General features: G+C 42.0%; 5 protein-coding genes across 11 annotated transcripts in view; 2 read left to right on the top strand and 3 right to left on the bottom strand.

Moving 5' to 3' along the window:
- LATS2 (large tumor suppressor kinase 2) overlaps positions 1 to 35,399 on the bottom strand; it is a gene marked incomplete at its 5' end in the record, with an annotated part of 45,334 nt that extends 9,935 nt beyond the window's left edge. The window contains 2 exons of the mRNA XM_080614189.1: positions 2,227 to 2,359; positions 35,061 to 35,399. Coding sequence (XP_080470315.1) covers positions 2,227 to 2,359; positions 35,061 to 35,399 — 472 coding nt within the window. The remainder of the gene's footprint in view (positions 1 to 2,226; positions 2,360 to 35,060) is intronic.
- Positions 35,400 to 69,448: 34,049 nt separating this feature from the next.
- On the top strand, positions 69,449 to 73,514 carry SAP18 (Sin3A associated protein 18). 2 transcript variants are annotated; one of them, XM_080613390.1, is made up of 4 exons: positions 69,449 to 69,783; positions 69,909 to 70,018; positions 71,566 to 71,688; positions 72,392 to 73,514. In XM_080613390.1, the coding sequence occupies exons 1-4, from the start codon at positions 69,712 to 69,714 to the stop codon at positions 72,546 to 72,548; spliced, it is 462 nt and encodes a 153-aa protein (XP_080469516.1). In that variant the 5' UTR covers positions 69,449 to 69,711; the 3' UTR covers positions 72,549 to 73,514. The 2 variants fall into 2 exon arrangements, with proteins under 2 accessions (XP_080469516.1, XP_080469515.1); XM_080613389.1 differs by having other exon boundaries at positions 69,642 to 69,783; positions 69,909 to 70,196.
- Positions 73,515 to 80,467: 6,953 nt separating this feature from the next.
- SKA3 (spindle and kinetochore associated complex subunit 3) lies at positions 80,468 to 91,965 on the bottom strand. Of its 4 annotated transcripts, none has more exons than XM_080612815.1 (9): positions 91,827 to 91,965; positions 91,439 to 91,503; positions 90,419 to 90,584; positions 88,328 to 88,757; positions 85,287 to 85,384; positions 84,147 to 84,349; positions 83,771 to 83,971; positions 83,453 to 83,517; positions 80,468 to 82,579 (listed from the first exon to the last, which is right to left on the bottom strand). In XM_080612815.1, the coding sequence occupies exons 1-9, from the start codon at positions 91,927 to 91,929 to the stop codon at positions 82,546 to 82,548; spliced, it is 1,365 nt and encodes a 454-aa protein (XP_080468941.1). In that variant the 5' UTR covers positions 91,930 to 91,965; the 3' UTR covers positions 80,468 to 82,545. The 4 variants fall into 4 exon arrangements, with proteins under 4 accessions (XP_080468941.1, XP_080468940.1, XP_080468939.1 ...); XM_080612814.1 differs by having other exon boundaries at positions 83,453 to 83,568; positions 83,762 to 83,971; positions 84,147 to 84,346; XM_080612813.1 differs by having other exon boundaries at positions 80,469 to 82,579; positions 83,453 to 83,568; positions 83,762 to 83,971.
- A 107-nt stretch (positions 91,966 to 92,072) lies between these two features.
- MRPL57 (mitochondrial ribosomal protein L57) lies at positions 92,073 to 101,755 on the top strand. 3 transcript variants are annotated; one of them, XM_080612820.1, is made up of 4 exons: positions 92,073 to 92,201; positions 93,429 to 93,664; positions 99,158 to 99,191; positions 99,749 to 101,755. In XM_080612820.1, exons 2-3 carry the CDS (start codon positions 93,434 to 93,436, stop codon positions 99,188 to 99,190), a joined length of 264 nt encoding a protein of 87 aa, XP_080468946.1. In that variant the 5' UTR covers positions 92,073 to 92,201; positions 93,429 to 93,433; the 3' UTR covers position 99,191; positions 99,749 to 101,755. The 3 variants fall into 3 exon arrangements, with proteins under 3 accessions (XP_080468946.1, XP_080468944.1, XP_080468945.1); XM_080612818.1 differs by lacking the exons at positions 99,158 to 99,191; positions 99,749 to 101,755 and adding an exon at positions 96,717 to 99,149; XM_080612819.1 differs by lacking the exons at positions 99,158 to 99,191; positions 99,749 to 101,755 and having other exon boundaries at positions 93,429 to 93,910.
- ZDHHC20 (zDHHC palmitoyltransferase 20) lies at positions 99,197 to 143,884 on the bottom strand. The gene is made up of 12 exons (XM_080612821.1): positions 143,767 to 143,884; positions 125,755 to 125,781; positions 119,820 to 119,914; positions 116,376 to 116,496; positions 114,945 to 115,014; positions 113,702 to 113,734; positions 112,757 to 112,877; positions 106,389 to 106,521; positions 104,641 to 104,767; positions 103,316 to 103,405; positions 102,173 to 102,288; positions 99,197 to 99,543 (listed from the first exon to the last, which is right to left on the bottom strand). The coding sequence occupies exons 1-12, from the start codon at positions 143,876 to 143,878 to the stop codon at positions 99,518 to 99,520; spliced, it is 1,071 nt and encodes a 356-aa protein (XP_080468947.1). The 5' UTR covers positions 143,879 to 143,884; the 3' UTR covers positions 99,197 to 99,517.
- Positions 143,885 to 144,179: the final 295 nt, after the last annotated feature.

The following is a 144,179-nucleotide window of genomic DNA, read 5'->3' as shown; positions in this document are numbered from 1 at the left end:
TCCTCTGGACTTGTTCCAACAGTTCCATGTCCTTTTTATGTTGAGGACACCAGAACTGCACACAATACTCCAAGTGAGGTCTCACGAGAGCAGAGTAGAGGGGCAGGATCACCTCCTTCGACCTGCTGGTCACATTCCTCTTGATGCAGCCCAGGATACGGTTGGCTTTTTGGGCTGCGAGCGCACACTGAAGCCGGCTCATATTAAGTTTTTCATCGACCAACACCCCCAAGTCCTTCTCTGCAGGGCTGCTCTGAATCTCTTCTCTGCCCAACCTGTAGCTGTGCCTGGGATTGCCCTGACCCAGGTGTAGGACCTTGCACTTGGCTCGCTTAAACTTCATTAGGTTGGCATCAGTCCACCTCACAAGCGTGTCAAGGTCCCTCTGGATGGCATCCCTTCCCTCCAGTGTATCAACCGAACCACACAGCTTGGTGTCATCAGCAAACTTGCTGAGGGCGCACTCAATCCCACTGTCCATGTCACCAACAAAGATGTTGAACAAGACTGCTCCCAACACCGATCCCTGAGGAACACCACTCGTTACTGGTCTCCAGCCGGACATCGAGCCATTGACCACAACTCTTTGCGTGCGGCCATCCAGCCAGTTCTTTATCCACCGAGTGGCCCACCCATCAAATTGCTGTCTCTCCAATTGAGAGACAAGGATGTCATGTGGGACAGTGTCAAACACTTTGCACAAGTCCAAATAGATGACATCAACTGCTCTGCCCCTGTCCATCAGTTTCGTAACCCCATCCTAGAAGGCCACCAAATTGGTCAGGCAGGATTTCCCCTTAGTGAAGCCATGCTGGCTGTCACCAACCACCTCCTTGTTTTTCATGTGCCTTAGCATGCCTTCCAGGAGAATCTGCTCCAAGAGTTTGCCAGGCACAGAGATGAGACTGACTGGTCTGTAATTCCCTGGATCATCCATTTCCCCCTTCTTGAAAATGGGGGTTGTATTTCCCTTTTTCCAGTTGTCGGGAACTTCACCTGACTGCCATGATTTTTCAAATATGATGACCAGTGGCTTAGCAACTTCATTCGCCAGCTCCTTCAGGACCCGCGGATGGATTTCATCAGGTCCCATGGACTTGTGTACAATCAGGTTTTTAAGATGGTCTCAAACCAGATCCTCTCCTACAGTGGGCCTAGGGTCTTCATTCTCACAGTCCCTGCGTCCGCCTTCCAAGACTTGGGTGGTGCAGTCAGAGCCTCTGTCAGTGAAGACCGAGGCAAAGAAGTCATTAAGAACCTCAGCCTTCTCCAAATCCTGGGTAGCCAGTTCTCCCGATATCTTCCAGAGGGGCCTACATTGTCCCTAGTCTGTCTTTTACTCGATACGTACCTATAGAATCCCTTCCTGTTATCCTTAACATCCCTAGCCAAGTTTAATTTTTAACTGGGCCTTAGCTTTCCTAACCTGGTCCCTAGCTTCCCGGACAACATCCTTGTATTCTTCCCAGGCTGCCTGTCCTTGCTTCCACCTTTTATAAGCCTCTTTTTTCCCCTCGAAGTTTCCTGAGCAGCTCCTTATCCATCCAAGGAGGTCTCCTGACCCCCCTGCTGCACTTCCTTCTAGTTGGGATGCAACATTCCTGAGCTTGTAGCAGGTGATCCTTGAATAACAACCAATAGTCTTGGGCCCCCCTGCCCTCTAGGGCTATATCCCATGGAATCTTACTAATCAGGTTCCTAAAGAGGCCAAAGTCTGCTCTCTTGAAGTCCAGGGCAGTGAACTTGCTGCACGCTCTTCTCACTGTCCTGAGGATCACGAACTCGACCATCTCATGATCACTGCAATCAAGGCTGCCCTGGAGCGAATGGTTATGTTCCCCTTCAGTTTTCTTTAGCTTTCACAAGTCACAGGATCTGAACCATTTATGCCTAAACAATTTCCTTTTAAAATCTTGGTTTCACAAGGTCTGCAAGAACAGTGGTACTGAGCTACCAGGCTTGCCCACTAGACTGCAAGCTTTTCTGATTAATGCAATGTTTTGAAATGGAATCAAGTTGAACAATGTGCACATGGACAATTCTTGCCAAGCAGGTGAGCTGTATTCAGCCTTCATCCCAGCTTACCTGGCAGGGCCATGTTTGCTTCACTGTCTCCTGCAAGACTACTAATGAACATTAGCATCCACTACTTCCCACCAGCCACAACTCTCCTAAATTATTGCAAGAAAGAAGAACGCAATGTAAAAAAACAAAGTTCATGCTTACCTGGTGAGGTCTGCTTAATTACACGCACTATCTGTTCATTTCTAGGATCCAAGTAGCTCATCTTACTGATATACTCCAGAGCTGCTTCAATACTTCTGCTACCTGTCTGCTTCAGTGCTCGCACAGCCATCTCCTGTATAAAACAAACAAGAACTGAATCACACCGAGACAAACCCCAAGCACTGTATTGCAGGCCAGAAAGCAGTTAAGTGTTCTTACAGCTATAGAAACATTTTCTAATTCACACCAGATCACAGCTGCCTGAGGCCAAATGGACTCATATTTTGAAAACATCTGCATGCCTTATACAACTCAAACATTAAAAGAAGAAAGTAACAAAACACACAACCTACGCAGACTCTGGCAATTAAAGAAGCATCAAACTGAAATGTGCACTTTAAGATTCCTTAAAATAAACTTCGAATCAGGTGTGGAAGAGGCAGCATAGTTTGACATAGGATGAAATAAAATTAAATACTTAGCTTTTGGAATTTGAGAGCATGGCTCTGAGTCACACTTGAACACAGTAACAGCTTTTACCCTTTCACAGATGCCACAAGAAGCCAATCCGGTGGCGGCTGACTTCTGCTGACTAGTCACTGGGGAAGACAGACTGCTGCTTTCAGTGCAGCTGGGACATCATTCTCTCTCTATTTGAGAAATGACCAGGCGTACCAAACTGCATGTCACACTGTTATCTTTTTAGCTGTATTTTGTTGGGCACACATCCATCACTGAGAAGTTAATATGGGTGCAGACACACAACCTGAAAACTAAAACTGGAACAAATACGAATGCTGTAGTTAAACTACTCTAACACAACCACAGTTAGTGTCCCCTGGTCTATGGCCAGCAAGTCACATTCTCCTGCAGTTTGTTTATACTTTTACTTAAAGCTCAGGTATATAAAATACCTCCTGGTATATAAAATACCTCTCAACAACGATTCTAGCTTCTGGTTGCAAAGCAAGATCCACATATTGTCACAAGGCTGCACAGGCTTTTCTGAAATGATAGAGAAACTGAAATCCAGAGCTTTAACATTGAATTCAACTCACTGAACTTCACCCATCAACAAGTTCAGTCAAAAGTAGTTGCTAAGCACCTTTCTATAATCATCTCCAAAAGGTAATTCATAAAATAGATATAACAGGAGATAAAGTGACTTTCGGTGACATAAGATTAGAGGGCTAATTTGAACTGGACTCTTCACTGAAGCTGGATGAAATGGATGTCATCATCAAGAACAAGGGCTGGACGAGTGAAGAATGAGGTGGATTGAGAATGGGCTGAATGGCAGGTCTCAGAGGGTTGTGGTCAGTGGTACAGAGTCTAGTTGGGGATGTGTAACTAGTGGTGTCCCCCAAAGGTCAATACTGGGTCCAGCATTAAGTTATTAATCAATGACTTGGATGAAAGGACAGAGTGCCTCATCAGCAAGTTTGCTGATAATACAAAACTGAGAGGAGTGGCTGGTACCTCAGAGTGCTGGGCTGTCATTCAGAAGGATGTGTACAGGCTGGAGAGACAGGCAGAGAGGAATCTTTTGAAATTCAGCAAAGGCAAAGGCAAGGGCATGGTCCTGAACCTGGGCAGGAATAACCCCCTGCACCAGTACAGGCTGGGGGCTGACCTCTTGTAAAGCAGTGCTTTGGAGAGGGACCTGGGGATCCTAGTGGACAAGTTGCCCATGAGCCAGCAATGTGCCCCTGGGGCCAAGAAGGCTAATGGTATCCTGGCCTGTATTAGGAAGAACATTGACAGCAGGTGACTCTCCCTTCTCTGCTCAGACCTGGTGAGGCCTCACCTGAAGTACTATGTCCAGTTCTGGGCTCCCCAATACAAAAAAGACATGATGTTCCTGAAGCAGGTCCAGTGAAGGGTTACTAGAACAATTAAGGGTCTGGAGCATCCCTCAAATGAGGAAAGGCTGAGGGAGCCGGGCCTGTGTAGCCTAGAGAGGAAAAGGCTCAGGGAAATCTGATTAATGTGTGCAAGTATCTGAAGGGAGGGTGTCAAGAGGATGGTGCCAGACTCTGTAGTGTCTGATGATAGGACAAGAGGCGATGAGTATAAACTAAAACATAGAAAGTCCCATCTGAACATGAGGAAGAACAACTTCACTTTGATGGTGACTCAGCTTTGGAATAGGTTGGCCAGAGAGATCGTGGAGTCTCCTTCCTTGGAGATATTCCAAGAGTGGTCTGGACACAATCCTGAGCATTGTGCTCTAGGTGGTTATGCCTGAGCAGGGAGGTTGGACTAGATGACCTCCAGTGGTCCCTTCAACCTCAACCATTCTGTGATTCTGTGACTCACCTGCAAATGCCAGTATCCTATTATCTTCCCACTTCACTGCTGTTTTTAGGGTAATGCTGCCATCACAACCGGCCCACTGAGCACTGATCTGATGGATTTTGTGCCTTCCTGGCTTGGCTTACCAATTGCAGAAGTGACGCCTGGGTTGGCACAAGCACACCTCTCCCATGGGTCAGTTCTGTGCTCTGGCACTCAGGTAGCCCCAACATAGAATCATAGAATAGTTACGGTTGGAAAGGACCTTGAGATCATCTAGTTCCAACCCCCCTGCCATGGGCAGGGACACCTCACACTAAACCATGTCACCCAAGGCCTCATCCAACCTGGCCTTGAACACCGTCAGGGACGGAGCATTCACAACCTCCCTGGGCAACCCATTCCAGTGCCTCACCACCCTCTCAGTAAAGAATTTCTTCCTTAGATCCAATCTAAACTTCCCCTGTTTAAGTTTGAACCAGTTACCCCTTGTCCTGTCACTACAGTCCCTGATGAATAGTCCTGCCCCAGCATCCTTATAGGCCCCCTTCAGATACTGGAAGGCTGCTATGAGGTCTCCACGCAGCCTTCTCTTCTCCAGGCTGAACAGCCCCAACTTTCTCAGCCTGTCTTCTTATGGGAGGTGCTCCAGTTCCCTGATCATCCTCGTGGCCCTCCTCTGGACTTGTTCCAACAGTTCCATGTCCTTTTTATGTTGAGGACACCAGAACTGCACACAATACTCCAAGTGAGGTCTCACGAGAGCAGAGTAGAGGGGCAGGATCACCTCCTTCGACCTGCTGGTCACATTCCTCTTGATGCAGCCCAGGATACGGTTGGCTTTCTGGGCTGCAAGTGCACACTGCAGGCTCATGTTCATTTTTATATCAACTAACACCCCCAAGTCCTTCTCTGCAGGGCTGCTCTGAATCTCTTCTCTGCCCAACCTGTAGCTGTGCCTGGGATTGCCCTGACCCAGGTGTAGGACCTTGCACTTGGCATGGTTAAACTTCATCAGGTTGGCATCAGCCCACATCACGAGCGTGTCGAGGTCCCTCTGGATGGCATCCCTTCCCTCCAGCGTATCAACCAAACCACACAGCTTGGTGTCATCGGCAAACTTGCTGAGGGCGCACTCAATCCCACTGTCCATGTCACCGACAAAGATGTTGAACAAGACTGCTCCCAACACCGATCCCTGAGGAACACCACTCGTTACTGGTCTCCAGCCGGACATCGAGCCATTGGCCACAACTCTTTGCGTGCGGCCATCCAGCCAGTTCTTTATCCACCGAGTGGCCCACCCATCAAATTGCTGTCTCTCCAATTGAGAGACAAGGATGTCATGTGGGACAGTGTCAAACACTTTGCACAAGTCCAAATAGATGACATCAACTGCTCTGCCCCTGTCCATCAGTTTCGTAACCCCATCCTAGAAGGCCACCAAATTGGTCAGGCAGGATTTCCCCTTAGTGAAGCCATGCTGGCTGTCACCAACCACCTCCTTGTTTTTCATGTGCCTTAGCATGCCTTCCAGGAGAATCTGCTCCAAGAGTTTGCCAGGCACAGAGATGAGACTGACTGGTCTGTAATTCCCTGGATCATCCATTTCCCCCTTCTTGAAAATGGGGGTTATATTTCCCTTTTTCCAGTTGTCGGGAACTTCACCTGACTGCCATGATTTTTCAAATATGATGACCAGTGGCTTAGCAACTTCATTCGCCAGCTCCTTCAGGACCCGCGGATGGATTTCATCAGGTCCCATGGACTTGTGTACAATCAGGTTTTTAAGATGGTCTCAAACCAGATCCTCTCCTACAGTGGGCCTAGGGTCTTCATTCTCACAGTCCCTGCGTCCGCCTTCCAAGACTTGGGTGGTGCAGTCAGAGCCTCTGCCAGTGAAGACCGAGGCAAAGAAGTCATTAAGAACCTCAGCCTTCTCCAAATCCTGGGTAGCCAGTTCTCCCGATATCTTCCAGAGGGGCCTACATTGTCCCTAGTCTGTCTTTTACTCGATACGTACCTATAGAATCCCTTCCTGTTATCCTTAACATCCCTAGCCAAGTTCAATTTTAACTGGGCCTTAGCCTTCCTCACCTGGTCCCTAGCTTCCCAGACAGCATCCTTGTATTCTTCCCAGGCCGCCTGTCCCTGCTTCCACCTTCCATAAGCCTCTTTTTTCCTTTGAATTTTCCTGAGCAGCTCCTTATCCATCCAAGGAGGTCTCCTGGCCCTCTTGCTGCACTTCCTTCTAGTTGGGATGCAACACTGCTGAGCTTGTAGCAGGTGATCCTTGAATAACAACCAAGAGTCTTGGGCCCCCCTGCCTCTAGGGCTGTGTCCCACGGAAAATGTATACCCTTTTCCCACATCTAGAACAAAGACCAACTTTGCTCGCCTGAGCTGCACGTACATGTAACATACTCACCGAGTGTCTACTTTGCAAGGGAGGATCATCTCAGATGACGCTAATTCACACTTAGCACAGACCCACATGCTGGCACTTGGCATTTTGCTTTGCTTAGCTCAGTCCCCTCCTACTCCCTCCAAAACAGCAGCATATTCTCCATTAATCAGAGGTTCTGCTTGGGGAATAGCTATAGCAAGACTGAATATTTTTCATACAATTTATGACTCATAATTCTTAGAAAGGCAGTAGTTGGTTTCACATTTCTGATAGCTGAAATATTTCACTGGCATCTACACATTACTAAGGGCAATTTTGAATCAATAGAAAACTATTATGTATGAAGGAAAGAATTTCCCACAATGGTTTTTTCCTCTCTTTTTTTCTTCTTCTGGATACATTTCTGAAGTATTAGCAAATTCGCATCCTAGTGCTCACCATTCCCATCATCCAGGGACTCTGGGCTTTACTGCCCAGTTCCACAGGGCTGCTAACACACTCTGCCTATTTACACCAGCTGGATCTAGCCTTAAATCACAAGTCTTGAAGTTTCCTAAATCAAATGTGCTCCATATGCACATTTGTGCTGGCTTGGATGTTCAGGGTTTTTTTGGTTTTGTCTGCAATGGAGTACGAAAGGAATATATGCTTGGTAAGCAATTACCTTAATGATTAATAAAATAGCCCATATAATCAATTTTCCCTCTCTTAGCTGTATACAATTCAAAGGAGATAAAACAGGGTTATTTTTTTAATCACCAACATAGTGGTATAATCTCTGAAAACAATCTCCCTCCCTACTGTGGCACTACTTTTTCCTCTTTTGCCATTACTTATGTCAGAAAAGCAGAGTAAAAATGACACTAGTCTATTTGAAGCAGCACGTTCTACCTTCAGAAGATACATTACGGGATTAACATTTAAACTTCAGGTTTAATGGGAGACAAAAAGCCAATACATTTCACTGTGGGCTGTATGCTAACCCAAGAGGGCCAGCAAGAGCTCGGGACCAGCAGCAGCCTTACCCTCACAAGCCCCCCGTGCAGCAGAGCCCAGTGCTCCAGCTTACTGCCACTCATCTGTCATGAGGTCAGCTCCCACCCTCCAGAGGGTTTCCTCATTACATACCATGTTTGCTTAGCATCCACATTACTGCTGGAAAAAATGAAGTAGGGTTTTTTGTGGTTCAAAAGAACACCTGTGACTCCCCACACACCACCCCATACCTCTGGCACTTTGCCCTGTAGCTATTGTAAGACATCAACAGCCTCAGTTTCTGATGCTGGTTCACAAAAGCCTCTTGGCATCTCCAAGCAGATGGAGAGTGACCAACAAAAATTAAACATTCCACACACAAAAGGAAAGAGTTTTTCTCAGAGACAGATCACACATAATCATAATTCTCCACCCAGGAGACAAATGCCTCTGAGGGCATGTGATACTCCAGTAGAGTGGAGGACAAGGAGCTCCAGCACTGTTAATAGTGGCCTTTGGCCTTCTTTGCATTGTTTTTCACACTGCCGTCCTTCATGCTCACAGCTCTCTCCTCTCTGACAGCCACCTGAAAAGGGCTCTATTCATTCCAGCACCTTTTCATCAGGGATGGGCAACAAGCTGATATATGGCTGGGGCTTGGAGGGTGTGCTTGATGCCCAAGGGAGCTGCTGGCTAATGGGGCATGGTGGCCCTATCCTTCCTATATTCAACACAGTGATGAGCTTTGCTGAGCGAGGGAGTGTGGCTGGAACAAGGTAACAAAGGGCTGGCCTCCAGGATCCTGCTGAAGGGGAAGCTGCCTCCCTGCTGGTAGCAGGACCAGAGCCTGTGCTGCATTTGCTGGAAATCAAAATAAGGACTCTTCTGAGGGATGGGAAGAAGGGCAGAAATGGATTAAGCAGTGTCCGTAACAACACTTGTTGGAGAGTGGAGGCTTAAGTAAGATGGAGGGTGTTTGTAAGAAGCAGCAGAATGGCTCAAGGAGAGAAATCAGTGCCAGAATCTTGCAAACTGATACTGCAGACTGTAGAAGGGCTGAGGAAACAAGAGATAAGACACTGGGCAAGGATAAAAGTGCACAGCTACATTGACACAGACAGAGTTGGCTTGATTTTATGCCTCTCTGAAGAGAAGGGAAAAAAGACTGCCTCTCTTAAGAAAGAGAAGGGAAAAAAGACCAGAAATGAGACATGAAAATAGTCCACTCGGAGCCATATCCAACACCAAAACATTCAAGGATGTACAGGATCAAATCCAGCTCCCTCTGAGGTCAATAAAGATACCCATTAACTGCAAGGTACACTGCATCAGGCCCTTAGCTTTGGATGGTTTCCTTTTCACCAGGCCAAACGCTGTGAGCCACAGTATGAGTTGAGAAACCAGCCCCTAGCTGTGCTATGCTAACCCCACAGCCACTGGCAGGCTGCAAGGAGAAACACAGTGTACACTGCCAGTGTACAGAAACCGCAACAGAACAGCGCGGTACTGGCTCCAACTCATTCTTTGCATTCTGTGTATTCCCACTGGAGGATTCAAACTCCCTGTGCAGGGCTTTTATGCACTTTTTGCTTCCAGACATCACTAGCTGTTGGTGAAAAAATAAACCAGAAAAAGGTAAAAGCTACAAGGGTAAAATGTGCTTTTACAATTAACTCTAATATACCTCTAATTAATGTTATAGCTGCAATAGTAAAATGAGGCTTAAGTGGCCAGCCATGGATCTGGACAGATCTAAAGGAAAACCAAATTCAGCCCACGAACCACGAAGCAGACTGAAGCAACTCTGCAGGATCCCAAAGTTGTGGGTTCACAGAGAAAAATGGGATGGAGGGTGTTTCCCAGCTAGTTCTTACAGAGGGCTACCCAAACCAGACTGCTAGACAGTCGACACGCTCTCTGTTATTTCTGCAGTCTTGAGATAGTAGAAAGCAACTTTCCACTAGATCTCAAGATTTTGCTAGAAGGCACCTTCAAGCTCAAATGCTCAACAGCGACAATCCTTGTTTGATGGTAAACAGATATTTGGACATGTGCACACACAGACTTCACCTCACTCGGTCTGCTGTAAGCAATGTGAACGGCTTTCCCCATGTCCCCTCCCGCCTGGCTGCACTCCACCAGCACTGGCAGCTGCTTGCGTTCTTGCTGTACTACAGGGTTGTCCAGCAACATATTTCATTCAGAAAGCTCCTCGTTGCCAAGATGTATTTATTATCCAAGTGAAGATTGCACAAGAGGTTACAATAAGTAAGACTTTTTCCCAAGAACATTGTGTCTGAAGGAGACAATAGGTGCTCCAAGATTTGGCAAGGGGAATTAATCGCTAACAACAACAAAAATCTATTACTTGCTTTCCATTCACAAAGAAGGATGGGCGACAGATGCAGGAAACAGATACAGGTTCCCGTTTTTGTGGAAGGGAAAAAAATAAAGCTCATGCCAGAAGAGATGATCCAGAACTGATTACAAACCTTTCTGCAATAACCTACCATTGTGGGAATTTTCATTCATTACTTTAAACATGCAAACCCTAAGAATTTCAGGAAACAATGTGTGGAGTATGTTCTGTTAGGGTTGCTGCAGCCCCACTGAAACTTACTTCACAACATTCTCTCTCTGCAATTATTCTCTAGTTGGATGCCACATCCAATTTTGTACTCTGCTTTTGCTGTGCCTGTTTGCCGGTTGCAAACACCAGGAGCTAAATTTTGACCATGAATTCCCATGCCTAATTATAACTCTGATTAAAATATTCTAGCCACATCATTAAGACACCATCCTGAGAATCATTAGTGCTTTTCAGTTCTAGTCTATCAAAAAAGCAGGAGGAAATCAGCCCTGGCAGAAATCTACTGAATGTCCAGTGCTTTGTCACAGGATCATGTAGTCTGCTCATAAACTACGTAACCCATTCAGAAACTAACAGAGATCTATCCATAGCCAGTGGAGGGCTTCTGCCTCCCTCCCCCCTGCTCCTGTTAAAAAGCTCCTCCAAAGCTATACTGTGTTGGTCGTGAAAAACCTCCCTCTTACTTTCAGCCTAAATTACACAGGGTCAGTTTATTCCCTCTGCCGTTAGTCTTTTAGTCCCTCTGCCATAGTTTTTTTACTTCAGCAGCTCTGCTGTTTCTACAGAGAGCCCCCTTCATCGAAAGTGGTGCTTGCAGCTTGCCCTCCTGGACTAAACAAACTACCTTCTAGTTTTCTTTTGTAAAACAGGCTCTTCATTCTCTTTATCACTGTAGTATCCCAGTTTTGTATGAATTCAGCCCTAGTCTGTACAATCACACTAGGATATGGTTTTGATAAGAGCTGCAAACACCACTCTTGATGATGTGCAAACAGCGGCAGAAAAGTTACCCTTGTGGTAAAGTCATTCCTTTGTTGATTTCAGCAGAAGAAGCTTAAGTTTGGGACTTTAATCCTGGCTTTTAGTCCTTGTTTGCAGCATTTCTACCCTTTAAGCTCCTGTATTTACTTTCAGTTCTAGTAGCACTCCAGCCCTTAAAGCCATCCATTATTTTAACTGGATGCTCTGATTAAAGAGCCCTGCTCTGCACTGACTGTGCATTCCCACTTCACATTGTCAGAGTGCTTCCTTTCCTTTTTTTTTTTTAAATACCAGATTTATTAATGTTGAAAGTATGCAGAAGAGACACCCTGTAGTACATAAAGTTGGGGCAGACAGGAAAATAATATGGATAGGTGATGAAATATAAGACTCGCTAAGTTAAATCACATCAACATGCGAAAAAAATAACAGACTGTAAATCAGGAATGGGGAATTACAAGGTAAGGAACAACATAAACCAGAAAGTTTTCGTATGTAATTTCAAAGGGATATCTGAAGAACTAACAAAGGGAGTAGGTCTAAAAGATAGAGGCAGGATTTTGGACATGATACAATGCTCTGGTAAACATCCTCTCAGAAGAAAAACAAAACTAATATGACATTTGCTGCCACACCACTGCTCATTCTCCTTGCCTTCAAACTCTTACAGTCTTTGTTTAGACGCACACTCACCTACAGAAGGTAGGTGTATTAACTATTCTGTTTTTGTGCAGCATCCAGTACAATGCAGTCCTGCTGCTGTTGTGTATATGGCAGTATGGCAACTTATTATTAAGGTAAGGTAATTAAGTACAGCCCAAAATATTCAACTTGGGGTATTAGGCAAAAAAATGTTGGAGGGCTAAAGTGTCAGTTCTCCTTGGTCCCAGGATAGAAACCCTTGTATTGCTCCCACCACAAACCAACCCTGAAATAAGATTACCTTAATCCTCTAAGCCAAGGGTTAGGGTTAGGCACATTTCCTATAGCTATGGAAGGAATGAGGCAAAATAAAACAAAAGTAACAAGAGATTGACAAGCATCTTTTGATGATCAAGGCAGCAACAGGATAAGGGCAAAGGGTTCAAACTAAAACAGAGGAAGTTCAGGTTAAATGTTAAGTTCTTTACCAGGGGGGGTGGTGAGGCACTGGAATGGGTTGCCCAAGGAAGTTGTGAATGCTCCATCCCAGGCAGTGTTCAAGGCCAGGTTGGACAGAGCCGTGAGCAACATGGGCTAGGGTGAGGTGTCTCTGCCCATGACAGAGGGGTTTGGAACTAGATGATCTTAAGGTCCTTTCCAATCCTAACTATTCTATGATTATAGTTGCTCAAAATGTTTCCAGTATCTTTTCAGATTTAAAACAGCTCTGGATGATTAAAAAGCAAACAAATGAAACTGACAAATAAAACCAACATTGAAATTTATCACATTGTATTTTATTTGCCCTACAGCTAATACAATGTTCTTTCACAAGTATCACCAAAAAAAAAAAAAAAAAAAAAAAAAAATAGAAGTGCCATCACGACACCTCTCTACTGTTTTTTCCCAGCTCTTCTTCCTTAAGTTCATGACTAATGAAAGCTATTTAAGTTATTCCAAGAAAAAAAAAAAAACACTTTATAGACTTAGCAGCAGGGTACTTTTAAAGAACAGCCACCATAACACTTTCACTAACTTGGAAAGGGTAAGAGAGAAAAAAACCACGAGCTGAGAACAGTAACACGGAAATATGACATAGCTCCTTAGCAGGTGTCTCAAAAGGCAACAGTTACATCAAAATACTTGTTTTAACACTATATGGTTTATATCAAGTAGGAGCATATAACTTCGGTTTTCATTTTCCTGTTCTTTTAACTGAACTGCCATAGTACATTCTCCCACCCCAGCTGCTTGTAAGCCACACTGTGTTTGGCCATGGGTGTTTCATGGAGGACACCTGCCATTTTACACTACAGTCCTTGTGCTCCATGAGTTGTTCAAATATGACTCTTTGCATGAAAAGGAGATAAATGAACTTCAGGCTATAAGCCAACCCAAGGTCTCAAAGGCATTTGGAAATAAACCAAGCATGGCTGTTCAACATATTTCCAAACAAAGGAAATGGTTTCAAACCAAATGGTGACTAAGTATTTGAAGATTCATTTGAAAATGGAGTATTTATAAGAAGGCATCTCCAAACAAAGAGCATATATGTAAACACTTCAAGAAGCTCTGATGAACGATTCAAGAGATGCAATCTGTTTAAAGCAGAAAACCCCACATTGCAATGTCCATTTTCAAATCCAATCTAAGCAGACAATTCCTGTTGATGTCCCAGAGAGCACGTGTGTACATACAGACATATGTATGTAGATATTATGTCATGTCTGCATGTCTGTGTATGTGATTTTGTTGAAATTAATCTAACTTCAAGTAAACCTCTAAACCCTTTGAAAGCAATGTATTAAAAGAGACACGACACTGTCTTTCACGAAGAAATAAGGCTCTTATTTGCATCACCAGTCAGACAAGTAATTTCATTAGCTATATTTATATATACATTTATTATAGCATTTCTGGGAAGCATGTCAGGCACTTTGGAAAGGACAAGGCCTGCAGGAAGCTGGAAGAAGTCCTGCTACAGGCAGCAAACCTGCACTCTGCATGAAGCTCAAGTGTCATGAAAGAACAGTTACAAACAAGCATGGAAAGAGAGGCCATGGTATGAACGACAGTGGAAAGACAGTGAAAATAATCAAAAGCCATCAGGAATATAACTTTTTTTTTTTTTTCCTTCTTTCTTCCAGGTAGGCTGGGAAGCAAGCACACAGCCCAGCTGCACGGTCCCAGCCACAACACAGACATGAAAGGAAGGGGAGGAGAGTGCAGAGAAACGCTATCACAGAGACAGCTTAACAGATAGACTTGAGGAATAATGATTAAGAGCCTATTCTCCCTGTCCCCCCGGCCTTGGAAAAAGCACATCTATGGCTGAAGAGCTGGTGGTGGAAGCCTGGTTTCTCTAGATATTTGGTGGAGAGAGTGACACAATTAGCACCCAAGATACACAGTAACTTGCTGCCTACCTCAGAGGACTTAATACCCCTTTCAGAAGGCACTCACTCTTTTGCCAAACTTTTGATGGAGCATAGGCTCCTGATACAGCAATCAAATTTAGCCAACAGTAACAGGCAGCAGTAGTATTTCCCCAACTACAGAAAGCCCCCATTCTGGAAAACACACACTTTGCTTCAGACCTCACATCAGGACAGAGGTGTAAGGAATGAGCACACAGCATTCAGTTCTGAACAGATGTGGTACTCCAGGATTATCTATATACCAGAATTCACAGGCCAGGTTTCCATTAATGGTAAAATAAAGGAGAGAGGAAAGTGTGTACTAGCAGATATTCACTGCTCGAGGAGCCTGTTAGCTGCACAAAATCCTTTCCACTGTAATGGCACCCAAAGCCTTCTGCATTGTGCTGAGCCCTACACAAACACAAGGGAAGAATCCTAAAAAGGATTTCTAATTTCAAACATAACAAAACAATTGTATATACAGCCATAATTGTTCCTCATTACTCTTTAAGTCTGCTCATTGGAGAGCTATTTAAACTATTTAGAGTTCAGTCTAACCAAATGACCCATGGTGGGTGCATCAACAGACAGAACATTGCACAAATCTCTCATCTTTCCTCAGAACAGAAGGAACTCAAACCAGAAGCACTATTATGTGCTAATTCAGAAATCTTATACTGAGGCAAAATAATGTTATTTAACCAGCTTTTACAAACTACTGCATTGGCAGCTTTATGTGACAGAGCAGCGTGAAAAGAGCTTTGCTTGCTTCATGCTTGCACAGATCTGTACATAGCTTCCTTCCAAATCGCACACACAGGTCTGTACATAGCTTCTTCCCAAAGGTGCAATCTTACTTCCCTGAAAGCCATTCACTTTAGTTACAGAACAGGGAACTTCCCACCCCCTGGACACAGTCCATTGCAGGCTCAGCCTCAGCTCCAGTTCACTCCTGTCCCTCTTGACTGGCAGCCACTGTGGCTGATCAGTACTCTGTCACACAGTGTCTCAGCCACATGCCTTGCTTTAACCAGCGAAGCTTAACCTGTTCCCACAAGTCAAGTGGCACTATTCATCAATACTTTTAATACTACAGAGGTAACATAACACCCTACAGAGCTTCTGAACTCTGAAGAAAGGGTAACAGATTCAAGCATAAGCAAATGAGCTGTCAAAAAACAAGAAGCAGCATCATACTGTATTGTTCACTGAAAACTGCTTCCAGATTCCTGTTAACACTTTTTCATAACTGGTGTTATCTGTTACGTTACTAAACATGTCACCTTCTTTTCATATCAAGCCCAACACTGAGTGAGATCTGAGGCTTACAACTGTAACTCAAGGAACAAGAGTTACTGATCTGGTACTCCAAATCAAATCCTTTCCACACAGTAGAGAAGTTCAAGCCTCTGTATTCAAGTGGCTAAAGTCTTGAATGCAACACCTCGCATCTTCCTGTCTTCTACATTCTTTATCCTAACAGTAAAGAATTGAGTTGATGTAGAGGGCAGTGAATCCTTTCAGCAGCAACACTGAGCAGCAAGATTTCCCCAAAGTGATTAGCAGACAGTATCAGGTGTTACAGCCTTTGTAACTCAGAGTAAAACAAGCATGGGGCAACAATCTTCAAATACTCAGTCACCATTTGGTTTGAAACCTTCCTCTGGATCAGTATGATTTACATCTTGAAAGCAATAACGGATTTAGAAACTCAATTTAAAGACAGAATTTAGCTTGAAAAGACGAGAACAGAAAGCGTTTTCCTATCATTTCTTCAGAACGTGTACTGAAATCCTTAGGAGAGCAGAAGACGTGTTATGCATTTCACCAATGCAATCAGAAAGTTCTCCCACCCAAGAGAACAGGCAGACTTCAGCCAGACTAATTCTTCCTGGTTCCACTTGTGCCCTTGTCTGATTCAGACTAATGAAACATGCAAACTTGGCCACTAGTGCTGACATTAATACCAATGTAAGAATTATAGGCCAATTTGAGAATATGAACAAACACTGCAGCACCCAGCAAAGAACCAATACAAGTCCCTCAGGAAAAAAATTGCCTTCAGGAATTGACTGATTCCACTGAAATCTCACAAAACTCTCAACGCGTGTAAAACAAGGTAAACATACTCGCAAAGAAGGCACTTTCAAAGCTGAGCTAGAACTGGACCCAACCTTGAGGGAAAGGCACATCACATTGCAGAACAGCACTGCTGTTTTAAGAAAGGCACTCCAGTATAGCTTAATTTCCAGTTGAGTACCAGGATCCTCATGCATGAAATCCAGCCATGAATAAAAACTAGCACCTGCTACTGTACACTGGAGGCCCAAGTGCATGTCACGACACTCTTACAAACCAAAACCAAACCCCAAGCAACTCCTGACATAATGCATCTTAAATTACCAAAATTAAGACAGCAGTTACAGCAAAAGCAACACTTTGTTGTGCAAAGGCCTGCTACCATTAAAGCAGTATATAACCTCTTTTAAGTATTCTCTTGGGATCTAGGTCTTTGAAGTTCTTTCTCTCAGGTGGGGTCTTGTTGCAGTCTTACTATTTGACACTTATCAGTAACCAGAGCACATTTGTGGCAAGAACAGGCCATCCCTGCACTCCTCCAGACCTGCTTTCCACATACTGAGCTGTCACAATGATAACATGACTCCTTTCTACCAGCTCCGACATTTCCACATTCCCCCCTCTCTTTTGTTCCCTTTTTTTTTCTTTTTTTTTTGAGATGCCATTTCTTACTCTATCAGGGCAGAAAAATCAAGCTGGATAGAATAGCAGTTCAGTGAAGGTTTCATGATGAGCTTATTCCTCTTCACTAGCAGCAGGTGATGTGTTAGCTAATTTTATTGCTCATGCGCTAGCCAAAGATGCATTTGGCTGGCATTACATTTACAAGAATGCTATTTGTGTATCAAAGCATTTCTTTTCAGACACTAAGATGAGAGTTTCCCATTGCTCCTCCTTCTACTGTAAAGATACATATGTATTGAGTTGTGTATAAAAGAGGGTTTTTACAAATATTCACATAGCTTGCATATGATTTCTTAGCCAAACTGGATACAAGCGACTTGTAAACTGGGATTTCAGTTTCAGCAAGATGAGTTATGAAGTCTGATGTCCAGGAATAAAGCCCCAAAGCAGAGAAAAGAATTGTGGCAAAGCCTGGAAGAGCTTTTTGCACTGTCAAAGTCAGCTGATCCCCAGAAAGTTGCATGGTGCTGCAAATCTGCAATGCTTTAGTACTGTTTATTACATTTCTCCATATCCGACTCTACAAACTGAAATTTGCATCTACTCCTGTTAACGGTTCCTCTGTCATTTTTGCTGAGTAATGCCTCCTTAGAGCATTACAAGTTTTCTTATATTTCGTAAGATTTTAACATTTTGAGAGTGATACATGCTTCCCCTCCTTTTTTGTAACTTTACATGTTGGGGTTTGTTTGGGTTTGGGTTGCTTGTTGTTTTGGGTTTTTCTTGAGTTTTAAGCCATTAGAACTTTAAGTGTTTTTATAAACACTCCAAGGCAAGAAAAATTCAACTGAAGACAGTGAAGTCATCCATGCATGTTCAAGGTCAAATAGTAATGTAATTTTCAAACAAGGTTCAAGCATATTCCTGATACAGCCTTTAGAAGTTTAGGAGAGTTTTGTTCCCCTTAATTTTAGTTTGGGGAATACTTTAACAGAACTATAAAGCCTCCAGGCTATGTGGCTGGAATGCATTACCACTGAACTGTTCTCTCCTTTGAGAATTTATGCCACAATGGGACCCCAACTGACATCAAGCAGCAATACACAGTCAAAAAGAAAAAAATGTATCTGAGAAACAGAGCTCCACTGGGAAACAGACGAAGGTCACTTCTCCCTCAGCCTCACAGTGCAACACAGCACATCCCATGTGACTGAAGAAACACCTGGGGTTTACCTTAATATTCCTTATATTTTTCAGTACAAGCACATACACACACACATGCAGAATACAAGTGTGCTGAGAAAGACAACTTGGCATAGTTATTGTTCAAGGAGTAGGAAGATGCAGAACTTTTCCATACAATACCATTTCTTAAACACTTGTTGGCATTTTTTAATTTTATATATTAATTGTAATGCTTCTTTTTAAAATTCCCATTCAAAAATATAGAAAAGGCATTCCCTTTATTTCCCTGTATAACTACAGGTCCAAAAGTAAGAATTGCTGAACACCACTGACTGCCACTTAACAATTTTTAAGACTACAAAACCACCTTTTGTGCTTAAAGCTTTATATGATGGCCAGTAAAGCAGCCTCCTGCAGTTGCAAGATAAAACTCAACTCTACTAGTGCTAGAGGCTAAAAAGAAAAAGAGAAAGAAAAAAAACCCAGCTGGATAAAATACCTTAAGGTCAGGCTTTTTACATGTAAAGCAGTCACAGCAGAATTATTCACATTCTTAGCACATAGCTGACCAGGACAAGATTCCACAGAGAGGTAAACAATTCCCCCAAGAGAGCAGCTGCATCTTCCTCAGCTCCTGAGCTACTGGGAGGGGAAAGAAATGCCACCGGGGTCCCCAAAACTGACCAGAAGCAGGAAGAAAATCAGTGACTGCTTCTGCTCCATGGTAATGCTTCACCCAACTGCTGGTTTTCTGTGCTCAGTGAGAACAGAGAAGTGTAAAAAATAAATAAATGAACGCATAGAAAAAATTAAAGCCAGTTGGTAACACACACTTTGATCAATGTCCTACAGAAACCTTGTAAGCAGACACCCAAGTCCAGTTCAACAGAGGGGGAGAAATATCAGATAATATTGAACAGCACAACTGAAAGGAATACAGCTTCACTTTTATTGCATAATTAGTTTCAAAAGTAATTTTTGAAAGTATAAAACCATTTCTTTCTAGGTTTCCACAATCCGTCTCTTGTCCTTTTTAAATCTGGTATTTTCTCAGCAGTATCTTTACTCAGTTCACCTCATTGCTACTTCTGCTGGCTACTGGCCAAGTGGCACACTTTAATCGGCAAGACACAAAGTATTGAAGAAGCATCTTTCTCACTCCACTTCATTTACGTGTAAAGGCAGTGATATATATATTTTAAGTAGCTGCAATAACGAAATCCTCTTGCAAGATCCTCCTCAAAGCTATCCCCTTAATATCAGTATCTCTTCACAAACCTGTCATTAGCCATCTGTGATATCAGCCACAGCAACACAAAAAAATGATCATATCACTACTTTCAGCATTTATAACTTATTATTCACTTATTATCTTCCAGATGCAAATGTGCCAGCAGAATCTACTTCCATCTGGTCCCTGGCTGCCTGTCAGTGCTCCCTGTGCTGCAGGTGTCACCTGCTTCTCTGCTGTCTGACCACACTGAAGTGCACTCGCTCTCAGGGACAGCTGGGTGAGGATAGACCTATGATTTAGCTGTTGAAGCTCACTCAGTGCATTTTGACCCAAGTGAGCTGGGATTAACTCCAGCAGCAGCTCAGCTGGGGCAGTAAGACCTGGGTGAGAGGAGGAGTAAGAGGAGACAGCACTGAGCAGATGGCCATCTCTGGAGCACAGCTGGAAAAAGGAGAGCACGTGAGCACAGACTAAGCTTTCTCCCGGCATTTCCTCTGATGGTTGACAGCCAAGGCAGCTGCCACCATTCTCAACTTCCCTGCTCCGTTCTGCATCCCTCTGCCATATCCTCAATTGTGCTCATGTCCCCCCCACCATCCCCAAAAGGTTATTTTTAACCTGGATCAGTTCCCTATCAGTCACCACTCAGCTCTACAAACACTGCTGGCACAGCTTGCAGGCATGAACAGGAGGGAAGACAGGCGGCTCTGGCAGCACCACCAAAAGCTGTTCTCCTGCAGCCCCAGCCCAGGAGCCTCCTCTCCTTCCTTCACACCACCCTACAAACTTCCCAGGAGAATGGAATATGCTTCCGATATCTCACACCATAATGTCATCTTTTTTTTCCTACCTCTGTGCTGCCTTACCAAAGTCTTTAATGGCCGTATTTTGTGTGTTGGTGTCGTACAAGGTTTAACAAGCTAATCCCTCTCTTACTGGTGCAGTTATCACTTAATATTTCAAGGCAACAACAGGACATTTTTCAGAAAGACATCTGATCATCTTAAAAAGATACAGCCAAGGGGAAACAGTCTTACATGACAAGCTATAAATCAACATGTTAGACAAGTAATTTTAAACCACAGGAGGAAGAAAAAAAATATTTCACTGTATCAAGCCAATAAAAACCCTGGTAACACCGACTCTAGCAGATATTGGACCTGTTCCAGAACAATTATATTTCTTAGGAAAATACAGTATTTTGAACTCCTAAGAAGTCTGAACTTGATTAGACTGAAACAAAGGAGAGGGAGGAAAGCAGAGCAGAGGACCATGATTCCACTCATCCTTCTTACACAGTTTAAGTCTGAGGAGGAAGCATGAGAAGGCTCAAGAAGATAAAGAAATTGGTCCCTTGGCCAAGTCACTCAGTGCTGACACATTTTATTACTAGTTGCCAGTAATCCTGGCAGTGGATCAGTGTTCCTCACGTCCCTTTTTCAAGCCTTTACTTAAACTTTTACGGGACTGTTGTTTTCCATTGCTCTCAAACCATGTCACTTAAGAGGAGAACAACTGGCAATTGCTTTTCAGGCTTCATTATTAGTATTGTTATCATTACAGTGCATGCTCAGTTGCAAGAATACTATTCAAAACCGGAACGTTTCTTCTGAGATCTTTAAGAGTACAAAATATTAAGAACTAGTAAGAGACAAGTAATCACTTTTCTTCCTTGAGAAAACATATTCTTAAAAAGTGCTCTTTACAGCAAAATCATGGGCAAAATTTTTCACAGGCATTTCAAGTGCAGAATGAATCCTGGCCAGTGCTTTGACAGGTAACATTAGCACTAACAAGCACAATGCTACATGGCATGGAAGGGAGGCTTCACAATACAGATTTCCAGAAACTAGGACTCAACAACATGCAGTAGCATGCTGGTAAATGTCTCGCTTTCTGGATGAAGTAAAACAATATAGTTTCTATGCACCTGTTTGACAAAGCTGCCAAAGGTAAGGATGTACGTCTGGTTAGGCAATCGAATTCCAAGTTCCTAAATTTCCCCTATGAGAATTGAGTGGAGACAGTACTCCTACTGGTGTCTAACCTGTGTGCACGCTGGCAAGTACTGTTAAACAGATGTCATTGCATCACACCACACTGCAGGTTCATGAGAAGATATGTGTTCATGCTCTTTAAGCATGCCGAGCCCAAAACAAAGCTCAGTATCTATGGCAATAACACACGGAGATGGACCCTGATATTTGTTGATCTAGTTCACGCTACACAGTAAGCTCTGAGAGGTCATCTTGGGGCTCCAGAGAAACACTCTTTCCTCACTTCTGTCTGTGCACCTTACTGGGGCTTCTGCCTGTGTGCACACTGCCTTGGATAGCACTGTGAGACACAGAATTACAGACGCACTGATTCCTGAAGAGCAGTTTTTAAGACACTCTGCTTCCAAGGTCAACATTCACTTCCTGTAACAAGCACTGCAAATGTCTGTTTCTTCAAGGCATCCATCAGTTCTTAAAATTATCAACATTATAATTAATTTTAATCAAGCTTTCCAGTGTCAGGAAAGGTACCATCATGTTTTCTTATAATGTCATTACAAAAGCTTGGAAAACTGTGGACACCAACATCACAATTTCGGGAAGAATGAAGGAAAATACCAGTTACGCTTCAAATTACAGGAATATCTTAACTGGGTTTAACTGTCCACAGAATCTGAAATCCAAGCTACCAATATTAAATGGATTAGAACAGATTTCCACTTAAGGCCAAAATCTGTGCCAAAACCTCAGTCTAAGTAAATGGACTTCGCATGTGTGTACTGGTGGAACAGAAGGACTCTTTTACTGCCCAAAATAAGCAGCAAAGCTCTGGTCTGATGAAATCAATAGCAATTTTACTGATTTCAGTCAGGACAGAATTTTGGCCCAAGAATCTTCATCTTCTAGCATGATGGGGCTAGCATACAGTCCCAGCCTAAATATACACACAGTTGCTCTGCAACCCCACTACTCTTCCCAGCTTTCTCATCTCCCCGCATTTGGCACAGCAGTGCTCAGAGAACAGAGCCTGGTTCTACCAGAAACTCAGACAGCGCAGGCTCCTCAAGTTCTGTCTTCTGACACAAGCATCCAAGGGACCCCTCTGTCGTTGCAGGTGGGGTCTGAGGAATGAGCACACTGTTACTCAGTAGCTGATCAAATGAAAAGGCTTCCCCCCCCCCCCCCCACTTCCTGCAATGCTCCATACACTAAAGTTATATACTACTACAAGCTGGCTTGCAGCTCAGTGCATTCCACTGCACTTTGTCACGCTTCCCTGACCGATACTATGCCAAAAATTACTAGCTTTAACGTTCTGTGGTGAATAAAAGAGCTTTTGCAACTCTGAAGCAAAGCTGAGTTTTTAATTCATGTTAAATCTGCTTTTCTGTTCTGAAGGAACATTTTTAATGCTGCCTGTAATTCCTCTTTTGTGCTTTTTTTCTTACTTTTGTAGTGACTTTTGTGAAGATAAAGGGAAAATTCAAGCTGACTAGTTTTTAAAGCCTTAAAGAGACCTCTAAAATATGTCTGAAGGAAGTAAAATACAATCCAGCAAAATACAAAGATGAAAAAGATCCAGATCAGGCTCATATATATCTAGAAATACATGGCAATAAGCCAGAAGATTCACAAGGCAGCTACCACAGCAAACAAAATCCACAGTACAGCTGGACTATCAAAACAAGCACAGAGCAACATTATCCAAGATTAGCACATTTACTGTTTATTTACGCATTACCCAACTGAGCACAATTCTTGGAGAATAACAGAGACTGCTCCTGCAAACATCCCTTCTACTCAGATGCTCCAAGCACTTGTAGTTACAGACTACGCTCTAAGAAACTTTCCTTTGTAATCTCTTATTCAAAATGCATGCCTTCCATTACCAGAAGAACGTGATCATGAGGAAACTGTAAAACTAAGCTAAGTACTTAACAGAGTTAAGTGCTCATTCTGTCAATGCTTGGCTCCCCTCTGTAAAATAATACCAGCACCTTGCACGTACACCCAAAGAAGGGATACCACTTCTCTTCAAGCCAGTTTGCTTTGCTCAGGACATCAAGAACTGTTGCTGGTTTCAGGCCATTTTTGGAAAAGAGGTTTTCACTATCCAACCCCATTTTCTGACTGACCTGGATATATGCCTCCCCCGATTGCTACTCGTGTATGGAAATAATAAAGCTATTTTTACATGGAAAGCAAATCCTTTATTTTCCCAGAAGCAAGAACTGCCATTGCAACAAGCATAGGATCCCAGCATATTCAAAATTGAATACAGGAAGGTGCTACCTAAAAATACAAAAAGCAACTAAGCCTTGTGAGCAAAGCATGTGGGCAGGATGAGGGGTTAAGCATGACTTTAGACAGCAAGCACACAAACACTGAAAAGAGAAAAGTGGGGAGGAAGAAAGAAAGGCAACCTGGAACTTCTACATTCAAGTAGGAAACATGAAGACCACTCCTCTGCAGCTAGAGCAAGCAGCAGGCACACACTGTGGGGGGCACTGCTGGAAACCCCACACTGCTTTCCTTGGTGTGCAGGCAGTGGTTCTTGCCCAGGTTGCTGCTTCTGCCACGCTAGAGAGCTGAAGAGGAAGACTTTCCCAACACCTGAGCACAAGCCCATAGGGAGTACACGCTGGCTTTAGCCATGCAGGTGGCTTGGGGGCTGAGAGACCAAAACAGCACTTCAGTCTGTATGATCAGGATTTTCACCCTCGAAAACTACACCCAATTTTCAAAGCAGATACTTCCTCAGCTCTAATGCTTCTTCAGTTAAAACAACCAGTTTGCTACTAATGTTTAAATTTGGCTCTGCAACCCATCTGCTCTCCTCCCCAAGCAAATGCCAAACATCATTCTCTCTGCTCACACATCCAGTTCCTGCTTTTTAGCAGGGGCTTCATGCTTCTTATGCTTCCCCTCTGCCCTCATGATTGTCAGTTATCACTCCCCTGCCAGTTTTAGTCTCAGCAGTAATACCTCCTCTACCCATTGGCTGCCATGATCAGAGTCAAAAAAAAAAAAAAAAAAAAAAAAAAAAAGGGAGAGGGTGGTGGCAGTGTAAAACTTGGTTTCATTGAGCCTCCTCCCAGACTGAGAAACCATAAAACTATCACGTGAATGTGGCAAACAAACCAGATCTGTGATCTACTGCCAGGCTTTCCCAAAATTCACAGGTTCAGAAGTCTGTGTGCAAAGAGGGTTGATGGTGCCCTGGCTTGTTTGACTCATGGTTTTGTCTAGTGCTGACCAATAATCCTATTCCAAGGTAAGATAATGGGAGAGAGGGAAAAAGGAAGCTTTATGCACACCTGAAAGTAAGATTACTGGCCTCCCCTAGATGCTGTGTGAATGCTACAGCTGTTGTTTGGCCCACATAAGGCAGAGTGATGACTGAGTTCACACTCCTATAAGCCACTGATGAGGCTGGGAGCCAAAACCCTCCTCCATGAGGCAAGGAGAGGAAAATGGCCCTTTGCGGAGGGGGGGGCAAGCCACAAAAAAACCACCCCAAAACAACCACCAAAAAAAAAAAAAACCAAACAAAACAAAAAAAAAAAAAACAAACCACAAAAAAACCACCCCAAACAAACAAACAAAAAACCCCACAAAAACAAAAAATAAAACAAAAACCAGAGCCTCAAACCAATAAGGAATCCTGTTAAACACATAGCACTGTTCGCCCAAAATAGTGTTCCTGGAGATGCTGAACACATAGCAGGACATTCTGACCTTCCCAGGAATTTGGGAATAGACAGCTCTGCCCCAAGTACCAGAGCTCTGCCAGAGACTGTGCTGCAGCTCAGTCTCCTTTGCCTCCTGAGCAGAGCTGTTCCAGACTCAGGAGGCAACAGCTCCTCCCTGGCAGCAAATCTGAGCACCCATTTCTGCGTAAGTGTAGCGCAGGACCTGAAACAGCAAGTTCTCAACCTCCAGCAATTTCTAACTCTTGTGAGCCACTGGGAAGTTCCTGGAAAAGTGGAACTGATTTGTTACAGCACCACAGTAGTACTGAAAAATACTTTTTCTAGGTTACTTTCATGTGGCTAAACCCCCTGAAGGTTCACTGCTCAGTAAACAGAGAGAAGGGGGGCAGGAGGGAGGCACACCAACGCAAATGAGAATTCTTGTGGCTTGCTTTTGAATTTGCTGGCAGTTTCCAGTGAGGTCCTGCTTGTGCAGCATGGGGAGCTGGCTCAGGGTGAGGACTTTTGCCTACTTGTAAACTCCAAGACTCTAGGTCTGTGCTTTGCACTGTTGAGCACTGCACCAACATCTCTCCACCATTTGCAAGACTGCAATACCAAACACAGGTTCTTCATAAAATACCTTCACGAAACCACTCAATGAACTTAGTGCTTGCATTAGAGAACATAAATAGCTTTTCAGAATGTGAGGGATGGCCAAGGTGCAAGAAACTATCACAGGAAAGACACAGAAGCAAGTTTCCAGCACAGCTACTGCTGAAGTACTTAAAAGAAAAAGAGGGATTCCACCATGCTCCAGCACATAGCCAGCTGGTCACAATCATGTCTGGGCAGCACACATTAGACAGGCAAGCAGGGATCATCTAAAAGCACAATCAAAAAACTGAGCTGGACAATCATAAAGAACCAGCTTCAGCAAGGTGGAATGAATGCCCTCTGGAGAAGGCCCTCGTTTGGAGCCAGGACAAATACACTCCAATATGGAGTAGATTCGTCTTGATTTGAAGATCTCTGTCACATGGCCACAACTTCTTCTATTTTTAATTGGGACAAACAGAGATTTTGGGGTTTGTAAACCAGGATTCCATACACATATTAGTATTTCCAAGGTTCTGGTTACACTGGTTAGATTTTATGCATCTTTATCAGGCTGGTATCTGGCAGGAAGGTGGAATGAACACAGTGACTGTGGAAAAACTGGAAAAGAAGGATGAATGGGACGCGTGGCTCATTTAACCACAGAACTAAGGGGTCCTGGCACTAAATGGAAGATGCAGAGAAGAAAATATATGGAGTGTACTGTTAAAGTCACATTACAGTTACATCTATAATCCTCTAAGATGTCATATAAAATCTTAAAAAGGAGGTTGAAGTCTCTAAAAGAGTTCTTAATAGTTTTCAATTATAAAAAAATAAAAAATTAGGGTATTCAGAGGCACATGGAGAAAATCATATAGGAGGTGTTAAATATTAGCCATTCAAAACAAGAGCAGAAAAAGCAATGCAGTAGGAAAAAAGGTAAAGCAAGGTAGCAACTTGAATAGCCTTGAAAATATTTAAGAGTTGATATGGTGGAAGAACAAAATGAACGGGGAGAGAATGAAGCTGCAGTGCAGCAGCGATGATCTGAGTCTGTGCTGGCATTTTCTTCTGGTTCGAAATAACCCACATCCAACAGATTCATAAATGGTGGATCAAATCTAAACCTAACCATATAAAGACTTACACAGGAGTAATTTCACACTGATAGTTGTCTTACTGAAGCCAATCTCTTTGAAGGGCCAGAACTTAACTATATTATCTCTTTGTATCAGCATTCTTCCTCCTAGCATTTTATGTATGCAAAGAGTAATACACTGCTTCTTTGCATGCTCTGGATGAAACGAGTAGTTTACAAATCATGCGTTAGAGTAACAAAGGATATAGAAAACAGTTGCAAAATGTAACAACAAAAAAAAAATGCAATGGTAAGGAATTAATGGACAATGGAGCCATAATCACCAAGAAAATCCAAACTACTTTAAGTTCTCTTTCTTGTCTCTCCAGGTTTATTTTAGATATCACTGCATACATGCATTTGCAAGTCACAGAGACAGCTGGTTCCCAGGGAACAGAGACTGTATGTACTAGAGCCCAGTTTATGGTAAATTGGGGGGATACATGGACAACCAATGAGACATGGCCATTCTATAGGAATCACTACCACCCCAAACAGCTGCTGAGCAGGATCTGAATGCTGTGCCAAAGGGAGCACTAACAAGCTGTGGTCTGCTCAAGACTGACATGGTCAACCTCATAACCGAAAAGCACTTCTGCTGTATTTTGTAGTACATAACCATTCACCTTCAGAGCAACAGCGCTGTGATCCTCAGTGCCAGTCACTGTTTCTCCTTCCAACAGTGGTCTGGTGAGAATTCAGCCAGCATCTTGAATGCTTCCAGAAAGCAGAGACACAACTGTAACCGTGATTTCAGAAAATGCAGTAACAGCAACTTCATTCTGCCCTTGGGCAAATAGGACAGTATTTGGCAATTAGATTTTATAATAAAATAGAATAAAAAGTAATTTGGTTCCCTTCATATTATGCAACTGAATGCCTGGCTACACTTTTCTAATTTAGATTACTATCAGCTCCCATACCTGGTGACAGTGTTAGTATTTCTACAGAGAGTACAGATGAAATTCCCCCTTTTCTTTTTCTTCCCATTAATTTAGTTTCAGTTCTGCTGATGAACTTATTTCAAAATGTCTGCAAAGTAATTTTTCCTGTGGGTACAGCAAGAAAAAAATTGAGAAAAAAGGACTATCATTGTAATTTACTCTTTGTATATTTGGCCATGCTTTAGGAGGAAACAAAATTAAAACAAATAAAATAAAAAACACTGCACACAGCTATGACCCATACTCCTGTAGCACATGAGAAGGAGTCATGGACTTTTATTTGCATTCTGTCAATACTCCATTAGCAGCTTGAACATGAGGTTTTATTACTTCAGTAACTATCAGAAAAGCATTCTGATGTTAAATTGAGTTCTAAATGCACATCATGGATTACCGCTGAAGATTTCAGCATGCAAGAGCCCTGTATCCATTCCTTTACTGAAATCTAAGTTTAATATAGCCATTTTTTTAAAAACAAGAAAACCCCACAATGACAACCAAAAAGCCACCCCATACACCCCCTGCCAATGCAGAGACACTGGTTTTCAATCTCAGCAAAAAATCACATTGGTTCCTCTCAGATACAAGCTGAACAGAACAGCAGATATTTAGGATGAGAACAGCAACAACAAAAAAAGCAAGAGGAATGGTTACACCCTACTACTATTGTGATATCAACTTCCTGTTATAAGAATGGCAATCTTCACTTTTGGTCACAACGGCTTTTTTTAGTCAGAGACTGAAGTTAATGCTTATGCAGAATTTTTAGTGACTGTGATGAAGCCATTTCCTTTCTTATTAAAAAAAGTAAAAATCCATAGCTCAACTTTTTCCTGTCAATTAAATTCTAATAAATACAATTTAAGTATCCAGTGCAAGTTAATACTGCACCCTGTTATAGCAATATAGAATTTTAGACTTTTATACTAACTCCCAAGCTTCTAGAATGATTATCTGAAATGCAAAATATGAAAGTATTAGTTTAAGATAACTCAAGATTCACACTTATTTACAGTTGAAGTCTAGTATCTGATTCCTGTTCTGTCATTTCAAACATAATCCTACTACCAAGACACAATTTATTCTATAGTTTGCTAAAGAAGAAAGGGCAGAATTTAAAACACATTGCAGTATTGTTCAATGCCATATTACTGCCCAGTTGCCTAGAAGCCACATCTTCTTGTGAAGAACATGCAATCACCTACTACCGCTAAAGGATACTTACACCACCACAGAAATGTAAGGGAAAAGGCAAAATTCTTTTTTTGCTTTCTGCAGGACAAACATATTCCAAGCCATGCTCACACAGAGCAAAGGCAAGAGCACCTTCCAAAATATATTGCAGAAACTGCATCATGACACAGAGGATTTAAGTATATTCACTAAGACAGGATCATCAAGAAGCAACAGCAACATAGGGAGACTGGACACAAGAGAAACAGGATAAAATAGGTAGGTATTGGCTCAAGAGCAATCCTCTACCCTTGCTTTCAGACTCTGCAGGTATGACTCAGTTTTCCCTAAAGTAGTTAAGAACTGAAATTACTGAAGTGGCTAACTTCAGACATCTTGGTGGGAAAACACGTTCTTTTACACACTTCGATGGAAGAACACTGAATGATAGTGGAAACTTCTCAGAAATGAGAAGAAGGTTGAAACAAAAAAGGGAGGTTAGAAAAAAAGGAAAAAAGTATAGGAAAAGCTTATGAAACAAGCTCTCAACACATCAGTAAAGAGAAGACAGAATGAACAGCTTACCTTCAAATGAGGGAGGCAAACGAACACCCAAGAGACTGTTGGCCTCAATTATCAAATCTACTTCAGCTGCTAAAATAAAATCCTTCTCCTGCATTCAGCAGCGAGTGCCCTCATTTGAAGGTCCCCTTTTTAGTCCTTGTAATACAAAAATACTTATATCCTCCTGACCTGCAACACAGTTCATAGTGACTCTTGCTACCTTAAATGTATGTCCCACAGAATAACCTAGGCAGTAACAGCTCATTCTGCAGGTATTTTTCATTAGTCTGGACCCAAAACACCCAGAAGATGACTAAGATGCTCATCTGGAGGTTTTAGTAAACAGCTAGGCAAGAAGAACTCTTAACACAGGTAAACTTTACCCAAGCAGAAGACAAAATTTTGTTATAGGACAGGCCAATGTTATGAAATTAATTCCCCCATTTACTCAGGGCTATTACAAAATCTGCTGCCCTTCACCTTGAAGGCAAGCTGCCTTTTTTTTAGCCTTGTTCTCTTTACAAGCAAATCACAACAGATCTTTTACTACAAGGAAAACTCCAGCCATGCACTGCCTGTGTTACCAAAAGAAAACCTGGCATTTTATCTGTTTCCTCGTATCACTACAACAACAGAATGGAAAGTCGTAATGGTGAGTACCACACTGCTAGATGGCACATGGATTATATGTGAATAAGCACGACCTACAACTTTTTATAGAAAAGAAAAAACAGAATGCAAAACATAAAAGAACTTTCTGCCCAAGGTCTATTTGGTATAGCAGAATTTCCCTCTCTTAAACAGGTGCAAATCTTTGTTCAAATTGAGGTAAATATTGTATTCCCCATTATCCAAGTTTTCCAAAATGAAGACGCATTCCCAAATCACAGTAGAATCTTTGCAAAATGGGTTAAATAAAAAGGATGCAATCCATAATGAACAGATCAAAAGAATCCTGGAATGGAAGAAGGAAGAACTGAGAAAGAAGAAAACAAAAACCACCCCACTTCTTTAAACTGAATTCCATGAGTTGACTATAACACAGATGACAAGATGTGATATTCTTAGACGCATTACAGTACCCACAAACACCATTCCTCTTCCTTGAAAGACACTATAATTAGTGTCCAAAGGACAGATCTTCCCCTCTGGAATGTTCTGATATTGGCACAGGTGGAGAGTACATGTTTTATTACACAGATATTTATAAAAGCCTCTGAAAAAAATTAAGCATTAGAACTTCCCCACTTCATACAGTCACACAGTTGTACAGTGCATAGTAGTACACGATGCATGTTACTGGATGTACACAGCCTGAAAAAAAATCCTAAACCATCATTTCTTCTTTAAAGTAGCTGCCCAAGCAAACCATGTCTATAAATCTTTACCCAGAAAAGGCACCCTCCCTCAAAGAAATTTGCTTGAGGCGCGGCGGGGCAGAGAGGGGGAAATAATTGACATGGGTGTAATGTTCCACAGTTCATCTCAAACTGCTGCAGCCCACTCTAAATTATAATGTCAGTGGCTGTTTATACTTGAAGGAAGTACAGTAAATACACTACAGCCTATTCAGGTTCCTGGAATGTCCCTGATCATATGCTCAATTGCATCTATTCATTAGAAAAATCCAATCCACAACAGCAGCTGCATTTACCACCACACCCCAAATGCCAACCAGTTGCCCCAGGTGATTCCAGTGGTTTACTAGCCCACAGGACAGATTCTTCACACTCTTGTCCCTCCACAGTGACTGCAAGTTACACTTCGAGGCCCAGGGAGTTTCATTTGCTATTAGCAGTGCTTTTAGCTTCAAGCTTTTGCAACAAAAAACCGTCGCATCTTTTGCAGTCATGTCCTGCAAGTTTCAAAACCATTTATGCTGCACTAATTATTTTTGATTGAAACTTACTAAATAATTACTGTTGAAAAGATGACTTACGCAAACAACAGGCAAGTTACTCCATTTGTTTGAGAAGAGCTATGACTAATTATGTGTGTAATTTTGTTTTGTATCTCTTCAAAAAAAGAGTGTGTAATCCTGGCTATTGATCTGAAAGAAGCCAAGTCCCCATTAAGTTTTTGGGGCCAGATTTAACTATAAAATCATAAGCCAAATGAAGGCTGAAAATAAATCACTGTGAAAGAACATGAGTCCTTTAAAGGACACACAACCTCCTAATCAGTTAAAAAAAGAAAAAAAAAAAAAAAAAAGAAAAAAAACACAGAAACCTGTTTTCACATCTAACACCTGTGATGATTGTAACTGAAAGACACAAGAATTTTGTATTTACTTGATGAATTACACTGCATTTTATATACTTGTTAAATTTACCAACCACAACCAATTTCCTGTCTGTGTGGGTGTTTCACAGAACAATAATAAAGTTGTAAAAGATTGTGTTTTCTTTTTGTTTAATTAAACCGATTTAATCTTAAAACTTACAGCCACTTATGCAGAAAAGGGAGCTACAAACCCTACTTTTATGTTACCTAACAGACAACATCTCCTGCAGTATGCAAAATGGTTATTGTTAGAATCTAACCATGCTACAGATACACCAGATGACTGCAGCTGATGAGAGTGATAAATGGAAGTATTGTCTCACCTACCTCTAAAACTTATACTCCTTTCTTGTTAATTATCACTGCTCTCCTTCACTCTCCTAAAAATCCTTATTGTGGTCCAATAAACAGACAGAAGAAGAATCTCAATCTTTGCATGGTGGCCACCAGAACAGACCACCCACCACAAGGTTAGGATACTTTCCAGTGTTCCATCTAGAAGCATCAGCCCAAATCCAACTTGAAAGTAGAGTTCACAAAAGATGAAACTGAATAATGCTATAGCTATCTATTCATTCCTCACACCTTCTAAAACCACCCATGATTAGAGCTTCTTAGGGCAAATGGCCAACTTTGGGAAACTTGCAGCTGCTGAACAGCTGATTAGTGCACCATGAAGCAGGATCAGGAGGTGTAAAATCTTGTTCTCTGCACACCTGCCATTGGGGAAGGTTCAAGAAGACCGTAAGCAATTCATGGACTGAAAACTTTAACCTCTAAACATTTGCTGGTGGCATGTGAAACAGGGCAGGAGGGGCTTCAATCACCAGCCTCACACTAGCATTGGGTCCAGAGGTAAATAAAACCATTGCCAAAGAAACTGAAGCTGACTTCACTTCTCTGTTAAATTAATGATATCTTAGTTGCCTACAGGACTACAGAAGACATCCATGAAGTAGGTATTTAAAGACTCTGATTCACTAGCAGGGAGAGGGTAGCTTGGGATGGCTGATCATGCTCTCAAACAGTTCAGCATTTGATTCAAAACAGCTCAGGCACCAGGAAGAAAGAATCCAGAGGCAGTAATCAAGTCTATCACCCTACACCATGTCATCCCCAGGGCCAGATACCATTCACAGCATCAAGAAACTCCATTCACTCACAACCCCCCAGGACAGCCAGCCTTCATATGGCCTGAACTCAACATTTTTAGCCACAGGACTCCAGTCTTGGAACCCCTGTCTGGACTCTAACCAATGTTATCCTGCCCATGCTTAGGTATGAACACCAAACACACCTAAGTGATAGGCCAAATAATGCCGTCTCCAGGCAACAAGTCACAAGCTAGGGAGAAACAAGCTAGGGAGAAAAGCTAAAAGCGAGGATGGAAGTATTATGGTCAATGAGGGGGAAAAAACCCCAAAATCAAACAACACCCCCCCCCCAAAAAAAAAAAAAAAACAACACCAAAAAAACCAAAACAAACAAAACACACAAAACACACAACCCACCAAAAATGTGCAACCAAATTTAAGGAGGTGGAAAAAATCTTCATATCAGAGTCAGAACTGGGCTCACTGTCAGTGCTCTGTCAGAAAGAATACTGTTACATGAACATTGAAGTCAAAATAGCTAAAGATATTAAAACTTCATATATCTAGAGCATTACACTGCCTTTAATACCAACACATTTTAACAGGTGGTCAGGTATTTCTGTTTTATATATCGGCTTAACATCCCTGTGCTGCAGTGTGCTCAAAGTACTTTCCAAGATTTCAATCCAACAAGCCTGTTCTGTATGTGAATGATTTGTCCATGTTACTTACCAAATGCACATTTCCAATCCAGAATCCAGCTGTGCTCATTTAACCTTGGCTCATACACACAGCAAGTGTTCTCATCCTAAACAGCTAGAGAAATTTAGAGGGTAGAGTTCTAAAAAACACCATGTTTTCATGGCATGCTTAAGATCGGAGAAAATCCCTGGTTCCTCCAGTTAAGTAATTCCGTACAGCATCTTGGTTCACTGGACTAGAAAGTGTTTAGTTGTAGCACAGCACTTCTCATTGGATCTGCAATCTCCTCTATGCTCACACAGCATAAACTCTTTGGAATAGCAACAGGATTAATTAATGTCTATACAGGTCCAGAGAAATAATGACTTTATAATAATGGCTGATGTTAGCTTTGTTATACAGATTCACAATATGGTCTAGGAGAGGCAAGAGACTCACACTCTGCCATGAGTAAATGGATTTGGAAGTCCTGAAATCAAGGAAATGCTACTGAAAGCACCTCAGTTTAAAATCTCTTAAATTTGTATCACAGACTACAAATGGACATGTTTCAGCTTGTCAATAACTGCCAATCAATCACATGGGGGAAAAAAAAAAAAGTCATTTCTACAACAATCAGAATCTGAACCCAAACCAGCACTTTATCTGTAAAAAGCAAAACCTTAACCTGTTCCTGAACAGAGGTGAAAGTCAATACCAACACTAGAAGCACATGCAAGATGAATGCAGCTCAACACAGACCATGTGCTGCACCAGGTGAGTGGCCTTTGAATTAAGAATACATTCTAACATCCATTTCAGAATGACAAAAGCAAACATCCGTGTGCCAAGTCCCTTATCTGAGACAGGGCTACCACGTCTTGCTAGAAGCGGGGAAGGCGAGGGAGAAAGGGTGTGTACCCAACCACTGCTGCTTGCTGAACATCCAGCCAGTGCGACCTGCTTCTGGCAAACAGCAAGTGAAGCATATAGAATTCAAAGACCATATACTGTCTTGATTATTTCTTCTAGTTGCTTCTGACAGCAACTTGAGCTTAGATGTGCTAGATTAAATTCCGTCTTACTTATAGCTAAGGCTTCTTCCCATCTTGAGGGAAACAAGAAGGCAGCAGGAGAGTGAGGAGGAAAAAACGGAAAGAAAAGAAAGAAAACACACAAGGTACCCTGATCAGCCTTATACATCAACTGGAGAAATCCTAAGGGAATCCTAGAGGTCACCATGACCACTTTTAACATGAATTATTCCCATTCTAGGCACATTGCTTGACAGCAGGTCATCTACTCTGCTAGTCATACAGCAACACAACTGTCAGAAAAAACGGTACATTTTGTCAACTGGCAAGTTTGATAACTGCCATCAAAATCCTTTGTCCAGTCCTGGGAATAAACTTGTTTTGAAGGCAGTGACAATCCCCACTCCAAACGCATACATACCTGATCGCAACCTGCATTCACCAGTTCCTGGAGCATCTGCCTGTTTACTTCAACAGCTGCTGTAGTGCTCGACTCATTAGCAAAAGGCAGCAAAGAATATCTAATTTCTCGCAGAGCTTTCTGATATGGTCCAAACTTGGGTGTCTGTCTCATCTGCTGCTGCCTTGCAGCATCCTTCCCTATTAAAATCTTATGGTCCAGTGAAGGTTCACTGCCTGGTCCAATAGGTAGTCCCTGACCTGAAGATTTGGATGGTTGCTTTAAACCTTCTCGAATCTCTTGTAACCTTTGCCTGCTGTTCCCAGAATACGTCGTAGCAGGAAAAGTCTTTGGCCTCATTGTTAATCCAGTTTTCTCTGAGCATAAATACAGCTTTATTCTTTTCTTTTTTTTTTTAATTACTTTCTTTCAAAAAAGTGTCACTTGATGACATCAGTTTCTTGTAAACATAATCCTTCAAAGAAAAAAAGAAAAGGCAAAATTGTCAAGTTTCTGCCAAAGTTTTACTTCAGCTTACAATCTTCACATTTCCTACAGAAAATGAACATCCTTGGAATCATCATTTCGCAAACTGACAGTGTCTGAAACAAAAGAAAACAGAAAGTACATGCAATTAAGTGGATATTAGAAATGCCTCTGAAGGGACAGCATGACAATGAATCAAGCGAAAGTAAATCAGTTTAACCCATTAAGCTGTCACAGCCAGATTCTCTTTAATGATTTTATCTGTTTTCAAAATTAGGATTCCAAACTGTTTTATCAACGTAATCAATAAATCAATAAACTTTAATGCTTCATGTTCAAAATAAATGAAAACAAAACCCTTAAAAACTCCAAAGTTTCAGAATTTTTAGTACTCAACCACAGCAAGTTTCCCACCCAATTGCATAACCAAAGCCTGGACAAGCCTATCCTATTTCATAATTAGGGAAGAGTATGCTCATGAAATGTTTTTCCCCCACTTCAGATTTTGTTTATTTTACACTAGCTGAGTTCAGTTTCAGAAGTTTATGAAAAAGATTTATAATGGAAATATTGATGACTCTAACCATAGCAACTTCTAGTATTTCAATAACAAAGTGAGTAACAGAAAGACAAGATATTTTGCCTTTCCAAATGAATATCTTAGCAAAGCCTGAAGATAAGAATTCCCCCCAGAACTAGAAGGAAGAGAAGAAGAAAAGTGGAGGACGGTATATAATATTTCATTAGCTGTGCTTTATAAGGAAGAAAGGGAAAAGAGGGCTCGATAGAGCTACACAGCAACAGCAGAAGGGGCTGAACCAGCTCAGATAGCATCCCACACAGAAAAAAAAAGACTTTGAGACAGCCTCATGCACCTCTTCTGACATGCAGCACAGAATAACTATGCAGCATAGCTGAGCTTACCCAGCAACTTACAAACTCTGTGCAGCATGAAGTGACAAGAATTCTACCTTAACTAAATCCTTGTGGCATCACCATAACAGAAACATTACACAATTATGCATTTTGAAGAGGATGAAAAAGGTAGCTTTACCAGGAATGTCATCCCCCTATTGATGCTGCTTATGCAAGTTTGCTTCTGCTGCTGGTATTAGCACTTGGCAAAGTGAAGCCCAAATGGTGCTCAAGCCACTTCGTTGGGAAGGTCAGAATTTTGTTCAGTAGTTTTCAAACCGCAAATACAGAAAAAGGTAACATAGTGAATGCTCCTCTCTGTCACTCAGAAGACAACCAGTTTGTTTGTTTGTTTGTTTTAAAGGCACTTCACTTCTGATCATAGCACATTTATCATTGGAAAGAGTTCCTCCAGGAAGTGTTGTTCTTTATTTTCTCATGCTCATACTAAAATTCAGCTCATTGCAACAGCTCTTCCTGATAGCTGCAGTATTCCCCAGCAAAAGAATCATTTCCATAAATTTACCATCATTTCTCACTGCCAAGCAGTTTACTCCTGTGAAGGCCAAGACAATCTGGACACCTTCACCTCTGAAGCCCATCATCACTTTCTTGTTAGCACAGAGTTCAAGCTTTTCTCTACAAGCAAGGACTGAAATGCAACAGTGAAGTCAGCCCCCAGACTCTTTCATGATGTTTCATCAGTTTGAAATGCAGGAGCACAGATTAATCACTTTAGATTAATCCATGTCAACCTCTTTCAGTTAACTGAAAGTTAAGCTGAAGTTTTACTGACCATTTAAATCTCAGTAAAAGACACCTATAATGTAGTCAAGGTCTTGAGCTCCTCCACTCAGTACTTTCTAAGGATATCTTGCAACCCTAACTCATCAAGGACTAACAGTGACATAAAAGTCCACATGCACATTGGAAAGGGTTTGTCACTTTTCTTAAAGTGCTAAAGCTGTTCATCTAGATTTTGGTATTTTCAAAAATGACAAATCAGCTTTTAGTCAAAAACAGCTCAAGCTTTCATTGTTCTCAATGAAGACAAACTGATTTCAACAACTCAACTTTTTCTACTTAGCGCAAAAGGTAACAGATAATCTCGTTTAAAAAAAAAGCCCAACCAACCAAAACCAACAAAAAACCAACCCAGCATTTTAGGATTACATCATACCTAGCTGATACTGAAAAGATACAGAGCAATTAATTGGTCTGTAACTGTCTTTCTTTTCCTGACAGCAGCAGGCACCATATGGCTAGGTTTAGGAATCTGAGTTCTTCCTTTTCAGTCCCTATGCCAATCCTCAGGCCTAGGACATGCTGGGAAGCCTGCAATCCCCCCACCTTTTTGCAGCAAAGGACTGTTTTCCCACTTACACACATGCTTCACATAAAGAACTTTTGTGACCTTTAGCCTAAGCTCGAGTCTAATAATGCTAGGTCAAGCCAGCTGGCAACTTTCTCAGCTTACATTTACAATACTGCTAAACCAGAAAGAAACTCTGATTCTTTAGATAGCATGAACAAGAACAGCAACAACAGTAAGTATTGGAGCAAACTGCAAATGTGGTTTGTATTTTGCAGAAGGGTTTGGTTTTTTTAGCTAAATATGTAAAATAAGCCAAAAAATCATAACATTAAATATTACAGATGATTTACAGAGAAAGGCAATCTGCCTTTCTTTTTACAATCCTACTGTGATTTGCATTTTTAGCAAAAAAAAAAACGCTTGTGTACTTTAAAAGATAAGCAGTGTGTCTAATTCTGTCTAAGCATTTATGACAGTACATCTGGATTTGGAGTTATCCAATCTTCTAATGTGCACCTTGCCTAAAGCATGAATGTATCAATAGCCTTCCTGCCATCACAAGAATCGATTTTTCAGAATTATTTTTGAGCTTCAAGCCATTCTGACTAAACAATCCTAATGGTTTGGGGCTTTTTTACCCCCTCCCCAATAGTCTATGTTCTGCACAAATTAGAAGCTTGTCCATTATCCTTATTTCAAGTAAGTGCAGCATTACTTCAATTGCATAAAGTTGTAACAATTTTTTAATAACTGAATATTTTTCTTTATTTGAGAAATACCAATAGCTGCTCTGGCAGCAATCAACCAACCATGCTGAAATAATATACTGATGCCTGTTGTCTCAGCAGCACTAGCTATTCACTCTGCTGTTTCTTCATTCACCAACAGGCTACAGGTACTAGTGGCTCCGTGGAGCTGGGACACAGGCAAGAAGCTAAAGCTCAGTTGTGTTTCAAGAGCTAAGTCCCAAACCTTGAGCTTTTGCAAGCTGCTTTCCAATCTATAACTGTGCAGGCTCTGTAGCAAGCTGAACTAGAGATCACTGCAAAAGGAAGGAGTAAAGTTTTAAGGAACTGCTACAACTCTCTTCCCTCTCTCGATTTACAGGTATTGCTTTGGCTTTTTGGATCACAAATTCATGGAAACAGGTATCCTCCACTCTGTACCGGAGATACAAGATTGTATAATAATTACTGAACCAGTTCCCCCAAACAATCAGTGCTCCCCTTTATAAGTAGGCATATGGTGAAAGCGAAAAGAATTGAAGCGAGGATTTTTCCCTAAGTTATTCCTTCTCTCCTTCCTTCGGCTTACAAAACTCCAAACGTAACTCCGTGCCCGTGTCCCACTGCCAACCATAAGCACTGGCCCAATTCAGCGCTGTGTGAAACAGCTCAGCTTTCCCATCCACAGCATACAAGCAGTAATTGACCGCAGAGCTCGGACACTCCAAATAAGCTTTTTTGCGTCATTTGCGCCAGTGTCTTTGTCGGGGACAGGGGTATTTCAACATGCACACCACTCGGGAGGCAGCGGAGAGGGTGGCGAAGTGCTGAATTTTGGCAGTGACCTTCAGCTGACTGGGCACAAGCAGGGCCCACGCCGCAGCCGAGCGGGACCGCGGGAGCTCCGGACTCCTCGCTCGGCTACTCTGGCCTTCGCCTCCTCCTCCAACCCCCGGGCTGGCCGAGTACCCCCGCGGAACGCGGGCGCCCAACCTCTTCCTCCTGAAACCCCAAACTCACTCCTTTCGCATGCAGAAAGCTCCCAAAACAAATTCCGGCCATTGCATTTACCAGCAGCTCCGGCCTGCTAGGGCACCCGGCGGAGCCGGGTCCCATGGCAGGGGCGGGGGGGAGGCCGTGCTATCCGGCCCGGGGCAGAGGTCCCAGGCGGGCGGGACACCCCCGCGCGGGCTACGCTGTCACACGGGCGTCCGGAAAATGTCGGAGGGTGCGGACAGGGCGCCGAGGCACACACATGGGACGCTCCCTCCCGCTTCAAGGACCGAGCCGCCTTTGCTCCCTCCGCTTCTCCACACGACTTTACCCTCAGGGAGCAGCAGTATGCGGCGTGGAGGGGGGGCGCTTACACCCAGAGTTGAGAGGAAAACCGCCGCGCCCACCCACCCTTCGTTCACCTCCTCGGGGCGCCCAGCGCCGCCGCTCGCCTTACCGGGCCCCGTGAATGTTCAATAACGAAGCCGGCAACGACGACCCCGACAGCGCGAGCCGAGCTCCATCTTCCCCTTGCCGTCCCGGGCGCCGAGTGCGGGGCGCAGTCGGGACATTCGCTACATTGTTGGCATTCCATGAGTGTCACGTGACCAGCGGTGCCCGCGTCATTCCACTCCCCCCTCTCCCCATCCCGCCCGCCCTTCCCGGCGCATACCAGCGGGAGGAGGGGCTTCTCCGGCGGGAAGGGCGGGAACGGCCGTTAAGGGCTGTCCCAACCTGAGGCGACCAGGGGCTGGGAGAGTGGTTGTGGCATTCTGAGAACTGGAGGGCAGAGAGGAGAAGATTGTCTCACTCCCCTCCACTCTCCGGCCTCCTCGGGGTGCCCTTTCCTCGTTTTACGCTTACAGAACTCACCACAAGCCCACACTGGGGTTTGGGGAGAGGGGTGGCTGAGGGAATGGTGCTGCGTTCACTTTCTGAGGTAAAAAGAGCTGAAGCAGGAGGCTTGGAAGTGCCTGCTGCTTGTCGGGTGCCCCCAAATTAATTTAACTGAGAGTTTTGTGGTGATAACCCCTTACTACCATTATTCCTTCCATGCTGAGCTAACTCTTTGCGCACACAAAGGGTCAAGACCGTCAGTCCCTACTTGGGCTTTTCTTTTGGTTTCTGGTTTGGGGTTTTTATTTTTATTTATTATTATTGTTATCATTTTGAGAAGGTTACTTATTTTTCATGAGTTTTCATCATGGTAAGGAGACAAGGGAGCTATAAGGTGCTGGAGGAGAGCAGCCAGGAAATTCGCATCTGGAACAAAAATGCAGACCCAAGCTGCAAAGGATTTTTGGATGCAAAGCTTATGTTTTGACCTTGTTATGGATGGAGCTGCCTGGATAAGAGCCTGTTTTCCATAAAAGCAGGAATATTCTGATTTTAGCTATCTCTATGGTCTTTAATAAAGACAGTTATCCATGAGAAATAATCCACACACCCCCAAATACAGTAATGTTTGGATCTGGGAGGCTGGCTCTGACCCCGTAGCATGACAGATACACACACTAGCAATAACCCATGAATACTAATACAGAATAAGAACAATAGGAAAGTAAGCTCCTCTGTATAGATATATGCATGTATCTTTAGAACATTAACATGGAAGAAGCCTTTAGTCCTCAAATAAATATTCCTGAAATCCTGTTGCAAAGCTGAGAGGTGCTCATCATAGAGGTATTCTGTCTGGTATGGAAAATGTCAGTCTTGCAGATGCTTAAGACACATGGTTATCTTTAATCATGCAACCAGTCCCAGTGTCTTCAACAGGACCAAGAGCATGGTATAAAGAGAAGTCTGTGCATAACTGTCTCTCCAGGATGAGAGCTATATTTACAGCCTTTTCCAAGCCATAGGGACTATTTTTGTGAGTAATATTACTCATGGCCAGTCCTATCTAAGGATATTTCTCTGAGCTTGTTTATCGTAATTTATTTTATTTTTTTTTAAATGCCTTCCATGCAAACTGTTAATAGTGCTTATAAGTGATGCTGGTTTGGGAGAAGTGACTGCCAATGGCGTGCTACATTTCATGAGAAAAATGCAGGCCGGTGAACAGAAATGGTTTAGCATCTCATCCGAGGGCAGCCAGTTACTGTATATAAATTACTGTCAGAATTTCAATAGTCTCACTGACTGGAATACACTGGGGGAAGATCCTCCAGCTCTGGGGAGCTATAGAAACCCATTAGGTTCAGAGCAGATTCCATTGTCAGCAGAGTATTGCAAGGTAATGCAGTTCATTCTGCAATCTTCAAATACCTGCAAAACTGAAGTAAATTTTAAATGATATGACAGATGCAGCACAGCTTCATTTTCTGAATTACTGGTGTGCTTAGCTGATGAAGCATAGCAACATGATTGCCCAAACCAGAGATTGCTCAATGGCTTGAGACCTTTTCCCAACAAAGTTTAGGCTGGTTTAAAGGAACAGCATCTAGATAAAAATTGCTTACTCTGTGCTAATATGCTCTTTCGTAAGATTTGGTTGTCATCCACATTCTTAAATCTAGGTAAAACAGATCTTTTAATTTATTTTTCTCCTTTGGAACTGTTTGTTTTCCTTTTGCATTCCAGTCCATCTGGGAATGAGATTCAGCTGCACTATTTCATCTCCTGGTTCCAGCCATCGGCACATTCTGAATTTCATGCATTTGCAGAGTTGCTGAGTCTGAATTCTCACCAGCAGAGCTGCAGGTATAGGTAAGATGGGTTGCATCTGCGCCCTAGAAAGTACCTGTACTTGGCTGGTACACCACAGATGAGAAAACTCCATAGACTATTTGTGCTTTTAGCCCTTAGAAACCCAAATTATTAGAAATCAGGTCCCTCAGAAATATGAAGGAAATTGGAATGAGTTGGGTTGTAGCATGATATAACAACTTGGTTAAAACATAATTTGATCTCTGTAAGTTTTTTGGACATTACTGTGTTATCAGTCAACTCATTCCTTCCATGTATCTTCTCCACATCTCTCCAGAAGGAGAGGTGCAACATGAAAAGAACAATATAATTTGTCTGTATGAGCAAATCCATTCACAGACTAGACCATGAGATAATAAACTACCATGAGTAAGGGTCAGTGTGTTTATTCATGGCACTGCTTTGGTGAGTGACTCCGCTGGATCTGTGGTGATTATAGCACTGCCCTCCTGCCTTGTCTGAGCAGCTGTCTGTCCTGTGTGGGTACTGTGGAAGGGACCACAGCTCTACTATTTCACACTCTTTCTCCTTCCACTCACCCAAGACAGTGAGGGAAGCAGGAGCTCTGTACAGCTCCATCCCCTCGCATCTAATGCTGCCTCATCCCCTACCTGTACTCTTGTTTCACTGTTTGCTTTCTAAACTATTGTATTTGGAACCAATTATCAAATCATACTGCTAAAAATACTCTTAGCAACCAAATCAGTGTGATGTGGGTGGATGAACTTTTTCTTTACACAGTGCTGGTAGCCAATAAAAACCTGAACCCATTCAGAAAATGTGAAAAAGAAAGGTAAAGCAAGAACATCATTGGCAATGTCTAGTCCTCTAGTCTTTTTTCAAAAAGATGAATACACACACAAGTGAAATTTTTATGAACATGTGAACACACATGTGCATGAGCATACAGACACAAAGGATTTGCTGACAGTGACATCCTTCACAAGGACAATGTGTCTAGAACAAACCACTGTGACAAAAAATGAATGATGTGCAGGGAAAAAAGATTTAGGTAAACATTCTTTTTTTAATATAGTGATTTCTCTGCAGAATGATACTGAGAATCATTCTTCCCACCTATTCAAAACCAGTTTGAAACAGGAGTTCTAAGGCCTCCAGCACAGTACTGACAACAAAACCTATATATGAAAATACATGTTTAACTGTGATACAAAACTACATTTGCAGCAAAGATGTTCTTTTTGTCAGGACCATCTCTATGAGATCTATCACAGCATTTTGGGGGGGGCAGAAAGGATGTAATGAACATAAGAGCTGATACTTCAGAACTACATTTTATTTCAGCACAAAGTAGGTGAAATAGGACAAATTTGACTAGGAAACTGCCTCAGCTTTGAGAGGAAACATGAACCTAGGCTCTTGTTAACCAGGTAGGGTGTGCTGGATGCTCACAGTGTCTTTCAGCCCTCACACAGAAGGTTCAAAACTTCAAATTTCACAAGGACCCATGTTCCTATGTACTCTGCCCCCAGCCCCACACTCCATATCAATCATTGACTGCAGCTGGAGCCCAGGCAGCGCCCAAGAGGACTGCAGGAATGTCGGGACTTTGTGTGGAATTTCACCAGCGCGAGCCAGTTGTGCTCTCCGTTTGTGAAAGAATTGGCCAAATTTTCAAGTCCCTGCAATCAGCTTCATGGCATCACTTAGTTCAGATGAAATGTGGATGGTTTTTGAACATCAGAGCCAACTAGTTCCAAAATTTTAGGGAAAGTTTTTGGGCATCCATAGGCAGGGAAGTTCTGCTCCTGGAGAAAATCGGAAGGGGGTAATGCAGGACACAGGAAGCCCTGGCATCTGGTGAGGGCATGCAGCAACCATCAATCTGGCCTGTAATTAGGTTTTCGTCAAAGGCCTGGCACAGTAGCTCTTAGCATCTTCCAGCATAACAATGCCCCCACCACAGCTCTACCCATCCTCCTGCAGACAATGATTCACACTCCAGACAGAAAGAAAAGGTGTGGGAGGAACAGCAGCACACTCACAGCCCTTGGCTTGGTGCAGAAAATGAGGGACTCTGGAAGCGGTGAGGACAAGGATACCTTCCTATCTTCCCAAAATGGAAAAAATGTGTGGAAAAAATGGAGGGAGCTGTGAGGAACCAATGAGGCACTTATCCACTACTCTTGAGAAGAAAATACAAAGGAATCCCAGATCCAATATGGAGGTGAGGGTTTGGGACTAGGAAGCTCCCAGAGGAGAACTGGGTGGAAGAGCAGCACCAGAGCACACGGGGAGGAATGTGCCATGTGTCTAGCACTACAGACTGTCCCTGCCCTGTGCAGACACATACACACACCAGTGCAAGGGCATTTGCAACCATTAGAGACCATGTAATAAGACTGGTGACACTTCACTAAACTATCTCATGTTGATTTTTGGGAGGGGGTGGTAGCCAGGTCTGTTGAGCCAAAGACAGCATAGATCAGCTCTGCTTCATTCCCTATCCCACTTGGGGAGTGACAGCAACCCACTTCACTGCTCCACCAGAGCTTCCCTGTCTGTAAGGAAAGAGGAGTAATTCCCACATTTTGGAAAGATCAGGAAATGTCTAGATGAATAGCTCCTTCTGTGGGCTATCATTATGTTCAATTGATGCCTCAAAGCCCAGCATCATAATTTAGCATTAATTTAATAGAAAGCTGTGTTCATTTCTCTGATAATTTAATGCACCTCTTCAGAAGGCCTGGTATTAAAGTCCTTTGTAGCTCTTCCCATCAGAAAATTATATATATATATTTTTAAGTATCTATAAAATTTACATTTTGCATTAGACTGATTATCAATTTAAGACTGTTGGCTGCTAAGAAATTCATATTGTCACCTCTACGATAAATGACACATATTTTGAAGTGAGTTTACCAAGGAAAGGATGTCTTTAATCAACTGTTAACCCAAATCCAGTGTTTTGTTGTTTTCGGCTACCAACTGGGAGAGCAGGAGAAGAAATCTCCTATTTCCTGTGAAATATTTGGTTTACGGAAAACCAGAAGTCTGGAAAGCAGAAGAAATGGTGTCTCATTTCACTGGAAATATAGAAATAAGTTACTATGTCAGTATAAACTGACACGTGCTTTGTCTATTGAGCAGCTCATACATAAGGCAAATCTGAGATTCTTTTAGATAAGATCCTGGAAGAAGAGACAAAAATTACTCGCGTGACAGAGACCAAAATCTACTGAAACAAAACCAAAATAGCAGCAAACAAAACTTTCTTGAAAATGGGTACTTTTACTTAGTTACCTTCTTGCAATTAATGCCTGGTCACTAAACCTAAATGTCACATTTCCCAAAAGCAGCACTAGAAATGTACCCACTATACACCTCACCAGAGAAATCTGATAGATAATCTTTAGTAGGGAGATAAAAAAGATGCAGCAGCCACAGCAGGGAGTATTACACACAACTTACATCTTTGGGGTTAATTAGGAACCCATGCCCATTTGGTGGCAAACCAGACTGAGTCACAGGCATTTTAACACAGTTACTCCTAACACTTTTCAGAGTAAAAAACAAGACCAGTTCAGAAAGCCTCAGGATGTCTTCATGATAGAAACTTATCAAAGTCCTTTTTGTCCTAAGGGTGGACAAGAAGGTCAGCTGGAGAAAATAAATGTACTAACAAAGGATTTCAACAGCAAGGGCTGTCAGTCCATATCCTTGGAAAATAAAACTACCTTACAAACGTACAAATTGTTCTCTCCCAGCTAAAGGGTAGAATTGAGTCAGAAGTGAGCACTGCTAATAGGATGCCTTATCAAAAGTGATACAAGGAAAACCTATTATTCAGAAAAGGACAAGAAAGTGTCAGATTAGGTATCATTTGAACACATTTCAGGTTCCCAACATGATGTGTGCTTTGGGCTAGCTGTGGGACTCAGAGGAAATCATTCCTCTTCTGAGATGTTGTTGGATCTGCCAGAGTCTGGAAAAGCAGGGAAGTATAGTTGGAAGATTATCAAAAAAATAGTGACTATGGTAATGAGCTTTGGATCAGATCTTTCAACAAGACTTGGATTTTTCCCTGTAAGCCTTGTTATTATGACTGAATCAGCTCAAAAGGAGGAGAAAAAAAAAAAAAAAAAGAAATAACAGCAACAAATTCCAACTGATTAAATTCTGAGAGAAAACTGAATGTGGAACAGGATAAAGAAAAGGATGGCATAGAAACATGGGCACTGGCATGTGTTCAGAAGTACTATTAGTGTGTATTCAAAGACAACTGAAATAGTAGCACAGATGGGCAAAGAAGGACAACCATGGGTAAGAAGAAGACACAGTGCAGAGGAAGAGAAATAGAAAGATCATAGACTGACACCAGTAATGCACAAGGGGAAAAGCGCGAGGCAATATAAAACATGGAAATTAAATTATAGGAAATTGCACCATGTGCATTCCTATATTCTAGATAGACTGAACAAGACCACAGTGAAAACAGGGATAGATGTTAGCTATAGGTAGAAGTGGTGATCTTTAAAAAATACTTATTTATACCTCTATTTTTAAAAAGTCTGCTTTTGCATCAAATAGTATGGGAAGAATGTGACAGCAGTGACCAGAAATTAAGAAACAGAAGCAAAACCATGCTAACAAAGCAATTGCATATATGGAACAGCTACTAAATGACAACATGCCAGAGAAGCAAGGGACAAGTACCCCTTAATCTTGCTATATGTGATGGCACACTGTAAGACTGCAACTACTCTCCAAAAACTACATAATAAGGGACCACCTCTTCAGAGCAGGGATTACATCTGTACAGACAAAATGGTCAGAGAAGTTGAATGGAGAAACACAGCTAGGCTGTGTGAATGTTCACAAGGAACACAGCAATTCAGTGGCAAAGCCAGGACCAGAATCCTCATCTCTTGAATCATGATCAGCAACTAGATCATATTTTCAGTAAAGAAAAATACAATTAAAAGGATGCAAAACATGAAGAGTCAGAGGGAATGTCCGATTTCTCAGTTCCAGGCTATTGCCTGGACACAGAGCTCATGGGGAAATCTGTAACACTTAGGTCTTGCCATAGAGAGTCTGCAGAAATTCAGATCCTCGCTGCTTATCCTTCTCTTTGACACGCAGCAATTTTCCAGTGGTGCTGTAAGCCTATTGCAGCATGTCATTTTCCTAAATAAACCAACTTTTCATGGTGACTGTGCCAGTTGAGGTGGCCTTGTGTTGGCATACCTGCCACATCTGCAAGACAGTGCTGGGCAGGTCTACGGTACCATGGGGTCAGGTGGCAGCCGTTGGCTCACAGCATCTCAGAGCCCAGCAGGGTTGCAGCACTCTTGTGTGTGAGGTCTGCACACAGAAGTGGAACATTCTCAGAGCTCCTGCAGATCCCAACACTCAGCCACCGACATTTCTGGCTGCAAGAGAGGGCCTGAGAACTGAGCAGTTGCAGTGGTGCAGTTGTGAGGGGCAGGGCTCCAGGGGAAGCCTCCACTGTTTGGATTGCCTGCAGGAAGGAAGTGGGATAACAAACAACTTGGCAAGGCATCTCAAAGCAGCATAAGCATCTCCAGTCAACAAAGCTCACATATTTTCTAGGGGGAGAGGGAAAGATACTGAGTAGAGAAAAAACTACAGTCACAGCTCTGTGTACTCTGAGAGCAGAGATCATGTCATGTGTGCTTTGTGCTTGTTTACATACCTTTATCAGCAAAGAAGGACACTAGAAAACTGAGAGAAGCTATTTACTATTGTCTATGGCATAAGTGATTTGCACAAATGAAATGACTTGGCCTGAACCCTGTAGATCAGTTGATATAGTCACAAGCAAGATGGAAGGATGAGGGTAACTATTGCCTGGCTTTTGCAACAGAAGCAGAAAATTGCCTGTTGGGACTTGTCCTCCATATCTGCCACATGTCCATTTTAAAGATCAAGTTCAAATCAGGTTCAGGATTACAGCTCCTAAAAATATGTTGGGGAAAATTCCCGTTCTCCGTCCTGCTGTGCCACTGGAGGGGAGGGGATAGAGAAAATCAGAAGTGAAGTTAAGCCAGGAAGAAGGGAGGGCTGGGGAAAAGGTGTTTTAAGATAGTGTTTATTTCTCACTATCCTACTCTGATTTGACTGGTGATAAATTAAACTAATTTTCCCAAATTGAGTGTGTTTTGCCTGTGATGGTAGTTGCTGAGTGATCTCCCCCTGTCCTTATCTCAACCTAAGAGCCTTTGGTTATATTTTCTCTCCCCTGTCCAGCTAAAGAGGGCAGTGAAAGCGCAGCTTTGGTGAGCACCTGGCACCCAACCATGGTCAACCCACCACAGTAGGGGGCTGTGAAAAATCCCCAACTATCCATGGTGCTTTACTAGAGCATCATCACAGAATAAACTAACATGAAACCAGCATCCAAACTAAACGACTTTCCACTCTAAAAATGCTTCACCATCACATGTTCCTGTTGATGACTATCATTACCACTGCGTGTCTCCTGCTTTTCCACACAGTCTTTCAACCTACAGCTATTTTGAACTTTCTTCCCACAACAGCCACTGCTTTTAGCTCACTTTGGGAATGCACACTTGCTCGTCTAAAAAGCTCCACATCAGTCCTAAATATACTGTCAATTTTTAGCTGTTTCAGTCTCTGCTTATGTTACCTTTGCATACTGTGGTACATCGTAAAATCTCAGCTCCATGATTAAAAAAAAAAGTCTCTGAATGTCAGGAGTAGCTTTTATTCATCACCAGCTACTAAAACTGCAGGTGGCATAATATGTGATTTGCAAATGATTAGAATACAGAGTTTGGTTATACTGAGAATCACTATTCTGAATCTATAACTTGAATGAGTAAAGTCTTCTGTAAGTCTTGGAATGTGAAAAATACATAAATACTTATGATACTGTAAATCAAGGTGAATAGAGACACAGAAGTTCCAACAAGTTGTTTTAAAGCAGCATCTCATGAGAGCATGCAGAACTACTCAAGTGGCCCTTGCTTTTCTATAACCATGACTACAAATCTTCCCTGTGCTCTGGCTATTTCTTGCTTCAGGTACTGTAATTTATTTACAGTTACTCTCCACACTCGTTTATACTCCCTTTAGCCTAACAAAATCAGTCTAATTGCTCTTCTATCTCTTTTCCCTTTGTCACATAATTTCATATAATAACTCCAGATGCTCTAGTGCTCTGCACACCACCACCCCCGTGGTGTGATTGTAGCAAGGGGGAAGACTGAGGCTATGTCACGGATTTCCATGCACAGCAGATTGGCTTAGCCATCCCTTCATATGTAGCAACATGAATGTGCAAATTTAGAGTTACTTTTTGAGAAAGCTTATGCAGTGTTGTCAAGTGAAAGCAAAGACTGTGCTTGTGCAACAAGTGTTTTCTTGGCCACTTGAAACTTCACAGTTATTGCTGTTCTTCACTTTGTGTCCATTTGAAACACCAAGGTAGATCTTCATCTCAGGAAATGAGATGTGTGTGTGTACAGTGGGTGGCACTGAACATTGGTGCTGATGTAGCTGGAGTTGTTTGCCTGTTGCCCCTGAAACACAGCACTGCTGGTCATTCGACCCTCCTCCTCAATGCACCCAGTCATTTCTGCACTGTTCTAGTGTAGAAATGATTCTCTATTCTGTCCATGACTGTCCAATTTTAAATCCCTGTGGGTTTTTTAATTTCTCCTCCTGAAGTCCTTGCTGCTATTATATATTCATTCTGCCTCAAGTCAGTACTTTCAATATAAAAGTATCAGTTCTCTCTAAATCTGGTTCAAATACTTCCTCTATTTTTAATGGGTTTGGGAGGCTTTTTCTCCTTTTATTTCTTTTCATAGAACCGGTCTCTCATTAAAGGCCTAATTGAAGCTTTTAGTTTCTGTCTCAGTATCTTTTTCTTGAAGTGGTCCTTGCTTTTCTATCACCATGACTACAATTCTTCTCTATGCTCTGGCCACTACCTGCTTCAGCTACTCTAATCCACTGACATCTGCTCTTCAGGCTCTTCTGCACTCCCTTTAGCCTGACCAAAGCGTTGTTAACCCACACTCTCCTCTGCCATGCTTGAGGGGACCATCTTGTTTCTTATTCTTGTCATTTTTCTTGCCTCCTCACTCTTCAGAGGTTTTATCTCCTTTTTCCCTGTTCCCTCTCCTGTTTCCTTGTGTGCCTCCCAACGCTCTTCTGCCACAATAGCTCTCATCTTTTCCCAGCCTCTGTTCTGCAGCCTGCCTTTATTTTGGTACCTGCATGAGTTCAAGTAATACCAGTTTTACAGGGAGGAGAACTCTTGCACAGATTCCTTGACTCCTGAAGGTCATTTGTGAGGTCCATGGCAGATTGGGAAAGAAATTCCAGTATTTCCAGACTTTTTGCAGTCATTCAGCCCAGAAGTCCTCTCTCCAAATCTGTCCTTCAAACATCCTGCCCTGGTGATCCTTGCTCTCTGCAGGATCCATTCTTTCCCTCAAGCCAATTGCCTCCTGTTTTTTCTTGACCATGTCTAACTATGGATTCTTTGGGAATGAGACCAGTGGTTTTGTATTTGCAAAGCACCCAGTTCACCTGTTCACCTTTATAGAGCTATATAAATGCTTACTCCATTATAATTATAGCAGCCAGCAGCTTAGACATGCTGTACTGTGCTTGGGGAGGAAGCAAACAGATTTCTGTGCATCACACAGAAGAAAGTGACAGACTGTGTTTGCTCACTAATTAAAACTTCTCAGTGACTCCAGCTTGAGCAACATAAAACTGCCTTGGATAGCCTAAATGTGCCTCAATTAAGCTTTCAGATAGGATCTCCTGCCAGAACTGAGACGATGCCCTGGTAACAGTGACGGACAAGGCAAAGTGCTGGCTTGGAAGCACGGGAACAGAAAGCATGGCCCTGCCTGTTACCTCACCTTCTGGAGCTTAAGGGACAAATATTCTCAGAAAACTCTTTGTGTCTAAAAGCATGAAAAGTCTCCATCGTTTTTCTGGATTTACTGTTGTAACAGGTTCAGAGGCCTCTGGCCTTGCTTCCACTAAATGAGCACAGCATTAGCTGGGGTTATGGTCGCTTCTGTCCTGAACCAGGAGAATTCCCACAGAGCCACAGGGTATTAATCCCACATAGCACCCAACTGAGTCTTTAACTTTGTCTAGTCTTTTTTTCGTAATTGTGAAACTGGGTAAATTATGGACCAGCCTTGGTCCACACTGCCCAAGTCATAGAATAGTTAGGGTTGGAAAGGACCTTAAGATCATCTAGTTCCAATACATCTGCCATGGGCAGGGACACCTCGAACTAAACCATGTCACCCAAGGCTCTGTCCAACCTGGCCTTGAACACCGCCAAGGATGGAGCATTCACAACCTCCCTGGGCAACCCATTCCAGTGCCTCACCACCCTCACAGTAAAGAACTTCCTTAGATCCAATCTAAACTTCCCCTGTGTAAGTTTGAACCCGTTACCCCCTGTCCTATCACTACAGTCCCTAAGGAAGAGTCCTTCCCCAGCATCCCTATAGCCCCCCTTCAGATACTGGAAGGCTGCTATGAGGTCTCCACGCAGCCTTCTCCAGGCTGAACAGCCCCAACTTTCTCAGCCTATCTTCATATAGGAGGTGCTCCAGTCCCCTAATCATCCTCGTGGCCCTTCTCTGGACTTGTTCCAACAGTTCCATGTCCTTTTTACGTTGAAGACACCAGAACTGTATACAATACTCCAAGTGAGGCCTCACGAGAGCAGAGTAGAGGAGCAGGATCACCTCCTTCAACCTGCTGGTCACGCTCCTTTTGATGCAGCCCAGGATACGGTTGGCTTTCTGGGCTGCAAGCGCACACTGAAGCCGGCTCATGTTCATTTTCTCATCGACCAACACCCCCAAGTTCTTCTCCACGTCCTCATGCCCAGCCCACCAGAACCAGTGTCACTGGGTGAATATCAAGGACATTTATTCATAGAATCATGGACTCATAGACTGGTTGGGTTGGAAGGGACCCTAAAGTCCATCTAGTTCCAACCCTCCTGCCATGGGCAAGGACACCTTCCACTAGAGCAGGTTGCTCAAAGCCCTGTCCAACCTGGCCTTGAACATTTCCAGGGATGGGGCAGACACAGCTTCTCTGGGCAACCTGTTCCAGTGTCTCACCAGTCTCACAGTGAAGAATTTCTTCCTAATGTCAAATCTAAATCTGCCCTCTTTCAGTTTAAAGCCATCCTCCCTTGTCCTGTCATTACATGCCCTTGTAAAAGGTCCCTCTCCAGATTTCTTGTAGGTCCCCTTTAGGTACTGGAAGCTGCTCTAAGGTCTCCCCGGAGCCTTCTCTTCTCTAAGCTGAATAAGCCCAACTCTCTCAGCCTGTCTTCACAGGAGAGGTGCTCCAGCCCTCTGATAATTTTTATAGCCCTCCTCTGGACTCGCATGAGGAGGTCTATGTCCCTCTTGTGCTGGGGGCCCAAAGCTGGATGCCATACTGCAGGTGGGGTATTAAGTTTGTAAAAGCACGAAAAAGAGTATTAAATAAATTAAAATAATAATAGTAAATAATAATAATTTAATAAAAAATAAAACAGTAATAAATAATAATAAATTAAATAGTAAGTAAAAATAAAAGTATTTAATAATTTACCATGAAGGTTAAAAGTGCCAGAACATTCTATTCTGATGTCAGGTCTCTGGTCTTTATTTGAAGGTTGCCCAGAGAAGCTGTGGAGTCTCCATCTCTGGAGACATGCAAAATCTGACTGGATGTGGTCCTGGGCAACCTGCTCTGGCTGCCCCTGCTCAAGCAGGGGTTTGCAGCAGATCATCATGAGGTCCCTTCCAACCTTGGGTTGTCTGTGATTCTGTGAGCTGGGCCCTACCAGTTTGTATCACCTGCATCCATATGTTCCTCCTAGGCAGCAAAGAGAACTCCTACATCGGATGCAAAGCCCTTTGGATGAAATCAGAGCAGGGTGGGGGAGGAGGACCCCTATTCATCCTGTAATGAAAGTTCAGCTGGAGAATTGTTCTTTTCCTAACCTTATTCTCCTATTCATGTTTTTGATGACTAATATTTAGGAACTCAGGGTACAACAGGCTGAATTTATTCATAGTCTCAGCATTATGAAAGCACCCTCTGAGGCAGTTTCCTCTCACGCTGCCACACCATTGAAGGCAGCCCTGACCTTCGGGGACCACCCTCTTCAGGAATGGAGGGTTATTCAGCCTGCATCCTGTTTGAGAACCACACGCCCCTCCTGAACCACCGGTTCACTGCTGGAGCCAGGACCTGACCATTTGTTTCAGAGTGTTCCCAGTGTGGAGCTGCACTCCTGAAGAGATTAGTTGTGAGAGTGTGACCCGTTCTTCCTGGTGTTGGGTCAGAACTGAGCTCCCTCTGCGTGTATGCAGCTAAAGCAAGAAGAGTCCCACAGACCTGCAGGCAGAGGTGTCAGCAACTTGGCTGGATTAGAAGGAAAACACACCCTTGGGGTACAGCTGTGCATATCATTCAATCTCATGAATACATGTAGGAAGCAGTGATCTGGCTCCTTCTAATCCTTATTCAAGATAAGCCCTTTGAAGTCCATGCATGCTGCAGGCAGGGCCAGCCTGGCATTTTTGCCAAGTTGGTGAAACATTTTGACAGCAACTGCTTTCCTTTTCCCCAAAACAACTGGCTCTTGTTCTGTTTCATCCTGAAAAAAGCCCTTCATCACGTTTCAGTCTTGCTCTGCATTACTATAAGAGACCATCACTGTCACCACAATTTCTCTTATGCATGAACACACAAACTCTTTGCACACATCTCCCTTTCCTCAGTGCTCTGCCCTGTTGGGTTGGGAGGAGTGTCCATCCTGTGTTAGTGCTGGTCCCAGCAAGAGGTTGGATAAAGAGAGAGCAGGTTGCAGAGCAGAGAACAGACTGCATTTGCCATTCTTCCTGCTGGGGAGTCAAACCAGTCCTTCATTACAGGGAATCACAGGAATGTAAGGCTGGGAAGGAACTAGTTTAGGCTGTCTCTCTTCACTATTACATTTTTGTCTAGTCTTAAAAACCTCAGTGCAAAGATTCCACACATTTCCCCTTGGAAACTTGGTCCAGTGTTTCGTGTTATGTCGGAGGCTCTGACTTGAGCCTACCCTGTGTCCAGATTTTCTAGATGTTTTCTTTTTCTGCCCAGAAAACTTGCCTGCACAGATTTTTGAGGATTGTCTGTACAAGAGCTTGATTAGGAAGGCTATAGATGTGGAGAACCTGGACATATCCCTAGGACCTGTGCTGAGCTATTGTACAACCTGGGTGCAGGAAACCAGAAGAAGCAGCACTGATCTTACTCTATGGATGGTTTGTGGTTGCTTGGTGAATACAAAGTAAATTCAGAGTGTCCCAAAAGTGTGGGATTTGCTACCTGTAAGGAACATACTGCATGGGCATTGCAGAGCATGGCAGAAGCAGGCAACAAGCTGAAACTATGATCCTGAAGACACACAATAGCAATTGTGTGATGCCTGGAGTTTTAGACACTGTCAATGCTGCAGTATCTTGGGTCCTGCTTTGAGTTGCACTAATCCTTTGTGGCCTGGTCCAGTCCTCCTACACCTCTCCTTCTCATTCCTCCCTAGTTATTTTTATCCCCCCATATTAGGCTCACTAAGTGAGCATATATTTTGGGAGACACCCTGGACAGAAGCACAGAGCCCTGTGCTGGCTGCAGGGTGTGACACGCTCACACTCATCTTAAGCACCCACCTCACAGGTGGCAGAGCACTCGGGTGAAGGGTGGGGGGAAAACAAAAGGTATCACATGAGATACAGAGAAGAAACTCATAATTTTGGGCCACAGTACTTCCCCCGCTCCTCAGCCTCAGGCTTTCCTATGGAAGCACAGCTGTTTGCATGACCACAGGGTGACACAGAACCTGGCCTAGGAGAAGGGGAATTCCACATTAAATAATGCTTCAGGTTTTGCTTGGGCTGTTTTTGCTTCAGCCAACAAGCAGTTGTGCTGGTCTTACTGAAGCTGCCATTTACCTGTCTCTGAGCAGAAGTGAGCAGCAGTGTCAAAGGTGCCTTAGCCTGGTGCTGTGCTGAAGACCACAGCCGAGGTGGCACAACAGCAGCAGTGATGCCTGTCCAGCTTTCATCGTTCTCCCCCTGCCATGTCCCCTTCTCCTTTTCTTCCTTTCCTCTGCCACTTGGGTGTGTTGCACAGTGCCATGGGTGGCTGTTTGCTGAACCCGCCAAGGCAACCAATCCAGCTGAAAAATAATCCATTAGAATAAAACCAAAAGGGACAATTTTCAGTCCATCCCCTCCTCAGCAGAGTCCACTGCACAGCTGGAGAGCAGCAACCAGGGTATGCCTTGGTTCACCTCGTGCTGCTGCCCCAGGACCCTCAGCCTTTGTCACATGAAACCACAGCATGAACGTGGGCAGGTTCCTCATGCCTACATTAACTGTATTCTCCTATTTTGTTTCTCAGCACTATCTTCCATTCTGAAGGGATGGGTGGTCATTTTTCTTGAAAATTGATGTTGTTTTGTTAGCAAAATAAACTCATGTTTGACACAACATCCGCCATGGCTGCCAGATCAGCAGTGTTGTCTTTCTTTCTTCTGGCTCTTTTCCTCCTTGGGTGTTTTTTTTTTTCTTCCCTTCCAGTACTCTCTTAATTTAGGCTGGACCCTCCTGTAACAGCAAGTCAGTGTCTTGCTTTGGGCAAAACAATTTGTACACTAGATTTATTGTCTTCCTGCTTCAATGTCCATCTTGTAATGCCTTCCACATCCAAGCCCATCCAAGTTTCTTTCTCTCTTTTTTCCTCCGTACTCTTGAGCTTAGTGTTTTGAAGGAAGTTGATCAAACTGAGCATTCTTGTGAATTTGAGCTTGGTTGCCAAGAATGTAAGTGATTCATCTCCCTGTAAGGAAAAGTGCTGGCAATAAAACATTCCCAATTCCCCTTTTTTTTACATGCAAAATACTGTTACTGCTCAAAACAAGCAAATCGTTTTACTCTGAACAAAGTGTTAAGCTATTAACTGCACAACAACTAGAATTCTTAAAATACCTTTAAGCTCTATTCTTAGAAGAAGGAAATATTACCAGCAGAAGCCTTGAAAATGATGAGATGTAAATTACAAGCACTAGTAAAGCACAATGAAATGTTACCTTGCCTCATATCCTTCATATTGTTACCTTACCCTCAGCACGACCAATTTTTTTTTCCCTTTGCACTTTGTGTCACAGGTATTTTAAGAACCCTTCAGGGAAATGCAAAATAATTTCAGGGGAGAAACATGCTATTTACTTGAATGAGTTGAACCATCTATTCAGTGAGGGAAGTTTAACATCTCAGTCTGTCCCCTGTGGCTGTGCGGTTGTGGCAGGACAGACACATGCCTCAGTGTCACTTAGCAAACTCCCTGGGGACCTACCATGGCCATGATTCCTGTGCACAGACACCCGGCCTTTGCCCTGCTTTTCTCACCCCTTCTCTGCTACGGTGCTCCAGAGAGCCAAGGTTTTTGCATGTCTATGAAGCAGAGAGCCTGGCATTCTGCACACTCCTCCCCAGGAAGTCAGAGGGCTTGTTTATAAAGGTAGTTTGAGGTTAAATATGTATTGTTATGGCCAGGAAAGCAGGATTCATCTTTTCTGGAAGTCTTTTTTTTTAAGCGATGATATTAGTAAAACACTGCATTGCTGTTTGTCATAGCTTTGCTTTGCTCCTGGCTGGGCCAGGAAATAGTGTGCACAGAGTGTAATTTCCCACATGTCAGCAGTGTCCCTGCAGCCTTGCTCATGCTCCACCAGTGATGCACAAATAGGACTAACAACACTTGAACCTGACATTTTTCAAACCTACCAAGGAGCAGCTGCTTTCAGGTACCTCTTACCATCTATTATCTCTGCCAGCTAGTGTCTGACAAAGACATTCACACTCTGATCCTGATGGCTGGGATCATGTGATTGCTGTCCCAACAAGAAGCCAGAACTCATTCAAGCAGCCTGAAGAAACCATGAAATGTCCCACAGTTCAGCTGTCAGCATCCAGTGAGTACAGAGCTAAAGGAGCTGTATAACTCACACTCCAGAGATCAGGAGAAGATAAACTTCAGAGCCCCCAGAAGCAGGTGCAGAACCCATTCTTTGTGGTCTTTCACCACTGACACTACGAGAGATTACCAGCTGAAGAAAAGATGTTCAAAGGATGTGGGATAAAAAAGTGTTCATCCAAATCCAGGCATCCCTGAGTGGAAATGGAGCAAGAACTTCTCCATGATAGAGCAAAAATTTTATTTGCCATCTAAATATAAAACAATGAAAAATGCATAATGCCTTCGTACACCAAACCATTTGCATCCACTGGCCATAGTTCAAAGAAGAACCACAAGCTATGTTAATACAAATACACAAATCTCCCTTCATTTGAGGCCCAAGATGGATGAACACTCATGAATCATAGACTCATAGAATGGTTTGGTTTGGAAGGGACCTTAAAGACCATCTAATTCCAACCCCCTGCCATGGGCAGGGACACCTTCCATTAGACCAGGTTGCTCCAAGCCCTGTCCAGCCTGGCCTTGAACACTGCCTTGGATGGGGTGGCCACAACTTCCTTGGGCAACCTGCTCTAGTGTCTCACATTCTGACCAGTCTGTATGGTTTCTAATCAGAAATCAATTAATAACTTGAAGGTGTAATTTCATCTTTGGTTTTGGCTAAAATCCTTTCTGAATCTCATTACATTACCAGTTGAAACATGTTTGAGCAGTAGCTCCATATTGTTTTGGGTGAAGACCTAGGCCTAGAACAAGTGATTGGCAGCCAGACTGCTGTACTTTAATGGCATTTTAAGATCTAGCCCATACATTAGAATCTGTACATAGGAATTTAGCAGTAACTGTGTGCCCTGTGTTCTTAGTATTCTCAAACCTTCAAGCTTAGCTAATAATTCATCTCGAACAGGCAGGGAATCTACCTGATCCTCTAGTAAGAGATTTTTTGCAATTCTTGTATTTGAGAGTTTCACCTCCTTTCATATAATGGGGTCTCTTTTCCTAGTAGTTGTTTCATTGAAAATTCTGAGATCTCCTTTTTTAAGGTAACATAAAGTGATAATGTTTTAAAATTTAAAAATCTGAATAGCTGCATAAATTGATGTATTGGCTGGTAGTTATTATGCCTTTGCATTCCTCAAGTCCAAATAAAACAGTACGGCATATTTTATCTTGCTTCATATTGAACAAACCTATTCTAAGAGGTGCAGAAGAGCCATTTCTCCTGCTGTTCTATGCCCTGAAGTTTTATCAAAATGAATCTAAATTATTCTTAGGGGGTAAAAAATCATAAAGCTGACTGCAAAGTAGTGTCAGCCTAAGGTCTTTCTCCCCTTCCCCCACCACCCCAGTCCACTTCTTTTTAAATAGTTTCTTTCTTCCCTTCCTCTTTCTTCACTTGCAAGAATATTCCCCCAGCAATTCTGTGAGACACTTATTTATCTTCTGGAGTACTGCACTTTCTTACATCTCTAGTGAACATAAAGGGCACTGCTCACAGCAATCTGAAATGCAAGTGTCATGCTGTCACATAAAGTGTCACCTTGCACAGCTTGTCATAGAATCATAGAATCATAGAATAGTTAGGGTTGGAAAGGACCTTAAGATCATCTAGTTCCAATACATCTGCCATGTGCAGGGACACCCCACACTAAACCATGTCACCCAAGGCCTCATCCAACCTGGCCTTGAACACCGCCAAGGATGGAGCATTCACAACCTCCCTGGGCAACCCATTCCAGTGCCTCACCACCCTCACAGTAAAGAATTTCTTCCTTAGATCCAACCTAAACTTCCCCTGTTTAAGTTTTAACCCGTTACCCCCTGTCCTGTCACTACAGTCCCTGATGAATAGTCCCTCCCCAGCATCCCTATAGCCCCCCTTCAGATACTGGAAGGCTGCTATGAGGTCTCCACGCAGCCTTCTCTTCTCCAGGCTGAACAGCCCCAACTTTCTCAGCCTGTCTTCATACGGGAGGTGCTCCAGTCCCCTGATCATCCTCGTGGCCCTCCTCTGGACTTGTTCCAACAGTTCCATGTCCTTTTTATGTTGAGGACACCAGAACTGCACACAATACTCCAAGTGAGGTCTCATGAGAGCAGAGTAGAGGGGCAGGATCACCTCCTTTGACCTGCTGGTCATGCTCCACTTGATGCAGCCCAGGATACGGTTGGCTTTCTGGGCTGCGAGCGCACACTGCCAGCTCATGTTCATTTTTTCATCAACCAACTACGTACCTATAGAATCCCTTCCTATTATCCTTAACATCCCTAGCCAAGTTCAATTCTAACTGGGCCTTAGCCTTCCTCACCTGGTCCCTAGCTTCCCAGACAGCATCCTTGTATTCTTCCCAGGCCGCCTGTCCCTGCTTTCACCTTCTATACGCCTCTTTTTTCCTTTGAATTTTCCTGAGCAGCTCCTTATCCATCCAAGGAGGTCTCCTGGCCCTCTTGCTGCACTTCCTTCTAGTTGGGATGCATCACTGCTGAGCTTGGAGCAGGTGATCCTTGAATAACAACCAAGAGTCTTGGGCCCCCCTGCCCTCTAGGGCTGTATCCCATGGAACCTTACTAAGCAGGCTCCTGAAGAGGCCAAAGTCTGCTCTCTTGAAGTCCAGAGCAGTGAGCTTGCTGCACGCTCTTCTCACTGTCCCAAGGAGTCATTTATATGCACCACGTTTTGGACAGATATCATCTTGCAGCTCCAGCTGAAGCATTGCATTAGGATGCCCTTTATCTCCATTCCCTCTGGCCCACTTCTGTGCCAGCATGGCTATGTGGGTGAACCCTTCCTCACCCACTCCAGGCAAGAGCAACGAGGTTATTGTCAACAATCTAAGCATGAAGTCTTTGCTAACCTATTCCATTATAATAAGTCTGTGAGAGCTCCTCATGACCAGCTCAGCCAAGAGAGCTGATGGAGAAGGAACAGCAAGGTAAGTGAAAGCAGCCTGTCTGCAGCATACACATCTGCCTGTCCCTCATAGTTGCTCAGCTACAACCTCAGTGTGCCTCCACTGCTCTGCAGCAAGACTTCATGGGTTTGCCACAAAATGTTCTTTAAATTTCCCCAGCACCTTTTGCTATGTGCAAAATGGAAAGGAATACAGCTGATAACGAGAGTCATCAGCACATACAGAAGTTGTTCTTTCTTGGTCAAAGGAATAGGCATGCACAAATTTTCTGTCAACTTTTCTTTCAAAGCTATTGTGACCTGGGGAGCTGAAGTAATTATGCTTACAGCACATTCTGGTTTACTGGCACTATTCCCACCACTATCGCTAAGATTATGTCAGTGTTTCCACTAAGCATTGTGTCTCTGAGGAGCTTATGGTAACCAAGCTGTCAGAATTAATTCTGGACTCAAACTTCACATACTGTAAATTCCCAATGATGTACATTCAATTTCTTTAAAAAACATGGAGTTAATTGATATTGCAATACATACACATTAGGATTCAGAAAAGAATTCAGGTTTATACTGCACTATTCAAAATGTTGCAGGTAATGTATAGCAGCCAGAAAAGTTGGTCATAAGTTGCCACTCAGAAAACAAACAAACCAACCAACCAAAGAACAAAAAAGAAAAGTTATGGAATTGTGTTTTCTGACCTGCACGTTGAGCCACAAGAGATATTTCAGTGACGTAGCTGAGCTGCCCGGGAGTGCTGAAGCTTGATTTTGTGCTTGACAAGGCTCACCACCTGGAACTACTTATTTTGGAGAAAAGTTTCACTCAGCTCTTTATAATGATGCTTCTGGAGGCAGGACATGTGGCTTACACAACATCAACCTTTGTTATGAAGGATATGAACTGCTCTCCTAAACCTTCTTCAGGGCTCTGTGATCCCCAGAACAATGCCAAACAAAACATGCCTCTTACTGTGGCTAACCAGAGAGGATTTATTTATCAACAATTCTGTTATCATTAAGAAATCAGTATGAAATGCCACAGACATGAGGAGATTCTTTGTGTTAAGATCCATCACTCTGGGGCAGAAAACAGAGAAGGAAGTATCTGTTCTGGGTGTGCAGACTGCCTCTATATCCATCCATTGTTTTCAATAGGAACTGTGTATGCCACAGACTGGAAACTTTTAGAGGTGTATGGCAAGCTGAAGGGAAGCATAGCCAGGGAGCTGCATATAAAGTATATGTAGTTTAGTATACTCAGTCAGATCTCTTGGAATTTTCTACATTAGGAGGAAGACCTTGAGTCTTACAATATCATTCTTCCATGGGAAAGGAAAAGAACAGATAACTGGGGGAAGATATTGGAACAACCATCAATCTAATCTGTTAACACTCACTCATGGAAAAGTTCCCACTGAAGCACGAGCAAGACTGTGTCTTTCCAATACAGACACTCACTCCTTTCAGAGACTTTTGTGTTGTGTTCAAGAATGGGATCACATTAATCCAGGAAGCAGCCTGGGAAGGGATTTGTCTGCACAGGAAACATGGAAGACAATACTAAGGACATCTCTTCCAGACAATGATGTTGCAAGGGGACATGCTGGCTTTGCCACGCAGGGTGTTTGGAGGACAGTGCTGTTGCCCTCGGGGGCTGGAGGTCATGCAGTCTCCCTGTTCCCAGGGAACACTACTTACCTCAATGGGTGCCAGCAACACCTGCAACTAGGAAAAGCACCAGTGACAAAAGTAACCTTCATACTGGGTTTCCCACTGCTGCTTCCAGTAGTGAGCTGCCCCAGTGAAGGAAAACCAGGAACATAGCTACAAGGACGCATAGGCAGGGGCCCATGCTGTTGACATGACTGCAGTGAATCACAGGCTGACGAACTTCTGATGTTGGTTGTCCTCTCTATAAAACACATCTCATACCCAATTTTTAAGACCTCCACTTATTGCAATGATAACCCATTTATTCCTCCCTTACAGCACACAAACTCTGTACTGAGGTAATTTCATACAAACAGTAGGGGGGAAATCAAGAATCTATGGTAGAGTATTACCCAAGTTATAAAAGCAGTTTATTACTCTATTGTGTGTCTAAGATTTCTGGAACATTGTAGCAGATATATTTTATAGAGAAATGACCACACCTTTTAATGAAATACAGGTTCAGATTCTGGCAACATTTCTTCCTTAATTTTATCTTTTGTAACTGAGTCTACTATCCCACCAGGAGAAATCAATAGAATATTTAGTACATGTCACCATCACACTTTCAGGTGTATTTGCACAGAGAAGAAAATAACTCCACATGACAGACCAGGACTTACTTTTTATTTACTTGAAACAGAATTCTGTTGTCATCTGCTGACAATTACATGTTCCAGTTTGGTTTTGTCTCTTCCAGGTGAAATTCAAGCAGTCATTACAATTTCTGCTGGACCTCTCTTGTGTAATGCATACTCCCTTGTTGATTTAGATTGTGAGCAGTGTTGCACTGGTTCCTGCTTTCCAGATGCCTCCTTACATTGCTTGGAGTCACATCCTGCATCCCTCACTGGTGCACACTGCAAGGAACAGCACCCTAAGGAAAAAAAAAGGAGCCCCAGTTCCTGTGCCCAGGCCTGTTGCAGAGTACAGCAGCACTGCGGACATCATTCTGAATCCCTTGCACACCCAGCTGCAGTCAGATACAATTCAGCTGACCAGTATTAGGTTGCCTGTGCCAGCTATGGATAAATCACAGGTCTTTAAAAAGATTTTAGTGCAGTCAAATCTGTTTGCTTTATGAGACCATTCTGACACAAAAGTAAGTATGTGGATGCTGCTGGTTTTTATATGAACCACCGTAGGTATTTAAAAGAAACAAAAAAATAACAGACATCTGAGTGATTACATTCATCTGCCTAATATATTACTCCCGGAAACATTTTTTCTGAAACTGAAAAAAAAAAGCATCCTGAGGATGCTCTTTCAGGAAACACCTGATGTGGAATAGTTCCATCTGAATGGCACAATTATAACACTTGGCAACATCACAAACATCTTTAAACAAGGTCATACACTGGCAAGTATGAGGCAGCCTGTTTACAAGGCACACCAGTGGCTCTGCCTCGCACACACTGCCTGTGTCCTTGAAGCATGCCCAACGCTTCGCAGACTGACCAGTGCTCCTGTCACATTAGCAGTTAAACAACTTTGCAGTACTGTGTAACACTAAGTCATCTTCAACGTGTTTTTATTAACTTGTGGTCCTTCTGATGACTTTAAGAGGAAAGAATAAAACATAGAAGTAACCTATACACAAGTGTATATTACCTCCAGGCATCTAAGTCTTGGTGCTCCTGAATTAGGGTGCTGCTGGGGGTCCCCACATGCTCTACACATACAGCAAGAGAGTCCTTCTGTACAGCATAGATGAAGAGCCCTGCTAGTCTTTACCACACTGACTCATTTGCCTGCTGGTTCATGCAAGTTGAATAGGAACACAGAAGGCCAACAGTTACAACGCATTTTGTAAGCCGAAATCATCTCAATTCAAAACAGGACAGTGAACAAGAACTGCAGCTTCAATGAAAACAGTGTAAGTTTCTGGCACCACTAAAGGCTTCTTGAAATCCACAGTAACATTCGTATGAAACACAGGAAATTAAAACACTGTCATGAAATCTACTGCACAGAGCAACCAGAACATGAAACTTATCTGTGATGTGAGCATGACACAAAATGTAGAAAATATCAGCAATTTTATTTGCAAAGAAAACATGACAGTCCTCTCCCATCAGTTAAAGCCAGTTTGCAGTAGAAGCTCCATCGAATTTGAGACTTTGCTTACTCAGCTGATTGTAAAGATGTGTGAAAGATGATTGTGCTGTTGCCAACACTGGGTAGTTTAATCTTCCGCAATCAAGATAAAGCCCAAGTCCTCTATCAAACAAGTTAGGGGATACACACACAAGCATGAAGAATTAAGGAGCAATATATAGCCCTGGTTAGGAAGAACTCACAAACGCACCTGATAAGCCAGAAGCTTTCTGGGCTGCGAGCGCACACTGCCGGCTCATGTTAAGTTTCTCATCGACCAACACCCCCAAGTCCTTCTCTGCAGGGCTGCTCTGAATCTCTTCTCTGCCCAACCTGTAGCTGTGCCTGGGATTGCTCCAACCCAGGTGTAGGACCTTGCACTTGGCATGGTTAAACTTCATCAGGTTGGCATCAGCCCACCTCACAAGTGTGTCAAGGTCCCTCTGGATGGCATTCCTTCCCTCTAGCATATCAACCGAACCACACAGCTTGGTGTCATCGGCAAACTTGCTGAGGGCGCACTCAATCCCACTGTCCATGTGTCCTGGGTTCAGCAGCAGCAGTTTTTCTTCTTCTTAGTAGCTGGTGCAGCGCTGTGGTTTTGACTTTCGGCCTGGGAAAATATTGATAAAGCCGATGTTTTCAGTTGCTGGTCAGAATGTTTATCCTGACCAAGGACTTTGTGAGTCTCATGCTCTGCCAGGGAGGAGGGGAAGCCGGGAGGAAGCAGGGACAGGACACCTGACCCAAACTAGCCAAAGAGGTATTCCATACCACAGCACGTCATGCCCAGGAGGTAGAACGGAGAGTCCCCGGAAGGGCTGGATCATGGCAGGGTGGGGGTGAGGTACCAGTTGGTGAGCGGTTGTATTCTCTTCCTTGTTATTTCCTTTATCATTATTACTATTAGTGGTAGCAGTAGTGATTTGTGTTATACCTTAGTTATTAAACTGTTCTTATCTCAACCCGTGGGAGCTGCATTCTTTTGATTCTCCTCCCCGTCCCTCCAGAAGCGGAGGGAAGAAAGGTGGGGGGGGGGGAAGTGGACTTCGTGGTTCTGATTTATGGCCTGGGCTTAAACCACGACAGTTTTTTTTTGGCGCCCAACGTGGGGCTTGAAGGGCTGAGATAACAACAGATCTGACTGAGGCACAATGCTGATTTATGGGCTCTCAAAGTTGTTCTTTTTGATATCACAGTTTCTGTATGTCGTAGATTGCTTGGAGCCGGTATTTGCTGTGTTAGTGTTTATCAAGTGTGGGCCTTGGGCTAAGGTTCTTGTTTCATTGTACTTTATGGTAATGACTTGTAATACGGGGGGGCTCCGGCAGCAGGGCGGGATGGACGTGGCCGTGGACTTGTACCTGGCCGTCCCGCTGCTCTTCACTGTCCTGGCCCTCGTCCTCGCGTCCGTCTTTGTGAGGCTACGGGGAGCTGAGTGGGAGCGGCCCTGGGAGCCGGCGGCGGCCGAAGCAGCCCGGGAGAGCGGCCCCGGGAATCAAGCGGCGGCGGGAGCGGGGCCGGAGGCCGGGAAGGAGGCGGCTGCCGAGGAGGGGAAGGAGGCGGCTGCCGAGCAGCGGGAGGAGGCGGCGGAGGAGCCGAGCCCCGAGGCCGAGCCCAGCCCCGCGGCGGCCGAGAGCATCCCCCAGCAGCAGCCCACCGAGCTCCGCGAGCCTGAGCCCCAGGAGGATTCAGGAGACCACGCAGCATTTCCCAGCAAGGCAGAGGAGGAAGATCTGGACTCAGAAAAAGAGAAGCTGGTGGTGAGAGAGCCTTCAAGCACAACAGCTACACTAGCCCCAGTGACAAGTACAGCAGCAGCATTTGAGAGTTTTGACAGTTTTGAATGGCCTTTGGGTACCCTTGGGACCTGCCTGCTGATTGTGATGGGGATCACCATGTTGGCACACACACAGAGTGTGTTCTACCCACGACCATTTTGTCTGATCCCGAGAGTTAAGCAGAGTCAGGTTTGGGTCTTGTCTGGGTTTAGACAATACAGGAGGACCGAGAGGTTTTCCCCAAGGCTGGACAGCCATGAGTGTCACGGTGTGTGGGACAGTATGGGCGAGTATCTAATCCACTGGGCCCCTCCAGTGCTTTGGAAGCGTCGGAGATGGAAGGCAGCTGTGTGGAGTCCCCGACGACAAGTTGCAGAGACTGCTGCAGGGGAGGGTGAATTATTTTGAGCCTGATGGGCCCATGGCACTTCAGGCTATCAGAGCAGTGATGCAACATAGAGATGGACTCATGATCGAGGAGTGGACTTTGCAATGGGCCTCTCCTGCTCTGAAAGACTGTTACAAGGGATGGAGCCCACCATCATGGACCGAATGGACTCAGCAGTTTTATAGGGATTGGTCCGTGCACTAAGATAAGAGTGCACTGAGATGAAAGTGATTGTATATTGAAAATGTGGGATCTGAGCATGACGTGAATGGTATGGAATAAGGGGTGGATACTGTCCTGGGTTCAGCAGCAGCAGTTTTTCTTCTTCTTAGTAGCTGGTGCAGCGCTGTGGTTTTGACTTTCGGCCTGGGAAAATATTGATAAAGCCGATGTTTTCAGTTGCTGGTCAGAATGTTTATCCTGACCAAGGACTTTGTGAGTCTCATGCTCTGCCAGGGAGGAGGAGAAGCCGGGAGGAAGCAGGGACAGGACACCTGACCCAAACTAGCCAAAGAGGTATTCCATACCACAGCACGTCATGCCCAGGAGGTAGAACGGAGAGTCCCCGGAAGGGCTGGATCATGGCAGGGTGGGGGTGAGGTACCGGTTGGTGAGCGGTTGTATTCTCTTCCTTGTTATTTCCTTTATCATTATTACTATTAGTGGTAGCAGTAGTGATTTGTGTTATACCTTAGTTATTAAACTGTTCTTATCTCAACCCGTGGGAGCTGCATTCTTTTGATTCTCCTCCCCGTCCCTCCAGAAGCGGAGGGAAGAAAGGTGGGGGGGGGGGAAGTGGACTTCGTGGTTCTGATTTACGGCCTGGGCTTAAACCACGACACCATGTCACCGACAAAGATGTTGAACAAGACTGGTCCCAACACCAATCCCTGAGGGACACCACTCGTTACCGGTCTCCAGCCGGACATCGAGCCATTGACCACAACTCTTTGCGTGCGGCCATCTAGCCAGTTCTTTATCCACCGAGTGGTCCACCCATCAATTGATGTCTCTCCAATTGAGAGATAAGGATGTTGTGTGGGTCAGCATTGAATGCTTTGCACATAGTAGTACCCTACTACTACGACCCGCTGCTTTTTCCTGGAGGCACCAGCAGTGATCCTCTTTACTGGTGCATCAGCAGGATGTTCTTTTGGTGCAGCGTGCATCCTCGTTAGCCCCCTGCAGAACTCTGAAGCGGTTCTGAGTGGGGACGTCAGATTTTGGAGGAAATCCCTTGCTTGTAATTGTCCTCTTCCTCCTTTTTTTTTTTTTTGCTGTGTTTTTTTGTTACTAGCTCCCAGCTTCCTGGGTTAATGCCCTCCCCTTTTCTGTATGCACTATGGTGGACGCTTGAGGCCCTTGCACAGCTTGGGCCTGGGGCAAGCAGTGCTGCTTCCTCTCAGCTTCCCTGACACCTCTCAGCCTATTGACAGCGTCCCGCAGCTCAGCCCCTGCTGCAGGAGGACCTTCACCAGGGCGCACCGAGTGCAGCCCTGCCCATTGTGCACCCTCCCCTCACAAGAGCAGTGCGGGCACTCTCTACACTCCGAGCTCTGCGCTGCAGCCTCCCCTCTCATCGGCTCTGTCTGGTGCCGATGCTGCCACCGCCGGGGCAGCCAGAGCAGAGCTCTCAGACCGGACTCTCGCTCTGAGGCGAGCGCTCACCACCCCGCTCGCGCTGCCGGCACCAAGTCCCGCGCCACGCCCCGGCTGTCGTGCCCCGTTTGCCCGCCCTGTTCGCCGTGGCCCTGGTGCTTCGCGCTCCCTGGGGCGGATTTTCACCCGCTCAGGGCGGGGCCGTCCCTCCTGGCACCGCCCCCTGCTCGCCTCAGCGGAGCTGCCGGCTCCTGGGCAAGGCCTGGTGAGGGCTTGGGGTTGCGCGAGGAGCTCTCGCCGCTCTGAATTGAGGCTCCTGGATGCGGTGCTTCCCTCCGCTCCGGTGTTGTAAGGCGTCCTGAGCTGTAAGGTGGGAACAGCCTGGGAGAGCTGAAACCGTTCAGCTGTGCGAGACGGCTCAGGGGATCCTGTCACAGTGTATCAACACCTGTTTGGCGGGGGGGGGGGGGGGGGTGGGTGGGTTCAGAAGGAAGATTCTAACCACAGCGGTGCCCATTGACGGAACCAGAGGCAATGTCAGGGTCAGACTGAAGGGGGCTTGAAGCAACCTGGTGTAGTGAAAGGTGTCTCTGCCTGTCGCAGGGGGTTGGAAGTAGTTGAGCTTTAAGGTCCCTTCCAACCCAAACCATTCAAAGTCTGATCCTGTGAATGGGCACATACTGAGGTATGAGAAATTTAAAATATAATAATAAACCAATTTTTTTTATTTTATTTTTTTTTTTTTTTTACTGTGATGGTGCCTGAGCGCTAGAGCAGGCGCTGGCTGGAGGCCTCAATCTTTGCACATATTCACAACCCGCCCAGACCTGGCCCTGCGCAACCGGCCCTTGCTGATCCTGCCATTAGCAGGGGTTTGGGCTGGGCAGTTCTGTCCAGAGCTCCCTTTGCAATTCTGAGTCTCTGATATTTGGCTATTTTACACCTGCAAACACATATATTTGTCTATTGTTTTACAGAAAAAAAAATTATTCTTGAGAAATAAATTTACAGCATTTGAGGAAATAATGCAAGTGTAAATTCTATGAAAACAAATTAACAACTCTCCTCTCCTTTCTGAGTAACAGACAACTCTCAACATTTAAAAGAATTTGAAATACGCATCCCCTACCTACTTTTTAAGACACAACTACAGAGTTGGATTTAACCTAATACAAAATTCTATTATTGGAAAAACAAGACCATAAGTGGAAAGTACATGCACTTGATCTTTCCTCAATGTAATATTAAAAGCTAAATTCTAAATATGATTTACCCCTAATTTATTTTAATCTACTGCTAGTTACAGTGGTTGATTGCATTTACCTACATTAGACATCTGTTTAATCTGCCTCCATACAGAAAGTGGTTTCTTTTTTTCCAAGAAGCGGCAATCAGTGGCTTAATAAAAGCTTTTCTAAGTAGTATAAAACACAATGATCCAGGGGGTAACACTGAGCAGAGCGACAAGGCTCAGGCAGTACATCCTCACCCCTGCCAACTGCAGATGCAGAGCGCAAACCCCGCTCAGATCAGCGACTCTATCCCAGGTGTTCACAGGCTTCAGCAGCAGCACATGAAGCTGTGTCAGGCACCTGCTCCTCATTACGCCGCGGCAGCAGCAGAGCCAGCACAGCCTCGGCTGGAACTGGGTCCCCGAGCCCGCCTGGGGCAGCCCGTGCCCACACAGCACGGGCAGATCCGCCGTCTCACAGGTTGCGCTCAGTAGCGCAGCTGCCGGCTGCAGGGCAGAACGCCAGGACCCCGAGAGCCACAACCGCTACGCAGCCAGGAACGCGAGGAACGCTCCGGGCAGTTCCGACCACCCTTCCCCTCAGTCCCCGGGAAAGCCCACGCAGCTACAACCCACAACAGAGAACCAAGTCCACGACCCCACCTCCTTTCCAGCCAAACCCGCCCCGTCCCGTCCGTCGCGGCTCTCTCCGTCTTCCCTCTCGCGATAGCTGAGGCGCGTAGCGGGACATCCGGGGCCGTTCAGCGGGTGTTTGCGCGGCGGGGCAAGATGGCGGTGGAGTCGCGCGTCACGCAGGAGGAGATCAAGAAGGAGCCGGAGAAGCCGATCGACCGGGAGAAGGTGTCGGGCGCTGGGTGCTGCGCGGTTTTGGGCGCGGCGCGGGGGAAGGGGAAGGTGTAGGTGTGCGGTGGCGCTGTGAGGCCTGGTGCTGGTGAGCGGTTAATCACCCGCGTCTCTGCCCGCAGACGTGCCCGCTTCTGCTTCGCGTCTTTACCACCAACAATGGGCGGCACCACCGCATGGATGAGTTCTCTCGCGGCAACGTGCCCTCCAGCGAGCTGCAGATCTACACCTGGTGAGTGCGCGGTGGGGCCTGGCCCCGGCACGGGAGGAGCGGAGCCCTGCTCGGGGCGAGCTCCGGAGAGCTGCCCGGAGTGGGTGAGCACCTGGTCCGGCGCTCCGCTGCCGGGAGGTGATGGACGTTGTTTGAAGCAGGAGCTGTGGAAGACGTGTCGCGGGGGCCGCTGTGCGAGGTACTGGTTGCCCACACCGAAACTCGGTGCGGTACGATTGCCGGTTATCGAGGCATGTAACAAGAGGCTGATGTATGGCTTATCTTCGGTTATCACAACGAATCTATTCAATACAGGGGTTCTCCTTTAGCTAATACTGACATTTTGTTCTAATAACTCCGTTTTTTCAGCAGAAGTAGCTCTCCCAGAATGCTTGCCCTGTTGTGTGAATGCTGTGTAGGTTTAAGGCAGAGTCTCTTGAGAGTTGAACAGTGTGTTTCTTTTTGTGTGGTCAGGTAGCAGTGCCTTAACTGCTGCCTGCTAAGAGAGCTGCTTTTTCTTATTTTCAGATTCGGTTTGGAGAGCTATTTTAGTCTGCGTTGCAAACACATTAGTTTTTGTTTGTAGTAATATAAAAAAAGCTTTTGGAAGTGAATTATGCTACTTCTTTCATCTTTTTCCTTCATTGTGTGTGCTAAAGTTATAGCTTGTATATCTTACGGTTGAACAAATCCATTTTTGGGGCTAGCAAAGCATGCAGTTCTAACTTCCTGATGGGATTCATGGACTCAGTTCAGGCTATTGATGGTGTCTGAGCTGTTCACAGAAGTCAGAATGGGCATTGTCTGCCAACACACTGTTCCTTGGTCACTTGAAGCTTGGAGTCAATATACAGTCTGTATAATTAGTTGCAATGATTGAGCCCTTTTGTTCTTGGAAGTCTAGAAATGAGCTTTAGTCCTGCTCTGGTTGAAGGCTGGGGAAAGGAGGAGTGCTGCCTCTTGGAGCAGAAATGGAAATCTTGATGAAATGGAAAACTTAATTTTTTTTTTCTTCTTTTCTTACATGTCCTCTAATATTCAAGAAAATATTTTAACATAGATGTCAGTTTAAGTGAGGAAACTGTTAAACTCTTCGTTGTATAAATGCATAAAAAAAAATAAATAGGCCTTCACTGTTTGAATGGCAGCTCTTCTGAGAGACTTGGAAAAGCAGATGTTGAAATGTATATGGAGATTAAGAGATTTGTCTTGATCTTGTAGTAAATTGGAAGCTAATGAGAAGCTGCCTTTGCAGTGGACTGTGCTTCCAGTGCACAGTAAGTGGTGAATTCTCCCAGGTGTTATAATCAATAGAGCAGCTTCTTGGCACTTGTTGGTTAGATCACAACTGTGTTGTGTGCAGTGGAGCTGTGAAATCAACACCCCCTGGTAGCCAGAATGTAAAATCTTGCTCACCTTTGTGTACCAACAGAAAGTATGCGAAGGCAAGGAAATGTGTGGTTAAGTCATAGCCATATATTGATTCCATCCTGAATGGGTTTTGGGAATTTTTTTATTGCTCTTGCTTTTGAGAACATGAACCTCTTTGGCTTGTTTCTTTAATGTAGGATGGACGCAACACTGAAAGAGCTGACCAGCTTAGTGAAAGAAGTGTACCCAGAAGCACGGAAGAAGGGCACTCACTTCAATTTTGCAATTGTTTTTACAGATCTCAAGAGGCCTGGGTATAGGTAAATGGCATTTCTTCTCAAGGTTAATAGGAGACTTCAAGCACCAGAGCAGTATATTATTTTTCGTTAACACAGATTTGAAAGTTCAGGGCCCATATATCAGATTTCTGAAGTTCTTGACAACAAACTGTGTGATGCTGCTAACTCTGCGTTTTAATTGGTGACCATTGTTGTTGTTAACGTGCTCTCAAAGCAATGTGTGCTTGAGGCTTTGTTCACTGTTGGCAACCACCAGAACACTGACCTCCAGCTGGAAATAAAGCCGTTGCTGTTAATAGGAGACCTGCTGGGTCTGGCATCTGAGAATGCATTTCAGTTTCAGCAGTGATCTTGTTGCAGATACTGATCTTCCAAGATGGTATGAGCTAACCTTTGTCAGCTACCACTGGATATATCCTATTCTGTAATCTGTGGAGTCATCTTCTGTGCCTGGATGGAAGGGGGTGTGGGGTTCTATCTAGTATTTAACTTGGTAACAGTAGAAGGTACCCTCACCTCTCTGTTCCATCGAAAAGAGGACTTGGTGTAACTCTTCCTGATCATCTGGTGCTGGAGAGAGAAGCCCCAGCATCAAGTGTATGTCACTAAATACAGTGCAGAGGATGGCTTGGGGAGGTGGTTGTGAGCCAATACAGTTCCTGTTCTGCGTATCCAGAGAGATTTGCCTCTGCTCACTAATTTGCCTTTCCTCTCCTGCATGCAGGGTGAAAGAGATTGGCAGCACAATGTCGGGCAGGAAAGGCACAGATGATTCCATGACATTGCAGTCTCAGAAATTCCAGATAGGAGACTACCTGGATATAGCAATTACTCCTCCGAATCGTGCACCACCCCCATCAAGCCGCATGAGACCGTATTAAGCCACTATTTCTGTGTGGCTGCATCTTCTGTCTATTCCTACTTGCTGTTCTAAAGCAGGCTTTTTTTTTTTTTTCTGCTTTTGTTGCTAAGCAGGAACACCTGAAGACAAAGCAAAGCATCAAAAATGAAAGTTAACTTTTAACCCTTAACTTTTAGTTTGTTTAGAAGAAACACTTCTCTTTAGCAGTGCTGTCATCCTATCCTCAAGTGTTAATAGTTTGATCATGAAGTTAGTGTGTCCAGCGTTTCAAAATTTCCATGAAATATGACCAGAAGGATTACAGGTGTTCTGTCTTGTTTGGAATAAAGATGGATGCTGTTGATCTTTTGATGGTCTGGTGGTGTTTGGTTTTGTTTTCGTTAAAGTGGAAGTCAGCTTTTAAGGAGAAGTTGAAAGGTGGGCTAGAGCCTTTATCTGGTAAGGCCTAGGCTTGAGGAGTGGAGGGAGGTGGCCTAATGGGGATTCCCTGTAGAATATTTCTTAAACTACTGCTAGCTGGAGTTTGGAGGATGAGCATGTGAGCAGTGTGGTCGAAGGCAGTGCTGCTCTCTTTGCTGATGTAGGTATGTTAACAGAGGGAAGTCAGAGATGAGCTCTGTACAGCTTCCTGTCCTGCAGGAGTGTGAGGGGAGCCAGGACAGACCCCCCCTATGGCTTGCAGGGGTTACTCCAGCTTGTGTTGAGCTGGTAACAGTCCACAGATCAAGAGTGATCTGAGTGACACCAGTATATCCCAGGATGCTGAGGAGCTGGTGGCCTTAGCAGAGGAAGATGTGGTTCAGCACACTTGCTCATCAGCCTTGAGTACTGGAGAACTAGTGGTACCTTTAGAACCAGAAAGTATAAAGGTGACTTTGAAGGTCTTGCTTTTCTGAGAATAGTGGTCTCCAAATTTTTTTTTTTTTTTTTTTAAAATCACATATCCCTGTTGGTATAAAATTTGAGTGTGCACCCCCAAGCTTATTCATAAATTAATACTGTACTAATATGTACATTAAATACTACACCAAAATAGCTGTAAAAAGAAGGGTGAAATACTGTTCGTGTGTACCACTTTGTCTTGTCTTGTGCACCCCACTTTGGAGACATCAGTCTCAGAAGATGGGAATAGCTGCAGAGGCCTGGCCAGAAGACATCTGGTGTTCTCTGGTTGAGGACTAAGGAGCAGACAACTATTTCTTATTGAAGACACAGTGGCAGGTGCTCTGCCCTGAGGTGCTCTTGCCTGCAGTTCAGATGAACTGTGAGGAGGTGAGGCAGGTCGGTGCTCTGCCAGTGTATGTGGGAGTCCTGACTTTGACCACCAGGTTCTTCTTTGCCAAGCAAACCCTTAGGGTGAAGGCAGCTGCTTGCATACCTGTATCTCCTGGGCTGTTGACCACAAGCAATATATTGTCAGCATACACCAACCAAGAAAACAACACCCAGTTTTGATGTCCAGAGCTCTAGGGAAGGTAAGTACTGTAGCCTCTTTTCCTTGGTTATCTTCTGTGTATCTACTGAATACATAGGATTTTTAACCCCACACTGACCAGTCTGAGCTGGGTAAGTCTTGCTGCTTAGCCCTCAATGAGGTGGCTTTTCACAAACACTTTAAGCAGCTTTTTTTATTGAGCACCAGTTGTTCAATTTACTTCAACCATTGGGTGCAGGGACAAAGCCAAGGAGCTGTGAGGTGTCAAGGTTCAAGGCTGTTCTGTGGTAAAAAGTACTGATGAAGCTGGATGGTGTTGGGGGTGTTCAGCAGCTTCCAGAATCTCAGACTGGACAAAGGGGTGGCCAAGGTGTCTTGCTTGTCCATGGGGAATCTGGAATGCCTGGTGCCTTCTTGAGGAGCAGGAGAAGGCAGGGATAACCCATCTCCCAGTAAATCAGTGCAACATGGGAAGGTAGGGCTGTGGCTTCCTGTAGCTCAGCACTTGTCAGTTTCTTCTGCTGCTGCAGGGGGACATCTTGGAGAGGTGCAGGTGCCCTATGGTGCTCATCAGGCTCCAGCTGTACCTGGGTTGTGAGCCCAGTTCACCAATGGCATCTGGCCAGTCCAGAGAGCGAGGCACTTGTTTTCCGCAAGTTGTGCCCCTGTGTGCTCAGGGAAAGGCGAGAGCAGGAGGAGAAGCCATAGCTGCTCCTTAGAGCTTTCCACTTCTTCATGCTAAGGCCTTAGCAGAGCAGAGGCTGATTGAGGTAAGTGTTCCTGTTTGCTGAGGACATGGCATCTGTGCAGAGTAGCCTGAGGGATTTTAGGTTCAGTTCTGCCCATGGTTCACCCTCTTCTGTCCTGCTTCTCAGTTAGTGAGTTGAGATTTCAGCCTTCATGAATGACCCTCATTTGGAGAATTGCCTGCATCTGAGACACTTTCTCCCAAGATAGAAGAGGCTGAAAAATGCTCCCCACCCTTTCTGAAAGAGAGCTCAAGAAAAGACAATATAAATGCTGCTTTATAAAGGACTGAGCCTGGAAGCAGCAGTGGAGCTGGTCTAGTGTGGCCAGAGGTGAGATGGGTGGGATGTTTTGCCAGGGTTCAGGCAGACACTTCTGGTGTGAGGGAGTACACTCCACAATGCTGCTGTGAAGAGCCCACATGTTGTATCAGCTCAGTGACTCCTGTGTCACCAGGAGCAGGTTTGGTGAGGCTTGGGCCTCCTGCCACCTGCTGCATCATGACTGTCAGCTTCTGGCACCTTATAGACCTGGGCAGACACAATGAAGACCACTGCTGTGTGGCTTGCTTGCCACAGGGCATCATCTATGCTGCAAAATGAGGTAAGCCCTGCAGCAACCAGCACTTCATTACAGAACTGCACAGCCTCTCCCCAAAGGCAGGGAGGTACACAGGACTATGGGCATTTCCTAATTTTTTGATTAATTAATTAATTAAATGCTTTAATTGCATTTAAGGATAATTCTCAAAAATAAATGTAGTCAATACATAAAGCAACAGCAGCAAGCAAGCCTGTGTCTATGACTCAGCTACTCTGAGAGGTGGCTTGGCTTTATTTGCTGCTGGACTGGGAGACATGGCCCAGTGAGGGCTTGTTCCTGCTCCAACTGGGCAGGTCTTTACACACTTCAGAGGAAAAGAGGAACAGCTACTGGCTTTGTATTCAGTAGCCCATGAAGCAAATTCACCAGAAAATGAACATGCAGAACTGCTTTCAGTAGCAAATACTGGAGTCTGCCTGCCTACATTTGGAATTCATGCTATGGAACCTCAGCTGACCTCTTCCGCAGCTGCTTTGGGATAAACATCTCTCAAAAAAGAGGTTTGCCCTCAACCACATTTGTTAAATTTTCAATTTAATAAATTGAAAAAAGGTGTATAAAAAATGCCCTTTTTCTTTCCTTTTCTTTTTCTCACTCCAAGAACACCTCCTAACCATTACATTACCTTGTTACACCTTACATAAATATTGCTGCTGCTCTTAATTGTTATCCAGGCTTTCATTTAGCAGGGGGAAGGGGTTGAAGATTCCCCTTTGACATGCTCAGGCCTTAAACAAAGGACTCTCTTTGCACAGTTCTTACAGGAGCAGAGCAGCCTTTCCAGTGGCAGCAGAATCCTTTATGAGTTCTTCTGCAGTGCTTTTCGGAGGGGCTGTGTCTCTGCTGAGGGAACTGATAACCCAGCTTAATTCCCTCCCTAGTTCAGCAGTGAGGACAACTGGCACACGCTTGTTGCAGCACCCGTTCCTGACATCAGACACACTCCTTGCTCAGGCAATTGTGTTCACTGTCTGACTGGAGCAGTTGCGGAGGCTTAAATTTTGCTTTACAGCTCTAGTCAGAAGCAGAAATGGGCATGATCCAAGATGCAGCAGGAAAGCATTAGGTATTATCAGCAAGTTCTCACTCTTGCAGTGGAAAGCATGAAAAAATCAGAAGGTCTCTGAAACCCAGAGAGAACAGATGACAACAGCTATGGCCGTGGTCAAAGAGCAGTGCTGTAAGTAATGCAACAGCTAAGATAGGACATGCTCAAGCCAAAGCAATTACCTGCTGCTGCTGTCTCATCCCTTGTGTCTAGACATTATTGCACATCAGCTGGGTTAAAAAAATAAAGAAAAAAAAGCAGCATCAGTTCCCCCAACATGACAGGACCCTGAGGCATGTGGATGTGCTCAGGGAACAGCAATGTCAGGAAACCTTACCAAGGTAGCCCAACAGACAGGATATCATTCCCTGAACAGCTTAAAATGCCAGTGAATGAGATGTCCTAGCTCCTGCTGTCCCCAAGCCTTTCCTTTCTCTTGCCTCAACCCCCACCCCTGCCTTTGCAGGCAAGCAGTGATTTGAGTCAGTAGAGAGTCCATGAACAATTTAACCTTAGAAACCAACCATTAGTTCCCAGCAGCTGGGCAACAGGAATGGCTTCTCCTGCAGCCACAATTGTGTGATGCAACAGAGGTCAAGGCCTGGCAACTAGGAAAGAGGAAAGGTGGGACTGTGTAGCAAGGCCTTAGACTGGTTCACAGCAATTGCATAAGCAAGCATTGGGCAGTGTAACCACAGGGCCTTAATTACAGGGCTGTAAGCCAGGAATACATTGTGTCAAAGATTAGGAAAGCTTTTGAAAACCTTCCTGCTGGGTATTCTGCAAACTGCCCTTCACATGGTCTTTCCTCAGAAGTGCCTCTTCTTCCATGGATCTACACGTGCACATTTGGGCTTTTTTAAAACTCTTCAACTTGAATTAGATAAGATGAAAGAAATTCATGGATCTGGTCAGCTCCCTATCATGGATACCAGCTGCCTCTTTGTGAAAGCAGGCAGTCCTGGTTCAGCAGTAGCAGTCATTTTTTCTTTCTTAGTAGCTGGTGCAGCACTGTGTTTTTGACTTTTGGCCTGGGAACAGAGCTGATAACACCGATGTTTACTCTGACCAAGGACCTTGTGAGTCTCATGCTGTGCCAGGGAGGAGGGGAAGCCGGGAGGAAGCAGGGACAGGACACCTGACCCAAACTGGCCAGGGAGGTATTCCATACCACAGCACGTCATGCCCAGGATGTAACTGAGTTACCCAGAAGGGCTGGATCACCGCGGAGTGGGGGCAAGGTATCGGTCGGTGGGTGGTGAAGTGCTATATTCTCTTCCCTTGTTATTTCTTTTATCATTATTATTACTGGTGGTAGCAGTAGTGATTTGTGTTATACCTTAGTTATTAAACTGTTCTTATCTCAACCCGTGGGAGTTGCATTCTTTTGATTCTCCTCCCTGTCTCTCCAGGAGCAGGGGGAAGAAAGAGTGGAGGGGGAAGTAGACTGCGTGGCTCTAATTTACAGCGCGGTTCTAAACCACGACAGGACAGCACAGGAATCATGTTTAAGTTGATAGATAACATAGCCAGCATTTACTGATATTTTCCTGGTAGGAAGTTACATCCTGTGGACTAACCTAACATACATGTGATTCCGTAGTGCGGCCACTGGATGTTATCATTGCTCCTTACAAATGTCACAAGCTCTGTGCTATCATCCCATAGGAAAAAAAGGGGACTCCCAGAATCCAAGGCAGCTTCAACATCAGCTGCAGCTGTTGATGGAACACATGCCACCACCACAAGTACTGGATCATCTGATTAATGACAACAGGGAGCAAAGCAAATATCATATCATACAGAAGATTTAAAGCATGTGTGGAGCTTTAAATAACCAAGGAAGCCTTTTGCTGTAAGGGTGGTGAGGCACTGGAATGGGTTGCCCAGGGAAGTTGTGAATGCTCCATCCCTGGCGGTGTTCAAGGCCAGGTTGGACAGAGCCTTGCATGACGTGGTTTAGTGCGAGGTGTCTCTGCCCATGGCAGATGTATTGGAACTAGATGATCTTAAGGTCCTTTCCAGCCCTAACTATTCTATGATTCTATAAGCCTGGACTCCAGTTATTGCTCCAATGACTTATAAACACATCAATAAACGCACAATGGGAGGCACTAAAAGTGATGGTTGTCATTTATCCACTTGACAACCATCTGAAAAGTTTCATTTCACTGTGAGATCTATATTTGTATTTAACCTCAAGCAAAATATTTCCCAGAGAAGAAAGCACTGACAAGGGGCTTCCTCAACAGAACAATTGAAATGCTTCTTTGACACCAAATGGGGTTATGAAGAGAAGCTTCTGTTAGCTGACACACCTGATACATTTTAAAAAATGAAAAAAAAAAAAAAAAAAAAAAAAAATTAAGAACCAGAGCAAATGAAGGAAAACTAAAGGCTATTCTTTTTTTGGTTGCTTCCCAGATGTCCCTAAACACTGAAGTGTAATTTTGTGCTGGATTCAATCTTTCCTGACTGCAGGCTACTGCTAGATGATGTGATCTGTTCTCATCTCACCCTTCCCTTATATCTGACAGAAGCCAAGTTTGAGACTACTGTTGGGGAGGGCAAACTAGAAGAGAAAACAAAATTAATTGTCCTTTCAGTGACTCAGCAAATGGAAGGAATCCGTCACAAAACTGCTCAACCAACCTAGATTCCGTTCAACAAACCAACCCCCAGATTCTGTGCAAGAGAATTGGTGAAACAGCCTCGACTGGAAGCATCCACCAGTTAAACTAAATTAAGCACAACACAAACCCATACTCTGAGTCAATTTTGTCTGTTTTCAGGTGATGACTGTCCCTTACAGAACCACTGTGTTTGCTATTTATTTAGCTGGTTATCCAAACTGCACTTTCTGACTGGCCAGAGCTGTTATCAGACTCACCTCACAAGCCAATGTGCAACTTTTAAGCTCTTTTGCATTATTCCCACTTTGATGTGTTATATTAGTGAGCAGTGGGATAAGCCTTTCCTCAGCAGTAGTACTGGCTTAAGTGGAGTTTTATGCTTCTCTAGCCCCATAGCTACATCTTTAGTTGTTCTAGTATTTGAACTCATGCCACACAGCCACCCGTGGGAGAGAAGTGATCTGAGTAAGGAAAACAAAGAAAGACAAAGCAAAGCACACAACTTTCCTTCCCCAGCTTAGTTTGAACACAGATCAGTTTCCAACACTGCTTATGCTTTCACTTTTCCAACTTTCCCCTCCTCCATCCCCAATACTCAACCTACTGCTTAGGCCTTGCTGAAATCTAAAAGATTTTCAAAGATAAAACAAGACAAACTAAAACTAGTTTTTGTTTTGCTACTCTGATTATATCCACTTCAGAGCCGTGGTCCTGCTACAAAGAATAATACAAGTACAAACAGCAATATTACATGTATTAGGATAATACTGTAGGCAAGGAAAACAAAACTAACTAGTCAAACTTCGTATCTAATTCCAAAAAGTCTCATGCCAGCATCATCATGTCATAATATCTTGAGTAAATCAGAAGATTAAGACTTCAATTGTCATCTTGAAGATAATTTGTATCTGAAAATATTAACTGAATCCCTTCCATATTAATGAAATAGCTATGAAATGTAGCAGAAAACATTGTGTAATAGGCAAGAAAAATTATGCCAGTGGCTTAAGGTGAGAACCCCAGCACTGCTGGGTACAATTCCACAGCTCCCTAATGGAGAAAAGGAAAGTGAAGTTCAAAGCCATTTAGGGAGGCTTAGGGAAAAAAAACATTTAGAAGACCTGGGAATTTCATCAGTTGAAGGTGGTGGGGGAGGGAAACACTGCAAGGTTGTCGTGGTTTAAGCCCAGGCCGTAAATCAGAACCACGCAGTCCACTTCCCCCCCCCCCACCTTTCTTCCCTCCACATCTGGAGGGACGGGGAGGAGAATCAAAAGAATGCAACTCCCATGGGTTGAGATAAGAGCAGTTTAATAACTAAGGTATAACACAAATCACTACTGCTATCACTAATAGTAATAATGATAAAGGAAATAAAAAGGAAGAGAATACAACCGCTCACCAACTGGTACCTCGCCCCCACTCTGCAGTGTTCCAGCCCTTCCGGGAACTCTCAGTTCTACATCCTGGGCATGACGTGATGTGGTATGGAATACCTCTTTGGCTAGTTTGGGTCAGGTGTCCTGTCTCTGCTTCCTCCCGGCTTCTCCTCCTCCCTGGCAGAGCATGAGACTCACAAAGTCCTTGGTCAGGGTAAACATTCTGACCAGTAACTGAAAACATCAGCTTTATCAGTATTATTCCCAGGCCGAAAGTCAAAACCACAGCGCTGCACCAGCTACTAAGAAGGAGAAAAACTGGCTGCTGCTGCTGAACCCAGGACAAAGGTCCAGGACAGTAGTGCTGTCCATGTTCTGATTCCTGCTAAATGGAGCCTTTCAGGATATCTGGCTGGCTTTAGGGCAAGAAAGTAGCAATGAAGTACTTAGAGGGAGAATGCAGGCTCTGAAATCCTCCTGCTTAGTACTGGTAAATCTGTCAGGCTGAAAGATTCTTGCTCAGTAGCAGAATGCTTTATACAGTTTTCAGACCATGAAATTCCATGACTAACATCCAGCCCATTCAGTGGTTTTAGTCTGTGAAGATGCTGGAAGCAGGTCTGGCCTTCCCTCGCTTCAGGAGTTGGGTACAACAAGTAAGTGTTTTTATAGCAGCCATCAAATTTATTTAGTATTTAGAAATGTTGATCAAGCTCAAAGACTGACACATAATAATACATACTTTTTAAACAGAAGTTAGCACAGAAAAATGACAGTATGCTCAGGCCAGACCTAGTAGAAAATCATCTTCTCCAGTTGATTTTATATAGCAGGAAAAAGGCACCTTTATTTGCTAGGTTTTAACCAGGATAACTCTAACCAATTGGAAAAAGTTTTGGGCATCTCTAGATGTCTGCATATCCATAGGACTTAAAAATGTGGAGCTGTATCCAGAAAGTTCAGAAAAGCATACTCTTCTCCCCATCTCCCTTATCATGTGTTGCATGCCTGCCCTCATACAAATGACAGCATTTTAGCCATCAACAGGAAGACTACATACAGGTGATAAGAGCAGTCCTGGAGTCACTCAGGAATAGCTGACACTGGAAACAGCAAACCGGCTCCACAGAAGGATACATAGCTGGGATTTCTTGTGGACAAAAATAAAGATTTTTTTTTTCTGCTAGAGATTTAAGTACTGACTACCAGATACCAAAAAAGTGCCAACCAGCTCTGAGAACTTAAGCTTGGTCAGCTACTACAGGGACAGATGTAAGCAACACCACCACTTACAGAATGCACATGGCAGCAGAAGAGTGAGCAATCACCTACATGCCTGCCAGCAAATAATCCCAGCAGTTGAAGATATACGTAACCAGTACAAATTATGCAAGACATTTTCAAATAATTCATATTTGAACAAGAGTCACCTTGATAGAATATGAAGTTGTGACCTTTTAGGGCTACAAAGGTTATACTGTCAAAAGGAAAACATGCACAGCACCCAATACAATATCGATGTAAGAAAACTATATTAAGAAAGAAGCAGCAGCATAAGATAATGCCTGTCAAGTAACAGTAACTGATGCAGGAATATGTCTTAGTATTGCAGAAGTGACTAATAGCGTAGAAGTACTTTAAACAATAAAGCACGACTTAATTTTCCAATTAAAAAAAGACCCATTTCTGTGGAAGATACTAAATACTGCTAAAGTACCACACACTTCAAACTCAGCCCTGAAGACATTACTGGAGCAACCAGAGATATCCACTTTCTGGGACAATAAACTGGACTTTCCCTTTACTGCAACCTAGCTACACTTCTCTATACCCCACAGCCAACAAATACATACAACAAACATGAGAATGAGGTGAGAACTGAAGCACTACCTCAAACATGACCCTAGTCCTCTTTGAAACATGTTAAAGTACATATATGTAAAAACCCTCAATAAATTTTGCCAATAGTTTCAATAAAAAATGAAGCACAAGTTGTTAGCTCAAACAAGTGTATCCATATCATGGATAAATATTTTCTCCATTAAAAAAAGCTTTTCCTTTATATGGCTCTTTCCTCCCACCAGTATTTTCTTCTGCTTTTTGAGCTTGTTACAATCCAGCGATAAGATTCATCAATGTGAAATAGTCTCAGCATGGTCTTCAGCTTGATTTCAGATGTTTGGCTTGAAAAGTCCAGGATATCCTCTGCAAATATACCCAGAAAAAATCATGAACTTCTCTCAATCATATTTTCAATTAGCTAAAGACACAAACATTGAGAACTTTATCTTGATGAGTTAAAAAAAGAGGGGTCAAGCTTTGCTCTATTTGATTACTCAAATGGATTACAACTCCAAGCATATTAAGATACTTTTATATGTCTCATTGTGGGATGTGATTATTATTTGACACTATACGTGTTCCCTGTACACCTTACCTAAGTAATCTGTGCTGACCCCAAGTTCAACCAATAATCAACAAGTGTAATATACGTTATATTAAATCAGGAATAGCTACACTTGATCGAGTTGTCACAAAAACTCTATCCAAATCAATTCAGTTATTTTAAAAAGCTATTATTCCATTGTTCAAAGATTACTCATACTTCTTGTAGACTAATTCACATATTGTTCATAAAGCAGCTTTGTATTTCAAAGAACTTTGCCAAAATGACTGTGAAATTGGTCATGTCACTTACATAGTTTTCTCCCATTCCTCAGTTTTATTGCCTAAATTTACTCAGAAGAAAGTATTCACTGGTGCTTTGATTGCCATGAAGCAAAATATGCTTAATGATGAAACAGTAAAACTCTACCTTAATTTTTTTTTTTGAGATAGGAGGATTCAAACACAGTCAATTATAATATTTGTCAATTACGACATTTGTTCTTTACAAAAAGGCTGTCAGATACCAGGCAAAGAACAGTTATTTAGTCACATCAATAAGAGCTATTTTTGTAGCTGAAGAGCAAGCAGCTGCATGAATTTCTACATGCATTACAGCATCTTCATAGCTTCTCCAAATTAAATTATACATAATTTAATATACATAAGCAAATTCATAAAATCTAATCATACCTGTTCTCTTTGTTGCAGTAATCTGTGACATCACTTCCATATTTTATAGCATTTCCTGTCTCGGTCTCCATTTCTTTGGTGTTAGAGTCTACTTTACCACTATACTTGCACAGGATCTACAGGAAGCATTAAAATGGAATAAAAATAATTATTTAAGAACTCAAAACAGGACTACAATTTATGCATTTTTAATAAGTAGCAGAGATCTCTCTTTTTGAAGAACAAAATTTGATAAATTAAGTGCTTTAATTTTACTATTTTGATATTAAAGCTATTTAGGGAAAAAAAAAAAAAAGTACATCAGCTAACCTGTAGAACATCATCTGGTATCTTTGTTATTTCTGGAGGTGGAGGAGTATTGAGTAACTGGTCATAGTGTTTTATTTTGGGAGGAGAAGGGTCTCTGAAATGTTTAAGATACTCATCAGAGCTCTCAGCAAAAGAAATGCTATCTTCTTTGTGTTGTTTATCTGTTGCATCATTCTTTGTCACCGACTCAGTCTTCTCCTGCTTCACCTCCTACAAAAGAGATATTAAATGACTTCAGTTAATTTAATTAAGTATGGTATGTATTAAGTGTTCTTACAAAGTTACCATTAGAAAGACCTACAATGATATAAGAAAAAGAAGTATTGGAAAGTAATCCTAACTGAAATTTGAAAAACTGTTTATGGTAAAGTGTGTGAAAACGTACAGAATTGCTATTTAAGAACTTAGCTTCTGCTTGTATCCATCTTGTTTCAAAATCTGGGCACCGTGGTGTTTCTGTATGACTGGGAATGGGCTGTTCATTTGTCTCTGGTAACCTTGATAATACTGTACTGTTTGATCTGGAAGGGATTTTCACATCAGGAGTACAGAACATGGGCATCATAGGAGAAGCCATCCAGTTAGCTGCTGAAATTAAGGGGAGGATAATAAAAATAACATACATACACACACACATATATATATAAACATTATCAGTTTCAGTGCCCCAGTTTAGTTCTCCAAGTCTGCTAGCTTATCATATATTTGCATGTTCTAAAACACCTGAATAATTTTAGTTAATTTTTAGTATGAGGAACCATCTAAGTTACAGAATTCCATAAAAGCTCAAAATGTAAAAAGCAGTAGTAAATCTAGTACCACTACAGCAAGTAACTGAAAAAGCTCAACCTAAATCAACATTGCTTTAGCTTCTAGTATACTCAATTATTCCTATGTTTGTCTCAAGTGTTCAAAGCCAGGCTGGACAGGGCTTTGAACAACCTGTCTAGTGGAAGGTGTCCCTGCCTGCGGCTGGGGGTTGGAACTAGATGGTATTTAAGGTCCCTTCCAACCCAAACCATTCCATGATTCTATTCTATGATTCTGTTTTCAAGCGAACATATTACATCTCCTTTCACAAAAGTTTTAGCATTACTCTTGAAAGATGTAAGTTACTGTCTTGTTAGCCTCTTTCCTAACAGTTTCTTTCCCATCTTTAAAGAGATCTAATAGGTATTCTGAGGGGAAAAAAAAAAAAAAAAAAAAAAGATAAGTTGGCAAACCAGTATTTTTATTTCAAATAAGGAAAAGTTGCAGTTACAAAATGATGGATCCCTCTTCATAATTCTAGATGAATGTCAGTAGAAGAATTAGCAAAGATTTATACTGCAGCGAGACACTTTCCCATAAAAGCCAACAACATTCCATTTTCTTGATTTTAGTGCTCATACAATGACTGGGCCTGAACTAACTATATTTAACAAAAAACACAGTTTAAAAAGTCTACCAGACGTTTACAATGCATTTACACATGCATTATATAAAAAATGGATATGTGTATTTATTTCACATTTTTTTAACTTACCATTCTCAGGTGTCACTTTTGATTTTGACCCAGGAGTGACCATGATTTTCCTGGGTGTCATGTCTCGTACAGTCACTTCATGATCATCTTTAACCAACCTGAAAACCAAAACCGTTTATTAGCTCTCAAGTAATACAAAGAAATGACAACTACAGGAATACTGCCAACCTGATCGCTTTTCTAGTATGTTTATCATCATGCAAGTCAAAAATTTATTTCCTCAAAGACGATTTCTTCATAGATTTTTCATCTATGAGTCTACCGAACAATTTGTAGCATGCAAAAGTCTAGTCTAGTCACACACTTTCAAATGCAGTAAGATTTCAATCCAAGGCAATAAAACCGCCCCAAAATTAAATGAAAAACCCCAAAAGATGTCCAGTGTAGAACTAATTTTCTTTGTCCCAGATGACCAGTTCTGTGTTAGGGGTACAGTATTTTATATTAAATTATCTGTTGCCTACGGAAGTTCAAACAACATGAGGAAATGTTTTTGGCTCTTAACCTAGCAACGTTAGTGTGAACATTAGAAGACTTTAAATTCAATTTTAAGTTGGAATAAGTTTACTTATGTTACTCACTAGCTGACTTGAGTGAAAAGCCAGTTCACAGTAATGCCACAAAACTGGAATCTGAAATTTTTAAGGTTCTTTTTTCATAGCCAAGATATTCTAGTGGAAGAAGGGTGTAGAGAGTTAAAGAGACAACACCAGACAAAAAGTGGAAGCTTACCTAAACTCTACACAAAAATGTGTCTATAAGAAAGTGATTTAATGTGTAAAAAGTTATCTTAACTATAAGAACCAGGTTTAAAGCTTCTGCACAAAAAGCCTAAGCTTAAAAAACGATAAAATATCCATTTGAGGCAGTATATTTTACATTGCCACATCTCAAATTTTAAGGGGAAAAAAAAGTAGTAACTTTTCAAGTCAGTATTGTGTTGGAAATATTCTGGGTACCTGAAATCATACGAGTTTTAATTTTTACAATGGAGAAGAACAAGTGTAACAATAAACACTTCTGTTTGGGCATTTTCCTTTTTTTCTTTTCTTTCCTAACTACTTTGGGTTTCAGTTTCGTAGTGGGTGCATCAAAGTGTATTTTTTTTCTCACCCACTTGAAAACCGAAAACCTGAAAAACGAAGTTGGAGGAGTTGACATCTTCTAAATATTTTTTTTAAGAACTTTGAGACAAATTTTCCAAGTAGTTTTCACACACCACTGCTGCTGGACACGTTTCAGCCAGATACAACCCCTGCCTGCCACACCTTCGGTTTTGTGTTTATGTGTGCTGATTTAATATGCTAAGCCTTCTCACTAAGAGGAGAGATAAGAGCTTTCTGAAGGTAACAAGTTGTTGAATTGTTTCAACCTCTATCAAACAGCAAGCTGACTCTAACAGAATGTTGCAAAACAAACAAAACAAGCCAAAATACAGTTAAACAACATTTTAACTCTACTGACTTTGTGTTATAACCTCTCACGTAATTCTGAATCCATTACAATCAGTGCATGTTCTGCTGTTTTGGTCTTAATGATAATGTGTTCAAGAGCAATCAAGCTATAACTAATTCTCTAGAGAATTTCAGTATTATCATTAGGAGTATGGAAGGCTGCTAGTGTGATTCTTTTAAAATAATATATAATCTCTCTGGTGGACTGTTTCACTAGAAGCTACAGAAATAGAATTTACATTTGTGGCTGTATCCATTTATAAATTACAGCCATGATTAAGGCTGATGATCACATTTAAAGCAGTTCTCACTAAATGGGGAAAGTGGTATAAAAATCACAAAAAGTTACAGTCATTAAAAGAATTTCAACTGTGTGATAAGCTGGACCTATTTTTTAAATATTATTTGAGAATTAAATTATTGAAAATTATTATTATATTATTTTTAATTCATATATTTTAGGATTCAGTAACAGTTTTCCTACTATTCCAATTCCAATACTATAGAGCTTTATAGACATCATAGTATTTACACAGCTATTTAAAAAGAGAGATCCCCAAACTATTTTAAAAGAAATTTTATCTTTTCACTTTCTCCTTTCCCTCCAGTAATCTTAAATTAAAAAACAAAGCAAAAACCCCAATCAATCAACAAAAACAAACAAACAAAAATATCAACAAACAACCAAATCCCAAACCAACACAGAAAACCCAAATCCCCCCCCCCCCAAAATGTAACCACTGCAGTAAACTGGATATTTGGGGTATAAAGTCATGTAAATTAGCAAATATCAGGGATTAAAAAGTTGAATTATTTCCACAACTTATTTTGAATATGGTTCTTATTGTTTGAACAGTTCCTCCAGATACCAAGGATTTAGCTACAGAACAATGAGTTTCTTCAAAATACTCTCAGCTTTTCTAGTTGAACCTGTTGCCAGTACTAACTGTAAAAACATGATCTCACTACCTTTACAGTACCTCAGGAGTATAAAAAATTCCTTGGACTGCTCAGGTGTTCTACACCTCACTGCTGCAAATTCTTTTTTTCAATGTTAATTAGAGCAGTAAAAATCTGGAGATGTCTTTTCATGAGCAGACTGGAGCAAGCGGAATGTGGGACTGTATAACATAAAAGATAATACATCCTTTCTACAGTAAGGAATTTCATTCAATGCTTTACATTTTTTTTTTTCTGAGTCTATACTCCTAAAGCTTTTTAAACCTTTAAATTGGCCATGTAATATCTACTGCAGACAAGACATCCTCAAATCCAAGATTAAGGAAAGCAAAGATCAGAGATATACTGTGCATTTCCCTTTGGAAAGGGATTGTGTATGGAAGATTCTTATTACGGTCAAGGGAAGCACTATATAGGAGATGCGTTTCATGGCAGCATTTGGCACTTCAAACAGTACACCAATAGACACATAGAGAGTTGAATAAAGACACAGGACTAACCAACTGGTAGACATATCACCTACTTCAAGACAAAGAGAAGGGCAATAGCAGCAAGAAATTAATACAGCAAGAAGGAGCCACAGAAAATTCAGTACAGAAACAATCTGAAATGAAGCAGTTTACTTACTTCTTGCTTGTCTGAGCAGTTTTATGCATAAGTGACATTGTATAATCTTCATTCATACACATGGTATGTTCACTAATGCCAAAGTGTTCCAGTTTTGGTGTTACACACTCATAATCGTCCATCTTCAGCTTACATTTTGGTGTTTTGGGCAAAGTACAGGGGGTCAGTGCTTTTAGTGGAGTCCTGTTGTTTAAATTTGCTTGATGCACATTTGTTGTGTATTGTCCTTCCACTGCACTCCAAGGCCTGTAGAAACTGTATTGTGAAAGACCAAAATCAGAAAGCCGGGGGCTACGCAGTGGGTCTGCGGGCACCAGTGACTTCTCAGTACCAGCAGGCAGATCAGGTGCATCATCTGTTTTGTCTTCATCAGATTTATTCTGGACAGATGCTGTCGAATCACTTTTAACTTCTTCCTCCTCCTCCTCTTCTGCTTGGGAAAAGTAATTAAAAAAATTATAATTATGTCAGAAGCTTGTTATAATAATTTATAAAATAAATTCAGACTCCCTTCCTTCCCCCAACCTCCCTTATTAATTTTTTTTTTTTTTACTCATTATTGTAAAGAATAGATACCTTCTTTCATTTTAAAGCAGTGAACCTGAAGCTAGAACAGATATCAAAAGCCCGTATCAGGCTAAGCAATATTTACAATATAGGTCACACATTGACTTGATGTCACTCTATTGGTAAATATTATTTCTAGGAAAACTTACATGGTAAGAATTTTACACAAGCATATTTTTAATAGAAATCCTCTCCCTGCATGGAGCGGGCAGCAAGTGCAAATCTTAAACATATTTATTTGGTTTTATTTCAGTGCAAGAGTGGAAATTAATAAAAAATGTAGAACATAAATGACAACAACAAAATATGTCCAGAACTGAAAATGTTTTTAAAGAAAGAACAAAGGCTGCACACAGTATTAGAATGCTCATTCTTCTGAAAATCAGAACTGAAATAGGGTTACAAAGCAGCAACTAAAAACCTCATGAAAGACGATAGCTTTTTAGATAACAGAGTCCACTACAGAAATAAGCAAAGTGTAATCTGTACATTTCTGTAGCTCACAAATAATAAACTGAAACATATTTGTGAACTTCTGCATGATGCAGGAAGTGTGTGGGACAGAGGCATTACCTTTTTATGTGTGTCAGTACCATGTATTCAGATACACTTAGCTTAAAAATGCATCTCAAAAAGGAAATTAACTTATAGCTCTGTTTGCAGTCTTCTGTAAAGGCAGAAATAGGACAAGAAGGAAGGTGCTATAAAATCAGAGCATTCTGCCATACCTTTACAAAACACGGTTGAAGTTGCTTAAGTTAGAGGTGAATATGGTCCACAGCCACAATTTTATTCTGTGTAATGACTGGCTAACACTTGGGGGAAGGTTAGTTAAGGTGTGGCTTCTATAAGACTGATTGAGCCCTTGATACCAAAATGGGTACCAGTGTGTGGTAAGGACAGCTGTAGTGTTTTAAACTTGTCTGGCATTATCTGGATTTTTCACAGAGGTTCTGTGTACCTTCTGACTGGCTTAAGGATCTCCCTCCCCCAGTGATCAAGCTACCACTGCTTGCCGTGTGTCACCTGATCCTTCTATGTGCTTCTCTTTTCCCGTTTGTGCTGCAGAGCACATTATGTCAAGATTTTCCCAATGGTGACTTAGTTAATGGAATCATCACATATGAATATGAATTAGTTTAGATGCATCTACAACAGTTTCCCATGCATGAGAAGCTGAAACAGCAGAATTCTCCAATTTATAAAAACATGTTTGCTACCATGTTTTCTGAATATAACTACTATTGGAGGAAAAAAACCCCAACAAAACAACAAAACTCAATCAAAAAAAACAACACACACTAACTTAAAAGCATGCCAGGAGATCTAAATGTAAGTTTTTCTGTTTGGTTTATTCCACTTGCATCAATCACAACAGAATCTTTTACTCTCTGGATATTATTATATAGCAAATAGCAGAGATACACTTGGATCTCTAATTAATAAAAATATACACAGAGCTAAAGAGAAATGTTTCACAGAATTACATTTGTCTTCACATACTGTATTGCCAAGATATATTACCTGTAGAATCTTTGACATGTGTTTCATAGCCATTCTTCTGGAATAGCTTTTTTATTTCTTCAAGATCTGCTTCATTTCTTTTCATCAATATTTCACTTGCCTTCATAAACTTATTAATTGCTTGTTTTCTAGAGCAACTCTTACGAAGACTGGCATTAAAAGCTTCCTTCAGGGGCAAAGGGAAACATAAAACACTGTTTTTCGAATTGCTACATGGTAGGCGTTTACACATGTTTTGTAAATAAGTATTCAACTTCAATTCAGATGAAGATAAGCAGCAAATTTAGGCCTTATATATACCCAAAAATTAGGTTACAAAATATCAGGAATATATAGGGCATGAGTTTACAAAAACTTACAGAAGTTGAACTAAGTTCATAGTATGGTAACTGCTTACTGCTAACCTTTCAAACAGAAGTATATGCTTTTACTTCATAAAGTATGAGATAACAGCAATTAGTTTGGACTCTTATTCACCATGTACAAAGAATTAGTGCATAGCACTCAAGTTTATATTCTAGATTACTTCTCAATTACTTCCACACTTACTAATTTCTATAGCCCATTTTTCCTAGTTTTGTTAAAGAAATAACATTCTTCACAAGTTTAACTGAATGGCTGAAAGTACTGAAACTTCTATGAAGACTTTCTTTATTCTAAGTGCTAGTAATTGAACACAGGCATACCTCTTCTCTAGCGAGCTGCTGCTCCTAAATCTTTCTCCCCTATACACACGCCTTAGCAGCCCATTATACCCTGTTACCTTTGTCCCCTGCTGATCCAAGTGACAACAGTGACTGCAAACTGATAAACACTGCTAAATCTACTTTAAGTCACTCACAAATTTTTGGGCACTAACCTAACATCCACAGCCATTTTGAAAACTTAGAAGTAAATGTATAAAAATAAGGGTCAGAACTGCTGACTACAGAAGCCTTAGATCAATAATCAAAACAGAACAGTAAGTTTACAGAACGCCCCTCCCCAAGTTTTCAAGAAGGAAGTGAGTTAAAGTGTTACCTTCAGAGAACTCACTTCACAACGGAGATCACCTAAGACTTTCATTGGAGGTACATCTTCGTATTCTTAGATATACATGTTCACATAAAAGGGTTTGGAATGGAAAAAGGAATATTAGAACTTTAGCACGCAAGTACGTTCTACATCAGAATGTGATCGCCTATATCGGAAATGTTGGAGTTACACGTTAGAGTGAGCCAAGATACCTATCAGCCCACCAAAGGCCGATCTCCACATGCCCAGAGGAGCACAGAAGCACAAGGGCAGGGGGAACCCAAACCAAGGGCCCCCGAGGAATAACCCCCCACACTCAGAGCGATCCCGGCAGAACCATCACCCCAGCGCCCGTGTGTGAAGCCCCGGCCAAAAAAGCGACGTCTGCGCTTACCCGTCTTCTCTCCACGTAGAGCCTGCTCCAGCTGCTTCACCTCCTTCTCGAGCCTGACGGCCACAGTGCGCAGCTTACCGAAGAAGCTCCTCGACGAGTCCATCGTCTGCGGGGAAGGAAAGCGCTAAAGGGACAGTGCCACAGCCTCAAACCGCGGGCGCAGCAGCGAGCGGCTGCCCAAGAACTGGCGCTGAGATGGCGCTGCCTGAGGCAGACGGTTACTGCCCGCCGCGAGCTTTGAACCGGACGCAGTGCGCGTGCTCCATTGGCCCCGTCAGACCCCGCCCACCACGAGCAAGACTGCTCTCGTGAGACCAGCAGTCCGCTGTCGCCATCTTGCTTCTCGCCGCGGGGCTGGAGCTGTCCCCGCAGTAGGTGAGTGAAGGTGAAGGTGGAGGGGAGAAGGGAGAGGGCTGTTAATCAGAGGGCCTCATTCGCCCCGGGCGCGGGGTGCTTCTTGGCGGGTTAGCCCCGGTCTCAGGCTGGCCTGGCCCCGAACGGGCGCTGCCCCGGTGGGGAGTGGATAGGGGATCCTTAGCTGCAGGCCGCTGTGCGCGTCGAGCCCCGCCTGGATCTAGTGGGTGCCTAGCGGCCCGGGCGGGCCCTGGTGCCGTGCCGTGTCCTGTCGCGCGTCGGCCTGGATCCCTGTAGAGGCTGTAGCTGGCGCAGGCCTGAGGGTGAGCAGCCGGTTCTGCTGTGGGGACGGGAAGCTCCGCCCTGCGTTGCCGGGAGGGGGACTAGGGCCTACGGCAGCAAAGTCCCCGTAAAGTTCCACAGCTCCGCTGCTAAATCCGAGCAGAGAGCGGAACATCAGCATGCGGTTGCACCATGGGAATGGGGTATGGCAGGGTGGATGTTTCTGGCAGTAATGGTGCTTTGTGCCGTGTTAAAGTACTTGCCAGACTTACTAGTTGATATTGTGTGATGAGGGACCCAGGAGTTAGGCAGAGTTAGGACTAATAAACAGGTTAATGAAGAGTGTGCGTGTCAAATCTAAACGTGGCTTAGCCTTTCCTCTTTGTTACATCTGTGTATTTGTGCTTTCTACATGCTAGTTGGTCTAATAGAGGGTACTATTTTTCTCTACAAACCAGAGTTCCCATAGTTAAAATACAGGACTAGGTAATTATTTACTAATAAGTTTATGGAGGGACCGTAGCTCAAAACTTAATCCTGAGGGAAGGCCAGATCTGGATCTAGAAGATAGACTTGGAAATGCGCCTTTCTTTGGCAGCACAGCTATTTGAAGAAAGAAGGAATGAAGTGAATCCTTTGTTTAATAGTATCTGGGACTGGGTTTTTCATAAATAATTTGTAGAGGACAAGCTTTAATCTCTGTGATATCAATGTATGGATAACTGAGTGAACTCTTTAGCTAAATAAAAGATTTCCGTTTCCCTTTTCTGGTCTTAAGTTTCCAGTATGCATTTCCACCATTGTAGTGCCTACATGGTGACATGGTTGTGAGTATCAGGTTCTGCACTTCATAACAGTCAGTTTAAAGGCAGTGGAGTGTGTGCAGGGTTTTAAATTTTTCTCGTTAAATTTTTAATGTTTGTCCCTAAGGTAATTAATATTTTATGGTTTTGTTTCTATTTTGAGGCATAATGTTTTTAACAACGGTCTTATTCCGAAAGAGAATTCCTGGAAAGCAATGGATTGGGAAGTACAGGCGACCAAGAGTGGTTACCCTTGCAATGAAGCAAGCAATGATCCGAAGGTTGGAAATTGAAGCAGAGAATGAATACTGGCTGAGTCGACCTTACCTGACGCGGGAACAGGAGTACAAACATAACACAGAAGAGAGACGTGCAAGATGGGAGGCTTTCAAAAGCCGGGTGAGAGCCAAGTTGCCTGAGCACAGATATATCAGCGATGACTTAAACCACTTAAATGTGACAAGAAAGTGGACAACTTGAATAATACAGCGTATTTGTGTTTGGCATGTATTACGTGCTACCATGGCATCTGCTGCTGTACCTATTATGGTAGTTTTGTAATTCGGCGTAATACAGGTGGATGGCAAATGAGCCTCTGCTGCCATGTACAAGATCTTACATTAAAATGAGGCCTGTGGAACAGTGTATGTTTTCTTATTGTCTCTTCAGAGAAGACAGATCTTCCCATGGCACTCTGCCATCTGCCTGCCTTCTGTTCTTCAGGGACTTTGCATAAACCAGCGTGAGTTACCGGGTGCAGTGAACTAGATTTATAGCTTCATTAATTTCCTTTTGAAGGCTTGGAGAATGTACCTGCCCTGTTGAAAGGGATTATCTGCTGGTACTGACCAGGTGGCTCTTACTGGTTGCTCCCCTTTCTGAAGGGGTACTTCTGTATACACCAATACATGTACGAGGCAGCTGATAGTTACATAGTGCTGGCTTCATCGAGCATGCAAGGACCAAGATGAGCTAGAATTACAGAGATGTGTATGAGGCTAGAACTTCTGGAATACTGTAAAACATCTAGTTTTAAATTTTCTGGAAAGAATTGTTGAATTTAAATGCCAGTGTCATTGTCATGTCAGTGTCAACTTGGGTGTTAACTGCTCTTTTAAGAGATTATTTATGATCTAAAAGGAACATAGCTGATTCTTGTTTGAGTGGCAATCTGATTTCTAAGTCATGTTTAGTGTCCTGAAGGACATAGTAAGCCACAAGCCAGAGGTTTCTTAGTTCCCCTCTCAAGACCAAGTGACCTGAAGGAGTCAGGAGTGTGTAATCTTAGGTTTGTTACAGCTGGAGTGTAAAAACCGGCATGGTTACAAAATGCTTCCCACCAGGCAGGTTTTCTCACTGATCCAACACACACGTGCTACAGCTAAGCCATTTTCAGATTCTTTCACACACTTTTATTAAGTTGATGTTGCATTCACTGATGAATTCAAGTGTCAAGTCCATTCATGTTTTATCACATTGGAAAAGAGGCCTAAAATGGTACAACTCTTTATTTCAACACAAACTATACTTCAGAAAAGTATGAACAGGTCTGAACACTGATGTACAAAATCCTGAATGCACTTTTAGTGGCTATGAATGGCTTAAGATGACATTTATGGGAAAGTATACATACGGGGAAATTGCACAATACAATTAAAAAATAAAGGAACTTCCAGGCAAAGCAGTATGATTTTGTATTTAATTAATTTATAAAAGCCCCTTGTAAAAAGTTACTTCAAGTAATAAACTATAAATGGCAACATGTTTTCTCTGTGCATAGGACTAGTCCTATCTGTTAACATATAAAAAATAAAATGTGCTGTTATTACATAGATCTTTTACACTTCACCTCAGATTTCAATACAGCTCATGACAAGTTTAGGCAGCACAATTAAAAACAAGCACATGGAAGTAGAACAGTTGGGACATTGTGAGTAGTGCAAACGTTGAAGACCCTTGTTGGCAAATACAACCATAACTGCAGAGATAACCCAGTAACATTTCACCTGTCCAGGTTAAAGAGGGGGCAGGTGTCACAGCAGGGATGCTGCCTCCTTCCATGGTAATTTGATGACTGTAAACTGATCAGAAAAGAACGTGCTAAGCATGTGAGTTGTCAGCTAAGCAACATAAAGAGAAGGAAAATCTGCATGTTGCCGTTAATGTTTTGGTGCCAACAAAGGTGATTCCAGCACGTAATTCCCCAACACATCTGCCTGACTGCTGAGCACATGCTCTCTTGTTTCCTAGGACAGGGTATGGGAAACACCTAAACCAAAGAAAACAATCCTGTAAACATTGTCAGACTTAACTACCTCATGGAAACAAGATTCAAGTAATTGCTGCAGAAAACAAACAGCCAAACACTGGTTTGAATCTGCATTAAAAATAACTACAACTTGCAGCATTGTTACATTTCATGAGTAATGGAATTAAGAAAAATGCATGTAAAAAGCTGGCTATATATACAAAATAAATTGATAGAAATGACTGCTAAGCATGTTCACTATTAAATCACTTCATATGCAGCTGCCCTCTTTGGTGCCACTTAGGGCTAAAAGAGCCTGATGATGGTGCACACCTAGCTATTTGGTAGGTACTGTGAAAGACTTGATCTGCACTGAGTGAAAGTAGCTGCTGCTCAGCGCCTCTGGAAATGCACACTTGGATCCTGCAGCTGTATACAGTTTCAGACAGTGGCCTCAGAGAACCTAATGAAGCTCAAAGTTATTTTTAGTTTTTTTATGAAATATGATCAGTCAGTGCTTCAGATCCAGGTGGGTCTGGTTAATCAGCATCAGAATCTGTGACTTGGTAAATCTGCCAGACACTAATGCTGCTGTAAATGCTGGTTTTTAACTCTTCTTGGGGCTCTGGTAAGCTAGAAGTGGACCATACTTCAGATCAATAAAGAACTTCTTTGAGTGCATACTGAGGAGTAGTGAACGTAACCAAAACCTCCAAACACTGGAAGATTAGTTACAGTAATAGAAGAGCCACAAGAGGTCAAATGAGGGAAGGAACAGTACCTGAAAAGTGCAGCCATTTAGCACCCTGGAGAACAGGGCTGGTTTCTAAGAACAGTGTACCAAAAGCAGTTTGGAACCTGCAAATTCCACACTCAAGAGACAGCTTTAACAAAGTTAATCTCTATTCAAAAAACTAAAAATAGAAGTTCCCAAACTCTCTAAAATAACCCTCTGAATATTTAAAGTGGAAGTTTTTAATCAAAGGCTTGTGACATATATAACCAGTGGGTGACACTGCAGTGTTGGGTGATGCTGCAGGAAGCCTGTTATGACAAACACCACTTATTCCTGCCCTGTCCTTGTCAAGTGCCTTTGGTAGAAGCAGCAATGATGTGTGGTGTGCACTCTGAATAGATAATCCTAGGGAAAAAAACCAGTTTTAAGTATTTTCTATTAATGGATCTTCTGCCTCATCTTCACAGGTACAGGTTTATCATCACAAGACATTTCAGAAACCCAGAGGACAATTCACACTGAAATCTTGCCCTGCCTCAGACTTCTTTTTTTTTTTTTTTTTTAAACACTGGGAGTTCAGTAACATTCTGCATGTATGACTCGTGTGTGTATGTGGATTTTTTTTAAAGAAAAAAGCAGTAAGAATTACTAAAGCATAGTTTCTAATTGCAGCCAATGTCAACTATCCTGCATTAACTACTATCTATAGCTTGGAATAGTACTTTGATGGATCTAAAAGCTTAAGGGCAGTTACTTTTAGTGGCAATCTAGGTATTTTCAAGAATGCTGATACACAGTATGCTAAAGCACAAACCCAGATTGTACAACATGTCCCAGCACCCTGAACAGCTGGTTTCTCAGGATCCATCTTCCTCCTGCTCTTCTTGCTGCATTCACTGCAAGTTTTCAGTGGATGGGGCAAAGGGTCCATTTCCTGGAGTACCCCCGGCAGTCTCCAGCCACTGCTAGCAGCAGTACTAAAGTTTGCTTGAGCTCAACTGCCAAAGAGCTGCTTGCCCTCCCCAACTCGGTCAGCAGGTGGTGAGCAATTATATTGTGCGAACAGAGGGCTTTATTCCTCTCTCCATCCTTTTCATTACAATTATTATTATGCTTTATTTTAGTTATTAAATTGTTCTTAAACCATTCTTATCTCAATCCAGGGGTTTTACCTTTTTCTGATTCTCCCTAGCCCACCAGGGACAAGGGAAGCAAACGTGGCTGTGTGGTACCCAGTTGCTGTTTGGAGTTAAACAGTGACAGCATGTGTATTATCTCAGCTGTAACACACTAATGTAGTAAAAGCCATATGATACCCTGGGTCCTCCATTAAACTTCCACTAGTGTTTAGGGCTGCAAATTTTGGTATTCAGAACAAGCCACTTAAACGTGCAGCCTTCTGTCTCTATCATCTCCTTGAAGAAATTTTGCTAGTGCATTACTGCTGGCAAGCTTATGTTCAGATGAGCATTTCTCACTTGACACTTGAGAAGAAAAAGCCAAACCTTCCAGATTAATGTGTAGCAAATGTTTTTGTAAGTTTTAAAGTTAGCAAATACAAAATTCCTTGTACAAAGTTTGAAGAAACATTCTGCAACTTTTATAAAACATGCAAGTTTGGACCATAACTTCTATCTCAAGAACAACCAGCAGTGACCAAATCATGTTCATCAGTTCTCAAAGTGTTCTTGTTCTAGAAGATTAATATCCAAGAAAAATTTATTATTTCCAAAGAAAAACACCAGAACTTATTTTAAACCTTACAGTACTGGACACCTCGTTATCTCCATCATAAACATATTACTGGGCTACTACCTTTAGTTTGTATCAAAAGGGCTCACATCTGTTTATTATCAGCATCAGCTGAACATCAGAAAAGTTAAACTCAGGGAAGTAGTACTTGTCATTTTTTCCAGGTGCAAAATTCCAACACCACCCAAAGAGGAGATAGCAGTCTTTTATAGAGTAGCAAGGGGAAAACCACCCATGTTGTTGCTGTTGGTCTTGAGCTTAGGATGGACTTTATTCTGCACACAGGAAACATTTTGCCTTTTGGGAACAGGTACATCACTGCATGAAGCACTCAATCTTTAGCAATTTCAGCATCACAAACTGGACTTTAAAGTGGCAGACTAAAGGATACAGGTTTTCAGTGTGTTAATACAGATGTATGAGCCAACACTAATTTTCTCATAAGTACTTGATGTTTGTTTAAATGGTACTTTAGAACCAATAAAAACTTGTGCCTTTATTAAAAAAGATAAAACAAATGCATAACACAGTATTTATAAATTGTCAAGGATCCCACAGAAAAAGCAGTACTCTTCCAGTTCCATTTTCTAACAACACACAATGCAATGAAGTTTTCCTCAGGGGTACTTTACCATTTTGTTACTGCCTTATACAGAATGCTGCAAACATCATCAGAAAATGTAAGAACTCTTAATTCCTTTTTGGACTGGCTTTTCTTTCTATGCTGATAGACAAGTGTTGGAAAATAATCATGTTTTTTCAACAAAAAACCAAGTTTGCTTCTTTAAGCTCTGTTCTTGATATGGTTAAATAAATCAAGTTAAAATGAGGAGAGGTGTCAATCCTATAGCAAGAAAGCAACACCAAGTAAAAGGCTTTTACATTGTTGGCATTGCCTTGCTCCAAAGCATAGCCAGCAGAAGGAATCCTCAGTCCCAAAAGACTTGCACAGCTATAATCATGGGGTAGACTGGTTAACAGAAGGGGAGAAGAAAGACTTCATCCAGTCCCTTCCTCATCCTCTGGTGTTTGAACTACAAATAGTCTCACTTCAGACTCACTGTCCATGCTCTACATTGATTTTTTTCTTTCTTTTTCCCTTTTTTTGTATTTTTTTTTTTCTCCTTCCTGTCTTATTTGTTTTTGTCCCCTGGAGACCTGCTATGGACATGACTTCTGTGGTGCCTAAGGTAAGAAGTTTGCCCGTGGGGGGGGTAGGAGTCTCTGCAATCAACCCCACCACTGCAACATAACAGAAATGCATAGTTCCCACTCTGGACCTTGTGCATCCAAGCAGGGCACTTCAGGATTTGGCCCTTTGGTAGCAGTATATAATTCAGTGTTGCATAAATGCACATTAAGAATCTTAAGGCATCTGTCTTAACTTCCCTGCTCTGCAATAGTGCTTACAAGAATCCACTGTACTGTGCAGAAGCTTCAATTTCTTGTCTCTTCCCAAAATGTTTGTGTTCCGCATTTTACTGATCAACTTCTTCCAAACAAAATTAGGTAATATTCAAGCACAAGATGCGTTGCAGAAACCTAGTGAAACAAAAAAGGTAATTAATTAAATTGTACCATTAGTTTTGAAAAACAGATCAGTGTGTTACAAAAATGCAGGTAGGTAACTTGATTTACAGACTGCTCATGCAAGACTGCAGTGAAGGTAATGTCAGCTTGAAACTGCTTTCTGGGAGGTGTGGAATTTTTTGCTTTGTTTTAGTCTTGTTTTAAACTTATATTTTAGAAGATTATCTGCACTGAGAACCTCAATCCATCACCACTGACCTGTGGCTGAAGTCTCTTGGATCTCTGATTGACAAGAACTGTGCATTCATTTTGAATCAAACTGACAGATATGGGGACACAAACGCCACTTGCTTCACCGAGGCTGGGGGACTGGCCTTCCTTTGCCAATCACATTCTTTTTTCTAGAATAATCTGGGAATTTTATTCTTCAGCCGTGACTTACTGCTTCTGCAGTGTGTTAAAAATTGAAAAATACAACTATTGTTCTGTTCCAGAGTATACAGAAGTGCACAGAACAGATGTTGGATCTCACTGCTATTGCACAGTTGCTTACAATTGCAAGGGGACACGAATTAACTATCTTGGCCTACAGAAACTGTGATCAAATCCAACTGAATTCAAAACAGCTGGATCGCTGTGCTACTGAGTTAATTGTTGTGTGAGATAACATCAAAATGCTTTTGCTTTGGGTGAAATTATGCACATTTATTTATACAACTTTTAAAACTATAGCATTTTGGGCGAGAGCGACACAAAAAGTACTCAATCTTCCTTTATCAAACTTGGTCTGAGTTTAGGAAGAGAGGGAAGATAGGAAGGAAATTAATCCCAAACTATTACCACTTAATTGTCTAGCTTAAGCCAGTCACATTCCCTCTCTATGTCAGTGGAAAGAAAGACTAAGATTTTCCTCTAATTCTCTACCAAAGGCTGTTGGGGATGAACAGCTCTCAAAGATACCTATCCCTTTCTATGGAGAGTATAAAGCCTTAGTAACCTGTTTAAGATTAGATTAACTTTTATATAGCTACAGGCTGAATGGAGTCCCTTACTTGGGACATGCATTTGCACATTTATATCGCATTAAGAAAAGTTGTGAAGGGAAAACTCATCACTGGTGAGTTCTCATGGTTGAGTAGGTTTTTCAGAAGTACCACCAACTAATCTAATTTTGGCTTTGTATGAGTTTACACTGAGAGGGCTGACCAAGCATCACACCATCCTCCACAAAGACCTTTTAGACAGATTTTTTTCTTGAAAACAAACCAAAACTGCTCCCAAAACAGTGATTCTAAGTCAGAAGGCTTATTAAAAAAAAAAAAAAAAAGCATGATCATAAAATTACTGAGTTCACAAAGGTCAAATACTGTGTTTTCTGTCCAAAGACAATGGCAGTTCTTTGTAAGTTCTGTCTCTCATCTGGAAAGGAGGGAAGGCAGGGGTGTGTGTGAATGACTCAGTCCTCAGCATTGACAGTTGCTAGTTGTCCAAGTAAGATGTTTCTCCTCCAGAAAGGAAAATTTAAAGGGAGCTTATAAACTCACCTCAGTATGAACTCAATATTTAGTCACTGGAAATACACCACAGATGTTTTCATATATGCAGCAGCACTCACTGTATTTCCTAAATGCCAAGTGCCCACAGAGCTCTTACATAAAAGATCACTGTCAATTCCAAGTATGACGAAGCAGTCCCTACACAGACACATATTTATTTACCTATTGACCCACCTTCCTTGTGCGCACACGGCTTCTTAAAAGTGTAAGAGCAGAGCGTATCCCACCAATACATGATTAAAACCAGACAGTTCAGGAACTGTTCCTTTAGAACAGTGCTTCCCCAAGACACAGCTTCATCTTGAAACTGGCTATTTGTCAGATTAGATTCTTCTCAATGGTCAGGTAATAAATCCAGCACTATCCACTTCAATCTAAATTACAGTACTAGTATGACTCATCTCAGATCTAGCCAGGCATGTTTCCTGCACTACAGCATTACTCCCATTCTTGTCTTCTGAACAGCCATTCTGAGTTTTATTTAGACCTTCCTATTACTCATCCAACTCAGAGGACTCCTGTGCACTCAATGACTCGTAACTTTTGACTTCAAGACGTCTATTTTAGTTTACTCATACATATACAGAAATGGCAAGCAATTATGTTGGTCTTACCTGTTTCTCACTGAGATGGTTGGTTAGTAATAAACTGAGATCAGCTTTCCAATGAAACTATAATATGCTTTTTTGCACCTAAAATGTGAGAGAATCTCAATTATGTGTTTTTGCAGATTTGCACAACAAATAGCAAAGACTTCAAACCAGAAAGCACATTTATCATGTTGTGCCTGTTTTAGAAAAGTATTTTCCTCCCCTTAATCCAATGGAAAAGATCCAGTATTAGAACACAAAGTGCAAAAGCAGGCATTACCTATCCATTACCTTAACGTAATGACTCATTTTGGAGCAGACCATGGGACACAAGTTACCCTTAACTTCTAAACATGCTGATGTGATTCTATGGAACATATTTTCTTCTACTTGATTTCAACCAATTCCTAGGGACTTTTTAGGCCTAAAAAAAAATTGAAAGACCCACCACAAGCAAAACCATAGAATCATCAGAAGTGTTACAGCACAGGCTACCTGATTTAACATTTTCCTCTTCAGGGCCACTTTCCGCCCACTGACTGTCACTGGTTAGCAATCGATTTTGTGATTCACTGAGTGGTCGAGTAGGAAAGGACTGATTTGGTCCAGAGCTGAGAAGTAAGCAAAGTCAACAGGAATTCTATAATGGCAGGAGCTACTTATTTCAGACATTTCTAGTTACTCAGAGCAAGGCAAACAAAACCCTACACTGACAACTAAAAATGGCCCCCTGCTCCCAATCCTAATTATTCTATACGCTTTCTCCAGTCATCAGTTTAAACCCTTACCTGACATAGGGCACTCACAGTTCTAATGGAAAAAAACACAGACTGATAGACAAGAAACAGCATGCGAACAACAATGCTACTGCCACATAGTTGAAAAGAAAACCTAACCAATACTATCTCAAAGAACAACCTAATGCCATTTTATCCCACCAGCAAATGCTAGCGCCTTATGCTGAGCATCTTCCTAATGCAAAAGGACACTGCTGTTTCCACAAAGGTCCTGCTCTTGTGTAAATTCCACAGGTTATGTTGCATGGGAAGTGAATTCTTCACAGTATTGCCTCTGAACCCCTTAATGCTTGATAAATCAGGTGATGGCTGCTCACAACATCAGCTACTAACTCACAAAACTTACACAGAAGGCTTCTAAAATGGCAAATGTAAACACCCCCAAGTAATGAGCTAAAACCCCTCCAGTGTTAAAAGCCAGCAAATAGCCACAATGATCAACCCCTCTTGCAAACCAACATCCATTGTTTAAGCATGCTAGAGGAGGTGAAATACAAATACCACCTTGCCTCTCATTCAAAAAAATATCTTCTGCATTTTTTTTTTCCTGGACCATTTTGCAGCCTCCCCTAGGACTTTTTTTGACTGCTAATAAGAGCCAGTAAGCTCTCTTACTTTCTGTATTACTGTTTCCTACTGTTTCCTCGGTCAAAACCAAGAAAACACTTTCTGCATCAAGCAATACCACTTTTTAGTCTTGATCCAGCCTGTCCTTCTCTGAAGACTTATAAACTCACTCTGAAGATGACAAGAAGTATGAAACATTAAAAAATAAGTTCAAAACAAATTCTTCTGTAAGTATGGAGCAGTACAAAATCAGTATCTTAAATATTATAGTTACCTTTTGACAGGTTCATTTTGGCTTGAGACAGCAAGTTGCTCTGGATCCATAACCACCAAACGAGTTGGGAAATTACACCCATCACCCAAACTAAACCAGAAACAAAGATTCAAATTACTGTTTGTAGTTGACTTTAATGTACTGAACAAGTACCCATGCAATAAGCAAACGCTATAGGCTTGAATCAGTTACTTGAGTGAAGCACTGAACCCTGGACTTGACCAAGGCAGTTCTAACCACTAAGCTGGATGATCAGCTGATTAAATCTTGGAGCTCAAATGATTCCCACTCTACCATGCACTACGGACTGCTTAGCACAACACTAGCCTATCTATTTCAAAAACACTGTTTCTGTAGACTCTAGTCCTTGTCTTCCCATAAACCACCATGCACATGTAGTAAGACTTACATAGTCATGTAGTACTTACAACCACAGAAGCTGTAGCATAAATAATATTTTGGTGGCCATGCTTTTCCCTCCGCCCATCATTCTGAGGTTAGCTAAGCCTTCTTTTAAAGCAAGTTTAATCAGGATAAAACATGGTGGCAAAACAGCCTGATCCATCTACAATATAGCTGAGCCAACTTTAGATCTTTTATTACCTCTGCTGCTTACAACCAGACCTCAGCTTCACAAACAGGTTACCAACCTTTTAAACTGATATACAGTCCCCAAAAGCAATGTTGAAACGCTGCTCCTACTTAGTTCTGCTGACTTTCAGGAGTGGTGGGAGTGGGCAGCAGGTCAGCCTTGTTTCAAGCTTCTGAGGCTTGTCTGCAACTCCCTAACACTGGCTCAGCTGAAGTTTTAAACCAGTTTTACACCAGTTTTTTTTCTTTTTCCTTTTTTTCCACTGCTGCTTATTTACGTGCACTTTTTCAGGCAGCTCTGATACTGAAAGTGTCAGCTACAGCAAAAGGAAAGCTGTCAAATGTTCTTAGGGGTAAGAGCAGGTGTTTTTAAACTGATGTTGTTCCAGCTGAACAACATCAAGCAGTTGAAGTTCAAGCATTTGGATCTCTACTGAGTTGCTCATTTCTGCTCTACAATTAGACACTAATACTATAGCCAAAAGGTGTATAAATTTTGAAATACACTTCTCAAACCTTTCCAAATTTCTGTTCTACGAGACCCTTGTCATTGACTGAAAACCCCACACAATTTGCCCAGTTTTCTCCTGCATATTTTCTCTACACCAATATTCATCATGCAAGATTTACAAGTTGGCATTTCAACTGTCCCATATTCTTTTAGGAGAAGGGGAAGCAGGGTGAAAGTCATGGAATCAATTTATTCCCAATTAATTCCCATTCAGACTGAATACCTGGTAAAGATAGGGATTAGCCAATACTTCTTTTCATCTCCGAAAACCTCCCTCAGATTTTTGCTCCATCCAAGAGAAAAGCCATTTTTATCAGGGCCATTTCGAAATGTAGGTGCACGGAATGTTTCTGTAAAAGAAAAACATGCAGTATATCTAAAGTGATAAGGAGTCAGGGAAGATAAACAGACTCAAACTTCTCTATTGTGAAAACAGTGTTGGGCAAGCTGAGACAATCTTAATGTGTATTATGGGGGATGGGGGAAAGTAATCTCGAGTAATCAGAAAGCATGACAAAAATAATCGCAGGGTTACTGACAAAAACAGAAATGAAAGGTAAGAAAGTCATATAAGCAGAACAGTCATCTTTCTCTCTTTACTTTAACCTAAGGTCTAAGTCAGAGTTAAGTACCATTAGCATGTCAAAGTGCCAAAGATACCACATCCCTTATCCATCAATGGCTAGTACTCTCTTTGGCCTGTGAAACCTTCTTTGAGCAGAAGGCTTCCTCTTCCAAAAGCAATTTACCATAAATACCACTGGACCTGAACCCATACAGGACAGTATTTTGCCACTTCTGCCAAGGCCTAAAGTTGAATTAAGAGCATCCTGTGGTATCAGGGAAAGATGATACCTATTACATTAGAAACACAGACACACCACGTGCTGTAGTAAGCCACCACCAGTTTTCTAGCCAATCCAGTTACACCCCTGGTAAGCACTGAGAGGACTCATTGCTCTCTCCATACCAACAGCTCTTCTTTTTACAATCATGATCCAGACAGTAAATGAAAGTACTGGGTTACCAACTGTGACCCGTGACTTTTTGGCAATGAACATGCTAAAATTTTGTTCACAGCTAAAAAGGAGACTGAGTATTCCCTAGACGTAGATATGTTAAAAGAAAAAGGACTCAAACAGCCTTCCTGTGAAGCAATCAAAACACTTCATCAAAAAATTCTAGCAAGCTGAAAATTATTTCATCTTTTAACCAATCCACTTATTTTTTGAAATTAGAAATTTAACTTCCATTGAAAGGTGTAAGATTTTGATTTAACTCAGTTGTGGAAATACCCACTGGTCCCTATCCCCCCACCCCCCAAAAGAAACACTTAAAAATTGATTTAGCAAGAACTTCACATATTTCAACTCATGCACGTAACTTGCTTATGCTGGTCAATGCCATTTAAAACATGCAGGCATAGAAAATACGTGAATCTTTCATTATTTAAGAAGTGTGCATCAGTGTTCCCATTTTTATTGCACTGCTTTTACAAGCCACTTCCTAATAGGGTCCATTTTCTCTCACAGGGTTAGAATACTCTTTTGGATCTAGTTTAAAACGTAGCATGCTAATATACAGTAGAGCCTTTACCCTGGCTGGGGCCACCCAGCTACTCAAAGTATTAAAACAAGAGGGTAACTGACAAGTAGCAATTGGGTAATGTAGTTAACACTACATAAACACACACACACAAAAATGCACAGTGCCTCAGAGATCTCAAAAGTACAAACAGAAGAAATTAACATTCATCATGAATCTGAATGCTTGGCTCCAGCAGAGGACCCCTATGCATGCTTAATTTCCCTGTACGTTTCACCTTTAAATTACTTTCACTAAATATGCTTTTTACTGCACAATACTTAACAAAACTGTTTACATGTGATGGCATATTGTTGTAGGCCTCACATCCCCACTGACTTGTTGGTTTTCTGGACAACGAACAGTTCCACATTCAAATTAACTGACCTATAGTTGATCTGTTTTTGCCAACTAGCCAGCAGTGGTAGCTGAAGAGCGACAGTATGCTGATGAAGAACATGGCTGCCACAAAGAAAAGGAAAAGGACGTGGAATTTTGCATGGGTATCTGGCAATTCATTCTGGGAAGAAAGAGAGAAAGAGATTAATACATTAACACTTCTTAGCAACTAATGCAGCATTGTCATTAAACATTTTTCTGCCACACCCATTCTGGTATAGGTCTTTCACCTCACTTTTTAAAAAGGAAAAAAAGCACAAGCCCAGCTTTCATTTCACGTCATGCCAGGCTGGTATACAACAGCCTTGAAAGCTGATGGGTACCCTTCAACCTGAGTTTAATAGCATGAGTGCCTATGCTCATGTCTTAATTTTTAAATGCATAGTAAGGAGCAAGGGAAAAAAAAAAAAAAAAGATTCCTATACTAAAAAAAAAAGTGAACTGTCCACCCACAGCCAAAGAGACACAGAAAAAACATGTCCAAAATCACTTTATTTGAAGGGAAGAAAATACAAAAAAAATGTCCAAACCCTTTCCAGGCAAGGGACCTGCTTCTGAACTGCTGCAAGGAACGTAAAAGGGGAAGGGCTGTCATACTGTGTTTCCACGACTGAACAACTAGAGACAAGACCTGGGACAGATCTTCAATTTTTTATGATCTCTGAGATTTCGGCAATAATCAGCATGTGCCTACCAAAACCAATCTGCCATGTCTGACTAGGCAGAAGTGAATCACCAGAAGATATATGTGAAAAACAATTTCAGCACAACCACCACATAAAAAAAATAAAACCTCCCACCCATATCAGATAGTCAATTCCACCCCCTAGCCTAGGTATTTTTAGGCTTGCACTTTCAAGAGGCCAGTGGGATTTGTAACAGTACTATTCGCTTCTATATCCTCAAAATCACAGAACTTTTAAGTAGCTGACCTTTAACAGCACTATGAAAGCAGAGAGGCTACTTTTATTCAGCTGTTTAGTTAGCATTATTGCCATCACTTTTTCCATTAGCTCATTCAGTATACCCACTTATCTAAGGCTGATCTTTTTCTTTTAGACTAAAACACATTTCAATTAAGATCAAGTGCACATGGGCATTATCTTTATCCCCGTACACTGCCTACATTCACAGGAAACACATTACAAGTCTCCTTCCTTCTGTGATGGTGTAAATAACTACCATGGACGACTGCATTAGAAAAATTACAGCAGGAACAGTATTTAAATAATTACAGCAATACTGAATTTTACCTTTGGACAATTCTCTGCAGCTTTCCTGTGGCAAAGCTTTGCGCAAACAAAGACAATTATTAAACACTAGTATTATGTTAAGACAAAGTGTCTGAAAACAGCACAGGCTTTGTTAAGAACAAAATGGTTGGTGCTCTCGGATGTGCCAATTTCTAACACCCAACAGCAGTCTGAACCCCTGTTCTCCTAGAGAATGGAGGAGAGAGCACGTAACAGCACACTATTAACTTCCAAAGCATGAAATCTGCTACTGAAATATAGAAGTACTGCTATTCTGGATCATTTCCAAGTGGTTCCTCATCTTGAACAGCCTGACTACACCAGGTGCATACTTTGAATCACAAATAATGCTTATGTGAATATTCTGTATGACGAAACCATTCAGAAAGGTCTGAAAAGTGCAGAATACTCCAGAGGTATAAAGAATTGTTTATAAATTACAAAATCTTTCTGACTTCAGAACACATCTATTTCCATTAGATGTAGTTTCAGTCAAAACCATTAAAAAAAAAAAAAAAATTGTCATTCTTTCCACAAAGAAAGAACCTATGAGTACATCAATACAGTTTTTCTTCTTTCCAATATCCTTCAGTACTGGAATATGTTTGTGGGATGTATCTTCAGTTTAACATCTGAAATTGAACCAGTACGTAAGAAAATAAAGAAACAGGAAAGCTTAATTTAAATTAGCTTTTAAATTCCAAGCTTTATACCTAAAGAGTGGTATTAGTCATCTTAGCTAAGATGCTACAGCTTAATGACTCTGTTGTAGGCAAGACATATGGCTTTTAAGTTACACTAATCTGCACAGAAAGCCTAGGGAAGAGCCAAGGGATTTACTGTGGAGTCAGGCAGATACACACAGCATTTATAAAACGCTGGCTACCATCAGATCATGCTACAGTAAGCAAACGATAACACAGTCTATCTCTTTGAACTGCCAGCTAAATTCAGTTTCCTTATTTACTGCCCTTTTATTTATGCAGTTTTGCTTTGACAGTTTGTGCAACAGTCCCTCTTCCCCTTGCTGTAGGGATGTGTTGTGTTTCGTGATCCATTGAAAGCAAAGCTATCAAAACACATATTCAAATTGCCACTTATTCCTAAGCTTCATGTTAAAGCTATAATAACTCCTCCTACCTCAGAGCACCCTGCATTATTCCCCAGTTTCCTAATTCATTTTTGTAACTTCTATTTCTGTGACTCTTTTGGACTTGCATTTTTAAACAAAATGGTTCTCAATAAAGAATTCTCAGGCCAATTATCAGTACCAGCTTAGCCTTTGTGTTTTCTGTGGGCCACAAAATACAAGTTTATTTCGGTTGCATCTTCCTAAAACAGTGGCTTTATAACCTGAGAGGGATTGTTTTGGATTACCCATTATTAATCTGCATGATCTCCAGGGAGCATTTATGTCTTCTGACTACCCAGTTTCAGCCACTGGTTGTAAGTTCTTGAATGACAGCTGCAGAACTGAAGCATCTTTCAAAAAAAGCCAATACCTTCCTGGAGAGAAGCATGCAGGCTTTGAGTGTATATAACAGGCTTATTCACAGTTGTGTTCTAGCAGCGATAGCATGTTAAAAGAGAGTGAAACTTCAAACATTTGTTACTTAAAAACATTATGCTCAGCAGTACAGAAGCAGAGTCTTGCAGGTGAGAGAGTTGTGGAGCTTAGCAAAGGAAGCAATTTGCACAATAAAATGTAGGCTACTTAGCACACATAATAAACCGAAGCCAGTCGCTATTCTAAAGAGTCCCCTTACAAACTCCTTCAAAAGCATAGAGTCATTTGAGCATGTATCAGGTCACAAAAAACCTCAAACAAATTCCACAACAAAAAACGTGCTGTCAAAGCTTGACTGATTGCTCATCTTTTAGTAGCTAGATCTAACTTAGATCTCAAAAAACGTCCAAAAGATCTGGTACTTGTCTTTACGTGTACCTGCAAGAGGAATGAGTTCTAACTAAGGATCTGGAATCTCTTTTTTTTTTTGTTTTGTTAATACAACTGAAGTTTTGCAGAAGCATGCACCATCTACCCAAAACACATATCACATCCCTGAATTAGCTCTACTCAGGACTGCCAAAATAATTTGGAGGACAATGAAAGACACTGAAAACAGCTGGAAAATATAGGGGTTTCAAGGGGAGGGAGTGTAGACAGAAATATACAGTGGGAAGTACCACCATGCACTATGTAAACAAGGCATCAAGGACTGGGCATTCAGCCAGTGCTGGTGTTTGTGTCAAATACAGCGCTGGTGTTTGTGTCAAATACATTTGGTTGAACTGAGGTTTTATCTGTTCGTCTTTAACAACTTCCTAGGTAGAAATAAAAATGTTATGTGCATAGGAAAAGTAGTTACCAGTGTGAAAAAAGGAGTAATTCATATTCCCTTAATCTATAAAACAGATTTTAACATCAACATCAGTGTGTAACCCTGTAGTAAACATTTACAGCCAGTGTGGTTGTTCCACCACTGTATGAACAATATCAAGATCTTTCTTCAGCACTTCTGTATAGAGCATGAATGTAGATGCCTTGTGCGTGTAAGTGGGAAAAAACAAGACTCTCTTCAACAGAAGAGTTAGGTAAGTGTGCATATCTCACAAGGTTTGCAAGTATCTGCATATGTGCTGTGTCTCTATGCAAGTATTATCCATAGCACAAAAGACTGGATTGCTAAAATTTGTGTTGTTAGCATGTACACCTTCACAACCTCACTATTACAAGGTCTGAAATGTCCAAGGATACACTCCCCCCAAAAAACAGTTCATCTTCCATCCCAACACTGGATATATACAGTAGTATATATGATGATCTGAAAAACATAAGTGAGGAAGCAAAAAAAAAAAGAAACACTGCCTTTTGAAGCCATACTGTAACATTTCTGTCAAGCTTTGAGGGGACAAAACTAACATCTAGAGAGCCTCAACAGAAAATGTCAAAATAGTATTCTGTCTGATGCTGTAGCAGACAAAGCTAAGCATTTGCAATATACTGAAGCAGTCTACAGACAGCACATGTACACAGCAGTACTCCAATCTGAATACAGATGTAGAGAGAAGCCTACAGGACTCTATTCTGCAGTCAGAAGAAATTGCCTAAAAGCTTACATACTAGAGACATAGTAAATTTTGCAAGCCTACACGATTATGGTGCTGCCACCTCTTTCTGGAAGTCTACTTCAATCAGGCTATTTTAAAAATCAGAGGAATATTAGTTTTGCGGAATGAATGATTTAAAATGAGTACAGTGACTCAGAGATCTACTCTAATGGTAAGACCATGGCATCACCAAGTTCTGTCTTGGAAATACCCAAAAGCAAATGCAACAAGTGCAAGCACATGACTACATTGTTTATGGTCACATTTTGGAAGTAGCCCATTCTTGCAGGAATGCATTTTTAGCAACTAAATCATTACAAAAGAGAGACAGAAAAATCCCTCTTAAGTTTACACCCTCTGCTGAAGGGCCCACCTCACTACTCTGTCTGATGGGCTTTGAAAGAGCCTTGCTACAAATGCTGGCATTGAATGTTCATTGTGGTCAGATGTCCTGCAGACTTCTGTTGCAGTAATAGTTATGAAGTGAGATGAACAAGTAAATTCCTTCCCCCCCCCCCCCAAGCACTGACTGGTAAATATGTAAGAGCACATCTACAGATTCGTCAGACATTGCACACCATGTGCTGGAAAGCAGCCAGGCAGATTTGAGAGTGGCACATTCACAAATTTAAAATTTATCTATTTACAGTCACGCAAGACTGAACAGCAGAATCAGACCATTTCATTCATTTCACTTGAAATACCTGTCAAGCCACAGCTAGGATTGAGAAACACATTCATGGCTTTCATCTCACACAATACTGACAGCTCAATTACCAAATAGTTCCTTGCTCTCTAGTGACAGGCTGCTACACAGAACTGACAGACTAAAAGAAACATAGCACTTTGGCAGGTAAGACCCATAGGCTTATATGAACATAAGCAAACATACTTTTTGCACCATTTATCTTACCTGTCTAATGCAAACTGTCTCAAAATACAGCTATTCTGAGTACACGATCAAGCTTCTCTTACTCTGAACATGGCAACATCTTTTTGCTCCAATATTCCTTCTACAGCTATAGATGATAACTACTTTTCCCAGTTACTGACAGGAACAACATCTAAGTGCTGTTATTTACTTATAAAGACGTGATGGACAGCCTTTCACTTACAATGATTTTTCCCATGCTAGCTAATGGAAACCGATTAAAGGAATTCCAACACCTGCTCTTCTGCCTAGAGACAGAAAGGCACATCACAAACTTTTGGAGATGAAAGGGACCACCACCAGAAGACACTCTGTTTAGCCTGGAATGGGACTGGAACAAAACTGATAGGGGGAATACAACACAGACATACAAGAATGGTTGCTTTTCACATGGATGTTATTAAATCTACTAAGATGTGTGTATGGTATCAATCATTTGACAACTGACTATAGTTGCAAGCGAGATGTATATCATTCACACTGTATATATATCTTAGCATTCTACCCATATTAGATTGATAAAAACTACTAGTATGAAGTTCAGACATGCCTATACAGGGACTCCAAAACAGAGCTTGGTCAGTTCCCAAGAAATTAATCTGCCTTATCTGGTAGCAGATTATCCATAGACAAGTCTAGGAAGATACAAAATTTTTATTTATATTTCATATTTGTCACTATTTTTTACACACATGTGTGTATACAGAGACACACACATGATTCTATATATTGTATTTAATGTAGCCAGTTCTTTCTATACCTACATATCTATATCCAATAGTCTCAAAAAAACCTGAGCTGTGCCACTTAAATTTTGATGGAGCAGAGAAATTGCACAGTGTCCTCATCAGAACTTCTTCCCCCTATTACTCATCCTGGGCAGTGTAATACATTTAATTCATTAATATTCAGAAGGTTCTCCTGCTTCAGTCACTTTGATTGATGCTGTTAATGGCAATGAACTATGGAACAGAGTAAATGGTGAGTGACAACAAGCTGATACAGCCTCCAATAGCACATGCAGAATTAAACAAATGAATGAAAAAAGCCTTAGAACTTACTGTCCAAAACTTTATGAAGTACTGCAAGACTGTAGCAGCAACAAACAGACAGTACAGTAAGGAATACATTAAAAACAGGAGGAAGAATTTGTAGTTAGAAAATCCCACACAATTATTCACCCTAGAAGGAGGGGAAAGAGAAAGAGGTTACTATGATATTAAAAAAAAACAAAACAAAAACCCACAAAAAAAACCCAAACCCCAATACATTCAGCTTTTGCAGAGCATAATGTGTATGATGTCAGTGGTATGTCCAAAACAGTCTGGCACTAGTTTCCAGAAGCATTTTAAGCCACCATTTTGAATGAAGTTCTTTCTCAGGCCAAATGATGTGGGCCCTTCACACAAATTTTGTCCCCCAAGAAGTTCTACAGGACAGGACATGAGCTGGCAAAGCATATGATACACACAGTCTGTAGAGGAAGCATCTCACACACTATGAACTAACTATAGACATCATGGAAGATAATATGAGACTCTCCAATTTCAGTGGTTACAAAGCCACCTAGAAGTCAACTACTGATAGAGTATTCTTACAGTGACAGCAGGTAATACTTTTACTACCAGTGAATACAAACTGCAGAAGAGTAACTGAGTGGGTCTTATGTATCATCCAGAATTGAGAGCTTATTTTCACAGTGTAGTGGGTATCTCCTCTCCTGGTAACAATACCAAACTAAACAAAAGGAAAAAATACCATTTCTGTCAGGTCTCACTAATGCCAGGGTTTCTCTATATTAAGAGAAATTGCATGGTTTGGGCTACTGGACCTTCAACAATATGCTTCAACACATCAGGAGCAAGATTTATTTTCACATATTAAAGCCTCAAGAAGTTACGTGAAAAATCAAGTTTTACTTCAAAGTTGCATTTTTGAAGCAGCATCTAATTCATGCAGGATCTAATTTATTATTATTACTGATTTTCATTTTTTTTTAAACTTACCATGGACAGTGGTGGTCCATTTTTAGTACACATCTGAAAGAGAATTTCCAGCAAGTTAAAGCAAAAAATACATTTTCTTTCTAAGCCACATACTTCTAGCTTCTGCAGGTTGGGGGTTGAGGGGAGTGGTGTTGGGTTTTCTGTTTTCTTTTTCTTTTTTTTGCTTGTTTGTTCTTTAAAGTATTCTGCCCCACTGTATCTTTTTCAAATCCTTCTCAATCATGCCAATTCTCTGTACTATAGCAGCCATCCTTTCACACAAAAAGACCAAGTGAGATTCAGCGAAGTTACGAACAGAGTCTCTTAAATTAACAGGGGAAGCATTGCTGAGCAACATCACATAATAATTCATTAAGCCACGCTAGTTTTATGTGTGCATTGAGACAAAACAAATATGAAGGACCCTTCAGCATCGTGTGGGTAAAGTGTGTCAGCCTGGCATTCACTCCAACTAAGTCTACCTTAGGGCTATTTTTGCTACCTTTTTTTGTTTTCTCCTTGCTTGTTTTTAAAGCTAATTGAGGAAAGGAGCAGCACAGTGGGTAATCTGAACAGTCACATCCCATTTCCATCCAGTTCTATTGTAAGGACAGACACTAAACATTTCAGACACACAGACACATTCACTGTATTTGCTAATAAATTAGATTTTAGCCAAAAGACGTGTTAGGTTCTTCAGTTAACTACGTTTCCTCAAGCTCAACCTTCTGAAGTCTCACTCATAGCTTCAGTGTTCAGTGCCCTCAGATTTGTCTGATGATTCAGAATCAAGCTAGGGAAACGCAGGGATGTCTTTGAAATGGTTAAGGCACGAAATTCCACTGTCAATCTTTAAGATTTTTAGCATTATTAATAGCACACATCTGTTTCAACGCTGAAAAAGAATCAAGATATAATAGTTCTATAATAAGCATTTGCTGGTGCTGGTATCTCAGACCTGCCTTTGCTTGTTTTCAGTTGCTGATTTTTAATTTATTTTTTTATTAATATAAGCACTGTTTTACAAAGCCTCAAGCAGGCTTCCTAGAAAGTTCTGCCACTTTGGACAATGGGGCAGCAATAAGAATATTACACAAACAGGAGGAACTTTGCTCTTTCATGAAATCCAAGTACTGAGGGTCTGAAAGAGGAACAATAGTAATAAAATCTGTTGTGCAGGGGCTGACACACCAAAGATGTGAACACACTGAAGTGATGATCACAAGAAAGAGAAAACCCCATCATTTCAGATACAGTAACTTACATGTCACATGCGGAACAGTGGTGGCAGCGGTCAGGTTTGATTAGCTGGCATCGATCACAGTATCTGATTGCTGCAAGGGTCAAGTAATTAGAATTTAATTTTACAAAGGTTTTCTCCCTTAACATGGACTGGATCTTAAAGAGCTTCCTGCCCTCCCCTATCACACCTGTTATCACACGCCTTCATGTGCGTACTCTCATATATGTACTTCTGATTTTTTTTTTTAGAGAAACGTAACATATGAAAGTATTTTAAACACTTCAATTTATTACTACTGTACTGAGTCCATTTCCATTTATTCTTTGGCTTCCCAGTCTTCCCACCCTTCATCCTCTGGCACTGATCCCCTATGGCTTGCTTGCTTTCACCTCTGGACAGGTTACTCCGACATCCTATTGCGAAAACATATTCTTCCAGCAAGCCAACTTTCTGCATTAGCTTTCTCTATCCTCTTCACCACAGAGTGATCTAGCAGACTGTTCAGTAAATCAGCTCTTCCTCATCTTTTCTGGATATTTTTAAACAAGCCTTCAGGCTCTTCTCAATGGAAACAAGACACCAGCACATGCAGTTTGAAAGGGGGAGGGAAGCTAACACCTACAACTAAGCAGAACTGCTAAGAGCTGGCAAGAGCTTCCCAGACCACTTGAGGAACTTAGCCTGGGATTCCCTTAAAGGGAGGCTTAAATTCAAAAAAGCCAGGTGTTCTTAGACTTTGGAAAGTCACAACTTTGGAACAGTTATTCTGAGGAGTTTATGTTTTTGGAAAACTATATAGGGTTCCTAGTTTCAAGAAAGCAAAACAGATTTATATACATATAAAAGATTTTTTTTTTAAAGAATATACATATGCATAAGACAGCAGTTTCACAGATCATTCATATACAAGTTGGAATCAAAATGCCTATAACATATTAAAAGCAAATACAGAAATAGCCCATAACAAGCTTTGTACTGAATTACAGATGGGAATGGAATAACATTTATTCGTTCTTACATTCTAGCCTTAAGTATGATGTTTCTCCTTTTGCTGAACTGATACCACTCATAAAAAGTTTAAAAGGAGATATTAATGATTACAAAATTGAGTAAAAAGTTTAATTTTCTCTATTTCTAGCTGACTTAACTATATTTCTTTGTTGTGTTTATTTTTATAGCTATAATTAGATATAAATGTTATCATCTATCTGCTTGTTAGAAATGGTTTTTTTTTAAACTTATAATTATTCTAAAGAGCAGCTCTATGTTGAGATCCCCAGACAAAGGACTACAGTTTCTCTTGGGGGAAAATAACCCAGTCCAAACAAATAACAAAAAAAGGTCACGGCCTTTCAATAGGTGCTTAATAGATTGTTCATTCAGTGGCATCAAAAGAATTTCACGGAATTAAACTAGCAGCTTCAGGAGCACAGAATTATCTTAATATCTCACCTCTCGATGCTGTTGTCGTGTAGATCGGCAAATCTTTCGCAGCTCTTCTCAAAATCTCCTGCTGGTATTCTGGTCTCTCTTCTTTTTCATATTGTTCTTTATCAGCTTTTGACAAACAGAACTAGGAGGGAGGGAGAAAATGGAACAATGGGAAGAAATCATTTGTTACTTTGTCTTCCAGTCAAGCTCCAAGGAAAAGACCCTGTGTATCTTATTCCTAGGTCTTTGGACAAACCCCACCCACTGACCAAAAAACCCCACATACAGAAAGAAGACTGCTACGGAAATTACAGGAGATCCTTAAAACTCCACAATAGTCCTGGGCAGATTTTATAGAACATAATCTTTATCTCTGTTCCATTATCTACAGCATTTTCCCTTCAACACAAACAAACGCAGAGACTCGCAGTTGAGTTTCAAGAAGGCACAACCTTTCTTTAATTCCTGATGAGCATAAATTAAGTGATCTGTGAACAAGAGAAAGATGCAATATTCTTTTGTTCCTACAAGGAACTAAAGTTCTCTTACCCCTCTTTCTCTTAGAGAAGGGTACAAGCCAGAGAGGGCAAGAACATGGTAGGGCAGAGGGCAGCTTCATGGCTTCAAGCACAGAAGCTGAAAGTGTTTAATGGGATTTTCACCTGGGTGGAGTCAGCATTACAACTTCTACTTTTGCAGTCAGCAAAATCCAGGAGCTGTATTGAAAGCAATTTTTCCAAAGCCTGTACAGTTTGAAAAAGTTCCAATTCTGAGTAAAGCATGAGGAGCATTCCTGTTGAAGCCTCACTGAAATGTAGAGCTTTAGCAGAAGAAGCTGGAGAGCTTTTACTCACTTGTAAAACACTTTTTTTGGTATCCACTGAAATTGTGAGCTTTACCATTAAGCTCCACAAAACCCCATGCGCTGACAAGCCTCAGTGGAGTGGGGGCTGAACTCACTATTTCCTTTGTATTTTTTTCTTCCGAAGCACTTTTAAACTCCGAGCTTCCTGCACGGACTACAAGAGCTCTTTTTATGAAAATACAGACAAAGTATTCATGGAAATGAGTGGAAAATCCTGTGTGTGCAGCTGGAACAAAAATTGGCTTAGTGTGGTTTAACACGACAATATCTTCCTACCAAGAACATGTATATGATTAGTTCACATGGATTTTCCTCTCATCTTGTACTTTTTCCTCTTCTGGATTACAGTCAGTTGGCAAGGAACAGCGAAGACTCCACTTACAGAAAGGAAGAAGCAGTAAGACATTGCTGAATTTCTCTATTATTTCATTACCCAGAATGAAAACAAGTTGCCTTATATCTCACAGAATCTAGTTAAGCCTCCTGTTCCATACAGCAGCATCCCAGTTATTGAGCCTACCCACCATTCAAAGGTGAAACATGAACCACAATCCCCTTATAAATAATCAGAAACTAGGACTGATCTACGTGAAGGGTGAAATTAAAGTTTAACCAAGAGTTTGACCTTATTTTTCAACTGTAATATCCAAGACTGATGTTTACTCAAATATGAAAACTGAAGATGCTTACATCAAAAGTTTAAGGCAGATATGAAGCATCATGCCAGCAAACAGTGGTGCAATATTCCTTCCTCCCCACTGCCCTTGTGAGTCTGCTAGGTGACTCACTGCCTGTCTCCACAACCTGCAGTCAAGCCCAGGCTGCATAAAAGATGAAATACTGCTTCTAAATGACATTTCTATGGCAAACCTTTCATGCACAGAAAAGGAACTAAATCACAACATTTAAAACTTTTTAATTTCTTCAAGTAACATCATAATCATAATATTACTCCAAAAATCCTGGACAGGATTTTGGTTTTCCAAAGAGCTATATTTCTGTTCTAATTTCAGAAATTCATAGGGCCATGAGACCACAGTATCTTTGGACAATAGCAGGATATGTTCACAGACATGAAAAGTTGTTTGTTACGACATAGCTAACAGAACTTTCAATGAGGTTCCAGCAGTTCTTATTGAAAACAGAAAGAGTCCCTTTGTTTCCTTCCTCTTTCTACATCTTGTGTAATGTTGATTGTTCTTTATTATGACAAATGTACAGGGATTACACTAAAACAACAGCAGCTGCAGAACCTTTTTTTAGTTCAATAGTAAGACCACAGGATGCTGTTTGTTTTGCAAGAATGGCTAATTTGAATGACTAAAATTATATACATTTATGCTGTCATACAATAGGGAGATTCTGAAGTCAGGCTTTGTTTTTAAGTATAACCAGCATAAATTACTCACTGCTACAAGAACAGAAGGGTCTTGCCTATTAAAAGGGCTGGTAGTTTTTTTAGTTTGGTGTTTTTTTGTGTTTTGTTTTTAATGTGTGTTTCGCTGCTTGCTGTTGTTTGGTTGTTTGCTTGTTTCTTGGGAGAACAGATGAACACCCACCTCACTACAACCTCCTTTCAGGTAGCTGTAGAGAGTGATAAGGTTTCCCCTGAGCCTCCTTTTCTTTAAACAACCCCAGTTCCCTCAGCTGCTACTCATAAGACTTGTGCTCTAGACCCCTGACCAGCTTCATTCACTCTTTTTGGTTAGCTAAATAGCAGAACAGTCTTTAGCTCTTTTCACTTTGTATTCTGTAGCTTAAGATGCAGATCTCTAAGCCATAATTAAGCACCGTGGAGCAGTGTTTGCTTTTCCTTAGAAGCATGGTTTAAACTCTTTTCAAAAGCGTTTAAGGTTGGCATTAGAACTGAAAGACAGCCTTACCAAAAATAGAATAAAAATTCAACCCCCATAGAGTAACCAAAGCCTCAAACAGTTTAGCCAATTTAAAAGCTTTATAAGACCAAGGAAGAGAAGGAAAATATTGTAAATTTAGGGTGCCAATATTTAATCCTTACACATACATACCTTAGAGAAAACAGAAAACAAGGTAACCCATCTCAGGCTTATTGCAATTAACACTGTGTTTTTTCAAACCAAAACTTCTTATGGTCATCGTGTATTCTTTTGCCATTATACAAAGCTCCTTTATGTATTCACTTCTCAATTGTCCTTAAACTTTAACCTTTGACTTACTAAGTTGTTCAGTCCTCCAAGTTACGAATATACACTGCATACCTACTTTTTCTAACCAAAACAAAGGTCAAAACTGGCTAAAAGGGAAATATAAAAATGTTGTCACTGTATTTGGTTTTAAAAATTCCAAGTTTCAAGCAAACTACTTCAGAGCAAAGCACTGTACATGACTGTCAAACTCGTGATTAAGTGCACGTTTTGCATGAGGAAATGTCATTACACAAAGTATACGGTATTTTAAGAGTCACTTGATCATTTTCATTCATGATACACTGTCATGCTGTTCTATTTCCGATACTGAGAAAGGAAAGGTGAATCATGCAGCACTGCAAACAAGTTTCATCACTGAAAAGAGTTCAGCTATTTATAAAAAAGGCAATGACATTTTTCTAATGTTATATTTACCTCTTTAGAGGGGGATGCAGGAGATGTGAAAATTGTCTTCCAGTAAGACCATACAAACATGAAAAATGACAGATGAAAAATCACAAGGTAGACAGCTGCAATAAAATACAAATAAAGAGTTTGGTAAGTATAGCTGAAAATAACAAGAAATAAAATCCCTCATCTCTGACGAGGGCTAAACTATTACACTATGAATCACCTGATAAAATCATATTAAACTCTTTTCCCTGAATAGATTTTAGTGCTTTAGGAGTGCTCACTTAAAAAAAAAAAAAAAAAAAATCACCCAATGTGATGGCTGTTATTCCTCAAGGAAATAATATGCTTTTATGTATGATTCCAAAACAGACTTTGAAGGAAAAAAAAACCCCAACCCACCCCCAAAACCAAAAACTGAACACAGCTTCACTTGTGGCATGTGACTAACCTTTTTGGATAAAAAAGATGCTACAATTCTGTTCTAGAGTATAGTAAAGTATTTGATAACTGACTTATAGAATTCAATTTATTTTCTACTTCTAATAGAAACAGAGCAGCACTGTGCCATTTTAGAAGGCATTGGTCAATAATGACAATAAAAACCCCAAAGTACGGGTTTGGAGAGGACAGGACTCCAAGATGAGAGCTAGCTGTGAGTTAAAAACTGTCTGATTATCTTCTTTGAAATCATCATAGGAATATAAGCTGGAAGAGTCCTGCTATTACAGTAGTGTGGCAACAAAATGTAGGTAGCTTCGGGAGGGAGCTCAATCTATTTATGAATTGGTCTGTGTGATACGGTTGCCTTAAAGACCAGAAGTAGACCTTAAGACCCAGGAAGTTTCTTCCAATCTTGTTTCCTCTAACAGTTTATTTTACCACTTGTAAAGAGGAAACAGATCAATTGTGCCAGAACAGCAAGCCATAGAAAAGAAGCTGTAGTAAATATTTACATTATCTTCACTTATATTATCTTCAATTGCAGGAAGAAGGAAACTTGACTACTTTCCTGTGCACATAAAACCACTCCTTTAAGCTGCACGATGTACTTCATGGATGGTAAAACAGGCTAGAAACTTTGAGATCTTCAACAGCTCAAGAAACGTTTGTGCAGTCACAGAAGACATGGTCTTAACTTATCTTTCAGGGTTTTCATTGCTTGTTGCAGTGAAAACAAACTTAATTTCAGCTTTCTTCAGAGAATTATGCTTTTTACCTTTGCCTCCAACTCCTCCAACCTTACAGCCAGATTTGACAAATTTTCAATTGTGGAGCTGACCAAAAAAGCAAGAAGCAAAGCCTTTTTCAAAAGCTATCCTAAAAGCATCATCCTGATGGGAAAGAACTTTCATATTGCTGCACTAGGCACTGCATAATTAGAAACAGTCTTTTATTAAAAACATACTGTACACATTCAAACATAATGCAGTTAAGCAACCAAAGAATGAGAGAATGGTTTGGAAAGAGGAGAAACAGACACAAAACTGGAGTGGCATCAGCTGCACAGATAGGAGCTTTGGGGGATAAGAGGGTGAGAGGAGTTGAATAGAAGGAAAAACGAAATGAGATGCAGGGCACAGGAAAACAAACTTACAGAGTAAACAGTTCCATTCCGTCCATAAAAATCAACCCAGAATGCAGATTCTTTTGAAAGATTACTTTTAGAGCGCACACAATACTTCAAACTTCTTGTTGCAGTCTTGTTGCAGGCTGTAAATGCCCCAACAGAGCGAATAACAAGTACCAATGCTGGTTGCAGCAAGGGTACAGAACTGTGCCAATGTTATCAGTATTTACTAGAAAGAGGCAGCTGTTACAGTGCTTTTGCATTCTTGCAGTAACTGAGAACTTGCAATTTGTCACAGTCATTAAAAGCCATTAAAATCATATTCGAAAAATCATGGCAGTCAGGTGAAGTTCCCAATGACTGGAAAAAGGGAAATATAACCCCCATTTTCAAGAAGGGGAAAATGGATGACCCAGGGAATTACAGACCAGTCAGTCTCACCTCTGTGCCTGGCAAACTCTTGGAGCAAATTCTCCTGGAAGGCATGCTAAGGCACATGAAAAACAAGGAGGTGGTTGGTGAGAGCCAGCATGGCTTCACTAAGGGGAAATCCTGCCTGACCAATTTGGTGGCCTTCTAGGATGGGGCTACAAAACTGATGGACAGGGGCAGAGCAGTTGATGTCATCTACCTGGACTTGCACAAAGCATTCAACACTGTCCCACATGACATCCTTGCCTCTAAATTGGAGAGACATCAACTTGATGGGTGGACCACTCGGTGGATAAAGAACTGGCTGGATGGCCGCACACAAAGAGTTGTGGTCAATGGCTCGATGTCCGGCTGGAGACCAGTAACAAGTGGTGTCCCTCAGGGATCAGTGTTGGGACCAGTCTTGTTCAACATCTTTGTCAGTGACATGGACAGTGGGATTGAGTGCGCCCTCAGCAAGTTTGCTGATGACACCAAGCTGTGTGGTTCGGTTGATACGCCGGAGGGAAGGGATGCCATCCAGAGGGACCTTGACACGCTTGTGAGGTGGGCTGATGCCAACCTGATGAAGTTTAACCATGCCAAGTGCAAGGTCCTACACCTGGGTTGGAGCAATCCCAGGCACAGCTACAGGTTGGGCAAAGAAGAGATTCAGAGCAGCCCTGCAGAGAAGGACTTGAGGGTGTTGGTCGATGAGAAAATGAACATGAGCCGGCAGTGTGCGCTCGCAGCCCAGAAAGCCAACCGTATCCTGGGCTGCATCAAAAACAGCGTGACCAGCAGGTCAAAGGAGGTGATCCTGCCCCTCTACTCTGCTCTTGTGAGACCTCACTTGGAGTATTGTGTGCAGTTCTGGTGTCCTCAACATAAAAAGGACATGGAACTGTTGGAACAAGTCCAGAGGAGGGCCACGAGGATGATCAGGGGACTGGAGCACCTCCCATATGAAGACAGGCTGAGAAAGTTGGGGCTGTTCAGCCTGGAGAAGAGAAGGCTGCGTGGAGACCTCATAGCAGCCTTCCAGTATCTGAAGGGGGCCTACAAGGATGCTGGGGAGGGACTATTCATTAGGGACTGTAGTGACAGGACAAGGGGTAACGGGTTCAAACTTAAAACAGGGGAAGTTTAGATTGGATCTAAGGAAGAAATTCTTTACTGAGAGGGTGGTGAGGCACTGGAATGGGTTGCTCACGGAGGCTGTGAATGCTCCATCCTTGGCGGTGTTCAAGGCCAGGTTGGATGAGGCCTTGGGTGGCATGGTTTAGTGTGGGGTGTCCCTGCCCATGGCAGGGGAGTTGGAACTAGGTGATCTTAAGGTCCTTTCCAACCATAACTATTCTATGATTCTATGAAAATGGCTTGTCCTCAGTAGCCAAACTGGGGCAACTTAAGGAAGAGTAAGACTTTCATGGCTATTACAGTGATGGGCACCCCTCAATCTAGAGCAAAAGAGCCTGCAATTGGCAGTCCATACTGGCCCTGCACTGAATAAATTCTTGCTTTTTTTTCCCCACTCCTGTACTGCCATTCCTACTGTGATTACAAGTATCAGCACTGTAATCAGGTATCTTGCTACCCAAGAAATGAGAGGGAGGGAAGACACCATTTTTGACAGCTTTAGTTTAACTTTGGCAGCTCATCTACCCACCATTATGGGTAGCAGTATCTCCTCTGCAGACTACTCTCCGAAGCATCTTGGATCAATTTCCAGTGCAAATATAAACCAGCCTCAATCCTATTCAGCTCATTTTCTTGTAAGTACAAGCTACACGGAAAACATGTCAAAACCGTCAAACCCCAGTACTGGCCAGTTTAGCGAGAGAGAGTCATGAGGAAATCCTGGCAAAGCTAAGGGAATCCAGGATTCTTGGTGCCATGCTGTGACCAAATGAAGTCACTGCTCTTTCAAGGCACTGATGCATATTAGACCATAATTTATGCCCTCAAGAGGACAATGTCTTAAGACATGCTCTTAGAATCCTCCTAAACTATGCTAACCCCTTCTAAAATATGCTATTAACATCCTTTTCTGAATCATTCTTAATACTACATTCAAGACAGTCAGATTGCAGAAGGATGATATGTAACAGAAATATATTATATTGTTAAGAGAGATGCAGTGTTGAATTTATACCTCTATCCTAATGAATACAAATCTAGACAAGAATATGAAACCACAAAGAAATAGCCTTAATGGTGTGAATAAATAGCCACTCATTTAATCAAAAGTTGCAATTAAGTACTGGAAATAAAAGAATTTGAACACAGTACACTAAAATATGAAGCAAAATACATTTGCTAAGATGCACATTATTGATTTACACAGCAATGTTACTAGTAGCTTGGCCTTTTGACCCTTCTGATGTTATTTCCCCGCTATTATGATTTAGCTTATAAGAACTTTATAAAACTTACTACAACTTTCATTTCAAATGAAAAAAAAAAAAAAAAAAAAAAAAGACTTCACAGCTCATTTTAAGATTAACCTCAATATTTCAATAAAGAAATTCATGCATACAGAATGCCTATGACATGCTTTAGAATTGAAGGTGCAAGAAGCGTGCAGGTGACAGCTGTTAAAAGCCTCACAGTCAGGTTCCAGTGATCCTGTCAATCTCTTTAATTACTCAGGCATTTTTCTTCTCTGGTAGGTTTAACAGCACCTGCTTCAGTCAGACATGCACCACAATGGTATTAGAGGCAGAGATCTGACTACACAACACCAACATCACTGCTCTGTCATGTTTCCTTAACTGAGATGTGGAACTTGTCTTTCCAGAAGAAACTAGAAAGTAAAGCATACTCATAATACAGGTCAACAGGAAAGCATAAGCAGAATTTGCAGAATTTTTAAGTAGGTGAAGCCCAGCTGTGTAATGGGATATAAAAATCCAGAGGAAGACAGCTCCCATATTGAACAACTTGCAGTTTGGAGATTTTCCCTTTCATCTTCTAATGAAGAAGTAACAGGAAGAGGACAGATTCCCTCAAGGTTCCTTCCTTTCAGTGTTCTCCTGGATGTTCCCCACCAGGAAGAACACTGCTAGACTACCTTCAAATTCTCTGCTCTTCTGCTAAAACATTTAAGAGATGAGAGCCTCTTACAAGTCATCTCACACTCTGAAGACAGCCCTCTCTAGACAGTCAAAATGCAAATCTATGCCTAATTTACCATCCATGTACCTCCCCCCCCATAAGCTGAAATGAACTGCCAAACAAATACCTCATCAATAACTTGTATTTCTACAGGAAAATGAAAGTAAGTTTTATACAAAAACCAAACATATTTTGAACTTTTGGAATTGAATCACCCTTTATATTAGTTTCCAATTCACAGTTAAAAGAAGTAGCACAGAAAGAATGCTGGAATCTTTTTGGTCAGTTTGTATCTCTAAGTACTACACACTGTGGCATATACATGCCAAAGCCAACATGAAGACTTAAGTACAGTTTGTGAAAACAGGCCTTAACCATCAACAATTTAAAATTATAATCTGCAGTCACCTTTGAAATGGTTGCATTCTGCACAGTTCCAACCAGTCCTAAAGAATGGGGTTCTTAGGAATCTGGTAAGCTGTTCGGAAAACAGCAAACTGTAGAACAACAATTCTTCCTCTTTCGTAAGTATTTCAGGTCACAGGGTGTGTTCAGGAATAAACAGAAAATGGACTTGTGGATCTGCTGCAGTTCCTTCTCTCATCCTTTTTCTGTCCTCAGAAGGTACCCATTTAAAAATATTTGCAAACCTAGATCAGACTCACAGGGCTTGTCATCATCCCAAGCTTGTGGTACTAGAAGATAACCAGACTCAACCTCACAATATTTACCTTGAATTTTAGCACTAATTAACTTGCTACAGAGCTTACATACAAAGGAGTATACTTAACTTCTATATGCCTTAAGATTTGTGTGCAATAAAACTATTCATATCTTTAAAAAAAATAAGTTAAAATTTACCTTTTTCTGCAGTTGAAAAAACAGTAACTGGAAGAGAAAGAAAAAAGATACATGGTGAGTAAAGGCATACTGAATCAAATGTTTGGCTAGAAGTGAGATACGAGACAGCTGTTTTGTTCCGAAGTGTACTTAAGGTGTTAGTAGAGCTTCTCTGCCTCACACTGGGGTAAAACAGGAGTCAGTATCACTCTGGCCAGCCCTTGAGGCTTGATGAGTCAGTGGAAGAGCTGAGGCAATTCAGTTCCCTGCTTAACCAAGTGAGCACACTTCTTTTCACAGGCATTGATTACATCTTAATTTATGCATGTTCCCCTTCATATATGCACCTAGCAAGGTTTTCTGAGTCAACAACTAAGCCAACAGGGGTACCACTGGAAAGCAGAAAATAAAACAAGTTCCTAGAAGTCCCTGTGGAATTGTGTTACATATAACCTACTTTCCTCCCAGTTTTTTGCCACCACATCCCTCTTCCCATCACATGCTATTTTTGACTTTTTTCCCTTGACCTGAGTTCTTCAAGTATAGTTAAAATCTCTCCACTTCCTTATCTCCTACATCCTTATCTCCTTGTAACCCAACAGCAAATTCTGTTGTTCAAATCTACCTTGTATACTGCCTGACTAGTAGTACATCCTCCTGTCCTCAGGCTTCTCCAGAACCTTCAACACTTCATTCATCAGTTCAGGTAAGATGCTGAACAGAGATCTGCTTTACTTATTGGGTTGCTTTGTTCTTCCTTAGACACTGAATTCCTGAAATTCAACAAGGAAAGGATCTTTTCTTGACTCTTCATCTTATACAGCAAATTTTGGTCACCAGCACAAGCTAAAGGTTAACAGGGCATATCTTGCCTACTGCAGTTCACATCACTCTATACTGCCTCTCCTCTCTCAGCTCTGACATTTCTACAGTCATTAGTCTGTGTGCCAGTTCAAGAGCTTTTTCCTGATGCACACAAGAGTCTTAAATCTGCAGGGCTTCAGTGTGCATTGCAGACTTCCTTCTGAAGGGTTACTTTGGTCACAGAGGTGGCATGTGTCTCACCTAACTGCAGATATCTATAGTAAAAGGGTCTGCAACTATGTCTCTTTTTCTAGTCAATAAGAGACATAATGAGAAGACATTTCAATGTATAGATGACCCCTTTTTCTTCAGATGTGTAGGCGTGGTGTTGTGCGTTGCCTCCCCTCTTATCCTTATCCTTTTGTCCCTTCCTTAAAACATCCACTTGGTGCCCTCTATCTGTCCATGGAAGCCTCTGTGAAGTTAATGGAAAAGGTTCCAGTCCCTTCCACCCAAAGGAAGGGAAAATTGCCATTTAGAATACAACAAGGCTAGCTTCAAACTAAAGGAGGTCAATCCTAAAGAACACCTTAATTTCACATTAGGTATGCATACTTGCATATCCTCCTCCCCTGTCTCTGTTTGCAACAGGGACACGATCTACACAGGAAAACAGGCCTGAAGCACACAATTACCTACAAAGTATGCACGTAAATGTAAGACCAGGTTCTGTTGTGTCATAGTAGTCTCAGCACTACTCCACTGCATGCTATAGAAGTCACATTATTTTTTAAAGCAAATCCCGTTTGCTTGAAACTTTAATAATGCGTTACTTCTCCAGTTGACACATTTTCAACTACATAAGGAGAAGATAAAATCATTAAAAAGGTGAAAATTAAAACAAGCTTGCTGAGGAGGGTTGTTTGCTTAGCTTCAAAACCAGAAAAAAGTCCTAAAGTACTTCAAATGAAGCTTCCTCTTTGGCTCCTCTTTTACCTTAAGTAAACACCTTTGCACACAGCTGGACAAACACCTATATCCCTGGACAAGGAATATAAGAAAGTTCTTTATTATCCTCTAATAGGAGAACATCGTTATCTATAAAAGAACAGGAAATTTTTGTATGTAATTCTGATTAAAGCATTCCATAATCTGTAGCCTTACTTCTGCTCTCAGCACAAAACAAAATTGAGCCAAATTTCATGTTTGAAGACACAAAATAATAAACAGTCTTTACACACACGGGAAATAAAAAAGCTTAAGACGCTATCACCTGTGAGACTTCATCAAAAGGATCCCTAAATAATACTCATAAAAATTAATTAAATATTCACAGCACCAGGAAGATAATTTTCTCTTTCCTGCCTTGGTCCCGTGGGTCAGAACACAGTTATTAGACAGTGCAGAACAATTTTAGTTTGGCAAACTCCTGCGGTTTGAGGTAAAAGCCAATATTGAAATGCTTGTGATTTTCATGCTATCTTATCATCTTCAAATGAAATAAAAATAAAAGATGACCAGTTCTACTGCCTCAGAAGTTCATGCAAGTGTTTCTCTTTCTATCCCTTTCACTGTTATTCCCGTTGTCAGATAGATTACATAAACAGCAATCCCACTACTCCAGTCTTAATTCACTCGGCAAATGGCAAACCAACACTTTTACAGGATCTTCACACTACCAGGCAAAGCCTTCCATTAAGTGAGTTAATATTTAACCTTTACATAAAATAGACCTTTATTTGCTAGGCTGGCAGTGTAACAAGCAGCTTTACAACATCAGGAAATCGATTCTAGCTTTTGAACTCTAGTACAGGAAAAAAAAAAGAGCCAAACGAAAACCAACAAACCAAGCAACAAATCACAGAGCGAGCACATTGTGGCCCATCATCCCTGTCCTGTAGTTTAAATTACCAGCTTAGCTCCCTATTGCTTGTAACTACTTGCCCTCAACAACTGGTTACAAGCCATCAGCTTTCACTAAATTAGTACCACTTTCAGTTTAAACACTCCTAAAACACGGGGGGGGGTGGGGGGTGGGATACAGGAAGAAAGCAGCACTGCCTTTTTGCTTATTGATTTTTCTTTTTTTAAACAAAATAAGCACTGCACATGAGTTATATGTTAACCTAAGGATGCTACAGCTATACACTAGATGCATCAGCACAAGTTAGTGCCTTCAGCACTGCAGTCAACACAAAATTATCAATATTTCAGAAACTTAAAAAAAAAACAACAAACCACCACAATATTTAATTTAAAAATACATCCCCATGTCAGTCTATCGCTCAACTTCAAAAGGAAATGTAAAAGCAAACATATTTTTAGGACTGGCTTTTTAATATTAAATTTCTGGTTTCTTGAGAACTTACTATGAAGTTCTAGCAAGATATTGCTAGGGAAGGATAAAAATATGACTGGACAGTGAAAGCTGCAGTTTGCTTCATTACAAAGAGCTCAGAAGCAGGCACTTGTGCTCATGCACAGCATATTTCCACTAAGGCCTCATAATTCCAAAGGATTCAACATCTGTGTTACAGCAAGTTGAATGAAATGAAGGAGTCCTGTCTGTTTTACTGCAGCGCAGAGCTATGGCTACCTCAGGATTTGATTTTACCTTTGGGGTCAAAACACACAAAAATAAGTACATAGTTTCACTTTCTACAGAATACTACCTCCAAAATACATGATACAAACTTTCACTAGGCTGGATTCAAATGTACTTTTTAACTTGGACTGCTCACAGGACAAGGAGAAATTCCAGGTTTGACTTTGAAAGAGGAAAAAGTTGTCTTAGTTTTGATTTTGACAAGCAGCATCACTCCTGGCAAAGACAATTTTCCTTCATAACCCCAGTTGTTCATTACACCTGTTTCTAGATACTCTTCCTTACATTGTTGTCTGTTACCTTTCATATCACCTATGTCATAAGAATGAAAGAGGCGGAAGCCTACAGGTTATCACAGGAAACAATCCTGCAGCTATAGGGACATCATTAGTTGCATAACAAATGGGACTGGGGAGAAAACAGCATTTGTGGGAAGCATTCCTCTTGGAGTACAAACTGAGGGAGCTGCAGATTTCACTAAGCCTTTTTTTAAGAATTTTTTAAGCTGCTTCAGGAAAACCTGCAAGAACATCTTGGAAGAACAAGTATGTTTAGGGAGCTGGTTTGTCTTCAGTTTCAGGCTTATTTTCAGGATTGCTATGAAGTGTTCAAGCACCTTCCAAATCACTGCATAATAGGAAACCCCTCAAATCTCTCCAATCTGAGGCAAAGAGGTGCAACGATCTGCCAAGACCTTGCAAGAGGCATGCTAAAAAATGACACATTCGCTTTCAGCCTTCAAAGGAAAGAACCCCACTGCTCTAAAAAACCCACACATCCCATCTCCTTACTCCCCTAAAAGGCATATTCCAATTAAAGTCAGATCTGCTCCTTGCAGAGCAAGAAATTCAATGGCAACTAATGCAGAAGCATATAAAAGGGAAGACCTGATATTGTTACTGATCTGCTAGGTTTATTTCTGCCTGTGCCCTCCCACAATGGCTCCTAGCAGGAGTCATACTCTGCGTATTACAGCCTTTCCATGAATCTCAAGGGTAGCATTCATATTTTGGCTGACATTCATCTTGGGTGGGAAGAGTGATAAATGTGCAATTGCATCCCTTCACCAGATGTACAGCCTTAACTTTTCTTAGTTTTCAAGGAAAAGGGTTAAAATACATTTATACATGCATACACACAAACACACTTCTAGAAGACTAGACAGAGCCTTGGGTGACATGGTTTAGTGTGAGGTGTCCCTGCCCATGGCAGGGGGGTTCGAACTAGATGATCTTAAGGTCCTTTCTAATCCTAACTATTCTAGGATTCTAAGTTACCTGTACAGAAACTCAACAGAAACTCCCCACAGGAGCTTCTGCAAAGCCAAGCACCACAGACATTATCCAAAGTATTTAATTTGTTCTGAGAATGGCATTTAGTTGAAAGTATAACAGATTTATGGTAACGTAATTCCCACTTGCAAATGCAGACCTTAATCACTCACAAGAATATGGTAGAAACATTACTTAGTGACACAAGTGGTGCAGACAATGAGTGAATTTCCTTGAACAAATACTCATTTGGCTTCTGTTACAAGGCAGTGCCAGAACATGAAGACCTTAGCACCTCTCCAAAGTTCTCTAGCAGCTGTAATTCTGTCACCTTTCCACACTGAGCAATTTCTTATTTCCTGACTGGCAGGCACCCACTAGGTGCTTTCCTCCCTAAGCAGCAGGGAGTTGTTTTTAGACAAATGAGTCAAGATGACTGAGTTGACAGCATCACATAGCTAAAAGCCAACGCAGGAAGATGCTGCCAGATCCTTGCCGAAAGGCTATGGGGACTCAGGAATGGCACACATGACTTGCCACAAGCTGGAATCAATGTCCTCTGCAGAAATTTGAGCCATATGAACCTAGAATTGTTTTATCTTCATATGGTGCTAGACTGTTGTATTTTTTTTACTCCAGATCTCCAAGAATATGACACAGGCTTCCCCCAGTGCACTGCCAGGTAGTTCAGAAAGTAATGCTGTATAGAACAGTGAGGCAGGAGAGGTGGCTCCTTCATGCTGTATGGCATGAAGAAACTCCCATTGCCACAGTGTGCTCCAGTGGTAACAGTGCCTGGGGCTCCTGTGCAGCATGGGTGCACCACTGACCAGGCCTGACAGAGTGCTCATCTCAAAGGCACAACTGGTGGACAACTCTTGCTGCAGTGGTGGATGAAGATACCCCTCCCACTCCCCTATGGCAGATAAAGATAGCAAAGCAAGCACTTGGCTTCCCAGACACTTCAGGTCAGGTTTCAGCTATCAATGAAGGCAAGTTTGTGTGACCACAAACAGCAGGGAATTACAGTGATGAGAGGTGAATGCCTCTCACTGTCCTGGGTTAGGGAAAAGAAACCCTGCCAGGGCCATGAATGGCTTAAAGTAATGCAGCTGTTTGCACAAGCACATACATGCAGTGCACAGCAACATCACTGGAGTGAGCTACTTTGCGACTTCAAGGGATCACAAGATGATGCCTTCAAAGACACTGCAGGGAATGGCAGTGGGGAGAAATCTGGGTTGGAGGAAAAAGGAGGAAGAACATGCAGCTAGGGAAGAGAGACCTTGCTGCACAGCGGATGCTCTATCATTTATGGCCATTAGATTTTCTGTGTTCATGATTGCCATGCCCATTGCTACAAGACCCAAAAAAGCATTATCACAGGGAACGGCAACATGAATTAATATTCCAAATAAGGCAGTTCAAGCTGCACTGCAGACCTTTTTTTGCTATCAGCCATCACTACTATTTGTTGTATGGTTAAAACAATGTTAATGCAATTCTTCAACTAAAACAGGTAATTTAGAGCAACCAGATTCTTGCTGCCTCCAAAACATGCTCTTATCACAATAATAAAGAAGCTTTTCATTTAGCCAAGGTCTTTTCAACCTCAATGCAGACAGTACATGCATAAATACAAACAGGGCTACAGCAGAAATCAGCATAATCAATGCAAGATACTCCTTGGGTAGTGCATTACATTTAGCAATGAAATAAGCTATGACAACTGAAAAGATTTCTGCCATATATTCTGGGAACAGTAAATTCCGTGCTACCACTTCCACAGTTCAAAGCGGCAGCTATGAAGGCAACTGACTTCTGGAACCCACAAAATCCTACAGATGGCTCCTTACCTCTGCACTTACAAAAGACTCTTGAAGGTTATACCAATGGTCTCCTAATGGTCTTCCCACTGAGGGTGACTGCAAGCTTTAAACGATTTTAAAAACCTGACAGTTACACTTGGATAGGAAGTGTTGCTAGGTCTAAACTTCAGTCTCACACTTGTGTTTGCAGTAAGAACCCCAAAGTATTAAGAGATGGATCAGCTCAAACAACTAAAGGCTTTTTCTACATGTGATGTTAGTGTTCAGCTGCAGCAGTGTACCAGGTTTGGTGCCCCTGAAAAGCCCTATTCCCTGAGAAGTCCTATTCACTTTCAATTTACCATAATTGCTCAGAGAAACCTAATGTAACCTGCTTTTCTTAAGCTACTTAAATCACTATTGCCACTGCTCATTCTCTATTTGCATTTTGATGTATTTTAAACCCTAGCACTACTTCTACATGTTTTCCTTAGCTGCTTACTCAAATTATTGTACTTTCTTCATTCAGTTCTTTTCCCCCAAAATTCTACTTTATCGTAACAGTAACAGCTTTATTGCTCAGTAGTTTGGAAGTGCTGCACATAAATTGTTCCCAATATTGCCTTTAAGCTATGAGACACAGCCAAAAGAAAGCCTGGTTTCTTCTTGAAAGACAAAGAGAGCTCTTACTTGCATGAGTCAGTGAGCTGTGCTTCTCTGGCACATCGAGGAATAGGAAAAAACCAGAATGGGCAGAAAGGTATGGAAGCTCTGAAGCATCTGAGTGGAGCTAGCTTATGTCCACATCAGTAATTAATTACATTTACACTTGAAGGAGGAATATTTATACTCAGGCTGGCCAGATCAAGCTCATAGTAACACTATTGAAGTATCTGGATATGTGAATGGATATGTGAAAGACCTTTTTGTGTTAGCAGTAACTCCAGTGCTTCTACAGTTGACACTGCTAGGACACTTGCAAGAGGTAGGAGAGACAAACAGGATAATCAGCTGGTGTTGACAGAGTGCTAGTGTCATATGTTGTATGAGCTGTCTTATACATACTGCACAAGATTAGGTGTTCTGTAGGTAATACTAGAAATCATGAACACATTTAAAATAAAACCAAAACAAACAACCCCCCCCAAACAAAAACCAACATACAACCATTCTCATAACAGATTTTTTCCAGGTAATTTAGGACTTAGTATTTCTTTTTGGGAAAAAAAAACAAACAACAAAAACCCACCAAAAACCAAAACAAAACAAAAAACAAAACCAAAAAACCCCAAACAAACAAAAGAAAACCAAACCCTTCAAAAACCCACTCTTCGCTAACATGCAGTTGTGACTGCCAGTCAATACCTGCCTCAAATATTAAGGTCACTTAAGCCTGAGTGTCTTATGGCTCAGAATATTACTGGTAAATCCAGTTACTTCTACTCCACACAGATGAAACTAGAGCAACAGTCCTTATTTGGCTATTCCACACAGCTGTGAGGTGTGATGGCAGAAGAGCAGAGATCTCAGTTCCTGGGGAACAGAAATTCCAGATAGCTGCTGTGACCTGCAGACATGAACCATCAATAGTGGTGAGAACCATCAGCACAGTCAGGACCCACAAAGTTAACCAGACATCCTTCTTTGCATTTGGCTTCAGACTCTTCCAAAACCAGTTGCCTCCTTACTTACTTACTGGCTGTACTTGCAACAAATGTTTCCTCAAATATTAGGATAAAATCTCCTTGCAAAACTTTATGGGTAAAAATTACCTTGTAAATCTCATTACAAAGTATGAGGCACTCTGTTTCCTCAGAGAAGGATTCTGCTGCTGCCAAGTTCATTGGGTAATGGGAGAAATCAAACTGCTCAGCAAGCTGACCAATGACCTAATGACTGAGAGGAGTCCTCTTCAAAGGAAGCTTTAAGTTCAATTTTTTTGTATCCATTGGACAGGTTTGATTGGTATTTGCCACCTGAAATTAACTATGGAACTACCTATGACAAGTGTGAATTTTCTGCCAGCAACATATTAACAACATAGCAGCTAGTAATGCAATTTACATGAACTCCCATTAAAATATTAGTAAGCCAAGCTTTTGAATAGAGTCCTTTAAGAAAAAGTTTTGTTCTGGAAAACATGCCATTTCAAAACATGGCTGTTAGTCATAGGAAAGAATCTGGGTGGGGAATTCATGTCTTAAACATACTGGACTCGTAAATATTAAAAATTAAATACTTTATTATTTTCAGTACTAAAATATTTATGGAATAAAGCAAGCTTCAGAGACTTCTCATGCTTATTTAGAGAATCTGTCCATACATGGCTTATCAAGTTGGTTGATAATAAATGCTGTCATCTTTTGATGCTGGAGGCTTTGCTGCTGGCTCTTCTTGCAAAACAAAATGTCACTCATTAAACCTCACTTGGATTGAAACATCTCAGAACAAACCTCGACTGTAGCTAAAGCTACTTCCTCTGGTTTCTTTGCAAAAAGGAAGAAATATCCAGTGACTCCTCAGAAACACAATAAAAGTGTGCTGCAGAGAGGAAGAGCCATCAGGGATAAACAGGACATAAAATTTTGGCTAGAAGACAAGATCAAAAGGACATGTTTTTGTTGCACCAGGTCTCATTTAACTACCAGACCACTTCGGAACATGAAAAAGTAACAGCACAAAACCTGGATGAGCCACTGCAAAGAGATTTTTTGATACACCAGAAGATCTATACCAAAACTTACTTCAGAGTACTCAGAGAGGCAAGCATACAAAAGAGCACAGCCTATCATTCATATAGCTCTCTTTCAGTAAATATTGCTTCCAATAAATAAAACCCTCAAAGCTCACCTGCCTGCTGTCAGTCCACCGCATATTCTTGGAAAGCATTAGCTCAGGACTCTGCAAAAAGGTCACCAGAAATACTATAAATCCTAATGCAACCTATGCCAAGGGAAGAAACAGTGCTGCCTACTATATCTCAGAGATGCACTAAGGCTCCCATGGCAAAGCATGAGATGTATGTAACACAGCAGGACTGGCAAACTGCCCAGCAATAAACAAGTGGAGTTTGATGCATGCATGACACCTACTAAAAGAAGAAACTCTTGCTGTCATCTTCACAGGATATCACATATCGTAATACAGTTGCAAGAATATCTGCGTTTGCAGGTGAAATACTGGAGTGTGGTCACTGGTGGGAGATAATGTTTGTGAAGAACAAGAAATAACTACCACTGGTTTAACATGCAAGTCAGGAACCACACTGAATTATGGAAAGTTAGATCAGGCAAGTGATTACTTCTAAACATCTATGATTACGTTCAAGGTGACCTAAACCCTTAAACCTGCTGCCTCACAAGAAGCTACACAGAAGCAAACTGGGATGGGAACAGGAGCTGCAGCCACTTGCCTAAAGACTCCAGAGAAGGCATGCAGCAAGGAGAGCACTGTCACACAGTAGGAAGTAAGACTACCACAAAACCAGGCAGCTGAGGCATGGCAGCACCTGATGCCCTGTGTGTAACCAACACCTTTCCGAGACCATCATTTCTGCTCATAAACAGATCCTTGTCTCCAGTACTGACTGTCTCCACCTGCAGTGGCTCTGCAGGTGCAGGAAGCAAAGAGAAACATAGGATATTTACAAGTTTGAGAATGTTGCGCTGCACAAAATAGAAAATGACTGAATCTAGTGCTCAATGGCTTTAAGCTTCCCTTTTTCTAAATTCATAATTTGTTTAAATTATAAAAAGTTGAACCCTACCCTTTGCACTAGTTGCTGCTTTAGCTTTATCTCAGCAAGCATCTACTCTGCAACACAGCAAGTAATAACTCAGTATGTAACAATTAGGCTGAACTTACGTTTTTTAAAAAAATATAATTATTTTTTAAGACCAACAATATGAATCATAAGGAGCAGTAGATTAAACTGACAAAAATAAACACACACAAAACATCCCCACAAAAATCCTACACACAATTTGCATCCTTGTCCAGATACTGTAAACAAAGACCTGCATGTTACTGACACCGGATTTTTCAAAACACAACAGAAAACAAATTTTGCTCTGTTTTGAGCTCCCTTGCAATGTTCAGGTAAATGTACATCACAAACCCATAGACATGGAAACCTCCAAGTACCACTGATCCCAGCATTGTGAAAATAAACTTCACTTCACTGGGTTTTTCTTAATCCAGGCATCACAAACCTAAAAGCAATGACTACATGTCAAGAAGAATGGCACAATAACAGGTTTTCTGCTTTCACACTATGACAAGGCAATAGCCGAGGCACTTAACATAAGTTTAAAGTCAATCACAAATATCTGCAAACCAACTTATAAAAACCTGTCTCTTGAAACAAATCATGTCTGTTCCTTATCAGGCTACTTAGATTTAGTGTAAGTTTTGTTTCATTTTCTCTGCAGAGGCAGCTTGCTTAATTCCAGATGAATTATGACTTTCACCTCGCTTTTTTTTTTTTTGTTCCAAATAGGCTAAAAAAAACCCTAACCAACCCTACAAAACCAACTCCCCCCAACCGCAGCTATCTCCCTGTAAATCATATGATTAAAATGGTTCTGTGATTCACATTTAAGACAATGCTGCACCATATATAGCAGAGAGAGCGCCGCAGAAAGTGCAAAAGTAAAACATGCTGTTCTTGTGATCTAGTTCTCTTCGACAATCTTGTAAGACAGTTTCAATAGTCGACAAGGAACATGAATAAGGAATTGATGAAACATTTGGTCTTTCAAAAAGAAAAGGAAAAGCAGAGGCTTGAAATGCTGCAGAGGAGGAACTTGATTTTTTGCACAGATAAGCGAAGACAGTCAAAGGTTATGTAGGAGGCACTCCAGTGAGGATGGGGGTGGGAAGCAGGAGGGAAAGTCTGGCATTTTTCTCTTGACCCAGGACAAGAGGGGTTAAGCATATCCCACAGAAAGCAATTTAGTGACAGCAGGAGAGAATATTGAGGAAGTGGCTAAAAGAACAAAGGTGTTTGTTGCAGTCGAATTGTCCCTTTTATACCTGATTCACCTTGGTGGAGATTCAGATCACACAGAAAAGTGGCCAGTGGTTACTTCTCAAATGCTTCTACTAAATTTCACCCATACTAATGACAGAAAAACGCATACTCCTGTCCTGTTCACAGGAAGAACATGTACTGGGTGGGGAGATGTTAATGACTGAGTTAAAAACTCCATAAAGGCTTTTTTCAGGAAACTCAGGCACCTATGATTTGCAACACTGGTAAGGAAAGTACATGTTAAACCAGCATAAACTCTTACCAGTTGTAGGAGACTGTTGAACAAAAAGAGCAGGATAAAAACTGACATATTAAATGAGTGAAAAATGAACGCCAAGAACCCTCAGCATTTACAGGCACAATTTCAGACACACAACTAGGATTTTTTCTACTCCTGTTTTTCCATCACAGGCAATCTCACATTCTAGAAGTAAAAGCTTTTACAGTGCCATCCAAGTGTTTCACAGGTGTATGAGAACTCAGCTCAGACACACATCTTTGTAACACATGAATTCTTTGCTTATGGAAAGCATGGCTACATTAACTCATAGAAATATGAGCTGATAGACAACAAAGTTTAAATTTCAGTAGACAGCAGAACCTGAGGTTCACTGTATGCAGAGTGTCAAGGACCTTAAAGTAATGCCTACTGAAAACATACACTTGAAATTCTAGTCCTCTTATCCATAGTGTCTTGCAGAAAAACTGGGAGATTAGTAAGTGGTAAAGTTAACAAAATCCCTGACTAAAAATGAAAGTAAGTTTTTAGCTCTGTTCTAACTCTAAAGGCATACAGAGAGCTCCTACTGTTGTTACCAGAGAAAAAAATTGAGATCAGTTATTTTTCATAACCTTAAATACTTATACTATCCCAGCCCTTTCAAACCAGGAACAAAAGCTTTACAGACCACATCTAAAAGGTGGTCAGAAAGTGCTGCAGTAACATGTGACCACAGCTTCTAGAAAAAAAGAGTAACACCACAGGGAGAGCTCCTGCTTCGGCTCAGATACTTGCTTAGCTCTGGGCTTCCCCTGAGCCCCTTTCCCTACCCCAAAGCCATCCTGCCCATGGACCAATTTCAGTCAAGTTTTGAAGCCTGGTGTAGATTTCACACTAAATACATATAAGTAAGTTTCATCAAAGCTGCTGGATGGGTAGAAGAGACAACCCCATACTCCCAGTTAGGAATGCTCTGAGTGCAGGCACTAATTTTCTGCCTGGCCCCCTGGCAAGCTGAGCAGCATCAGGCTGGCCGCTGTACCACACTTCTTTTGACCAGACGGTAACTAGAGATTGAGGAAGGATACAACCACTGCAGAGCTGTCAGGAATGGTTTAGCAAATACAGGGGAAAACTGATGATGGAGGGCTAGGGCTGGGTGGGCACTGCATATAGAGGGCTGGGAAGGAGTAGAGGGATGGATTCCTTCCACTGGCAGGAGAGCAGGCAGAGCAGACAGAAGACAACCCCCTGAGAAACCAGGCTGACTAGTTCTGTTGCTCTTGGAACCATTCTTTCATTAGAGGGCTGCCAAGAGAGCAGATGTCATGCCATATAAGGGGAACATGCCCACCCATCCTTATAAATCAAGATGACCAATACAGCGTAAAGCACCACGTAAAAACATAGATAATCTTTCTATTGAACTGAGCATCTGGTTTTCCAATATATTTGTATTCAGTCTGAGCACCTTAACAGGAATTCTACTTATAATAACAAAAAGGTTCTTATTTAAGATGAGCTGAGACACTGCAGCACAACTAAGGACATTCGAAGCAGTTCCATTTCTTTATTTGGAAATTCACAAGAGGCACGTAGTTAACTGTTACTAATGATCTAACCTGTTTAATTTGCTCTTCCTTTTCTTGAAAGGTAACCTTTTCTTTTCCTATGGGAATGCTTTTAGCATGCTTAACATGCAAATGTTGTACTTTAGTGCTGATACTTCAGCTTTTTCTGTAGTTTGAAATCAGAAGTTACTTGACACAGTGCTGTTAATACCACCTTGCCATTGCTTGATAGCTACTACATAAGCATTTCCAGTAGAGATTTCATGGAGGAAGCAGATGGAATTACCTTCTCTCTGTTTATGCAACACTCTTCAAATTAGAACATTACAACAGATCACCATGTGCTTCTCATGCGGATTGTGCTTTGGGGAAATCACAGCTATCTCCCTACTGACAAGAGCTACTGCAGCCTCCTGGAACAGGAGGAACTCAGTCTGTACCGATTAACATGAAGTTACATATTCTAAATTACATACTGCATCATTTGCCAGGATTTTAGATATGTTAGACACAATTAAAAAAAGCAAACCTTTCTGCAAATAGATGCTATGAAAAGAACACACAACTAATTACTCCCTTAGCTTTCAAAATCATGTTTTTCCATACTTTGTGGAGTTTGGGACATGAAAACATTCATACATTTACAAGACCAGCAAAGCCATAAACCAACCCATTCTCCTTACAACTCTCAGCCCAGGAGGAGAGCCAGGACGGTGCTTTTCAGAACATACAGTTCTTCCTATAGAAGTAAAACCCTAACCTGAACATTTTTATTTTTTTTTAATAAAACCAGCCAATAGATCCTAGCTACAATCTGCAGACAACTCAGCCAAAGTTAACTTCTCTTTTTCTCAGTGCAGAATGCACTACCAGTGTTTTAGCAAAAGGGTTGCCTGAAGGAAACAGGCTGGCTTTACCAGCCAACTCCTATCACTTGTGTCTAAACAGTGTCTTCTGACCAGCCTCTAGCCAGTCTGTATTACATCCCATTACCTACAAGAACATTTGGGATAGGCAACAAGATACAAGTCAGCCATAAATGAAAACAAACCACAAGAGAAGAGCTCAACTCTTTCTGGGCAATGTGCTAAGCAGACACAATCAGTCCAATTCACTAACAGTATAATATAGTCATTGTTTACAAAGGCAATGTTAAAAGCAAAACATGTTTTGATAACAAGAAAGCACACATGAAATTGATTTAAACTAATGAAAAGCTATTTTACAACATCCTTCATGCATTTCTATGTGTGTTTTCTTGCAAACACAGTGGGCAAGTTATGTGGGAAAAGAAGAAAAAAATCTAGGCAGAAGGCATTCATTTATGTTTTTCTACTTCAAAACATTTAAAATGAAATCTGAATAGGATGTTGCCTCCAGTCTTTCGCAGTTCTTTCAGTTAGACATGTTCAAAGATTTTTTCAATTTTGATACCCCCTCAACTTCCACACATTTGGTGAGAAATGGCTGTTTTCACCTTTCCAATTAGCTTAATAGCCGATTTATCCGATAGATCACAACTAGACAGCAACAGTGGCCTAAATAAGCCAGTGTTCACCAGCATACAACAGCTGGTTGTTGTGCTTCAGAGAGCTATAACCAAGCTGGCAGTTTCCATCAGAGGAAAACAATAGATGAGCTTATGAATCTCCTTTCATCCCGTGTTCACGGCCAGTATGTAAGTAATATAATTTAGGGTTATAGAAGCAGCATAATCAAGTAAATACATACTAGTAGTGAATTACAGAGTAAGACACCAAAAGCAAGACATTAAGCACTACAGCAGAGGAGGGTGGGGCAAGCAGCAAAGAAGCAAACCTGAAAGAAAAAGGGTGATGTGATGAAAGAATCAGCACAATTTTACCATATTCTACTTTATTAGTAATATTTTATGATACTACACTGACTTCCTACTTGATTTACTAACTGAATACATATGCTTAACTTGTAACATACGAGCAGGAACTACAAGGAGAAAAAAAACCCAGAAGAAATAGTTGGAGAAGTAGGCTTTTCTCTCTTCCTGTTTCCTTGTTAGCTTCACGCCTTAATAGTTATCTAATCTTTGAGAATAATCTTTGAAAAAAAAACCACTGGTGTCTGGTCTATGCAGTTTCAATTTATCTTTTACTCTCAGTATTTACTCAAAATCTTCTATTGTGTCTGCTCTTTTCTAAAGCTTCGCTTCCTCTGTCTTTCCTTTACCCAGGCACATATCAGCTGCACACTGTGCCCTTTGTCAAAGCCACAGAAGCTCAACAAGCCATAAGACTTGCTCTTGCACCCACCGTACGTGAACTTCTGCAGAGATAAGTGTCACCTCATTCATTACCTGCATGCTAAGGGCACATCCTTGCTCTTTGTCATAGTACATAGTGCAGTAGTTCTCAAACAAAAACAAAACATAAGCAGCACTGGAAGAAAGTAAATACACCTGCCAAGACCAAAAAATGCTGCATTTTGCTATAAATCCTCTCTATACTGGTTTGAAATCAACAGCAGTGTTAACAGAAAAGCACATAAAGTAAAAACACAAAAAACCCCAACCACCACCACCACCACAAACACCCAACCACAAACCCGTTTCCTCTCCCTTGATGTGATGACCTTTTATGCGGTGTAAACAAAATTCAACTGGTTAAAAAACAAACAAAAAACCTACCCGAAGATCTTCAACAGAAAAAAATTCAAAGAAAAATAAAATCCTTGGTCACCAAGCATGATTTAGACAGGGTAACAACAGTAAAATTCACTGACAGCAATAAAAATCAGTAATTTTCTTATTGAACGACCACTTTTTTCCTTAAGAGTCTGTATGTGCAGACATTAAGAACAAAGCTGATTTGTGAGCAGAAAATTCTAGAAAATGTCTAGAAACCTGATTCATAGATGCGAAAGCTCTTGCATAAACAGGAGCCAACCTATGCAATAATTTTCACACAAATGAAACCCTAATAAGCTGTGAAGGGCTCTTTGCAGCATCTCTATGCCTGGAAAGGAAAAATTATTCACCAGCACCCAGCCCTGACCCAGTAGATGATCAAGAGACTCAGCTGGAACTTGGGTGGGTGAGGTTCTGTTCCCAATTCAGCCAGTGACCACCTGTGAGACTCTGGATGAGTCTCTTAATCTCCAAACTTTCATTCTTTTGTTAAGAGAAGAAATGCATAGTCCTAATCTGCCTTTGTCATGGGTCCAGAAAACCTTCACAACACAAATGTGAGTCTATAACCTCATACAGCCCCTCCCAGGACTACTCCAACCACCCATGCCACAGACCTATTAAACACTGGTACCAGTATTAAAATATTGTCTAAAACTTGTTTCCAAATGTTTATAGTTGCAAGCATGATTTTCCCAGAAAACTGGTATTACTCACACAGACAACTAAACCATAGTAATGTAATAATGTAGTAAGTTTTAGATACACTGACATATTTGCAACTCTCTCATTTCAACATTTTGCATAATATCTCAACAAGCTTTATTTTACAATTACATTTCTACTATTTTAAGTCCAAGTAACTGTCTGTGGTTTGAGTTCCAGTCCACATAAAGCTAACACAAAAGGCTGTGAAATATCATGGACATTCTGAGAAGTTATCCAAAACCCAAGTCCTGCAGAAAAAAAAAAGTAACTGATTATTTCTAATGGAAGGATATCTTTGCAAAGTTGCCCAGATAGAAAGCATATGCAAGCCTTTTACTTACAGCTAAGGCTATCAGAGCACATATTTTACACTAATAGCAAGAAGTATGAGGGCCTACAGAGACTGCATAGACCTGTATGTCACTCAAAATAGTTCTTTATACTTTCCAGGTTTTTTGTTCATTTCAGCTTCCTTACTTTAGCATGCCAAACAGTAATGGGTTCCTTCTTAAAATCTGAAAACAGTGTAGGAAAACTAAGTCTGACAAATAATGGGCATCACTTTGCCACTCCGTTTACCCCACAAGGAGAAAGCCAACATCCTCCTGAAGACATAAAAGGGTAAATATCCTGACTGACACCTCCTGCAAGCCAGATTTACATAACGCTGAGCCCTCGTCTAGAAAGCCTTGACGCAGCCTCACAAAACCCCATAAGCCTTAAATCCTTTCTCCTGCCCGCTTAAGTGAGATGTTTTCAGCCTCATTAAGCTTCAGTGACACTGGGCTTCCTAATTAGTAAAGTGGGGGGGGGGGTGGGGGGGAATAAATACACTTACGAAGTCGTCAAAGAGTTATCTGATACAACAGGAAGACGAAGTAATAACAGAAAAATAGAAAGGGGAAACTTCTCCCGGGGAGACATGAGAAGAGACCCCACAGGGCTGCGCAGAGGACTCCCGGACCCTGCTGCGGTCCCTGCCCCTCACCACCTCCCTAAGCAGACTGTCCCAAACTAAGGGACCAGGATTCCTCTCCTGAGCCTCCTCTTCCCCCGTCTCTCGCTTCTCCACAGGCGACCCCGGCGCCATGAGGCGCCCGAGGGCGGGCACCCAGCGTGCTCACCCGCGCCTGAAGCGAGTGGACAACAGGTAAACCCATCCCCGAAGGAAGCGCCTAAGGGTGGGAAGGGGTGTCTTCTCTTGCCCGCCTGAGAGAAAGCCTGAAGCGGGCAAAGGGAAAAAAAACCCCGCCAGGTGGCAGGGAAGGAGGCCCCGGCGCAAGCGGGTGGCGAGGTGTCCTCCCCGCCCGGCTGGCAGACCCCGGCGCCCGCGACCCTTGCCGTCCACTCACAGAGCTCCACCACGTAGGCGTAGTAGGACCAGGCCACGACCAGGGCGATGAAGGCCACGGGCACCCAAGCCAGCACCTTCTGGCAACACTTGAGGACGTGGGACGGCGCCATCTTCCCTGCCGGGCCACCGCAGGAGGCATCAGCGCCGGCGCTGCAACGAGCGGCGGCGGCTGCAGAGCCGGCCTCGGGCGGGCGAGCGAGCGAGAAGGCCCTGGGCGGGCCGCAGTGGGCGGGAGAAGGGCGGCCCCGGCGTCCGCCACCGCCTCCTTATCGCGGGCGCTGAAAGGCCTCAGCGTCCCGCTGCCGTGTGCCGTCCACTGAGAGTGAGGAGAGCGGGTCCTGCTCCCGCTGAACGCGTCGGTCGTGGTGTTTGCACTGGCGGGGACGTTTCTGGGCGGGATCCTCCTCGAGC

The sequence above is a fragment of the Psittacula echo genome (genome assembly GCF_963264785.1).
Source record: "Psittacula echo genome assembly, chromosome: 3".
NCBI classification, from domain to species: domain Eukaryota; kingdom Metazoa; phylum Chordata; class Aves; order Psittaciformes; family Psittacidae; genus Psittacula; species Psittacula echo.
The sequence above is the reverse complement of the archived record's forward strand: the minus strand, read 5'-3'. Positions and strand labels throughout refer to the sequence as shown.

Excerpts from the sequence above, each read along its gene's own strand:
- SAP18 (XM_080613389.1), top strand. The coding sequence starts at position 69,946 with ATGGGCGGCACCACCGCATGGATGAGTTCTCTCGCGGCAACGTGCCCT. Across the intron at positions 70,197-71,565 it reads CGCGGGGGCCGCTGTGCGAG|GATGGACGCAACACTGAAAG; the intron begins GTACTGGTTGCC and ends TCTTTAATGTAG. Across the intron at positions 71,689-72,391 it reads CTCAAGAGGCCTGGGTATAG|GGTGAAAGAGATTGGCAGCA; the intron begins GTAAATGGCATT and ends TCCTGCATGCAG.
- SKA3 (XM_080612813.1), bottom strand. The coding sequence starts at position 91,929 with ATGGACTCGTCGAGGAGCTTCTTCGGTAAGCTGCGCACTGTGGCCGTC. Across the intron at positions 85,385-88,327 it reads ACTGCTCAGACAAGCAAGAA|GTTGGTTAAAGATGATCATG; the intron begins GTAAGTAAACTG and ends TTTGGTTTTCAG. Across the intron at positions 84,350-85,286 it reads AAAAGTGACACCTGAGAATG|CAGCTAACTGGATGGCTTCT; the intron begins GTAAGTTAAAAA and ends CCTTAATTTCAG.
- MRPL57 (XM_080612818.1), top strand. The coding sequence starts at position 93,434 with ATGTTTTTAACAACGGTCTTATTCCGAAAGAGAATTCCTGGAAAGCAA. Across the intron at positions 93,665-96,716 it reads GGGAGGCTTTCAAAAGCCGG|GTACAGGTTTATCATCACAA; the intron begins GTGAGAGCCAAG and ends TCATCTTCACAG.
- ZDHHC20 (XM_080612821.1), bottom strand. The coding sequence starts at position 143,878 with ATGGCGCCGTCCCACGTCCTCAAGTGTTGCCAGAAGGTGCTGGCTTGG. Across the intron at positions 115,015-116,375 it reads CACGACAACAGCATCGAGAG|CAATCAGATACTGTGATCGA; the intron begins GTGAGATATTAA and ends TGACCCTTGCAG. Across the intron at positions 106,522-112,756 it reads ACTTCATAAAGTTTTGGACA|AATGAATTGCCAGATACCCA; the intron begins GTAAGTTCTAAG and ends CTTTCTTCCCAG.